Source organism: Mirounga leonina, unplaced genomic scaffold (genome assembly GCF_011800145.1).
Source record: "Mirounga leonina isolate KUSES-001 unplaced genomic scaffold, KU_Mleo_1.0 Mir_173, whole genome shotgun sequence".
NCBI lineage: Eukaryota > Metazoa > Chordata > Mammalia > Carnivora > Phocidae > Mirounga > Mirounga leonina.
In genome coordinates, this window is record NW_023270447.1 from 19,975,761 (window position 1) to 20,119,939 (window position 144,179).

General features: G+C 41.6%; 2 protein-coding genes, 1 long non-coding RNA gene and 1 pseudogene across 9 annotated transcripts in view; 1 reads left to right on the forward strand and 3 right to left on the reverse strand.

The window, feature by feature from the left end:
- The window catches only part of LOC118019166, a 19,543-nt gene extending 17,337 nt beyond the window's left edge, over window positions 1–2,206 (reverse strand). For all 3 annotated transcript variants that reach the window (XR_004681601.1, XR_004681602.1, XR_004681600.1), the window contains exon 1: window positions 1,156–2,206. This is a non-coding gene — a long non-coding RNA (uncharacterized LOC118019166). The remainder of the gene's footprint in view (window positions 1–1,155) is intronic.
- A 17,839-nt stretch (window positions 2,207–20,045) lies between these two features.
- On the reverse strand, window positions 20,046–101,891 carry LRRC8C (leucine rich repeat containing 8 VRAC subunit C). Of its 3 annotated transcripts, none has more exons than XR_004681604.1 (4): window positions 101,718–101,891; window positions 55,989–56,130; window positions 24,243–26,576; window positions 20,046–23,895 (listed from the first exon to the last, which is right to left on the reverse strand). XR_004681604.1 is itself a non-coding variant. In XM_035018091.1 (3 exons), exons 2-3 carry the CDS (start codon window positions 56,124–56,126, stop codon window positions 24,303–24,305), a joined length of 2,412 nt encoding a protein of 803 aa, XP_034873982.1. In that variant the 5' UTR covers window positions 56,127–56,130; window positions 101,718–101,891; the 3' UTR covers window positions 20,046–24,302. The 3 variants fall into 3 exon arrangements, 1 of the variants encoding a protein (XP_034873982.1); XR_004681603.1 differs by having other exon boundaries at window positions 20,046–22,492; window positions 23,772–26,576; XM_035018091.1 differs by having other exon boundaries at window positions 20,046–26,576.
- Window positions 101,892–113,991: 12,100 nt separating this feature from the next.
- LOC118020187 lies at window positions 113,992–116,427 on the forward strand (annotated as a pseudogene).
- Window positions 116,428–142,391: 25,964 nt separating this feature from the next.
- Window positions 142,392–144,179, reverse strand: part of LRRC8B (leucine rich repeat containing 8 VRAC subunit B) — a 68,185-nt gene continuing 66,397 nt past the window's right edge. For all 3 annotated transcript variants that reach the window (XM_035018092.1, XM_035018094.1, XM_035018093.1), the window contains one exon: window positions 142,392–144,179. This exon is cut by the window's right edge and continues 2,959 nt beyond it. The gene's annotated coding sequence lies outside the window, so the exon portion shown is untranslated.

Consider the following 144,179-nt stretch of genomic DNA (forward strand, 5'->3'; position numbering starts at 1 on the left):
AGATCCAAGAACAGGCTAAACTCTGGCTGCAAAGGAAAAAGGTCTCATCTGTGGGGTGTATACAGTAGGGGTCAGGTATTTTGTTCTTCATGTATGTCTAGCCCTGCAACACCCCCTCTCACATAGCCAGTCACCAAGTACGATTAGGCAGTTTCCGTCCCACACAGAGAGGTCCAAACAAGGGGAGGGGATGGGAGTGGCTAAAATATAGCCCTGCTTCTCTCACCAGGCTCAGGGATGCTTCAGCCTTGAGGAATGAAAACTTTTCCAATCCATGGGCCTAGAGGAGGCAACTTTTTACAGTTCACACAAAGGCGCTGGATGTGTAACTGTGTCCCTTGAATCACTTGCCTATAGCGGTCTCACAAGACTTCTCTTCTTCTCCCTTGAGAAAGCCCCTGGACTTCACAGACTGCCCACAACTAGCTCAGCTCCTGGAATCCCTGTGTGGAGCTTGAGTGTACCTCCATGTGAGGAAAGTAAGAGCTGAGATGAAGAAACCAAACAAACAATTTCACACTAGTCCTTTCAAAGCATCAAGACAATGACACCTTCATCACGACTTTGAAGAATTCCTCCTTTGTCTTTTGAGGGTCAGCAGAGCATTTCAATAAGAAAACTGAGCTTGAAATACAAGGATGTGTGTGTATGTGTATGTGTGTGTGCGTGTGTGTGTGTGTGTGCTGTAGGAAGTGAGGTAATGCAAGTACATTTTGAAAGAACCAACTTCCTATCAAGATAGAAGGCAGACTGTTGATTGATTTGGGCTATATATGGCCTGTGAGCTCATATAGCAGGAACACGCCTTGTCAGGATGCCCTGATAGCTTACTATCTACTCAGGATGATTTTTTCCCTTGCTGCCTGTAACAGCTCAGTTCTGCCTGCTGTAGCACTTCCAGCCTTTTGCTCTGATGCTCCTCGGAGCTTCCGCTTTGGTTCTTATAGCCCGGCACCCTCCTGGTGGTGCTATTGTGGGACGGCTAACCAGAGCTGGTTTGGGGCAATTCTTCATATTTCCTTTTAAGCATCAAATGAAATACTGAAAGTTTTTAATGCTTGTGATTAGAATGACTATGGAAAGTACAATTGGCCCACACCAGATTCTGCTCTAAGAATCAAAAAGAGGTGTACCAGTTGGCTAACATGCACATACCATTGTTTGAGGGGCTCTCTGATGGAGACATGATGAACCATCCTTATATGGTGGCACTGCAAGTTATTTAGGGGGCCTGGCATGGAGTGACTCACACACCCACATCCGTAGGCCCAACCCACAGCAGCAACATGATGCCACACGCGTTGTTGTGTTCCTGGGTCCTCACTAATTCTCTCTTGTCTGCATCCCTTTCTTTCCTCTCAGGAACTTCTTCATTCTTTACTCTTAGAACCTTGCAGCATGGAATAATGCAAATAATCATAACCAACATGTATTACACACTTGGCATGTATAACCATTTTGCCGAGCACTTTACAGAAATCATTCATCCAATAAATATTTCCTGGGGACTATAATATGTTAGAAAATGCTCCCGGTGCTGGGGATACAGAATAAAACAGACAAAAATCCCTACCCTCATGGAATTTACATTCTCGAGGGAGATAAAGAGAATTTTAAAAGTAAAATATTGGATAGGGAGAAGATGGTAAATGCTCTGTAGAAAAATCAAGGGAGGAAGGGTGCTAGGTAGTATTGGTGAGGGCCCAGGAGGGGAGTGTGGCTCTTTTAAATAGGGTGAGTGGTGAAGATTTCCTGAAGAGTGATCCGTAGGACATCTCTGTAGGACATGTAATATTGTTATCTTCATTTTACAGGTGAAGAAACTGAGGCTTAGCATATAAAAACTTTTTTGCAAAAATAGATCTCTTAGTTATTCATAGGTTAGAGTCTATCTCTCCCAGAAGTATTTGTTATCGCTTTCTTCCTAGCTGCAGAATGCAAAGCAATTGTACACAGTTGAGGAATTGTAACATGAGGGTTAGGGATACGCCAAAGGTGTGAGATAGAGGAACAGTTACATTTCCTATGGTTCCTATAGTCAGAATGGCTTAGTTGGCCTGCTGACCCGGTCTCCCTCTTGAGTGAAGATCAACCTCTGCATGATGCTAGGCAGGGTTCTGTGGCCATAGAATAGACTTAAAAAAGAAATCGCAGCCAATTTTTAAAAGTGGATTTTGGGGGCGCCTGGGTGGCTCAGTCGGTTAAGTGTCTGCCTTTTGCTTGGGTCGTGGTCCCGGGGTCCTGGGATGGGGCCTCACATTGGGCTCCCTGCTCGGCGGGGAGCCTGCTTCTCCCTCTCCTCCTGGCTCGTGCTGTCTGTCTCAATCTCTCAAATAAATAAATAAAAATCTTTTTTAAAAAGTGGATTTTACTTTTTAGAGCAGTTTTAGATTCACAGCAAAACCGAGCAGAAAGTGCAGAGAGTTCCCATACACCCATACACCCCCGTCCCCTCCCACCCCCCCACAGCCTCCCTGACTATCCACATCCTGCTAGACTTTTTATTTACTCCCTCCCTGTCTTGCTTCTTTCTTAGGAATGAAATCTGGTCTACAGATTCAAATAATGTTACTCACTAGATGCTGAGTCCCCCCATGCACACCTGGGCTGCCCTGTCTGTCGGGGGCCTGCCACTGTCCCTCATAAATGGGGGGCCCAGTGCCTGCACAGGGGGTCAGAAGGACACACAGGGATCGCAGACAGATGGCCCGGGTTCCTGAGTGCTGGCATGCCCATGAGCTGCAGCTGAGGCCATCCCCGCTTAGTAGCCCTGTCAATTCAAGCAACTTTCTCCTCCAGGCCAAGGTTTTGATTTCTTTTCTAGGAATTTCCCAGCCCTGGATTTCCCCTTTTGCTTTTGAGTTTCTCATCCTAACTTGGCTCTGCTTGCCTCCAGACTTGCCTAAAAGCTCCTTATTTAATGTTGAACCTTGAGTAAAATTCTCATCTGCCACAGCACGCTGAGTCATGGTGATGTGACTCCTCACTGACTGGAAGCTGCTTTTCAGACGGGTGGGCTTGCCCTGTGGCTGGCAGGAAGCAGCCTCCAGCCAGACGCCCACACCTCTGGGCAGAGCCATTTCTAAGAAGCCTTCGGGGTGGAAATGTGTCAGCCACCAGGAGGGTGGAAGAGAGGCATGGGGGTGGGAGTGACATCATGCCTGATCCTGCTGGATTTGAGGGGAGGTCATGCATGCTTGAGCTTGACATTTTAGGGAGAAGGAGTTGAACTCATTGATGAGCTTTCTTTACTTGAGAGTCACGGGATGAGGTCACACTTGGGTTTACCTTATTCCGGAGAAGAAAGAATGAGATCATGCTGCGTGTCCTTTATTTGGGGTCCAGGAGTGAGGGGAGAGGGTACACCATACTAGAATGCACCTCATTTAAGAGGCTGAGGAGGTGGTGAAGCTCCTTAGCCTCCACGTGGAGGTTTGCCTTCCTCCTTGCAGAGCTTGCTTTTCCTCACTTTCAGAAAGGAATCTGGGGCCGAAGCACCCCCAGCTCCCTTGCCCTCACTTTGCCTGACTGAGATGCTCCGCCTGGGACTGGGCTCCGAGAACCTCACAGAACTGCACCTACCTTCCCTACAGACAGAGGGCGCTGCGCAGAAGCAGGAGGATCCATCAGGCAGCCGGCTTAACAGGACTGCCTTCAGGTAAAGTGCTCTAAGGCTACATTATTCATCCAAGAGGACATACTAGTCATTTTCTCAGACAAAGGCAGAGATCAATGGTATGATTTGGAAACAATGTCATAGGTGAGCAACTATGGAAACAATAAAAGGTAGGAGTGACCACATAAATTATTCACATTCACTCATTCACCCCGTTCAACAAATAATTATTGAATATCAACTATGTGCTAAGCACTAGGCCTTGGGGATACAGGCAAGTTTGGCTTTTGTGGAGCTTAAATTAATATTATACACTGTACATTTGAATTCTCCAAGGAATCTAATTATAGCCGCAGAACAAGGGGGAGGGGGCAACAGATGAGTCCTGCTGCCCCCTTGCGGCAGGATTAGACTTACTAAGTTGAGCTCTCAAAATCGTGAAATCGCTCCTTCATTTACACTGCCTCTGTCTCAGCATCTGTTTAAAATACACGTAAAAATAATATACGTAGATCTGTTTATTTACAGGCCTCTCATACTGTCCTTCTTTTCCCTTTCATACTGAGACCTACAAAATACCCAGTCCTGCCCCACACTGGTGTGGTCACATAATAGTGACCGTCAGAATAGTCTTCTGGGACCTCTAGTTGCCGTTGCCTGTCATTGACTAACCTCCATCTCTTCTTCTAGGCCCAAACCCCATTACCCACCCAAGGTAACCTTAAAAATAGAAGATGGCTTTCTCTTCCTCTAAGGATCTGCCAGAACCAGAGGAGATGAAGAAGTCATTGCTAATTAATGAAGTTTCCAAATGTCAAAACAGAAATCAGTCCTGTCACTAAACACAACTGGAAGTGAAATGTGTGAGTAGAGTTGCCTAGACAGTTCATCTGCGAATCCCAGGAGAGCATCGAGGGAGATTCAGGAGCAGAGAATGGCTCCTGCTGTGACAGTAAGTATGAGGCTTGACTCATAGGAGAGGAGGAATGGGAAAGACATGAAATGCCTTTTTTTTTTTTAAGAAAAATTACCCAAATCAATTTATTTTTTAAAGAATGGCATGTCATCAGCCTTATCAGCCTTTTTTTTTTTTTTTTTTTTAGAGAGAGAGAGCGCACACGTGGCAGGGGGAGAGGGGCAGAGGGAGAGGGAAAGAGAGAATCTTAAGCAGGCTCCATGCCCAGCGCAGAGCCCAATTCAGGGCTCAATCTCACAACCCTGGGATCATGACCTGAGCTGAAATCAAGAGTCAGACGCTTAACCGACTGAGCCACCCAGGTGCCCCCCAAATCAATTTAATTAACATTGAAAAAATATAAATAAACCCTGGCATGGGAAAATATCATAGACAAGATAATTAATATATACACAGACAATAAGGAGAAGTGTGGTGCCTATGATACAGTATAAATACGCAAATAGCAAAACCCAATCCCCTTCCCAAGGACAGAACCACCAGGTCCCCCTGCCATTTCTGGACCTCCCCCACCTCCCACCTAGCCCTCAGTGATGAAGTTCACCTCTGATGCACAGCCATCACCCTTATCCATGGAGAAATCTATGAGCCTCCAAGATGAGCTAGAGGAGAAGGGAGGTGGCAGGACACTTACACCTCCAGGGAATTACCAGGCAGAGTAGGATACTAGACATTTGTCCAGACTACACAGAGATGTGCCAGGCCCTTGGAAGCCAGATCTCGGATGCTGACCTGCGAGCCTTGGATGGGGTCCAGTATTCCCAGTCTATATACCTAGTCAGCCTCCCTTTTTCCCTTCCTCCCTCCCTTCCTTTCTTCCTTCTGTGTAGTAAGTAGAGTATAAAGAACATAATTTAATCTGTTTCAGTTGATAATAAAAATCCTTCTGGAATTTCAAATTCACCATTAGGAATTATTTTCATCAGATATAATGACAGATACTGATGTAGAAAGTCTGGAGACTAGTCTGAATTGTCAAAACCTTGAGAAATATCCTGAAAGTTGGTTGTCAGAAATTCTTAATTCACAGTCACTTTCTAGAGATTTTTCATTCTCTCCTAAACGTCAAAGGCAGAAGAATTTCTGATTAGCTGAAGTTTCTGGTTGTTTAGTCTCTGGTAGAAGCTTTCCTTGCCACTGTCCTCTTCTTTTCCAGATACATCAGGGTTAAAATATTGGGAAGAACTTAACAGGGGGAAAATGTCTTCTATTTACATAAACCATCCACATATCTGGCTGCAAAATCATCTTCATATACATAATTATCTCTGGTTGAAACATTTTATCCTGATTAATTAAAGCACTTCTGCTGCTCCCAATAGCAGAGGAGAGTTTCTGGAAAGGACTCCAAAGTCATTTTGCCTCCTTAAAAGCTCTGTGGTCCACACGTCTAGACTGGTAAATGCCTTCCACCACTTTAATGATTCCATCTAGTATAACAGAAGTGTGGCAATTACATACTTTAAGTTACTTCTGTTATAATTGAACACTACCTACATAATTAACAACCTCAATTAAAAAAAAAGTTTTTCTATTTTAAAAGCCACAGAATTTCATTGTAGAAAAGTATAAAATACAGAGAAACAAAGAAGAAAATAAAAATCAACTAAGTTATAAATACCATTAATATTTTGGTGAATATCCTTCAGTACTTTTTTCTACTCATACAATTTTTTACTATTCAACTGAAAGCTTACATTCTCATAGGGATTTGATTTTTTTTTCCACTAAAAAATAGATCCCAAACATTTTGCCCATGTAGTTAAGTATTCATATGCAACAGGACATTTAATGTCTATGTGGTTCTCAGTTGTTAGTTGTAATTTATTTAATAAATCTACTGAGAACCTCAATTAGATTGTTGTCATTTTTTTCACTGTTGTATGTAACCCAGACTTGGATAGCATTGTGCATAAATCTTTTCAAGAATCCCTAATCACTTCTTCTTTTTTTTTTTTTTTAAAGATTTTATTTATTTATTTGAGAGAGAAAGAGAATGAGCAAGGAGAGGGGCAGAGGGAGAGGGACAAGCAGACTCCTTGCTGAGCCGGATGTGGAACTTGATCCCAGGACCCTGGGATCATGACCTGAACCGAAGACAAACGCTTAACCAACTGAGCCACCCAGGCACCCCCTAATCACTTCTTTATGGCAAAGTCCCAGAAACAGAATAGCCGGCTGACAGGGATTAAACATTTTCAAGTCTTTTGCTAAAAATACTGCCAAACTGGCCTCCAGAATGTAAGGATGTATATACTTTCATTCTCTTAAATGAAGGGGGGGAAATCGGAGGGGTAGATGAACCATGAGAGACGATGGACTCTGAAACAAACTGAGGGTTCTAGAGGGGAGGGGGGTGGGAGGATGGGTTAGCCTGGTGATGGGTATTAAAGAGGGCACGTTCTGCATGGAGCACTGGGTGTTATGCACAAACAATGAATCATGGAACACTACATCTAAAACTAATGATGTAATGTATGGGGATTAACATAACAATAAAAAATTAAAAAAGAGAGTGACTCCCATCTTCAACAGCATATGGTCTTTTACTAATTTGGTTGTTGAAAATGGGAATCTCATTTGCACTGAAAGGACTTTGAATACTAGTGAGGTGAACACTGTTTTATGCATTTAATTGGCTATTTGTATGCGGGCTCTGGGGAATGGTCCATTCATGCCATCTACTCAATTTCCTTCTGTGAGGGTTATCTTTTACTGATTGGTTTGTAGGTAGCTAATTGGTCTTTTCCACAGTCAGACAATTTCCAAAGTTGAATTTTATGGCAATGTTTGTTTTACATGCTTCCTTTTTGTCACTTTCTCTGGGAAGTTCATGGAAATGAACCCATGCTAAAAACTGGCCAAATTAGTTTGCTTAATTTACAAGTAATCTTTTTTTTTTTCTAAGAGAACTCATGGAATTACTCTGTTTTGAAATTTTGCAGCGACTCCTTTCCACCTTTATCTATTTATTTTTTTTAATATTTTATTTCTTTATTTGACACACACACAGAGCACAAGCAGGGGGAGAAACAGGCAGAGGGAGAGAGAAGCAGGCCCCCCACAGAGCAGGGAACTGGAAACGGGACTCAATCCCAGGACCCTAGGATCATGACCTGAGCTGAAAGCAGATGCTTAACAGACTGAGCCACCCAGGCGCCCTCCTTTCCACCTTTAGAATGAAAATAAAACTTACCAGAAAAAACGAGGATCTAGCAGCGGACCTCACCTGCTGCTATGCTGTTTAATACAGTAGCCAGAGTGGCTCTTTTGTTAACTGTTCTTATCACACACACACACAGAATAATAATAAATAAAGAGGGCAGGAGCAAAGCTTTGGAGGTGATGATTTCCCAGGTGTATACTTATCTTCAAACTCATCAAGTTGAATATATCGATTCTTCACAGTTTTTTATATGTCAATCATGATGTGGAGAACAAAGGCAAAAGGAGATATAGACAAAATTAAATTTCCTTACAACTTGCAGCCCATTGACAGATACTTGGGACAGGCAGAGTATGACGTTCCTCCAGGAACTCCCAACTGTCTTAGTGTTAATGCTTTGCTAAAGGCAAAAAGCAACCTTGGCTTGACAATAGCCAGACCTCCAGCATCCTGTAAGTCTTCTTTAACATATGGAAATCAGTTTTTGGAAACTTCTTTGTCTCTACCCACCCCCCACAACTTAAAAGTATAAAACCAGTAGCTCCTTAAAACCCCAGTCAGTGTAGGTCTTTCTGCCCATGGGTTCTATCCCTATGCTTTAATAAAACCACGTTTTTTTGCACTGAAGATGCCTCACGAATTCTTTCTTGACCATTCACTCCCAGACCCCACATCAAATCACATCAAATCATACTTCAATAAAGGGGTATTAAAGAGGGCATGTATTGAATGGAGCACTGGGTGTTATACGCAAACAATGAATCATGGAACACTACATCAAAAACTAATGATGTAATGTATGGTGATTAATATAACATAATAAAATTAAATTAAAAAAAGATACAGTAGCCACTAGTCACATGTGGCTATTTAATTTTAAATTTAAAAAAAGAAATAAAATTAAAATTTCATTCTTCACTTGCTTGATAACCACGTGTAGCTTGTGGCTACCATTTTGGACAGCACAGATATAGAACTTTTCCATCACTGCAGATAGTTCTGGACAGCACTGATCAACAGATTTCATTTTCCAGTCTCTGGGTCTGCTCCTTCTCTTGGCTTATGCTTGGAATGCCTTTCTCCTTTTCTTTGGCTCATTTCCACACATTCTTCAACATACAGCTCAGATGCCACCTACTCTGGGAAAGCGTCTCCTGACCACGCCTGTCCCTAGTCTGGATGGCAGGCTCTTCTGTGGCCCATAGAGCTCTGGCCACAGCGTGCCTGCTATGGCCAACCACGGACGTCACTTCACTTGTCTTTGCCCCCTACCAATTCAGTGAGGGAGGAGTACATGCCTTTAACTTCGGATTCCGCAGAACCCAGCATAGTTTCTGAAAAATGGACAAAGCTTGGTGTACTATATGGACTGCCCACAATTTGCCCCACCCCGTGCAAATGCAATGGCTTTTTCTTAAAAATTCTCAGGAACTAGGGGTGCCTGGGTGGCACAGGGGTTAAGCCTCCAACTCTTGGTTTTGGCTTGGGGCGTGATCTCAGGATCCTGGGATCAAGCCCCATGTTGGGCTCCCTCAGCGCGGAGTCTGCTTGAGTTTCTCTCTGCTCCTCCCCTGTGTGTGCATGCTCTCTCACTCTCAAATAAATAAATCTTTAGAAAAAATTCTCAAGATCTAAAATACATACAAAAAGAAGTATTCAAGGAGCAACACATGTTCTAAAGAATAATACAACGATTATAATAAAGTAATGAAATACATGGGTGTACTTTATGAGCTGCCTCAGGGAAGATAGTTACAAGGGCAATATCATACCTTTTCTCCTGTTAGAGATATAGACATAGTATCTTTATGCTTCAACACATGTGTATCATTGGAAAAATTACAAACCATATCCTCTTAATAATTTTCACCAAAAATAAAAGACTATGAAAACTTATCTGTTATCATTAGTCTTCTGGAGTCTCTCCGGGGTCTTCATCTCATTTTCTTTCTAAAGTTACAGCATATTTTACTGGCAGAATATGCATTTTTGAGCAACAGGCTTTTTTGAGCAACTGGCCCAAGATATATTTTTCCTTTTAAATTAAAAAAAAAAATCACAATTAATACATATTTCTTAGAGGAAAAAAATTAAAAATACTGTTACATATAAAGAATAATGGATAACTCAATCTTACCACCAAATGACAATTTCTGTTTGCATTTGGCACATAACCCCCCAATTTTTTAAAATCACAGATATATATTTTTTTGTTTCTTGCAAAAGTGAGATCATGCTGTACTTGGATTTTTTTTCAATTGACACATCATGAATAAATTTTTATGTCAATAAATATGCCTATAACATAATTTTCAATGTCTATCTAGTGTTTCATTGTAAAAATGTGCCATTAAAAAAAATCACTCTCTGTTTTTTGCAAGTTTAGATGATTTCTAACTTCCTCTCGCCCCCACTTTTGATAACAGTGCTATGCTGGATGGCTCTCCTTCTGACTAAATGTTTTCAGAGATCTGACCCTCTCCAAGGAAGAAACAAGCAATGCTTTTCTTTTGGGGTTTTAGAGTGTGTTGGACAGAGGTGGATATAAACCTGCCCAGGCCAATCCAGGAACAAAGCAACCAAATTAATGGGTCCAGAGCATTATTCTGAGGTCAGTGGGCTGCTGGTAGTAGGTTCCCTAGAAAACAGTCTGGGGCAATACTTACCTGCTAATGCCTCTTTGGGAGGTGTAATGGCAGGGTTATAAAAATGAGGGAAAAAAACAATTGAGGCAGAGAAGGAGGAAAGTGAATACTGGTTAATGAGTTGGTCACAGCTTCATGGTAGAATACAGCCAGTTTCTTGCTGATGTGGGACATCTCTAGCAGGGTGCACCCAACAGTTGAGTTTGGGGATGATCGGTAGGAGGGAGGAAGAGTATATTTCCCAGCTCCCTGTGGTCTCCTTTCTGTTTTTGGTTCAGGTAAATCCCACTAGGCATGACTGCCTCCACTTCTGGGTTCTGTCACCTGGTCCCTCTGGACAGCCATGGCCGAAGCAGTTTGACACTGGGATGCTGTGCTTCCTTTGTGTCTGAAAGTGGTTGGAAGAGGGAGGGGCTCCCTGGGTCTGATCAGGGAGAACGCAGGTGACAGAGATGCTCCCACTGTGGCAGGCTCCCAGGGGTCCTGCCAGGATCTGAGCCTCACCCTGGGGGAAGCAAGGGAGTGAGAAATACACTGAGAAATGATACCAGCAGAGGAGGGGGACTACCTCTAGCTTTTCAACTTGTACTTTTCCTTGGAGGCCCATCAAAGCCCTTGGTTTTGAGAAAAAAGGGATTCTGTGGAGGGCTATCCACACGAAACACCAAGACCCAGTCTCCCCAGGAGGTAGGACAGGAATGCAGCGTTGTAAAGGACGGGAAAAGGAAATTAAGTTCTGTGGGCAGGAAAGCTCCACCTTTCCTTTGGGGACAGAAAAAGAGCAAGAGGTCAGATGGGGACGCTTGGCTGAGCCGAGCCATGCCCTCCTCCACATCTCTTGGTCTGGACCATCCAGCCTGCAGGGCAAGCAGGCAGCCTGGGCTCACCCAAGAGCAGGCTTCAGAAGGGGTGGGCAGATACAAAGTGTGTACATCCTCGTGTGCCCTGAGATCAACAGTACCTCCAAATGATGACCCCGATACCCCAAAGGGCAGGGGCAGAAGAAGGAGGAGTGATAGGTCCTGAGACTTACAAGTAGAGTTCAGTTTAATTGAGTGGTTTCCTTTATGACCTTCCAGACTCGAAACGGCAAATTTCCTGCAATTAGCTGGGATATTTAAAAAAAAAAAAATGGCAGCAAAGCAAAGGAAGAAACTAGGGTTTGAAAGAAGAGGAAGAAGCAGGGACAGAGGAGAATGAGTCCGCTGGGTGGTTTCCCTGAGGTGTCCTAATGCCAAGGACAAGTTCAAGCAACACTTTGTTTGTGAGTCTCATTATGTGTGGCCAAGTTTGCTCTGGGCATTGTCAGTCTGCCGACGATGCTTGGCTTCCCCTTGCAGCTTTTGGTTTTCTGCAGGACCAGATGGTAGTTTTTTTTCTTTTTACATGGATTTGAAAACAGAGAGGAAGCTCTCAGACAGACTTTGTAAGATTATCCAGGCTTTGGATGTAACTGAGGATGGGCTTAAATTCTTTCCCATTTCCCATTGCCTGAAGGATGAGCTCTCTGGTAAGGGTGGCTCACACAGGACACCTGCAAGCTGATCTACCATGTCTTCCCATCTGCACCTTCCATCTCTTCAGTGGCTCATGATCCTTCTCTGACACCATGTGGTCTTGCAGGCTTCTGTACCCACCCAGAAAGCTCTTCCCCCCACAGTCCTCTCATTTCTGCCCAGGGTGTCACATGCATCAAGAGTCAGCTCAGGTTTGCCTCCAGAAAGCTTTCCTATCTCCAGGTGAATCTGACCACACCCTTCCTTGCATTCGTGTAGTGTGAGCTCTTGTAACACATTCTAGCTATCAAATACTTGTCTGTCATTTTCTGTCAGATTAGGAACTGCTTGAAAACAAGGATCATATTCATTTTTGATCCTTCAGCACCTAGAACAGTGTCTGGAACCTGGAGTGCACTTAGAAAATGCAGTTGGTGGAGAAAGAGACTGTGTTTCCAGAATACCAGGTTTACATACTTGCTACCCCACTCATCATGCTGCCCATGGGTACTGTTTCCCTGTGACTCTCTTGGCATGCCCCAGCTCCTTGAGGTCAAAGCTACAAGCTTACTACCTTTAAGAAAATGTCTAGCACATCTAGGTGTTAAATACATGTTGGCTTTAGGAAAATGTACAATACCGTAGGCTACTTCTTACATTACCCAGAGTTCAGTTCCCAGTCATTGTGATGCTAGCAAATCTCCTGAGTGCAAGCACTGAGCTAGGCACATCGCATGCATCACACTACTAACCATCACAACAGCCCTTAAGTTGGGTATCCCCTCCCTGCTGTCCGTTTTACAGAGGAGGAGACCATGATTCGAGGAGCGAAGGGCTTTGCTCCAATACACACATCCAGACAGTGGCAGAGATGAGAGGTCAACTCTGGTTTGAATTCAGATGCTATGAGGTGGCCAGAGTTTTGGCTTAGCCTTCACCCCTGGAATTTCCAACTACCTGTCACCATTTGAACTTCTGGAGAAAAGGGAACAAGTCATCCTTCCCTAACTCCACCCATGTCTCCTCACAGCCCCGTAACTGCCGCACGATAGAGCTAACCATCCCCTTGGTGGACTATATATATGATTGCATTGTCACTTCATGTTACTCTCTTGCTATCAAACCATGGGGCATACCATAGAGACCCTGAAAACAGCTATGACTTATGGCTGAGGATACAAGTAGAATTTCCAGAGCACAGATTGTCTTTACCTGGATTGGAACCAGTACTAGTGATAAACTATGAAAATAGATTTGTAGGGGCGCCTGGGTGGCTCAGATGGTTGGGAGACTGCCTTCGGCTCAGGTCATGATCCTGGAGTCCCTGGATCGAGTCCCGCATCGGGCTCCCTGCTCGGCGGGGAGTCTGCTTCTCCCTCTCACCCTCCCCCCTCTCATGTGCTCTCTCTCTCTCATTCTCTCTGTCTCAAATAAATAAATAAAATCTTAAAAAAAAAAAAAAGAAAATAGATTTGTAATTTAACAAGGACAGAATTGGAGGTAATATCGGCATGGGGATACCTAACATTTTAGCGCTTCCTGGGAGGGGCAGAATATGGATGCCTTTAATATAAACAGAGACCAGAGAGTTTACATTAACTGTCTCAAGGTTATACATCAGGTAAATGGATAGTGAGGATTTGAATTCACTTTGGATTCCAGGGCCTGTGTTGGAAATGCGGGTCAGACCTAAATTCTGGTGGGCCTTGAAATATAGACTAAGGTCTGCAGACTCTATTAAGAAGACAGCGAGAAGGTTTTGAGCAGAGGAGCTGTAAGATCAGAATGACACTTTGGAAAACCAGCCTAGCAACAGAGAAGAGGAGAAAGTGAGGCTGGAGGGATGAGCAGCTTGTGGGGGGACCATTTAGGGAGCTGCTGCCAATAGTTGTGCTTCGATGAAGTTTGCTCTCAGACACATCAAGCCTGAGATGACAGGACAGGAGGAAATGCCCAGAAGGCAGCTGGAGGTGAGAGGCGGAGGGCAGTGGTAACGAGGGGTGCAGCTCTGCGAGTTGCTATGGAAAGGCAGCAGACATCACCCTGAAAGTCATGAGGTCACTAAAGGCTCCTGTGAGGACCAAAGGGGACAAAGGGCTGAGGATGAAACTTGGAGATCTGGCATATTCAGAGGGAAGAAGAAAGGCAGGGAATTCGAAGAAGACGGGAGGAACATCAGAGAGGTGCAGCCCAGAGCAAGGACTTGCAGCAAACAGGCTGACAAAATAATTTAACAGCAGAAGCCAGCATCCCCTTTAGGGAATTGTGCTGAGAGAATCTTTGATAAGCTGCCAGGGTGGAAGAGGTGAGTGAGGAGGTCCATAGCGGAAGGCCACGGAAGAATGGGGAAAGTTAGACTGCCCTGCACTGGACTGAGGAATTTGAGCTGGGGGTGGGGTGTGGAGCAGACAAGAGAGAGGGGAAAGGGAAAGGGGGGTGGAGGAGAGGTGGGAAAGTGCGGCGAGGTGGAGGAATAGTTCGTGGACAGGCTGAGGGCTTTTACAAATATGAGTCAGGAAAGTGGCCTGAGTGGTTCTTGTGAATGCTCTGCTCTCTCCCCAAACTTTCACTAGAGTCTCCCAAACGCACCAAAGCCTGGTGTGTGTGTGTTGGGGGAAATCAAAGAACAGGGCAGGTTCCTCTTCCGGGTCTGGAAGAATGATCAAACACGTGGAACCGTGAGGTGATGCCTGGAAGACATTCCATAGAAGCAGAGGTTCAGAGCCAGTGGCCTGAAGCAGTAGACACACCGAAAATGTGTGGAGGTCTGGGGAGGGCGCAGGACCCCTGGGATGGGGGTATAGCCAATGTCCTCTAAATCTTAAGAGACATCCAGACTCCAGCTAACCTCTGCGGTATGACCTTATGAGGGAAGACGTGCCATGAAATAGTTATATTTTCCGAATGAACTCAGTATGCTGGTGGATTTTACAAAAGTGAACAGAGCGAGGGGAGCCCTCAGTGAATGGTTTGAAGAGGAGTAGCCTGGAGGGAGGACACCCATCTTTTTTTTTTTTTTTTTAAAGATTTTTTATTTATTTATTTGACAGAGAGAGACACAGCGAGAGAGGGAACACAAGCAGGGGGAGTGGGAGAGGGAGAAGCAGGCTCCCCACTGAGCAGGGAGCCCGATGCGGGGCTCGATCCCAGGACCCTGGGACCATGACCTGAGCCGAAGGCAGGCGCTTAACGACTGAGCCACCCAGGCGCCCCGAGGACACCGATCTTGAGGCGGCCTGACACAGACTCGGTTCACACAGGCCCCCACAGGGCAGGCTGCCCAGCTGCGAGTCATTAGTTTAAACTGTCTGCTGGAGAACATCTCTGGGACTTTTCTGGTCCCTTAGCTTGTGAGTAATTGTTTCCTAGAAAACTTTTCCTAACCCCAAATATTCCTCCTGAGCTGAAAGGACGAGATCTAACAGAGAAGGCTGCAGAGAAGCAGGGGGTGGGCGACTGCCGAGGCCTGCTCCTGCGGGGAGGCCAGGGAGGCCGGGGAGGCTGCCAGGGAGGCCGCCGGGGGGCCCAGGGAGGGCGGGGAGCCGGGCACCGGGCCACCTCTGGGGCCTGGATAAGAGTGGCTGATGGGCCGCTCCAGCTCCCCCCACCTTTCAGCACAGACACTGATGAGATTTTTCCTCCAGTTCCTGTAAGTCATAGACCAGGGCTGTGCATGCCCTATGTACACACGCATCTCTGAGCACTGCAGGAAATTCTGGCTGTCATTGGGAGAAACATACGACAGTCGAATAAAATTTGTGAAAACACCTCTCACTGAAACCATGTCAAGAGGTTGAAGATTTAAAAAACTTTTTTTTTAAGCTGTACATTTATTTTAGGAAACTCTACCCCCAAGTAGCGCTCAAACTCAGGACCCCCAGATCAAGAGTCGCATGCTCTGCCGACTGAGCCAGCCAGGTGCCCCCAAAGTTGATGATTTTTACGATGCAATTCAATACAATGAAATGATGACTCTCTTGCAGTTATTTCGTAACAAATTCTGCCAGGCTCTCCCATCTTGCCCGAAGAAATTAGAAACAAAGGAAAAGGGTGAAGGGAATATTAGCCAGCTCAATTTTCTGGTTTTCTACAGTAATCACTGGATTTGCTGAAGGAGTATGTAAAATGTCTCAGCGTCATTTGGCCTCTGTGGATCCTGTATTTACTAGCTACAGTTGCTAGTGAACATTAGTCAGGGAGAGGTGCTGCCTCTGGTTGAAGAGACTGGTGTGGATAATGGAACATTGTCATTTTTGCAGAGGCCACCCCTGGGTGTCTTGTTCCATCTATTCTTCCAAGGTGACATTGACACTCCTCCCATTGAAAGGTGGGGTCTGTATCCCCTCTCCCCTGCCCCTAACCCAGGCAAGATTTACAACTGTTTCAACCAATAGAATATGGCAGAAGTGATGTCACAAAAGTGATGTCATACAAGGTGATACAGCATCCTTTCTGCCTTTTAGAATAGTCTCTTGGGAGCCATAAGGTATTACAAAAGAGCTCTGATTACCCCGAAGCTGACATGCTGTGTGGAAGCTCAGGCTGTATGGAGAGGCTCAGCTGAGGTTCAAGGCGACAGCCAGAATCAAATGCCAGATGTAGGAGTGAAGATGACTCCAGACGATTCTAGCGCCCAGCCATTGAGTCTTCCCAAATGAGGTCTGAGACGCTGTGGAGCAGAGAGAAGCTGTTTTTGCTATGCCCTCCAAATTCCAGATCCACAGAATCTGGGAGTGTAAGAAAGTAGTTGTTTTAGCCTACTAAGTTTTGGGGTGGTTTGTTACATGGCAATAGTAATTGGAACAGATATGAAACCAGGAGCCCTATCTAGTCTCCGAGTTTTCCTGAGATACTTTGTTGGAGCATTAGAGCTTCTTGAAACACTATCTGAAAACTGAATTAACCATTTTTAAGGGCTCCAAATTCTATGTTTCTAATAAACCCGGAATGTAATAGTTTTATTAAGAAAGAGAAGATTCTTGGGCGCCTGGGTGGCTCAGTTGGTTAAGCGACTGCCTTCGGCTCAGGTCATGATCCTGGAGTCCCGGGATCAAGTCCCGCATCGGGCTCCCTGCTCAGCAGGGAGTCTGCTTCTCCCTCTGATCCTCCCCCATCTCATGGTCTCTCTCTCTGTCTCATTCTCTCTCTCAAATAAATAAAATCTTAAAAAAAAAAAAAAAAAGAAAGAGAAGATTCTTGCCTAGTGTTATGGATTGAATTGTGTCTCCCGTAGTGACAAGGACAGGCTGCCCCAAGATGGGCCACTTTGGCATGAAGATTGTTCTGAGCTGAAGGCAATTGAGATCCTGCAGGCTCAAGAGAAAATTTTGCCTCTCCCTTAATTACATAGAAGAATCTAAATTGGGGTCTTTCCCAGAAGAAGCATTATTAGCAGAGAGGAATTTTATCTGACCTATGTATATGGATGGGCAAATATCTAATTACCAAATGTCTGCTCTTCTTATTACCTTGTGAGTTGCATTCCTTCCCTTCGAAGTCCCAGACCTCTACCCCCTTCTCCTTAGCTGAGGATGACATATAGATCTCATTTTTCCTGTTTTTAGAACTTCCAGTCTGTGTGGATTCCCCATAGGTATGCTATTAAAATTGAATTTCTCCTGTTAATCTCTCTCATATCAATTTGATTCTTAGTCCAGCTAGAGGGACCTTGAAGAGGATACGAATTTTTGCTCTCCAAAACCCTCAAAATGATGAAGTTCTAAACCCCAGTACCTGTGAATGTGGTCTTATTTGAAAATAGGGTCTCTGCAGATTATCAAATTAAGATGAAATTATTAGGGTGGGCCCTGATCTAATATGACGGAGTTCTTTTAAAAAGGGAACATTTCAGGGCACCTGGGTGGCTCGGTCGGTTAAGTGCCTTTGGCTCAAGTCATGATTTCGGGGTCCTGAGCTTGAGCCCTGTGTGAGGCTCCCTGCTCAGCGGGGAGTCTGCTTGCCCATCTCCCTCTGCCCCTCCCCCCTCTCATGCTCGCTCTCTCTCTCAAATAAATAAATAAATAAATAAAATCTTTAAAAGCGGGGGAGAGTTTGAACACAGAGGTAGACACACAGGGAGGATGCCAAATGAAAATGAAAGCAGAGATTGAGTGATGATGCATCTGTAAGTCAAGGATTCCCAGAGACGGCTGACAAACCACCGAAAGACAGAAGAGAGGCGGAGAGCAGATCTTCTCTTACAGCCCTTGGATACCACCAACTCTACTGACACCTTGAGCTAGCACTGAGACAATAAATTTGTTTGTGGAAGCCACCCTGCATGTGGTAGTTTGTGATGGCAGCTGTAGGAAAATAATCAATACCAGAACCAGTTTGGACAGGGATGATGGCCCTCAGAGCCCCAAGGCTATCAGTTAATAGAGTTAGGCTGTCCAAATGTTAGAGTATGATTTTAACAAAATTACTCCACAAAGACTATATGAAATCATAAAGGAATCCCCAGAACCATTGCAATTAGGACTGAAGAACTATTATAATTTTTATATTAAAATCACTGTTGGAAGTCTATTATTTTTTTCTTAGACTCTAAAGGAGATATAAAACACAAGAGTTACATGCTGCCTCTTTTGTGTCACGATTCCCAAGAGCTATATTACCTGAAACTATTACTAAGAATTGAATAAACACTTTTTTAAACGGTGATGTCTAGATGTAACTTGAGTTGAAATAAATTCCTTGAAAGATTAAAAAAATAAAGCCCATTTTCTACTTGTTTGCAAACTTTCTAACAAGATTCCCTGAATCAAGATAATCACAATGGCCAGTTTGGTTTATGTTTGGTAATAACACCTTGTCTAATGCTGTGTCTTTTATGTAAAATATTTAAACTCGGAAAACACTCATCTATGGTATGCCTGATAATAAAAATGTTTGCACCTTGCTTTGTTCAAATACAAAATCTACTGTATTCAAAGATTTACACACAAAAGTAGTACAGCCTCTCACTTTTTTCCTACTTGGATACTGAGGATAACATTCAAACTTAGGCAGGCCTGGGGCCATGTGAGTACCCCCACTGAGTCTAAAATTGTCTTTAGTGACTTCCCTCTTATGTACTTCTGCACCCAAACGGAGATGCTTGTATCTTGCTAGCCTGAACAACTGACTCAATTTATTCCACGTCAGTGTTTATCTCAATATTGTGTATAAATGAAAGGACTGGACGATGGGACATTGGAAGGTACCAGTGGACAGTCTTCTCTGTATGGCACTTGCACTGAATCACCAGCTGTCTCCATTCTATTGCATTTCTCAGCTCGTGGCTCCAAAATTCCTCAAGCTGCCCCACAATCCTGTGAGTTTTTTATTATTTTTTTAAAAGATTTTATTTGTCAGAGAGAGCATAAGGAGGGGGAGCGGCAGGCAGAAGGAGAGGGAGATGCAGGCTTCCTGCTGAGCAGGAAGCCCGACGTGGGGCTCGATCCCAGGACCCTGGGATCATGACCTGAGCCAAAGGCAGCCGCTTAACCGACTGAGCCACCCAGGCGTCCCCCTGTGAGAACGCACACATTCATGGGGCCTCTTGCCACTCTCAGAACCCTTCCTTGTCTCAATAGACTTTCTCCCAAGGGCTATCAGTTGATTATCAGTAAAATGATGGAGTCACAAATGACTACAGAAAAATACGGTGACAATTTAGCTTCACAAGTTACCAATCACAATTTTCTTATGCCTAAGTGGTATAGAAGATTTTCCGTAAAAGGGCTTCCATAAGCCCGGAGTGTGGGTGGTTAAGGAGGGGAGGCTTCCTAGCTGAGCAGAACCATTCTGATTCCTTCAAGGAACCATAGCCATTACGGTAACAGTGTTGGGTGAAAAGCTGCGCTGGACAGCAATCACACAGTCGGATCTGGCAAAGGCTCAGCCATTGCAAGCCAGACTCCGTATCCAGGTGCTCATTACTCAGACGGAACTCCAGGGGCACCTGAGGTAGATGCAGCAGCACGGTGAATTAAGGAAGGAAATCATCAGTCACAATTGCAGAAACTAGCTAAACACGAAGTGAAAGAAGGCATGCGGCCCATTTCCTGCGGAGCACAGAGTCCTTGCAACGGCAGATGCAAAAACCAGGAGAAATGCAAAAGATAAACATGACTTCTATAATCCAATAAGGGACGAATCTCAATTTTAAATTACAAAAATGACTTTATTTAAGTTATTTTCTGGTCCTATGTACTACATAGCCAAATAACATGAAGACATTTCAATGGGAATTTGCACTATGACAAATCAACTTTCAAGCATTTTCTTGACAGTCTTAGAGGTTTTACCAGCATTTGACACAATCTGAACACAGTGAGAGAAAACAAGTGGCAGGAAAAACAACTGAGGGAGCACATAAGGCATTGGGTTTCAACCCCAGTAAAAATATTCATTTAAGAGGCAGAATCAGGTGGGAGAGGGAATAGTATTCAGCAGAGAGCAAATTTATAACTACATTAAAAACCATGCATAGGAACTGTTACTTAACATGGTCAACAAGTTAAGTTGTTCAAAGTACCCCTTTTCAAGGTCTTCTGATTAAAAAAAGTTCCTTGGTGGGGAGGACACTCTTCCCTCTCTCCAGAGTGAACTTCAGAATGTTACCTTTGTCAGTGCCTGGCTCTGGGAAGATGCAGTAACAGGGGACACCTCGTTTGAAAGGCTGGGATGAAACTGTATTAGAAGCATGTCACTGAGGCCTAAATCTAAAAAATGAGTGGCAGGTCTGTTTGAGACTGCCTAAGTTTTCTTACAATGTGTCTGAATTGACAAGAAAAGATGAGAATCTCTTACAGACTCTTGAGGCATTCCCCTCACTTATAACTGTGCTGTTTTGTTCACTTGTTTTACTAACTTAAGGTTACTATGGGACCCTACTGTGAGTTACTGAGATCCTACCAAAAATGTAACTGCTTGACTAGCATCACATCAGAATTAATGGGGGGACACACATTGAAATTACATGAAAATTTATCTTATCTATTCACTACTAAGTACTGCTGACCATTTTCATAGAGATGGATCACGAATGTTCACTGTTTATGTAAATACAGCATTACTATTGATCAGCTATTTGGTAGGAAATTGGAGAGTAGAATAAACTACTTAAAAATGGACTTTTTTTGAAACGATAGAATTAGAAAAATAAACAACAGCAAAACTCCTCTTGGGGGAAGGAGTAAGAAGAGATATAAAGAATCTGTCTTCTTTTTTCTTGATATCAGAAATCATAAGACAGCATACTGCAAGAACTTGGACCTTCCTCATCCCAAGTAGCCTGAGAAAGATACCAGGTTGTTTAAAACCCTCTCTAAGAAGATGGCTTGAGAGGCAGATAAAGAGGCACCTCTGGATGAACAAAATACTCCTACCAAGCATACCTTCCGAGCCTTCCTGCCGAACAGGATGCCATGTAAATTGTTGGAACTCTTTACAGCAGCTACATGGGAAATGCAGGGAAAAGGCGGGTGAACAAGAAAAATCTACAATTGTTTCACTGTACCAAGAACATTTATGTTAAAAGTGCTGTGTTAAGAACAAAACAAAACAAAACAAAAACCCAACACATAACTAGTTTTCTGAGGTGTGGTCTTCTTAGGGGAGTTCCACTGGGACATACTTCTATGCTTTGCTTCAACCAGATCATCACCACGCAATTATCTGCTCTACGCTTAACCATGAAAACCGACCAACAAGCATACCCATCATGGGTTTCAAGCGGCCACAGGAGTTATGAATACGTACGGTGCTTTTAGATTTACAGAAGCAGTTTCTCATGAATCTTACAGAGGTTGCAGAAATAGAGCTAGTTGTTCCTTTTGAGCAAGAGCACTTGTAAAATACAGAAAGGGATTAGGTAAATACCCCTTTTACACGGAGTTGATCCATTAAAGGACTTTAGAAAAGTCAGCAGTTCATTTACCTGAGTTTCCCATTTAAAGGCTAAATGTAATTAAATACTTTTTGCTTATACATGCGAACAAAAACTTAACAATATTAAAAAGGGCCAGAGTCAGAAAATTGAGACTCAAGATGAAGTTTGAGACTTTGGAATTTTTATAAAGTCTAATAGAAACATCCATGAATTTTCCTTCATATTTCCTTCATAGTTAAAGCATAAAGTCATAGAACAATACTGATTTACTGGATGTTATTTAGAATTTGGTTTAGGGGCCAGCCTGTGAAATCATTAAGCAAGCAAATCAGAGTCATTTGGAATTGGGAGCAAATTATTACAAGTGATAAAACTACTTACTAGTCACTTACTTCAGTTACGAACCCCATGTGAGATTATGAATTAACACCAGATAAAAACTTCAGCATAAATATGATTTTTAACCTGAATAGATCCCTTTTGAAGGGAGATATAGAAAATAACTATAAATTTTATCCAGAAAAATAGTGTACCCAGTGCTTCACCAGTAGTTATTTAAGCTTACCTTTCAACAGGGTATTTTTGTCATGCTCAGTCATGGAGAATCTTCCAAGTCTTTTGTTTGTTTGCTTAAAACAAAGAGGGCTCTGTTTCTAAATACAACACATTGTTCATAATCAGGATCCTAACTATATTCTGGAATCGAATATTCTCTCCTACAAGAAATATAGCCATGTTACTATTTTAAACATATCATTTCATTTCTAGGTGGGAAATAACTTACACAAAATCACCATTCTAACACTTGGACATAGAGCAGAAACAATAAAGCATCCCGGACTGCATGATTTCATTATTAAACAAATGAAAAGCATCTCTTTCCCAAATCCTTCACTCCATGACATCTCATAGCATCTCAAACACGATTGAGGTACGTGTGTCTGCTGAGTAGTTCCTATAGCTGTGTTCTGTACATGACTCAAAGCAGCACTGCACAAAATCCCCAGGATCAAGGCGCAAAATTTAAAAGCAATTATTTTGAAACGCCAAATCATCTTCCTATTTTCTTTCATTGTTGAGTCACAAAACTCTCTTAGATCAGACTAGAGCTCTGAAGACAGTCAGTGTGAATTTACTATATAAAACAAAATTCCCACGATCAGCAGTACTGGTCCTGGATTGAGGGCACAGTGTTTTCATTTTCCTGTCCTACACAGCTGAAGAATCAGTAACAGATTTTGCCCAAGATGCTATACTATGTTGGTTTAAATACAAACGTAAAGAAAAGCTCTGCTAACCATCAAGTACAAATTATTTCTAAGTGACATCCACTTAGCAATTTATTCACCCCTTTAAAAAGAAAAAAGTAACAACCATTTTAGATGAGATGCTTATTTTAAGCCAAAAAGCAGAAAGAGTTCCTGTGCTCGCCTCCCTTGCATCCGCAGCAAGGGCAGGATTACGGGAGCTCCACTTATGGAGATGAGGGTTATTCTGCGTACCAGGCTGAATGTGAGGAGATGCCCCCTCCCCACCTCCCACCCAAAGCAACCAGTGCACCTGACTACAGTGCACCAGCCCTTTCACAGACCGCTTCAGCCGGGAATATTTTTTCCATCTGATGTACACCCATATCAAGATATCAAAGGTTATTACATTACTTAAAAGCCAGGCTTCTGATTCTGATTTTTAAATTTAATTACCTATTTTAATTAAAATAAATCTAGCTTCTCTAAGGTTGTTTAGCAGTATTACATAGCAATATTAAGATGAAGGGCAGGGGGAGGAGAGCCTCTGTATTTTGTTTTTAAATGATATTTTTGAAATGTTGGTGAGAACGCAAATCAGGTAGATGATAAATGACCCATTCAGTACAAAATCCTAGCCTAACGATCACGTTGACTGTGAGTCAGGTATATGAAATAACACAAGTTAGGGTTCTGTTGGAGATGAGGAGAAATTTTTGAAAACAATGGCCTGTGGCAATGCACTTACGTGAATTTACACTCCAGAGAAGAGTTTTCTATAGGATGAAGGACTTGGCCAAAGCAGAAGGCAGCTGGTATTACAATGACTAGCACGGACTCCTTGGTACATACACAATGAAAACAAAAGGACCCTGGACAGGTGTAAACAAGCAAAAAATGACCTTGGCAAAATATCTATTTAAAAAATACCAAAAAGCATGCAACTTAAAATTCCCTCCCTTTCACAAGAATGAAATGAAAAAAACCAAAACACAAAAAACAAAAAAACCCAGACGGAACCATCTGTTTCTTCAGTAGAAAACAATAATAGATACATTTAGGTTCCAGGACAAATAAAACTTTAAAATATTAATATTGAAAAAATACAATTAAATTTTTATTAAAAAATACATACTCCTTACTCAATCTTTGTGTACATTTTGTTTTGTGTGAAAAAGAAAAAAAAATAAAAATAAAATAGGAAAGGCATTAAGACTACCTAATTATTTATACTGTATTTGGTAGAAGCACGTTTCAGTCAAGCTTTAAAGAAAATAAGTTATTCTGCTTTCATTTGTTCCCGGACATCAGAAGGCAGAGTTTCAAACAGAGCATCTTCCACAACCAACCCGGCTCGCTTCAGGGCCCGACAGTCACCCAGTTCGGGAGGGAGGATTTCAAAGTGATTGCCTTTAACGTCTAAGTAAGAAAGAAATAATAAATTTCCAATTTTCGGTGAAAGTACGGAGAGGCTGTTTTTCCCAATCTTCAGAGTTTTAAGTTTCTTGCAGAAGTAGAGTTCGTCTGGAAGGCTCTCCACTTTGTTACAAGTGATGGAAAAATACTGTAAACTCTGTAGAACTCCGATTTCGGGTGGGATGAACCGAATGTCATTGTAGGACAGGTCCAAGTATCGGATTTTGTTGCATAGGAAGAGGTGGGAAGGCAGCACCTCTATTTTGTTGTGACTGAAGGCCAGGCGCTCCAGGCTGGTGAGTTTCTTGATATGCTCTGGGATGTAGGTGATGCTGTTATGCCACAGTTTCAGCACTGTCAACTTTCTCAAGTGCTGGAAGCTAACAATTTCCTCTATAGATTTCAGATTATTCTCTTTGAGGTCCAATTCCTGGAGGCTGAGCAGACTAAACACGGCATGGGGAATGCGCTCCAGGTCGCAGTGGACCAGCTCCAGCTCTGTCAGATTGGTCATCTTCTTTAAGTTGTTGAGCATCACCAGCTTGGTGCCGTCGTTATGGATGCACATCTTCTGGAGATGGCTGGAAACGTCCACCACTGCCTGAGGGATTTTGGAAACGTTGCTTTTGATGGAGAGAATTTTAAGGCTTTTGAGATCCCGCAGAGACTCAAGGGTGACATTTTTGGAAATATCATGACTTAGAGAGCCGACCAGGTAGAGCTCTTCCAGATTCCGGAGCCCATACATCCAGGGGGGCAGCTCCCTCATGTCATCAAACTTGACGCTCAAGACCTTGAGGTTTTCCTTCAGGAAAGAGAGTGCCGGACTATGGATTTTGACTGAGCACTGGTGTAGCGAGAGCTCTTGGAGATTGTCTAGCTGCGCGATGGTGGCTGGGATCATCACGTTCTTGATGATTTCAAGTTTTAGAGACTGCAACTCTGTGATCTCAAAGACTGTGTCTGGAAGGCCAGAGAGCATAATAAGAGGCAATTCCAACCGGTTATGGGCATTTGTCTGTAGCTTCTGCCTCAGTTTATCGGGAGTCCACTCGTTATTTAAGTTCAGCTGCTTTAATTTGTTCTCACTCACTTCAGATAGGAACACCGCAAATCTCTTGGAATACAGTGGGTCATACTGATCTATCATATGAAGCATAAAGGCAAAGTCATTTTTCACATCTGGAATATCGTCAATTCCAGTCTCCTGCCTGACATACTCAAAAGAATATTCCCGTAGAGAACGGTAGAACAGCCAGTATAAGGTGTAAAGGCACGTCAACCCGTAGATGCTTACAAAACACAGGTAGCAAAAGGACAGTTTTGAGAACAAGTGTGCCATGGTGTGATTACAAGAAAAGTTTTTATATCCAGTCATGTCCTGAATGTCAACGTTACAGTCCACGGTAAACTGAACTTTGGAAACCAGGGCGCTATTATACCCAATGATGATTAGGAATTTTATAACTTTAAGCACAGTCTGGCGGACGTACATGGCATAGAGTATATCACCTTCTTCGACGTGCAGCCTGAACTTCTTCACCTTCTCAAATAAGGCCTTTGCTTGCTCACCTTCCTTCTTATCCAAAGCTCCTGCAGTGGATTTGTCAACCACGAACTTCTCAGGAATGGACTTTAATGACTGAGAGTTGACCAGGCTGCCTTCTGGACCGGACTGGATGGTGTTGGACCTACTCATGTTGTTCTTCCTGTTGTCCTTTTCCTCTGAATCCTCCCCAGACACTTCCGATAAAGCCCGTGTGGTCCAAGGAGAGTCAAAACACTTCCCCAGGATCGAGATGAAGTGTTCTATTTTGGAGCTGGAACCGGGGAACTTGAACCAAAAGTTGCTGCAGAGCATGAAGACCAGGGTATGGATGAGCACCAGGTAAGGGAAATACTTGGCATACCAGTGGAGGGCTCGCTCGTAACACATCTGGTTTATAAAACTGTACTGCTGGAGGTCCAAATCTGTCTTTAGCCCTTTCATTTCCACGGTGGCAGGGTTGGTAGGAGACGGTTTAGGGGGAGGCAGCGGGGTGGTGCTGGCAACTGCTTGAGAGACATTGGACACGGAAGAATGATTCTGAGAAGGCTGGACCCTTTTTGGAAGGCAGATGATCTTGTCTTGCATGACCTGAAACACAGAAGTAATGTTTTCAAATTGTATTATTCAAAGAGCTCTGATAATGTCATTAGCGTGAAGCAAGCAGCAATAACATCCAATAAATGTCCATTTCCTTTGCCTGGAGAATACAATGCTTGATTCCAGCACCAGGATTTCATTCCCGGCCCATGTGCTGGGAAAATGAAATACTTGACTTTGCTCTTCATGTGTGAGTTATGACATAAAACACAGCAGTTTTCTTTCTTTCTTTCTTTCTTTTAAGATTTCCTATTATTTATTTGAGAGAGAATGAGAGAGAGAGCATGAGAGGGGGGAGGGTCAGAGGGAGAGGCAGACTCCCTGCCAAGCAGGGAGCCCGATGTGGGACTCGATCCTGGGACTCCAGGATCATGACCTGAGCCGAAGGCAGTCGCTTAACCAACTGAGCCACCCAGGCGCCCAACACAGTGGTTTTCTTAGGCCCCAGAAGAACTCACAACAAAATAAGTATTTAAAGAACATTCATGTGTTTTAAAATTTTGCATTTCTTCTCTCCCTGAAGCCCGGGAGAATCAGTCATTGGTCTGGGAAGTACATCCCCTTATCAGACTCAATCCTGAACTGGATGGCTCCCCAGATTAGATGGGCTTGTGTATGAGAATTAACAGGATTGGCAGGAGGAAATGTGGAAGAAATTCCTGTCTTTATCACTTACCCCTTCCTTTCTACCCATATCCTGGACTGCATGCATAGATGAATGCAAATGACCTTCATAAAATGTGAATTCACTACGCTTTTAGAAAAACCATTTCATCTCTCCACAGAGAGATAGGAGAGAATACAGAAGTGCTCCATAGTAAAATAATTAGGTTTCAACTTGCTGGCTTTTCACAAAAAACATTACATTGAAAACTTTTATCCCTCTACCAATACTGCAATTTGTCAGAAAAAAAAATAGTAAGCCCTAAGAACGTCCAGTAGTCTCCTAATATTGCAATTTGGGTAAGAAAGAGGGCATCCTTTTTGCAGATGATGGAGTATGAGGCCAAATACTCTTTGAATCAACCTGGAGGGACTGTCCACAGAAACAATAAGCAAACAGTTCAGATGGAGAATAACCACCAAGGAATTGACAGCAATAACATGTGGAATTAATAATGCAGGGAAAATCTATTTAAAAATGTCAAATGGGGCGCCTGGGTGGCTCAGTTGGTTAAGCGACTGCCTTCGGCTCAGGTCATGATCCTGGAGTCCCAGGATCGAGTCCCGCATCGGGCTCCTTGCTCAGTGGGGAGTCTGCTTCTCCCTCTGACCCTCCCCCCTCTCATGCTCTCTCTCTATCTCATTCTCTCTCAAATAAATAAATAAAATCTTTAAAAAATAAAAAAAAATTAAAATGTCAAATGGCTGGAAATCCATAGCTTTCAGTGATTCTGCAATAGTAAAACATTTAGTGATTTCGGTAACAAACAGTAAAGCCCTTTATAGCAGTTATTGAAGCAGAAGCTGAATTCACTGTGAAGTGGGCTGCTATGGCATGGCAATGTGACCACAAGTCGGTGACATGGGGGACACCGCCCACCAGACAGACGTACAAGGTCTGACAATGGAGTGGAGCGCCCAACACTTAGCAGAGTGCCCAATACAAAGGAGACCACCCGCATGTATCTGCTGAGAAAGTGGATGAATCCTGAACTGACATGAGTATTTCCGGTTCAGAGTTGCGTACGTCTGCGTGTGGCCCCTTGCTCTTCTAGGGAAGAAGGTAAGGATGGTGACTAAAGTGCTGATGGCAGAAAACTTCTGCTGTGTTTAATATGCAACTGAGCCTATTCTAAAAATGTCATGGGTATTCATTAATTGTCACCGGAATCCGATGAGGCAGGTACTCTTATTATTCCCATTTCACAGATGAGGAGACCAAGGCACAGAAAGGTTAAGTTACTTGCTACTGTCATCCTGCTCAGGCCACCTGGACCCAGAGCCCACATTCTTACTTTATTTTACTGAATTTCTAGAATTAAACCAAAAAGATGCCAATCTGACTTTATCATAACAAATTACCTTATGCAAATTATGTTCCAGGAAAAGAGCTTACCTCTTCAATACCCTATGCAGATAACAATGAAAAGAATGAGGTTAAGGGGAAGAGAAGAAGTCTCACTACAAGAGTTATAAAAGCTCTGTCCTGGAAGATAAAGCGGGGAGCAATTATTTACTGTGTCAATCAGGAGAAGCAAGGAAGAAATCACACACGTGACTGCATTTCTAGAACTCGGTGGCTACAGAGGTGTGAGAACTGAGCAGTGGCCTTCAAGCGTTTTTATCACTTACCTATGTCAGAGAAGAAATGTTGAGCATGCCCACTCAGTATATGTACGTTTATTCATAATTACATCCATAAAGTCCTGTCAATCCATATGTGAAATATTAGGAAAGCTTAATTCCTTTCCCTTGAAGCTTAAAATAAATGCAGGCATACCTTGAAGATAGTGCAGGTTCGGTTCTGAACTACCACAATAAAGCAAATATTGCAACACAGCGAGTCAAATGAATTTTTTGGTTTTCCAGTGCATAGAAAAGTTACGTTTACACTATACTATGGTAAAGTGTCATGTCAAAAAAATGTCCACCATCATCTGAGCTTTCAGCAAGTCATAATCACTGGTCACAGATTACCAGAGCAACTATAATAATAATGAAGAAATTTGAAACATTGCAAGAATTACCAAAATGTGACACTGAGACAGGAAGCAAGTGAATGCTGTTGGAAAAATGGCGTCAATAGACCTGCTCGACCCAGGGTTGCCACAAATCTTCCATTTGTGAAAAACACAGTATCTGCAAAGTGCAATAAAATGAGGTGTGCCTGTCTAAATAAAAGTTTCCATTTTTATCTCACATCTCAATGCAGCACCCTTTGCATTTCTGGGGAGTCAAGCACTCTACCTTGAAACCCCTGGAATAGAAAATAGCAGGAGGAAGTCTAGACAAATGCCAGACTACCCTTAAGGAATACAGAAGAGAGACAAATAAGCACTTTAGTGTTTGGAGTCATGTTCTGGATGTGCTCCCACTCATAGTCTCATTTAATGCTCCAACAGTCTGTGTAGTAAGCAGAAGGTAGAGGCGAGAGATGAGCAGGGAAAGGGAGTGCTTCCCTGAGCACCTTACCCAAGAGTGACACCTTCGAGCTTGAGTGTTAATATGGCATTGTTAGTGTTGTGATGAAAACACGGAAGGGGCACCTGGGTGGCTCAGTCGTTAAGCATCTGCCTTCGGCTTGGGTCATAATCCCAGTGTCCTGGGATCGAGCCCCGCATCGGGCTCCCTGCTCAGCGGGAAGCCTGCTTCTCCCTCTCCCACTCCCCGCTTGTGTTCCCTCTCTCGCTGTGTCTCTCTTGTCAAATAATAAAAATCTATAAAAAAAAAAAAAAAAAAAGAAACACGGAAGACTTGGTTTGTGAAAGCAAGATCAGTTAGAAGGTAAAAAGGCAGGCACCTTCTTAAAGTGCTAACTCCCTGCCAAGCGACCAGGCAGACCCCATTCCTGGCCCCCTGCCTAGTACTTCCCCAGGCTTGTTCCTAATGGTGGGAGATGATAGACCTATGGAACTTGCTTGCATAAGGTTTCAGTATATCCATTGCACAAGGGTGCCAAGCAAATGGGGCAAACAAGGGTGAGCTGAAATCCTGCTGTGTTCTCCTTGGTGGGATGGAAGCCCCATCCTCTTGGGGCTATCTATGGTCACAAGGTGGGGATACTTTTTATATTCTGCACAAAGGTACCTAATTGGCTAGCATCTGCCATGCTAGGGAAGCAGGTCATATTCTCCCCATTCTACAGAAGAAAAAACCAACTAAGGTTCAGAGAATGTCAGTAACTTGTCCAAGTTCACACAGCAGGAACTTAAACCTGTGTCCTGTTTACAGCCTAGTGTTCTTCTACCCCTCCACATGTCTTCTCACCTCACCAAGCTTCTGCTAGGAGGGCTTTCCAGAGAACAGCCCAGCGTAGGGGAGGGAGACAGAGCTCACCTCCCCAAGTTCCTTTTAGTCTTCTGATGCCGGCTATTTCTCTTTCAATTTTCATGAAGACAGAATTTTTAAAAATGTGCCTACTTAAATCCCAGGAGGGGAAGGACGGTGAGCTACTTTCCAGCAGCTGTTAACTATTCAGAAGTGAGCACAGAGTCGAAAAAATACTGAAACTCAGTTGCTAAGGATGATAGCTGCCCCAGCGGCTGAGAGAACATTCCCTAAGAAGACTCCAGCAGAGACGCAGCTCAGAGTAGAATTCCCCCCAAACGTGATGGCTGGTTGCCTAATCCAGGACTGTGAGAAGGAACAGGACAGCTTCAGGGAGTCCAGCAGCAGGAGAGTGAGCATTTAAACAATAAAATGGCCACAGGACAGAGGAAGGAAGTTGCCCCCTCCATGTTAAAGAGACACAGTATTTCTGAACGTGACAGCACTGAGAAGAACTGGGAGAAGGACGTGCATTTTCGAAGGTACGGTTGCCAAAAGTAAGGTGGCCAGGCTTTCCTAAAACAGCAGTGGCAACCACGACAACAAACGGCACAGGGTGCTTTGTGGTATCTTTGTAAAAAAACAGCAGCAGCTTGTAAGAACTTGAAATTCTTTGCTTCCTCTTTCCCGCTTTTTGGAGAAATTTGTTAATTAAACCGATATACCTCACTTCTCTTTACTTTTATTCATTTAAAGGTTAGAGCCCCAAACAAGCCTTACAGAAAGGCTGCAACACCAATTTCAAAGGAGCCTCAGGGTTGCAGACTGCTGGAGCAGAGTGGCTGGGAGGTGAGCAGGGACACCCCCCCCCCCCGCCACCTTGCTCACCCCCAGCTCATACACATGCATCACAGTGCAGCAAAATTCCACCATTTTCATCCAGAGGCAACCCTCAGAATGCCTTTGGAGGAAAAGGGCTTGAGACCAGGAGCTACAACGTGTGTTTGTGAAGGGAGACTGGAGGGGGAGGGAGATGAGGTAGGGGGGGAGAAAAAAAATGAAAAAAAAGCAGGATAAACCAGAGAATCCAATCCAAAATACAGCAAGGTGAGGAAGTTACTATCCTAAAGTCAGATATGAGAATAATTCTTGAATAAAAATCAACTGTGTTAAGGAAAATATCTGAACTGGTTTGGGAAGTAGGAGGGGAAGGATACAGAATAAGGTGAGTCACTGAGAGCAAAGGTCGGATGAAGCCATGGCAACAAAGATGGCCAACCCTATTCTATACTGGGATGTACAGGCTTGGAGGTGGGAGGAGGTGAGTCAGCAGAGCAGAGAGGGGCTCAAATCAAAGAAAATAGGTCAGGCAACATGGTGGGCGGCTGGAGGATACATTCATTATTTCTATTTTGAGATATCAATACCTTGCAGTCTTGCCTGAAGCTTTGGTAAAAATCTGCTATACAGACACAGACACATGCACAGACATACTGACAGACAGACAGACACACACACACACACACAGCTTTTGTGAGTCAATTTTATAAAAATCACAACAAAAGGAACAAACTTTCATGCTTCAATCAAATCTGTACAGACAGGGAGAATTTGCCTGAGATGGTAAAAATCTATAATCTAAACTGTTTCCATGGAAGCAGGAATGAGGACCATGGGAAGCAAATCGTTCCAGGAGTCTGCAGAACTTGGAGAGGGCCATGGGGCCATGGACTGGAATTTGATCCATCATGCTCTAGATCCTAAGGAGCAGCTGACGTCTAGGTGATCAACATGTATAAAATGCTCCTCAAGGCCTTAGAGTGAAAGGCCCGGAGGGATAAAAATATACATGTAAAATTGTTCCATCACTGTGATAATATCTAGGTAATGTTTCTGGAAAAGAAACCCAAGGGTTTCAGGGATTACAGAAATGGGCTCAGTAAAGTTTGGACTCATAAATTCTCATTTATAAATTATTTTGAGATAACATAGCAGCTGCTTTTAGGGGGAAAAATGAGACTCATTGTGTTTTGTGTGTGTGTGTGTGAGAGAGAGAGAGAGAGAGAGAGCACCGAATCGACTCACTGTGTTTTTGAGACCAAGTGAAAATTCAAGCTGCCTTAAAAAAGGAAAGGGCACCTGGGTGGTTCAGTCGCTTAAGCATTGGTTCAGGCTCAGGTCACGATCCCAGGGTCCTGGGATTGAGTCCTTCCTTCATTGGGCTCCCTGCTCATCGGGGAACCTGCTTCTGCCTCTCCCTCAGCTCATGCTCTCTCTCTCTCAAATAAATAAATAAAATCTTAAAAAAAAAAAAAAAAAAGGAAACAACCCATCTAAACCATGCCTGAAATGCTGCTCAGATCTAAGAAAAGAAATCAAATATTTAAGATTATAACTGTCAAATTTATACCAGTAAAGAGATGCATTTTTAAGCGGAATATGTACATACTTTATCACCTACTGAAATGCCTTGCACTGTCAGAGCAAAATTAGGGCCTTTGGATCATACTTGTCACTATTTTAAATCATTAGTGGTCATGCCTACATCTTAGACTGTCTGATATAGCTTTGATGATAGTTATTTGAGTCTCAGCACTTTGTTAGAATTATAACATCCACTATGATAATATAAAAATAAGATCTATTTAATTTAGACAATTTCCAGAAACCCAGTGCTGTGAAAAGCAGAACCCACCTGTGGTAACAAGTTGAAACAGTATCCCATTTGCATGAATGAGACACCAAAGAGCTGAGGTTAAAACAAAACAGAATAAAACCAAACCACTTCACTTCAGAGAAGCTGCTTGAAATAACAAAGCTGGAGATAGAAATGACATTGATGGGAGGGGCAGACCAGGATTGCGGAGTGGTTCTGTGTGTGCCCTCAGGAGAATTCAAGCATTTGGGCCTATCTGCTGTATGTCAGATACTGTGTTAGGGATACCAAGAGCAATAAGCCCTTCAAGGTCAAGCACGGGAGAAAGACAACTGATCAGTCATCAGTGTGATTAACAGCTCAAACCCCTGCTCATCTTTCACAATGAACTTTATAATCAACCTGCCTAGATCCAGAAGGGAAAGAAAAAAACCACCTTGGTGGCATTTTTATTGGAATTAAATTACATTTATAAATTAGTTTAAGAAGAACTAACATCTTTATGGCATTGATTCTTCCTCTCCATGGTGTGTTTCCATTTGTTTCCATCCAATTTTATGCCTATCAAGAGTGTTTTATAGCTCTCCTCACATAGATTTTGGACACTTAATGTTATGCCTAAATACTTTTATTATTTGCTATCATAAACCTTTTTTTTTTTTAAACACAGGTGGTCGAGTCCTTCTTTCCTGCTTCCCTACCTTTGTGCCATTCTTCAGTAAGCCTGCTAAGTCTGGTGCATACTCTTCCAGATCTTGATCTGTGCATTTGCATATATATGACATTTAAACACATGGGATCTCACTATATGGACCGTTCCTGCACCTTGAGCTTTTCCCTTTCATCGTATGTCCTGAAGACCCTAACACATTGGCACATAGGGCTCTACTTCATTTTGAGGACCAGACAATTCATAGTGTGGATATGCTATCATTTACTAAAAACATTCCAGTGATGACATGCATTTAGGTAATTTTTCCACTGAAACCAATGTCAATGTCAAAAAATGACACGCCGTCTGATTTTATACGGCATTCTACAAAACAGGACAGAGAACAGATGGGCAGTCGCCAGAGGTTCACGGCAAAGGTTCACCACCAGGGAATGTCTTAGGCTATTGAGATTCTTCTGTATCCTGTTTATGGTGGTGGTTACAAGATTTAGGCATGTTTTAAAACTCAAATATAGATCTTGTTTTGATAAAGAGTGCATTCTTGAAGATGGCAGGGCTAAATGCTGTCTAATATTGACAGTACCCCACCAGCTTTTTTAAAAAAAATATTGTTCTTTCATCTACTTTGCACCCATCTGTGATTTTGTTTTATTTTTTAGGTGTCTCTTTTATGGATCTTAAAAAAATTCAAACTAATCACCTCTTTCTTTTTACAGTGAATTTAACCCATTACATTATTTTGCTCACTCATATTTGGATATTTACTGGTATTTGGATTTATTTCTGTATTTTTTTATTTTTATATATCCCTTTCCTTCCTTCTTCCTGCCTTCTGCTGCACTGATCACATTTTCCACACCTCCTATTTCCCATCCTGCTTCACCTGGTTAGTAAGGTGTAGACTGTATTTCTCAAAAGAGGCTACCTATAATTTCTAAAAACATACACATTTATTTATTTTTTTTAAAGATTTTATTTATTTGACAGAGAGAGACACAGGGAAAGAGGGAACACAAGCAGGGGGAGTGGGAGAGGGAGAAGCAGGCTTCCTGCTGAGGAGGGAGTCCGAAGTGGGGCTGGATCCCAGGACCCTGGGATCATGACCTGAGCTGAAGGCAGACGCTTAACCGACTGAGCTACCCAGGCGCCCCTAAAAACATACACATTTAAAGTTTTCAGTATTGCAACCCTGCTCCAAGCATGTTTGAACTACCCACTGAACTACCCCACTGTGTTGTTCTTGGGCTTAGTTTCAGTTTTCTCCTGAAACACACATTTTTTAAAAAAATTACCTATAGTTAGTTGAGCTTATTTATAGGTTTATGAAATCATACACTCACCAGTTCTCTTAGTTCCTGCATCTTCTCTAAGTAGATCCGTTAATAATTCTTTTAATAAGGGTCTGTGGACTGAAAGCTCATATACCTTGTGTACCTGACCGTGTCTCTACTGCTTTCATTCTTGAATAATAGTTTAGAAAGTTATAAAATTCTCTGTTGACAGTAATTTCCCGTCAGCACTTTAGAATACTATTCCATCATCTTCTGGCCTATATTTTCACTGCTGGGAAGCCTGCTGTCATTTCGAGTTTGTTCTCTAGTGGGCAATCTATCTTCCTCTACGCTGGCTTTTAAGATCTTGCCTTTAATCCCAGATCTTCTACAATTTCACTTTAATTTTGAATATATGTGGATTAATCCTGCTCAGTATCTGTAGCTCAGGACTCAACTTTCTTCAATTTTGGAAGACTTCAGCAAAACTTCTTTAAATATTGCTTCCACACTTGCTCCATCATTTCTTCCATTTTTTTCCTGTCATTCCTACTGGACATATGTTAGAGCCTCTCAGTGATCCCCCCACGGGTGTGTGTGCTTTTAAATCACTGCCTCTCTGTGCTGGGTTCTGAGAAACTCAGGACTCTTACCTAATTCATGGTCTTACTTTTCATATTTTTAAATTCAGTGACTTTTTTATTTCCAAACTTTCTAAATGTTTTATATCCATTTGCTCTTCTGTCACAACTCCCCATTTTTTAATGTTATATCTTTATCTTTTTGACGACTGCAAGTGTATTTATTTGAACTTCATTATTTGGTTCAAAATGGAGTTTGGTCTCAAGTGAATCAATGGTCCAATAGCTAATTTTGCTGAGAGCCTTCTCTGAGCATAGTTTTCTTCCTGTGCCCTCAGTGGGAGGCTGTTTCTGAGATGGAGATTGTCTCTGACCATCTCTTGTGTGCTCTTCTGTGGTTTCCTGCACCCAACCCCCAGCCCCCCAACCCACCATTGGCTCTTATCATGGCATTCTGATGTTCCGCTCCGATGTCAGGGTCTCACAGATCCGGTCGGGAAACAGCAAGCAGGCTGGCTCCGCTCCTGGTTGGGAGGCTCGGTTTCCTCAGAAGCACCAGTCCACCATCCAGTTACTTGTCATTCTTCTCTGCTTCCTTTCGGGAGGGGGGGCCTTTGGCTTCAAACAGTGACCAGGCTCCAGTCTCTTATCTTGTAGCATGCATTTTTAGCTCCCCTTGCTGGGGGGAGAGGGGGGAGAGCCGAGCCCCTGGCTGCTGCCTCCTGCTGTTGGCTCACAGCCCGGCAGCTGCCTCAGCCCCACTCAGTAGTCCATTCCTGCTCCACAGAAATGCTGTCTTGTTTTTGAGTCCGTGTATGAATTTTTTTAAATCTCTTTTTATACATTATCACGGCTATCTACACTGAGCAGAGGGAGTGTTTTGAAGTGCAACGCTTGCTTTAGTATCTTTTCCAGAAGAAAAAGTGTGTGTGTATGTTTTAATATGAAAATTTAGTCTCAAGACTAACATGATGAAGAATCAGCGTTGCTTGGGTAGTACCAGACAATGCGCACCTGTCGTGCCAAATTCCTCTCCCCACCAAACAAAGGTTGAACTTCTTTATAAATCTCCCAATAACAGCAAATGAGAGCACGTACTGTCCTACAACCTCAACAATTAAGTCCATTACTCTTTTTCTATGTATTAGAACCCCCAAATTATTTCTCTTGTCTAGACTTTAAGTCATAGTTATGACTGTATTATCACTGAAAGTGAGAAAACGTGCTGCGTACGATAAAACAGCAGGTGTCATTCCAACATGCTAACTTGTGATCCAGGCATATTCTTTAGATTGAGGTTGACTCTTTAAAGAGGTAGTGCCTTTTTTTTAAAGATTTTATTTATTTGTCAGAGAGAGAGAGAGAGCGAGAGAGCGGCAGACAGAGGCAGAGGGAGAAGCAGGCTTCCCGCGGAGCAGGGAGCCCGATGCGGGACTCGATCCCAGGACTCTGGGATCATGACCTGAGCTGAAGGCAGACACTTAACCGACTGAGCCACCCAGGCATCCCAAAGAGATAGTGCCTTAACTTCGTTATGGCTTAGTTACAAACAGGTAGATGGCAGCTACAAAGAGGCAGATGGGCCAATATAAAGGTGATTAACCATATCCTTTTCCCACCCCATAGATTCAAATACAGCTGATTCCAAAGGGTTCTACCCTGCAGCTAATCATCCAGATTTGCCCCCAATCTGACATCAAAAAAAATCTCTCCTAACCCAAGAATGACCTAGCAAGAAACAGATCCTAAAGACCTATTTCCCAGGGCTTGTTCAGAGATACTAAGGGTAGAGTAGTTTTAGTTTTATCAACTAAAACTTCTTGAATATCCACTCTATGCTAAGCAGCATAGGAAAATCAAGGAGGCATAACCAGGGTTTGCTGTTCTAAAAGCACTTACAATTCTACTGGAGAGGCATAAAGAGTCATATGAAAATCAAACAGGGGTCCAAACAAGGCAGTACATACACCAGGTAAACAGCGTGGGAAGTACAATGAACACTCAGGCTTGCAGCGAGCAGGGTGGGTTTCATGGGGTTGGAGCACCTTCATTTGGACCTTGAAGCTACTGGCCTTGGATAGGTTATGGGAGGGTTAAGGTCAGAACCTCGTGGGTCCAGAGGAAGGAACATAGGGTTGCACTTGGGAAGAGCAAGAGAAAAGATGCCAAAGATCGAGGGTGGCTCTTCCTCTCTGAGGTAGACTCATTTCTCCTGGGAGAAGGCAGAGAAATACAAGGGAAGGAAGTTAATTTTCATGTCTCTAAGTTATCAGTTAACATACAAACTTACTCTCTCAGAAAGATGGTGCTAGAAGATAAAGCACCTATTCTCAAGAGATAATATTTGCCTCCATCAGTGACAAGATTTGCTCTGAAAATGCAGATTTTGTTTCAGGGCTAACTGCTGGACATATTTGAGGTACAAACAAATCTTGGTGAGAAAGAAAAGGAACTGAAACGGTAGGAAAGATGGTTCTAAAGGGGTGAACATCTAAATGCATTCATTCTCAGCAAATGTCCGATTCACACGTCTTGCTACTCTCCGAGGCCAGTGTGTGTATGTTTGGGGGCAGTGACCACGGGAGCACAAACAGACATCCCCAAGCACTGCACATGGCATCCCTCTCACCAGCACAAGCCAGCGCCTTTCTCCAGGGGAAATGGGAACGCGTATGTGCAAGGGTGTGGGGTTCCGTGTGTGCCATGGGCACGACGTCTGCCTTCCCTTTAAGGGTGGTGTCGAAAACTTATATGATGGACAGGTAATAACACATTGTGTATGGAGGAAGTGTACGTATAGCCAGATAGTAACAAGAAAGAGAGAAAAAACACCAGTCTTAAGCAAACTGCCCAATTTTAAGGTGTTTATTAACAAACACAAGGGCTGAGTAAAATGTCTGTTTTTATTGGTTGCTCATTTCCCCGATAGCAATGGGGAAAGGAGAAGGAAAAAAAAGTCAGACCCTGGCACCTCTGACGCACGAGTCGATGTCCTTGAAGCAAAATTCAAGGGATTGGAGGGAGGAACTGATTAAAATTTGAATTTTTGAATTTATGAATTCTCTTGGTGGTAAGGTATAGCAATAGTACACTTGGAATAGGGTTCATCTGTACGTGACTAAAACCCAGACGTCAAGCACATCTGCTCAAGTTCAGCATTATCAGAAATTTCTGTGCTTGAGGGAACTGATTGCCATTAGTCTGGGAGTAGAATTAAACACTGAAAAAGTTAAGGCATAGTTTCCTGAGTCATTATTTACAGAATCCTTATTCCAGTTAAACAGAACTGGAACAGGGCGCCTGGGTGGCTCAGTTGGTTAATTGGTTGAGCATCTGCCTTTGGCTCAGGTCATTATCCCAGGGTCCTGGGATTGAGCTCCTTGCTCGGTGGGGAGTCTGCTTCTCCTTCTCCCTCTGTCCCTCCCACTGCTAGTGTGCTTGGGCACTCTCTCTGTCAAATAAATAAATAAAATCTTAAAAATAAAAGAACAGTCTTTTAAGCCCTGGTTTGCCCCCTATCATAGCACCTAAGGAAACATGGCGTAATTGCTCATCATTTTACTTCCTAGACCAGGAGGCTCTTTAAAGGGGGCTCCATCCTTACTAACACAGCCTGGCACAAATTAGGTATGCAATAAATATGAGGTGAATAAACAAACACATTTTCCCACCAAAGGGAAACAAACCACAACAACAGCAAGCATGCACACTTATAAAATTGGATGCTAGTGAACATCTGGAAATATTTGGCTTCTAGCTACCTTCCTCTGAGATGAAACATTTCATTTCACACATCTTCCAAATTGCCAAATGATGTCTGCCTAATGATTCCTAAAGCCGGAGCTAAGTGCTTACTCATTTAAGATACATGAAGAGGGGGCCAGATTTGGGAGGCACTATCCATTTATTCCTCAGTAAAAAAGAAACCATCACATCTGCCTTAGGATCTTGTCTACATTTGATACTTCCCTTAATAAAGGTGATTCTCCTACCACGGTAAATACAGACACACTGACTTTTTGAGGGTAAGGAAAACTATACATACTATAAATGTTATTTTATTTTAATTAATTATTTTTAGAGAGAGCGTGAGTGTGTGCGATTTTGTGAGTGCAGTGGAGGAGGGGGAGAAGGAGAGAGAGAAAATCCTAAGCAGACTCCATGCCCAGCGTGGAGCGCCAATGCAGGGATTGATCTCACGACCCTGAGATCATGACCTGAGCCAAAATCCATAGCTGGTCAGTCGCTTAACTGACTGAGCCACCCAGGCACCCCAAATGTTAATTTTTTTTTAACCTTTGTTTAGTCTGGGACTTTCCAGCCATCAAGGACGCTCTCATTTCCTGTATCTTAGTGGTATCCACATTGTGTTTTCTTCTCCTTTTGAGGTCGGCTGCTCTGGGATGCAAAAGGAATTAGGAAAAAAAAAAATTAAAAAAGAGGGAGTGGATCGAATTCAAAACTGTTTTTGCTTCATGGCATTTTCCCATAAGCCAAGTGGACTAGTGAATGACTTGGTTCATGGCAATTTAGGATTTAAGTGGAAAGCATTTCAAAGTCAAAACCGCATGAGAAAATTTAGTGGATATAAAAAACTATGGATAAACATCAGGAACCTACAGTTAATGATTCCTAATAGAGAGAGTTTGTTTCAGTTGCCTGAGGAATTTGAAATACTTATAATTATGCTCTTGGAATAATGAAGGGAAAGCTCTATTTGAAGCAATCCCCAGGAACTGAAATCCTAGTTCTGTACTCAACTGACTTATCCCTGGACACCCTGCAGTTCACTGATAAATCTGTGAACAGGAGGAAGATGAAAGAAATTGGAGGAGCCCAAAGAGAAAACATGAATCCTCTGGGCTATCTGGACAACAGTGCTGTACAACTAGCACAAATATGCATAATTTTAAACAACGGAAGCATATAAACAAAAAGCTGTACTGAAAGGTTTTCTTAAAAATGGTCATTTATTTTCGAAACTTACTCTAGTAATCGAAGAATAAATTGCTACAGTACTCAGCAAGTGAATGATGTCAAGGCTGTGGTCAATCTTCTGTGAAGGAACAGATGGTATCGTTTATGAGAGAATACCAATACCTTGTTAGGACATCACAGAAGGCTTGCAGGTAAGGCAAGAGTCATGGCAATTCTTAGTCATTTAGGTGTGTTGGAGATGGTAGGAAATCATCATGCTCTTTGGAAGCTAACCTCTCTGGACTCCAGAAATATCATTAATTTGGATAAGAAAGTTTCCACACATTCCAGGCAAACAGATCTTTTACCACGTAGAGTGAATTTCAGTTATGGATCTTTTTCTGACTTATCTAGATGGTTGACCTCCGGGCAGAATGCAAGACTCTTCTTTGTTCCTCCTTCCTTCTTTCTAGGAGAAATGGGGCTAGTAGAGATAGTAGCATTAAAGGAAAAGTAGTGAACCTTGGTGCTCAAAAGAGTTCAAGTGGCGGGAGCTCTCAAGTTCCATTCGTCTGGACTCTCTCTTTAGGGCTTCCCTTGGGAGTCACCACTTTGAGTCTCTCTCTTCTTCCTTGAAGCTGGTGAGATATGATAGGTCTGGAGCTGCCTCTCTCTTGGAAGTGGGCTATACCTGAGGAAGGCCTGGGGAGGATAGCTCAGCCAAGCTCTCCCCTTGGCTTTAGGGTGAATCAGCAATCTCCTTCTCCCCGCTTCCCCTCTCCCAACTCTCCCTTCCCCCTCCGTCTCTTCCTTGCCCGAGTGTCCCCTTTCTCCCTCTGGGCAGGCAGAGCTTAAAGTGCAGGGAAAGAGGATAAGGAAGCTTCTTGAGCTGCCTCCCAGCCCCTCTTCATCCAGATCACATAGCTTTCGGTGCTTAGGGAAAGGAAGGCCTTGTGACTTATCTGAGGTCTGGCTTAGCTCACCAGGAGATGGATATAGTGACTTTGGGGCCAGAGCTGAACTTTCATCAAATGTTCTTTTGACTGGTCTTGTCCCCTGTCTACTAAGCTCCTGTACAGTCCTCTGGGAGAGGGAAGAATTGAGCATTTGGCCCTTTATCTTAGACCTTTCTCAATCTGTTTACCAGAGAACCCAACTAATCACACTTAGGCTATAAGGAAATGCACCAGATGTAGGCATTTGAAGTCTATAGTAAAAGAGACTAAAAATAATACATTTCTATTTTACCACCAATTTTTCACAATAAATTGTGAAATGGAAATGATGCCTATCCTGCTCATTTAATAAAACTGAGGCTCAGAAAAGCCATGTGTTTTACCTAAAAACCTGTCTATGGGGGAGTTCATGTTTTCTGTTTGCATTCTGGGGGAAAGACTTAACTTTTCTCTTTAAACTTACTTGATGTAGCTGAAATTATAAAACTCAACCCAGGTTTTGCATTTCCAGTGAGCACATGAGGTTTCTTACAAGGTAAAATGATGATGTAATTGATGGCCTGTTTATTAGACAAAAGACTTGTGGTTGATGGTGTGGAATTTCTAAAAATATAAAATCAAGTGACTAACCAATACAGTCATACACAAAAGTGATCCAGAAGGAGATATCTCTACATTTTCTCATCATGCATTAAGTATTTCTGAGTCCAATATCTAGCACCTACATTTTATTTTCTTCTTCTTTTTTTAAATTAAGTTTTTATTTTATTTTATTTTTTGAAGACTTATTTATTTGAGAGAGCACATGCCGAGGGAGAGAAAGAATCCCGAGCCGACTCCACGCTGAGTGTGGAGGCCAATGCAGGGCTTGATCCCATGACCCTGAGATCATGACCTGAGCTGAAACCAAGAGCCGTTGCTCACCCAACTAGACACCCAGGTGCCCCTTAAATTAAGTTTTTATTTTAATTCCAGTTAGCATACAGTGTTGTATTAATTTCAGGTGTACAATATAGTGATTCAACAATTCCATATATCACCATAGCACCTACATTTTAAAAGTTAACATCAGCATCCCAAAACATAAGCTAACATATTTGAACTTAAAGCTACAGAGCCTTAGCTTTAGGTATTAGTGCAAAGAATCTCACCAGCTCTTAAGGACTAATATGCTTTGAGACATCAGCTCAATTTTAAAATAGCTGACGCTAATATTGCCAGTTAGCATAGTTTACTTCTTAGGAAAGTTAATGTTTAGAACTTGCTATTATATGATGAAAAGTCACTATGCATATTTAAAATACTTTATTCCTCTATTCTTTAGGAAGAAGAAATGCTGTTACATCAAAAAAACCTGAGTCCTCATTTGCTAGAATCTTCCAAGTGAACATATATTAACTTTTACTTTGTCTCACAAATCTTATTCTTTGTAACACACCATAACACTTTCTTCTCCCAGGAATATAATTTAAATCATCCTATATAGAATACTGACAAACTTGATTTCCCCAGGTGGACTTAAAACTGTTCCTCCTCCTTTGTAGTCATTGCAAACAATGGTTATTGAAATATGACCAGGAATGTGCATGTGTGCACACACTGCAACAATTATCTTGCATTTTAGATGGATGTATATGAATGTTTATCTTTGCAACAGTGTAAACGTCTTCAGAGCCAAGACCAAGTTTTGTGTTGTCAGAACTTAGCATGTCACATAGCATATAAAATAAAATGGTATAATGAATGAATGAATATGTTATTTTGCCTCTCCAACTATTCCTTAAGCTCCTTTGGGGCAGAGATGGAGCCTTAATTATTTTGTTTTCCCCATAATACTGAACACAGTCCTGGGCACCTAGTCACCATCCAATAAATACATACTGATATATTTGTAGTTTCCTGGCAAAAATTTCGTTGAACAGAATACTTCTCCCGATCACCACATATACTTAAATAAAAACTAGATATTAATCTGTTAAGGATGTTATAGAAGAGATTTCTATATTGGATGGGAACCTATAGTAAATCACCTCTAAATTCTCTGGCAATTCTGAAATTCTGCTATTTTTATTTTTAAAAGAAATTTTATTAGTACAGGACTACAAACTTCAGAGAATAGAATAAACCAGTATCATGAAATTATCACCATTACTCAAGAACCCCTAAATTTTAAGCTAATTTTTAAAAATCCTTGAAAGCCTAAAGTATACTAAAGAGTCAATGAACATTAAAAAAGCCCTCAAAAGTCCATTTGAAAACTGGTTGTTTAGAATGAAGGAACCATTTTCCCACAAAACAACATGGAGGTTTTTAGACTCTTAGAGAAGCTCATAAAATCCCATCCCTGGCTACAAGGTCAAGTATTAATACTGTTATAGAACTTAATCACTGCCCATAATGTAGTTTACTTTGGGATGCTGGCAGTATACTTCTCTGCACATCATCTGAATAAACGGGCAACTGTCTGGATAAGAAAAAACTGGTTTTCACCATGGCAGTCAACTACAATTTTATTGTAAAACAACCATATATGGTCAAAACATAACAAATTCTCAGTTCTGTAAAATATATTTCACGGGTCTCACCGAACTGACTATAACTTGTTCTGCTGAGGCACCTCAATATCTGGAAGTTTCTTTGCTATAAGAGCATGATATTTTTTTCTACACAAATTTTGCCTGTAGTTTTCTAGCACATGAGGGCATATAACCATATACAAGTCAGGATGAGTTGATCTCTCTCTAGCACATTATTGCAATACAGCCTCAAAAGGCTTTTCCCCCCCAAATCTGTTGCTCAAACATAGGGCTTATCTCACTTCTTTGTCACTGGGCTTATGCTAATTATTCAATTATTCTAAGAATGATGCCCCCCCCCCCCCCTTGGTTTACCCAGTTCTAGAAGGCTGCGTTTAATCTCTGATATACTAAAGGAAGATCACTTGTTACTGGCTACTTTTTCTACTTTTGGGGGAAGATCTGATTTTTATTACCTCTTCATTAATTACCCCACACAAAGCTTTTCTCTGGCAGTTTATGATTCAGTTTTAAGCAGCATGTTCATATAATTGTTTTTATTAAGACAGTCACTGAAGCATATTAATGCATCCACTCAACACATTTCTTGAGTGTGTGTCAAGTCTAAGACACGCAGGTGAGCACAAAGATGAATCAGACATGCATCCTGCCTTTTAGTAACTTCAAGTCTTGTAGGGACAATGAGATACGCTCTTGACATTTTCCACCACACACTCTGGCTAAAGTGTCAAGGAAGGGTCATGCTAATTGCTTTAGCAGTTCATAAGGTCCTAGGTCCCAAACGCTGTAGGATTAAATTCTTTGTCCTAAATCTCACGAGTCAGACTTAAATCTGAAAGCTTGTATCTAAGACCTCTGATATTTGTTGGAGCGCAGTGCTCTCAGGCACTAGTAAGTTTAGGTCAGTTTAGGTTAATACTGATGTCAAACCTGATGAAGAGGATGCAAACAAGAAAAATTTCAGGGGGCTACCCTCCCTGTGCTCCCTCTGGACCTGGTACACTGGCCTCTTCTGTTTCCTTTGCTGGCATTCTCTTCCTCTAGATACCCACATCCCTCCTCTCTCAGTTCCTTTAATTCTGCTCAAATGTCACCTTGTCAGAGAGGACTTCCTTGATCACTCTATGTAGAGTAGGATACTTGTCACTCTCTTTCCTTATATGGCTTTACTTTTCTTTTTTTTTTAAAGATTTTATTTATTTATTTGACAGAGAGAGAGACAGCGAGAGCAGGAACACAAGAGGGGGAGTGGGAGAGGGAGAAGCAGGCTTCCTGCCGAGCAGGGAGCCTGATGTGGGACTCGATCCCAGGACCCTGGGATCATGACCTGAGCTGAAGGCAGACGCTTAACGACTGAGCCACCCAGGAACCCGGCTTTACTTTTCACAATGCACTTATATCTGGTGTATTTTAAATTGTTTATTTTTTTTTTTTTTACCAGGGACTTGTCATTTTTATCACTGCCTGACCTCACTGCTTAGCACTATTTATTATATAGAGAGAACAAAGGAACACTGTTTGCATGACACATGGATTCTTGGGCCATTCACTTTTTGGAAGGGCATCTCCAAGAAGAGAAAACTCACTACTTCACATGACATTTTCAGAAAGTTGTTGACTTTTTGAAGGTCTGGGTTTGTACTGAGCCAAAATCTCCCCTCCTAAAAACTTCTGTTATTGGTTCTATTTGCTGTTCTAGGACACATGGAATAATTTTAAGTCATTTCAATTTTCCACATGGCACCTCTTCAAGTATCTGCTGTCTATTCTCATGTTCCATCAATCTTCTCAACTTTAGGCTAAGCATACCTTCTACCAGGCCTCAGACAGGGGGTGTGGGTTTCTCTCTTGTACTGGTCACAGTCTCTTAAGTTATAGTGTGAGATACCCACAAATGGATATACTATCTCTGTGATTTAAAGGTCTCAGCCCCTTTCCACAGCTGTTAGATGCTCACTGTACCTTAGCACTTGGCAAAAACTATCTCATCTACTCTTCCTTGCTCACTCACCCCTTCATTCCATAGAACGAATTCCAGTGAGTGCTTACACCAGCCTGCTACTATTCTTTGTCCTGGGGATAGAGGATAAACCTGACATGAGGCATGGCCTTATGGAGTTTATATCACTTAGAGGTAATTCTTCCAGCTAGATTTTTGCTTTTGAAACAAAAGGATGATGAATCTTACAGCTAATGATTCTTCTACTTGTGGAATTTGGAGTTAAGAAATTCCCAGCTTGGAAAAAAAAAAAAAAAAAGAGACATTTCCAGCTTGTGAAATACAATAGAAATATTTGCACAGAAACTTAGAAGTTTACAACTGAAAAAAAGGATGAGATTTAAATGGAGCACCTGACTCATATTCTACAAAGAATATTTAAATAAATTAGTTCATATAGTTGGGGTGGTGTGTGTGTGTGTGTGTGTGTGTGTGTGTGTTAGGAAGAGGAGAACCTCAAGGGCAGAGGGTTGAATTATCCATATTCCTCAGTGCATAGTAATTATCATTCCTGCCATGCCTCTTCCTTCCTCCCTCCCTCTCTCTCTTCCTCCTCCCCCTCTGTCTCTTTCTTTCTTTCCTTTTATTCCTTTATGCCATTCTATCCCCCATCACTGCCATAAGTGAACACTTGTCATATAAATTTTGGTATAAGTTTATCAAGTTTCTAAAAAAATCAAATTGGAATTTTATTAATATTGCTTTTAATTCATAAAATAATTTGTGGGGACTGGATCTCTTTGCAGTATCAATTCTATGCTATCTAAGGACATATAATATCTCTCCATTATTTCAAATTGTCTTATATGTCATTTACTAGACATTTTAAAGCTTTCTGTGAAGTTCCTGTGTATTCTTGGTTAGCTTAATTCCTATATATGTGATAGTTGTTATTTTGAATGGTATCTTATTTTTTTGTGAAATCTTCTAGTTGGTATGTATCTTCTAGTTGGGAATGTTTTATTACATATTTTAAAAAGTGAGCACAAAACACTACTGGGTTAATTTTTTTAACTATACAAAGGCTAGATTCCAAAACAATAGAAATTATAAAATAAACATAACAAAAATGTAGGAGTTTATAAAGGAAAACAGAACTGTAGAGGAAGAAAGAACAGCACTCTTTATATTAAACAGAAGACTACAGATATAACCTAGAAACTTACTAGCCTTACAATTAAAATGTAGTCCCAGTATTAGCCGAATCTTTATCTCAGGGCCCCTGTGTGGATGAGAGGACCCATATGTTGTCAGTATCCTCAGTGAAATGGGAAGGAGGGGATTTCAAGAGGAAGCAAGTGAGCAGAGGAGGACTAGTGAGTCTGTTCGGCTGATAGGATTAGAGGACTGGAGAGGGTCTCCAAGTGCAGGGCCCTGATAAGAAGCACAAGATTATGCCCTCTATATCAGAGCAAACCTACTCACAGAGACCTTTAAACACAGGTCTTGGTGACTTATAACCCAGGATCAACAACAGAGACTAAGTATATGGTAAATCTCATTTGCTTCTTATAGGAAAACACACACACACGCACACACACATACACACACCCCTAAAGTCTATCAGTGCTGTGTTATTTGAGGGAAAAGATGCATTATTAAATAATCAATAGGTAACATCATCATAACAATCCATAATAGTGAGATAAAAAGAAATGTTCCTCATTCACTAACTGGCATTGGATGGCACTAGATGATCTAAGAAAAGCATTTAGATTTATGCCCAGGTTAAACCCAAGAAAATGAGGTGAAAGGCACTCATATATTATATTCGTGGCCAGGAATTCACTGCACATTAAATTGTCAAGGTGATAGATGACAAGAGTAAAGTTCTAGGGAAGATCAAAAGTATCAGTTTGAATAAACCACCATAACAAGGAAGTCCTAACTAAGGCATATTTTAGTTACTTAGATGCAACAGGGACTTTGAAATAGTGTTTCCCTTACAGCATCCACCACCATCCTACAGAGATGGGAAAGGTTGCTCTTCAAAATTATTTTCGCCATCAAATGATTTGTTTTACATTCCTCAAAGACCCAAAGTAGAATGGTGACATGAGGTACACAGAAACTTTATAAAACAGATCTTAGATGAGGGCTTCATTTTCAGTCTACCCATTAGGGCCATCTGCTCTTTCATCAGAATTCTGAGTTTCACCTAAAACAATAGGCTAATCTAAGTAAGAATTTCTGAGTCTCCATCTCTAAATTCAAATTTGACAAAAGACAAAGATCTAGAAATCCAGCTAGGATGGGACTGAGGGTGGGGGAAGGAGACAGAAGCCGGAATTCAGGGCACGTTATCAAAATGAACTCGTCTGGAATCGTTCTGGAATCCATCATTTTTATCACCTCTACCTTCCAGTGAACCACCTGTGAGTCTTTTCACCTGCAGGCCCTTTGCTGTGGAGTTGACACTGAGGGCTCTAACTCAGAGAAGCAGAATTTACCTTAGTGTGTACCAAAATCAAGGTGGGGGTTGACTCTGACCAACAAGCTCAGGTGTCCCAAACTCCTCTCCAGGTTGACCCTGCTGGCCAGACTGCACCTGGGGATTGGGTTAAGTCCCCAAGGATTTTTTGGTAGGTGCTTTCAAGTCATTGAAATCATTCTCTTGGCTTTCTTTGCTTTCCTAATTCAGAAAGCAGGAAATGTCTTCTTGTGTAACAGTCACAAAGCAGTCCCCTTGGACTTCCAGGGGGCTTGTTTCTTCCAGTTCCTGTTTCTGGTTTCTAACTACTAACTCTATATTTGGTAACTGCCTGTGGGCTGTTTTGGATTTGGTCATAATAAGATAACCTGGAGGCACGGAGCAGAGATCTAAAGCAATCTTATTTTTCCAGGAAGCAATGTGTTGACCTTTCGGGATTTGTTCCCTTTTATTGAGTGTGTTGAGTTTTAAATAGTGTTGTTTATGGCACAAAGTTGGGTGTTTACACGATTGGTCCTGAAGGGTGTATGACTGTACAGGAATGGGATATGTACAGTCTCCTAGTTTACAATGAGTTCACATTTGCTTCTAATGTGCACTGATATCATCTAAGGAATGCTTTTTATACATGCTCTTATTGCATGGCAGTCTCAAAAATAGCTACTTGCTTGGAAATGGACAAATATTTGTCCGAAGAGTAAGACCCGAGTGTTGACTGTAAGCCTTTTACATCAGGGCAAAAAAGAATGGGCACGGATAACAATGGATTCATAGGTAACAACTTCCTCCTTTCTCCAGCATTTTCAAAATGCATAGTGTCAAACCTCTATGAACACAAGATATTTTTAAAAGATTTTATTTATTTATTTATTTTGAAGAGAGAGAAGCACATGAGCATTCGTGCACAGGGGAGAGGCGGGGAGGGAAAGGAAGAAAGAGAAACCCAAGCAGTTCCGTGCTGAGCTCAGAGCTGAGTGGGGCTCGATCTCATGACCAACACTGAGATCAAGATCTGAGCTAGGGGCGCCTGGGTGGCTCAGTCGTTAAGCGTCTGCCTTCGGCTCAGGTCAGGATCCCAGAGTCCTGGGATCAAGTCCTGCATCGGGCTCCCTGCTTGGCGGGAAGCCTGCTTCTCCCTCTCTCACTCCCCATGCTTGTGTTCCCTCTCTCGTTTTGTCTCTGTCAAATAAATAAATAAAATCTTAAAAAAAAAAAAAAGATCTGAGCTAAAACCAAGAGCCGGACGCTCAACCGACTGAGCCACCCAGGCGCCGCAGAACACAATATTTTAGAAATAAACAATCAACTTTTACTTGCCATTGGAAGAAGCCATTTTGAAAAGAGTTGAAAAGCTATCAGACTACTGTTTTATCACCACTGAGTGCTCTTGAAACCCTACCTTGGATTTTGCTTTGTCATGTGTTTGAACCATAGGAATAACTTGTTTTGTAAGTAAGATCAGAAAGAATGATCACACTTCCATTTTACAAAGGGAAACCCAAGGCATAAAAACCTATTTTATGATATGATTTTAATGATTATTTAAGTATTTAAACTATTGCCTTGGAATTGGGAAAGGAATTTCAGTTTCACAGAGAACCTTTTGTTTATGATATTATCAGTCATTAAGCCAATTTCAGAGGATTATATGAGAACTAAAATAAGAGCTCAAATTCTTCCCCTAAGGAACATTACTTTCATGTGTAATACAGACATATAGGATGTTTTTACTTTCTTAAGTAATTTATACCATATTTTATTTTTTGTTTCTTTAATGTTTACTATAGGTTGAAAGTTACTCTTTTTTATGGCAGGTGTATAGTGAATAATCTTTTAGAAAATCTAAGATGTAATTCAGGATATTCATTCTTTCTCTTTCTATTTTCCCTTTTAGTCATTTTGCACTTGTTTTTATACTTACGATCCTGTTTCACAAGCCAATATTTGGCCCTATGATCTGTGCAACTGTAATGATTCCATATTATTCCACAGCAGTGTGCACAGGGATGAAAGGTACAGGCTGGAGAATCAACAGTAGATCTAAACATATTTTACATCCCTTTTGGCTTTGGGACAAATTACCTAACCTTTCAGATGAAAATTCTCATCTGAAAAACGGGACTAATCTACCTCTACAGTTTTCTTCTAAAGAGCTAAAGTACACAGAGATTCTAGGACAGGTTCCCTTATCAGGGTTACTCAATGGAAATGCTATCAGCATTCTGGATAAGACAATTCTTCTGCTGTGTGGGAATGTTCCACCACACTGCAGGATGCCCCCTAAAAGGCCATTAGTACCCATCAATGAGGGCTTTGTAAAATGATCCTGTCTTCTGTTTGTGCGTATTTTCCTTCCATTCCTTTAATATATATATACAAAATATACAAATATACTAAACCATATATATATATATATATATATACTAAATCATATATATATCACACACACATATATATATAAATCATATATATATATAAAATCATGCATTGAGACTTAGCTCAATTTACATCTCAAGTCCCTAACTTCCAGCAGCTGAAATGACATCATATTTAATGCTCTTGAAGTCTACTGCCATTGAGGGGCACTGAATGGCACCACTTAGGGATTTCTATGATCTTTAGACTATTAGCGATCTGAAGGCTGGGCTGTACTGTATTTCTCTTTCAGCGTCTAGCACCCCACACAATGCCTGACATATTGTGGGTACTTAGGGATGTCTGTTGAATCAAATGGTCTACTCCCTATGAATTCTGAGCCTGGAAGCCTTCACACTCTGATGCAATCTTCCTTTGAAGCATTTCACACTGTTTAGAGCCTTGACATCTCAGACTACAGTCCATGGATCTAGTTAACCGAGGTCTGTTTTCTTTTAAAGGCTGTAAGGATGAAACCTGTGTGAAAGGCCCAGGGTAGGTCACTCTCTGACGAGCCGCGGTGGCGCTGGGTTGGGTGCTGCGTGGGGAGCACCAAGGGCCACTGCACAGCAGAGAGACGTGACAGGGCTATGCTCCAGGAGGATGACTCTGCCCATGGCACAGGAAGAGATGATCAAGTCATGCTTGAACTGACTTGAGCTCATTCACTTGTCCCTTCTGAGCTCACTGTGGGCACACTTCTTAAATGTTCATTATAGACATTTTCATAGGTTCATGCTCTCATTTTCATTTTGTTCCAAGTGAACTACTAGTTCTTTTAAGATTTTATTTATTTATTTGAGAGAGAGCACAAGAGAGTACGAGCAGGGGGAGGGGCAGAGGGAGAAGCAGACTCCCCGCTGAGCAGGGAGCCTGACTCGGGGCTCGATTCCAGGACCTTGAGATCATGACCTGAGCTGAAGGCAGATGCTTAACCAACCGAACCACCCAGGCGTCCCAAACTACTAGTTCTTATAAGACACTCTGTGCGGTTTCTCTTTTCTGCGTTTCATCCTGCCATGGGATACACGAATGAGAGAAATGATTCCCACACTCTGTAAGCAGGTCCTGTGGCAGGGCCGGGTGCCATGACATGGTAATAAAGTAAAACAGACGGAGTCCTCCTGTCCATGTCACCTCCCTCTCTAGTTCCCAAACCGGCCATTCTAAATATTTCCCTTCTCCTTGAGGGCCTTACTCCATGCCTTCCTTGTTGCCACATCCTGCCACCTTCCTGACCCTCACCAGCTCCCCACAGATGTGTCGCTTTCTACCTCACAGAAGCCATAAGGCATAAACTCTCATCTTTCTGTGCCTTCCCCCCCACCCCCGACAAAATGCATCTATAGCCATCATTCCTAATCTGGTGGAAGATGCCCCTTCCCCCCCAAATCAAGGGTTATCCTGTCACCTGGATCCTGAATCCATCACCTCCTTCTTTGTGAAGATGACCATCCTTCTTCACCTAGCCTGAACTCCTCGGTCTTATATCCAACTGCTGACTTAACAGGTCTACTTGGATATCTAGTTATGCTCAAAAACAAACTTTTCCCAGATGCTCAGGCCTAAAAACCTTACAGTCATGATTTCTTTCTTTTTCTTCATATATCACATTCCATCTTTCAGCAAATCTTAGTGCTTATCCTTCAAAATATATCCAGAACCACAGCTTCAATCCTGGTGCAAGCCATCTGATTCATGTCTTGCCTGGATTATGGCACTGGCCTTCTAAATAACCCCCCTGCTTCCACCCTTGCCTCTTACACTGTATTCTTAACAACTAGAGTGGTCCTGTTGAAACACAAATCTGATACTGACAACCTTCTGCTTGAAACTCCAAACATGTCCCATTTTGCTCAGAGCAAGGCCCAAACCTTTACAGGGGCCAACAAGGTCCTACGTGATCCACCACTGTGGCCTCCTCGGCCTTATTCTTCTACCTGCCCCTCCCTCACTCTGCTTCAGCCCCCCTGGCCTTGAGGCTCTTCCCCCAGCATGCCATGAACACCTCTGCTTCAGGCCTGGAACATCACCAGGGGTCTTTCTAGGTTCATCTCAACATTCAGACTCTAAGATTATCCTAACACTCATCTGATCCCGAAATCACTTAGAAAGATCCAGGATTAAAGTCACAGCTTGCCAGCAAAGCAGCATCAAGATTTCTACCTTTGGAGGAATCTTCATAACTGTATGGTCCACACCCTGCCCAGGACCTCGTTGCTCCGCGAGCCCCTCCTCCCCAGATCATCTCAGGCACAAGGAAAAGAAATCCACTGGAGGTGGGGTCTGCCTTTACCCTGGCTTAAAATCCTTATGCTCCAAAGGGACTGATATCAGTTGTAACTCAATAGATATCCTTCCTGTGCGTCAAGGGACATGCCCAGTTAGAGGTGTCCCCACAATCACAGAAGTCCCGTGGTGTGGCTTCCTCCCAGGCATCTGTCATTCCTCCAGGGCAGATGCAGTTGACCAAACAGCAGTCATTTCTACCATCAGCAATGTTGCCTAGTAACACAGCTAACATTCTACTTTTATCAGGTCTCCCGGGAAACAGAGCTAGAAAGTTGAGAAAGTCAAATGTCAAATTCTCCTGGAGAAGGGGAAGGGATTTGTGAACACTTTGTCCATGTGTCTCTTGCTTTTGCTCTTCTCTGCCAGGGAGGCTCCTCCCTGGACATCTGCCTGGCCTGCTCCTGCACTTCCTTCAGTGCCTTCATCAGAAGTCACCTTCCCAATGAAGGCTTCCCGTTGGAGAACTGCAACTCCTAACATCACCTGCTGAGACCATCCCCGTATGCTCTCCGTTCTTTTCCATTGTCCTTATTACCTTCTAATATATATAATTCACTAACTGGTTTTTTTCTTATTTGGCTTTCCCACAGAATTTAAACTCCATAAGGCGGTGATATTTGCCTTTTACTTTTTCCTCCTGCATTGATAATTCTTAGCACCTAGGAGAGTACCTGGGACACCGTAGGTTCTTCAACAACCATTTGTTTTATTTACTAATGAACGTATGTCCTTTCTCTCTTTCAAGCTCTAGTTTTTCACTGGTATCCTTTTTGAGGGGTAGAGGAAGGGCAAAATGTTTTCAGGCTCTAAATAAAAAGCAGCGTGGGGTTAGAGATTAAGAGAGAATTTGGGGTCAAACTGCCTGGGTCTCAGAAAGCAACCTCACCTTGGAGGTTTCCCTAAGCTCTTTGAGCCTTTGTTATCTCACTGGAAATGGGGATAATAATAGTACCTACATCTTATGGTTGCCATGAGGATGAAATGAGTTAAAATATGTGTGAAGTATTCAGAAGAGTACCTGACACTTAGGAAGCACTATGTGTTAACTATTATTGAAATCAACTTTTTTTTTTTTTAAGGGAGGGAGAGAGGGGGTTGGTGGGGAGGGGCAGAGGGAGAGAGAGAATCCTAAGCAGGCTCCACGCCCAGCACAAAGCCCTATGCAGGGCTCTATCTCATGATCCTGAGATCATGACTCTCTGAAGTAAATGAATAAAAATCTTAAAAAAAAAAAAAAAAAAAAGAACTGGAACAGTTCAAACCCTGGTTTGCCCCCTATCACAGCACCTAAGGAAATATAGCATAATTGCTCATCACTTTACCACCTAGACCAGGAAGCTCTTTATTTTTATTTTTTAAAAGATTTTATTTATTTATTTGAGGGAGAGAGAGAACATGAGCAGGGGACAGGAGCAGAGTGAGAAGCAGGCTCCCAGCTGGGCAGGGAACCTGACACGGGGCTCCATCCCAGGACCCTGGGATCATGACCTGAGCCGAAAGCAGATGCTTAACCAACTGAGCCACCCAGGTGCCCCTCCAAGTTTTGTTTTTTTTTAAGATTTTATTCATTTACTTGAGAGAGGGCAAAAGTGAGAGAGAGCACAGAGAGAAAAGGAGAAGCAGATTCCCCACCGAGCAAGGAGCCCCATGCGGGGCTCAATCCCAGGACTCTGGGATCATGACCTGAGCTAAAGGCAGATGCTTAACCAACTGAGCCACCAAAGCTCCCCGGTTCTCCAAGTTTTAATACAGCCATCCCCTTTTCTCTCTTCCCCAAGCCCAGTGACCCTCCTCTGTATGCCCTTAGTGCTTTATGGATGCCTCTATCATAGTATAACACCTATTGCTGGTTTATTTAGTTTTACCCGAGAAATGAACTGCTTATATATATATATGTATCTTCAAACTACAGTGCCTGGCACATAACAGGTATGCAAAAAGTATCTGGATTCAATATATGAATATATAGCATCTACATAGAATAAATTTTGATTGGGTTACATTTTAATTCAGAAATAAACTTCGGGAGGGGTGCCTGGATAGCTCAGTCAATTAAGCAGCTGGCTTGATTTTGGCTCAGGTCATGATCTCAGGGTCATGAGATCGAGCCCTCTGTTGGGCTCTGCGCACAGCGCGGAGTCTACTTGAGGTTCTCTCTCTCCCTTTGCCCCTACCCCCACTCACACACTCATGCATGCGCACATTCTCTCTAAAATAAATAAATAAATAAAAATCTTTAAAAAAATGGGGTAAGATAATGTTGTCACCTCAAAATGTTGGTTCTTTCAGAAAATCCTATGAGGGGTTAGTATAAGAGGTAAAGAAAAGAAAAAGGTTCTACTTTGGCCATATAAATGACGCTGTGGCTGTACATGCTACATTTTACTATATTTTACTATAAACCCAACTTTGAAAGGTAAGGTGTTATCAGTTATTTCCTGGACTCTTCCTTCCCCTAAACAAAACACAAGATAACTTGATTTTAGTGGCATCAAGTATTACTTGACCATAGGCAACTGCTGTTTGGGCTCAGTGAAGTCTCACAAGTACCATATTCACCTTATTAGGAAAGTTCAGTAAATATGTGTTTGGGGCTCCCTGCCATGACTACAAACACCACACACAGGTAGAGAAGGGCAACTAGTACTTACGTAGTGAAAAATCACACTGCCAGCTCTTTTTAAAGGTCTCGATCGCTTAATGTCTTGCTCTGGCTTCCGTTCTGACCTGAGTCTAGGCACCTACCTGGAGAGTACACCCGAACACACCGATCATCAGCATAGCCACCGAAAGGTAGTCGGTGAACACATCCCACCACGGTTTCAGCACACGGAAGGCAGGCTGCTGCTCAGAGAACTGCCGGAATTCTGTCACCGGAATCATGTTGCTGAGAAAGGAAAGGCTGTGAGTTAATTTATCTTCATGCACAACACACCGCATTAACAGTATTCGAAACGCTGCTGCAACCCGTGAGAAACAGTCTGGATCAGTCCAGGAGTTGCCATGGCACCGGAGTTTCTTAGGAAGCCAATGAATGAAACCACCAGTAGAGTGGTTTCTGCATGGAAAACACAAGTCCTTTACTGACTATTATCCCATAGGTGGGTTCCCTTTGGCTCCATGTGGACCAGAGAGACCATGGTCAGGGCAGAGCATGATTTCCTGGACTCTTCCTTCCCCTAAACAAAACATGAAGGTGCCAGAGAGAACAGAGCCCAACCTTTGAAATGTCTCTACTATTTACCTTACCACCCTGCGTGGCTGCTTTAAACTCTTTTAAATGTAATCTCAGCATTGGTTTGTGTTATTTACTGATCTCTCTTTGTAAAATAATGGTGCTTGCTACCTGGGAAGGCAGACGACTTTGCCACATGGTCCTTGTCTTATAAGAGGGAAGAAGATCTCATCAGTGGTGGTTACCATAGGGGGAGGGGATGCTCTGGAAAGGACTTCATTTTTTCTTGCCTCCCATTTTTTTGTCCCTGTGCTTTTGACTTGATTTCTTTTCTCTATTTTCTGTATTCCTCATATTTCACTGTGGACCTCAAATTCATCCTGATTTTCTCCTCTGAGAAATCAGTTGTCCGTGGAAATGTCTATCTCTATCGAAATAACAGAAGATAAATGAAGAGGATGCACCTGAGACTCTGGGGGGAAGGGGAAAGAGGACACATCCTCTTCTAGTCTGCATTGTACTTTCTCACGGCTCAGTCCCACTGCCTTTACTGTGATCCGGGACTTGAAGTTCATCATTCCGCTACTGTGAGAAGGAATGTTCTTTTCTTATCTCATGGCAACGAATAAGGGTAGCCAATGTGAGACAAAAAGAACATTTCTCTCCCTTTTGCCACCTTTGGATCCAATAATCTAGCTCTCTGCATCCATCCTTGTTACTCCGTCCTAATTAAAGAGCAAGGGCAACGCTACATTGGCTGCTTATTCTCCCAAGCCTTGTTTGTGTTATGGATCTTTCCTTCCTGAATACTGAATTAAGGGCTGTACAATAAACAGCCCAAAGCAAAGCAAAGCAAAGCAAAGCAAAGCATCTTCTTTGAGTTCACAGGTGGTTTATCTTTGGAAACTACTAGCATGTTATCCATTCTGTCTTGTTGTTTTAGCTGACTTCCTTAAGCAGTGATTTGTCTTCTTTTTGGATTTGTTCCTTAACATGATGTTGAAAATTTCAACTGCCTGGTGCTGCCATCACCTATGACCCACATACCTGACATCTGTGTAGCATTTGAGATGACTTTTTTTTTTTACCATTTTCTCATTTTATCAAAACACCACTTTCCTAACTCCATTCTGTTACTTCCGCTGGGCTGCAAGCTTCTTGAAGGAAGAACCTATATGCTATGCCTATGTGTCCTCAAAACATAGGTTGCCAGCAAGCCACACAACCTAAATAAAGAACTTTTGCAGATTCCCAGCGTCCTTGACATTTCAGACTAGTTCAAAATTTGATGTCCTGACACTTCATGACCTCTTTGCTTCTCCATGAATCATTACAACCTCACTGCCCCAAATGTTTCCTAGTCCCGAAGGTTCCACTGGCAGTCACAGAGGCTCTCGTCCTCTTCACCTCCAAATTCTGCTTCAGAAGCTACTGTCCTATTCTATTTTGCATTCCCATCACTCACCACAGTCCCCGGCAAACAGGAGGAGACCCTGAACAACTGTTGTTGAATAGGTGAATGAGAGCATTCCGATGCTTATTCACAGAGCGGTGCTCCTCCGCGTCAGATCGGGGGTGAGCCCGACCAGCTGCCCGGACAGCGTTAAGCAGGGCTGCCCCTGTGCTCTGGTCTACATTCTTGGATGGATTTCTTGGTTGTTTCCCTCACGGTAAGTTCCTGTACCCCTTGGGGGAACTGGGCTTGTTCTTTAAAGTGAGGAACAATTTCAGGAATAAAATGCACCCGTGTAGAGCAGTGGTTTTCAAGTTTTTTGATCTCAGGACCCCTTCATGCTCTAGTTGTAAGAAGGACTTCAAGGCACATCTTTTTAAAAAAGATTTTATTTATTTATTTGACAGAGAGAGAGAGAGAGAGTACAAGCTGGGGGAGCGGCAGGCAGAGGGAGAAGCAGGCTCCCTGCTGAGCAGGGAGCCTGATGCGGGACTGGATCCTGGGACTCGAGGATCATGACCTGAGCCGAAGGCAGATGCTTAACCAACTGAGCCACCCAGGCGCCCCTCAAGGAGCATTTTTTTAATGTGGATTGCACCACTCAATATTTACCATATTAGAAAACACATGAGTATACTTTACTTCAGCCACTGTAATTAAAACCAAGAAAGTTTAAAATCTATATATTAACTAACAAAAATAAACACATTACATGTTAAATTAACATTATGAAAAATAACTCCAGTCTCCAAAGCAAAAAAAAATTAAATAAATGAGAATAATAGCATTGTTTTACACTTTTGCAAATCTCTTTAACATCTGGCTTAATGGAAGATAGCTGGATTCTCATATCTGCTTCTGCATTCAATCTGTTGCAATATGTTATTTTGATAGAAATGTATGAATCAAATAGATATGCAGTTGGAAAACAGAGGAGTATCTTAATAGCCCTTTCATATAAATGTCGATATTAATTTTTGATAATATATCAAACTGACATGGTTAGCTGGATTATGGAATCTGAAAACTATATCAGCAAACTTTTCAAACTTCATGATATTAAAACTCATTCATCTATCTTGTACTTCGAATCGATCTTTTACCCACACATGGTTTGTAACATCATACATTGGTCATCAGGAAAATATTGGCTCATGGAGTTATGCAGATCTTCCCAATGTTGACAAATTATATAAAAAAAATAACATTTGTTCATATCATCACTGCTTCCATGAGAAAAGTTTAAAGGAATGGGAATTTTTCCAAAATTCTAATCACCACTTGAAAGTCTGAATTTCATTTCTGGCAGGAAATAGTATCAGTAGCTTTTCTTGAAGCATTAGGCTCACTTTATTCATTTTGAGAAAATATATTCCACATACTAAAGTCTGAAAAATCAGTTGTTTTAGTCAAATAAAAGTGGCGTAATAAGATAAAGTAGCTAATTTAACTTTCAACCCAAATAAGGACTTTTCCTTGAGACAACCATTATACTGTGCAATGCAGCACAAATGCTTTATGTATTCTCCATCATACAGTGCATTAATACAATATGTAATCATGGGCTGTGTTATTAAAATAATTTTTGGGGGTCAATAAGGACATGAAATGAAACTGGTATTATTTTTAAAGTTGTAAGTGTATGCCAGTGAAGAATATAATCACCACAGTACAGTCTGAAACCTCTATCTTGTTTCATGCTAAGGTGCCCACCATCACTTTTGCATCAAAATGAAAAGGACACACACACAAAAAATCTTAGCATTAAAAAATAGTTTTGACCTTGTGGACTCCCTAAAAAGGTTTAGGCCACCAGGGTTCCATGAACCACACTTTGAGAAGGACTGAGGTAGAGGCTCACTGTTCTTTTCTTTATCTGAAGCTCTTGTTAAAAAAGCAAACCCTGGGCACTCAGACTAAGCAAAGTTCTCTGAGTCCTTGGCCAAGTTGCCTTCACAGGCACTAGTCTTAATATGGAAAATAAAGACAAACTAAGAATCTAAGAAACTTAAGTATTATGCACTGCTTCCTAATACTGGCACAGCCTGATTAAGATGGGTTCTTAGAAAGAAGACATACACATGACCAACAGCACATAAAAAAATGCTCAACATCACTCGGCATCAGGGAAATACAAATCAAAACCACAATGAGATGCCACCTCACACCAGTCAGAATGGCTAAAATTAACAAGTCAGGAAACAACAGATGTTGGCAAGGATGCAGAGAAAGGGGAATCCTCTTACACTGTTGGTGGGAATGCAAGCTGGTGCCGCCACTCTGGAAAACAGTATGGAGGTTCCTCAAAAAGTTGAAAATAGAGCTACCCTATGACCCAGCAATTGTACTACTGGGTATTTACCCCAAAGATACAAATGTAGTGATCCAAAGGGGCACCTGCACCCCAATGTTTATAGTAGCAATGTCCACAATAGCCAAACTATGGAAAGAGCCCAGATGTCCAACAACAGATGAATGGATAAAGAAGATGTGATATATATTTATATACAAGGGAATATTACTCAGCCATCAAAAAAATGAAATCTTGCCATTTGCAATGATGTGGATGGAACTAGAGGGTATTATGCTGAGTGAAATAAGTCCATCAGAGAAAGACAATTATCATATGATTTCACTCAGGTGTGGAATTTAAGAAGCAAAACAGAGGAGCATAGGGGAAGGGAGGGAAAAATAAAACAAGGTGAAATCAGAGAGGGAGACAAACCATAAGAGACTCTTAATCAGAGGAAACAAACTGAGGGTTGCTGGAGGTGAGGGGGATGGAGGGTTGGGGTGACTGGGTGATGGGCATTAAGGAGGGCACTGGATGGAATGAGCACTGGGTGTTATATACAACTGATGTATCACTGACCTCTACCTCTGAAACTAATAATATATTATATGTTAATCAATTGAATTTAAATAAAATTAAAAAAAAAAAGATGGGTTGTTAGAGAAACAGCTGGTCAAGATGACACAGCCTTTTAGTGTTTGAGCTCCGAACACACTTCATCTCTTTTGGGTAAGTGTATGTATATGGGCATGTTTATGTACCTGCCATGTTATGTGTGCACATATATACTACATATGAATGTATGTAGACAGATGTATAATACATACCCACACACAGGCTTTATTATTTTAACATATCATAAGGCTCAAAGGTGATATCCAGCACAGCAATAATCCTTGGAATTATTTTTGATGCAAAAAAGGGTAGGGATAAAGAAGTTGATTAAAAACCTCTAATAACTAAAGAGAGGACAGATGGACCTTGTGCTTGCTGACTGAAAAAAATTTTTTTTTGTATTCTTCTTTCACAAATTTCAGCACCTCTGATGAAAGACATGCGTAACAGGGACTATACTTGATCTCTCTTTCATTATTATTGTAGCTTCTGATTGATTTGTTACCATTTCAAGAGTTAGTGTTTCAAGCTGAAGGAGTCACTTCTGAAAATTAACTGCTTGGGTTTAAACAGTTTTTTCCCCTAAAGATCAATCAGCATAACTTTATTTCTATTTTTTTTTCTATTTTAGAAATGTCAATGATTATCTCTTTATTTCTTCCAACTTGAAATTCCAACTTAATATGTAAGAGTTTAGTTTACCTAATTAAATAATGTCCTTGGAAATATGGTATTTCAATTCAATCATGAGATTCTGGTATCCTAATTAAAATTATATAATTTTTACATTATGTTATATATCTGCCTCTGTGTCCTTTTGCAGAAATCCATGTGCATTTCCTTATTAAGAATACTTATTTCCAAAAGTCATTTTAATGGCTCTACAAAATTTACTTCTCTAAAAGATTGTATCATATAATTCTTTGGTAAAGAATATTGGTAAAGTTAGTTGCAAACCCAGAGTTTCTTATTTCTTTCATTTATTTGGCTCTCCCTGAACAATCCGTCTTCTTCCCTCTCAGGAGAATCTTAATATCGTCTTCTCCAGAATTAATTACACAGAGCAAATTCTGCTCTATTAACCCTTACCTTTAAGAACGTGAAACTTACTCTACTTCTATTCAAACCTGATTGCTATCACAGTTCTCCAATGCCTATCGGGCAGTTACGGCCAGCATTTGCTTTGTTCTACATTTTTCTAGAAGCTGGAAAGTGGCATCACCTTTAGACAGTACATCCATACACCATTCAAGGGAACAAGAGCCAATTCCAAATGATAACAGGTATTATAATTGTAATGTGGTGAGTGGCCCATTATAAAAATGAATTCAAGCACATGAAATATGAATTCTACAGAAAAGAAATCCACATACATTGTTCATCTATGTTACTCAATCAAATGGCCAATTCTCAGCCCTCACCTATTTGCTCTATCAGCATATCAGCAGCATAGGCATAATTTGACCATTCTTTATTTCACTTTCAGGATGCCACAGCCTGATTGGAAAGATCCTCTTTCCCTGGCTGTTCCTTCTTTAACTCCTTTGCTGTTTCCTCCTCTTCGACCTGACCTCTGACTTTGGAGTGCTCAGTGCTCAGTCTTTAGTCCTCTTCTCTTCCCAAAGTCTTTCTTTGTCTGGTGATTGCATCTAGGCACAGTGCTTTAAAGAGCATCCATAATAAACACAAATTCATATCTGCATCCAGAGTCATGGACCCAACTATCTACTTGGCATCTCCATGTGGATATCCACCAGACACATTAAATGCAGTATGTTCCAAACCCACTCCAGTTCTATTCTCTTATTCCTACCTTCTCCTAACTCCAACAAAGCCCCGTTTCTCTTGCAACTTTCCTATCTCAGTCAATGGAACTCCATCTTTCCAGTTGCTTAGGTTAAAAAACTGGGAGTCATCCCTGACTCTTCTTTGTCTCTTACATCCCACATCCAATCTGCCAAAATATGTTGTGTTCCTTAATTTTTTGTCTGTCTCCTACAAGAATGTAAATTTCATGAAGGCAGGTACTTTTCAGTTCTATTTTGTACATTGATGTATCCCAACTATCCAGAAAATAATGCTTGACATTTAGTAGGCACTCAATGTTTGCTGAATAAATTAGTTGAAAATGCATAATTTTAATGAAGGATGGGGTGGGGGGTGCAATTGCCTTTAGCTTTAGAAATAATCATTATAAAGGCAAAGTGTGTCTCTGAGTAATGTCATGGGAGGAAGATCCCATGGTGCAGGACCAGGACATCAGCTGGTGTCCTGAGGCTAGTGTGGAGAAGGGGTACAAGTGAGGAAGAACACAGAAATACCATGATTTATTTAGGGGTTCTTCCCAGCTGTACCCAAAGGCCCCATAAATCCAAATAAAGTCATCAGGATATGCTCCAAACATCAATTATAAAAGTAAAACAAACTGCTTTTCTTCTGGCAGTACAATGATAGAAATAAAAAATAGGAGAAAATGCCAAATTGTCCAGTTCCTAAAATGATACCTTTCTCTCTTGGGAGAACATGACTCTACATTGTGTTTTACTCTGTAATTGTGGTACACATGACAAAATATCTCTAGAAAAATCCACCAAAGATCAACTCCATGGTTCTACAGAAATATATTCAATTAAAAGAAAATCATAAACAAGTCATAAAATTTTAGAACCTGAATGGCACTTCAGAGATGATCTCGTCAATAACTCTCCTTTTACGAGTGATAAACTTGAGCCGAGAGCTTAGGTGACTTGCCCAAGGAACACAGCCAATGGTAAGCCATAACCTCTAACCAAATCTTACCCCTTATAGCTCTTAGTTAATACTATATCATGCTGATTCGAATGTAAAGAATTTTAAATATCCTAAGAAACAAATTGTTTAAGTAGAATTTCTCCTGTATTTAATTTCTCTTTTCATATTCCTATTTGATGGTATGAAATTTTAAAAAGCTATTATTAATACATTTATTTAAATGATTCTTGAGCTCTACTGGCCTTACAGTCCCATAAAGCAAGAATTTGACTCAGACAAAATGGGAAGAGGCCAGTGAAACTTGCAACCCAATGGATACTTCTGTGTTATTATCTCCTTGCATATTTCCATGATGTCATGTCAAATTAATGGCCCAAACACATTATTTGGAAAATATTCAAATTGAGCTTAACCTGTTTTTCTAAGAGTGGTAGTGGAGGTGGGAAGCAAAAATTACCCCTACCTAGCAAATCACGTTCTTAAAAAAAAGATATACCTCTTCCTCATTATACCTTCCTCATTATACTTAAAGAAAAATCCCTTTAATCATTCTACTTCAGGTCCTACATCTCAAGGACTTTGCTTTGCATGATGGTTTCCACAGTTATCTTTATCGTAGTCAGAAGCTTTTGAATCCACTAAAAATTTGTTACATATGATGATCACCAGCTGAATTTTTTTTCTCACAAGCATGGATTACCTTTATTTGCTCATGCACTTGCTATAGAATAATGGGAGTGTAAGATATGTCAGGTACTGTGCTAAGTGCTAGGGGAATGGAAGTGAACAGAACAGAAGACAAGGTACCTGTCCTCACCCCTGTATTAAAGAAATTCCTATGAAAGCATCAGTTATAATTGGTCTGCTTTGTAAATGTGGCTGATTAGTGTTTCCTGTGCCAATGATGCCTTTAGAGAGGTTATTTTTACTCTACTGAAGACAGGGTTTATATCTTGTTTATCTCTGTGTCTTCTAGAAAACAACACAATCAATGCCTTAGAATGGACCTCAATTCCCATTTGTTAAATCAAACTAGGCCTCCATATACACACATACTCACACATAGATACACACACCCATTTGCGCATTTTGTAGTAAGGACCAAGCTCTTTCTTCTATTATTATCCTCTGTTAAAAGTATGACACTGTTATAAATAAAAGAGTAATTACTACCATATAGCTTCACATTGTAAATAATGATTATTCAAAGAACATGCACTACTGAAGAGTGTTTGAGAAGAAGAAAAGAGTCAGGAATAATTTATAATTTCAAAGTTAAGGATCATTGAAATTTTAATGCACAAAGTTCTGTCACTGGTGCTAAAGAGGATGTGTCGATCAATAGGGACTTCTTAGGTCCAGCGTGTACCCAATGGCCAAATTTTGTGACTCCCTTATCAGAACATTGCTCTATTAAGAAACAAGAGACAGAAAACAGATCCATACATATGATAATAATGGTTTGGAATACTGCACTTCTAAATCTCGGTGAGATCCTAAAAAAAGGCTTTGATTTCTTTGGAATTTTCGTCAAAGAGCTTCAGCTTCATCCATATGACACTAATAACTATTTAATGCGTATGGTGTACATTTCAAGTAAATGTGAATTCAGAAATCTTTTCTAAAATGAGGCTGCATTGTGATCTAAAAAGCGATCATAAAGGATTATCATCAAATGTTACCCACTGCCTTCCTCATCTCTGTCATTGTGAATTTACAGACAGTCTCTCCGAGGAATATGGCTTCGGCTCTCGGCATCCCACGGGTCTTCCTGGTCACTCTTTGTTTCAGGTTGTTTCTCTCTCCTTTAAAGCAGGAACAGTCTTGCAGGAGGCACAGTGTACACATAAACCTCCACCCCCTCCCTAACAGGATTCTAAACCCTTGAAAAGACTGTGTGTTTCCCTTCCAACTCTTGACATCATTTAAATGTGATCGAGACAAGATTTCAGTTCATCTTATCAGTCTTGACTTCCAGAAACCAAGTCTAGGATTCAGTTGAGTCCATCTGTAATGACTGCTTTGAAGACTATCTCTTCCTTTCATGGAAAAAAAGAAACATTTACCTCCAGTCCCATTTTGCCCGCCTGAGCAAGGAAAGCACAACAGTCCTCAGCAGCAGATGCACCGTGAACATACGGAGCAGAGGCCAGAAAATGCAGACAAAACAGGTGCTGGCCAGGTGGTCAGTCTCCCTGAAAGGCTGCTTCCTTTCCGACCGAAGGACAGCCAGGAGAGGATGGCGGGGAAGACAGGAAGACCCTGTCCTTCAGAACATCAACACTGAAGGCGCCTAGTGTCTTACTTTTTGGAGTTTAAAGTGGCCTTCAAGCCAGAGGTCACCTTTCATCTCATACTGTTAGCTCCAGGGCGTAACATGCTCCATAGTTTAAGTTGAATTCCTAATGATTCTACAGGGGAAAACTGCCTCGTCTGTTCCAATGGGCAGTTTGGCATGTTTTTTTTTTTTTTTTTAAGATTTTATTTATTTATTCATGAGAGAGAGAGAGAGAGAGAGGCAGAGGGAGAAGCAGACTTCCCGCAGAGCGGGGAACCCGATGCGGGACTCGATCTCAGGACTCCGGGACCATGACCTGAGCCGAAGGCAGACGCTTAACCATCTGAGCCACCCAGGCGCCTGGCAGTTTGGCATGTTTTACAAATACTTTTCACAAACATAGATAGACTGATACTTAGAAAAACAGAGTCAACCAAAAGTGTGACAGGCAGCTAAAGCAACTTATTATTAAGAACTTTCCCACTAAGCTTTTTTTTTTAATGTGGTAAAATTTAAAAATTTCTAGCTATGTTAAATATAACACCTTGGAAACAAAGTAACACTGTTCTGAAAACAAGAGATTGGTGTTTAAAGTGAGAGATTGGAAGACTAACATTTATAGTATAACCTTTTGATTGCTCTTTTTATTAAACTCTTTACAGGGATCTACCAATTACAATTTCTCTTTTAAGAGGTTTGAGAAAGCAAACAACAACAACAACAACAACAAAAAAACATTAACTGCTAAGTTATCCTCTTTGGGGCTTTTCAAAAAGGTTGTTTTCAGGAAGTCAGCTCTTGGTTTGTCTTTCTTGTTGGATGTGCTCAATAAAATCCCTGATGAAGGAAGTCCAGATCCTCCAGCCCCCAGGAAGACACGACTCTATGTAAGAAAATTAACAACGACCATACTTTTATTGGCAGAATATTTAAATGGATGTGGATGCACCTATAAATTAGAATATTAGGTTTTTGTTCATCCAACATGAATATTTAATTCAAGGCTCTTTGCCTACAGGAAAAATATTTGTTGCGTTTGGCTCTAAATTTAACATATTGATTTAATGGGCCATCTTATCCACGTTAGATATTATGTGAGTTCCCTCTTCCAACTCTTATTTTCTCACAGCAAAGCTAAATGAAATCTAACACGATGATACTCGATACCTCCTAGAGGCTTGCATTCTAGAAGCTGAGGGAGGGAATACAAGTTTCTTTATATGAAGGTTCTAGGAGAATATGGTCAAAGGCTACTTGCCTCTCAGATCTCGAATATGCCAAAAATCTAAATGAAATAAAAGCTTGGAAGGTATGAATCAAATAATTAAAGTACAGTTGTTTCTGAAGATAATAGATTCTTTAGTTAAAAAACACAAAAAACAAATAAACTACCCCCAAAAGAAATAGTGAAAGGAGGTGACCTACATTATTACATGATTGCAAAGGTCAAGTGATCTGTGTGGCTCTTAAAGTCACTATGAGGGTGATTCAAGCAACAGTAGCAGGGCCTTGTGGTGTTAATCCTACAACTGAAATAAATGTTTTCAATTCCCCTTTGCTTTGCAGATTCCTATACAGCCTGCAGACCTCGGCTCTAGCGCTGTGTGTTCAGGCAAGCCACCCCTGACCCCCCGACTGCGTCAAACCCAGCACGCAGGCTCTGCAGCACCCTGGACTCCCTAGGTGGCCTCTGTCACAGGCCCCATTTTCCACTCATTTATGTGGTTCTTGGATGAATGTTGCTCTCCATTCTCTTCCTGTCACCTAGCAGTCTTTGGCATGTAACAGGTGCTCAACATATATTCACTGAATAAATGAATAATTAAAAACAAAGCTACAAGACCAGTCTAAGTGTGAGATCTCAGGCTTATTCATTTGAATACTTTGTCAGCAAAAAGAAAATAGAGGGGAAAAAAATAGAACTCACCAGCTAACATGGAATAAGACCCAAAGCAGTGCCACCTTCATAGACTGTATAGTATTTTGAAATTGTTTACTTAAAGTTGCTATTATTAGTAAGAAAGATGGCTTGGGGCCAATGGAGTCCCTTCCTGAGAAAACTGTCTCAAAGACATTGAGGGCCCCCTGCTAAATATATTTTTTTAAATGGTTGAAAGACCTAGAAAACAAGATACTGAAACCCCGCAATCTATCGACTTGCATGGTGCCATCTGGTTCTCTAAAGTCGTTTTGGTCAGCAACTTCATCAGTAGGATGAAAAGATGGACTAGGGAAGCTTTAAAGGAGCACAACTAGTTCAGTAGTTGTTAAACTGGGATTTTTTTAAAGATTTTATTTATTTGTGAGAGAGAGAGAGAGCATAAGCAGGGGGAGTGGCAGGCAGAGGGAGAGGGAGAAGAGGCTTACCATGGAGCAGGGAGCCTGATGCGGTGCTTGATCCCAGAACCCTGGCATTATGACCTGAGCTAAAGGGAGATGCTTAACTGACCCAGCCACCCAGGCATCCCAAATTGGGAGGTTTTATATATTAATCACAAATACTGAAAAATGAAAAATTGTGTAGAAAGGTCACAGGAATTTATCTAAAACCTTAGATTTAGTTGGAAAAAGTAAGGAAGAAACAAGAAAAAAAACGTAACTTTTTAAAGACAAACATTTCAAAGCTGAGAGACTCTGGAAGTTCTGAAATAAAATGGGATTTAGGAATGCGTGGATGATCTTTTGGGTGGCTCGGGTCCAAGGGAAAATCAAGGTTTATGGAACAACAACTGTGGGGATTTGTTTGTTTTTATTTGTTCTGTAATGTTTGATCCTATTTTCAGATGACCCATGTTAAAAGCTTAATAGACTAATGTTTTAGGGACCAAAAAAATGTCTCTATAGACATAAATTTAAATTGTTTTGGTAAAACCAAAATAAATATCCACTCAACAAAGAAATAGAAATTGGTGGAAAGATAGGGTGGTTCATTTCTACTCCATGTCCTTAGATACAAACAGAGTCCATGTTGGGATTCTTGTGGGAAAAAAGTAGGATTTGGGAAAATGAGGTGGAGGAAGCCATGCCATCGTGATTCACCCTTGGTCTTTCCCCTCTGGAAGCTGAGAGAAGGATAAATTATCCTTGGAGATACCTACTTCAGGAGCACAGTTTCTCAAGGATAGATGCAGTGTCTTTAAGAGCTTTGTATCCCTAGCACTTACCACAGTGCCTGGCACCTTTATTCATTCGTTCTTTTTTTTTTTTTTTTAAGATTTATTTATTCTAGGGGGGGGCAGAGGAAGAGAGAGAAAATCTCAAGCAGACTCCCTGCTAAGCGTGGAGCCCAAAGCAGGGCTGGATCCCAGGACCCCAAGATCATGACCTGAGCCAAAATCAAGAGTTGGACACTTAACCAACTGAGCCACGTAGGCACCCCTTATTCATTCTTTCTACAAGTCCTAGAGTAGCTTTAAACTGCAAGGTATTGAGCTCACCAATGTGGATATACTAGTGAGTAAGCCAGACATAACCCTTGTCCGTACGAACCTTACATTATGGTGGAGAGATAGATAGTAAATAATGACAATTTAATCACAGTTGTGATAGGTATGATGAAGTGAAAGTTTAGGACACTGATATATACTGAGATACCTGAGACACTGCGGGTTTAAGAAGTGATGTCTGCATGTAAATATGAAGTATAGATAGGAATAGTTATCTAGGTAAAGTTGGAAGCCAGGACCAGGAGAACATTCCAGGCATAATGAAAGGTCTGTAATATGATGGCTCTTTGTTCCCCCTTTAAGATGTATCCATTTAGCCCCCCACCACTCGTCATAACTGTTTTGTTTCTGTGTACATTGAATAAGGTTAGATCTGATATTTCTATCTCTGGAGACACAGGGTAGCCCGAGCTGGTACAGATTGCGAGACAAAGAGGACAACAAGTTACACATTCTTAGACTGAAATGCCAAAGGCACCAAGACTCACCAAGAGTCTTTCTAATTTTCTAAAAATTTACACAAAGCAACCTTTTTGTAGAAGCATGTAGACCTTATCAGCTTCACCTTGTACTTTGCTGCTGAAAATGCCTTCTAAAACATATGAACCAACTTCTACTGGATCTCCTGAATCATCCTCCACACAATGCCTTCACTCTCTTGTTAATTGTCTAAAGATGCCCCAAAGTTCTGGGTGGGTAGGCCATGTTTGGTACTGAATTCACAAAATGCTCACCACAAATAGTGGACATTGTTCTCAAATCTCAGTAGACGAGACATGACCAGTGAGGGGGCTGCTCAGTAATTTCCTGGGACTGAGCACACATGGCAACTATGAGGGCCAAGGGCTGCTCTTCTCCCCTGCATCTGTCCAAACATGTGCCAACCTGCAGTGTAGCCACCTAGCTCAAAATTCATCTAGAATTCCTCCTTTGGAGCTGACTTCTGAGTTACACATAGGAAATTCAGTCTTTGGCCAGAGGACAGACTCCTTTGGTTTATTTTTTAAAATTTTCTCCTTTTCCTCTTTCTCTTCTTTCTTTTCTTCTTTCTCTTGAATATAACCCCCTTCTTTCCTTTTCTTTCTTCCCCCTTCCCTCCATCTTTCCTCCTTTCCTCCCTCTTTCAACATTTGTTATCCAACTACTACGTGTCAAGAACTGGGGGTAAAAGATAAATAAGCTATTGTCAAATATGTGGGTAACAGATCTGTTAAACAAGGAAACTAAAAAATGTGTCATCTTTTCTCTTTGCTCCTTAGTTTTTTGCGTGAATTCAAACTCAAAAATTTGTGAGCCAGACCAGCATTGGGAAAGATGCATGCCAACTAACCATTTAACTCCTGCAGGTAGTTTGCCAAGAGACTTGCCAGAGAAGGACAGAGATATAAAACCAAACAGGAGATTGCCCTGGGATGAAGTAAAAATGAAAACAGAACTGAACAGGCGTCTCAACTTTCACAATCTGAACTTAGAATAGAGTGGGACAGATTTTTTGGTGAATCCTTTGCTATACAAACTCTAGCAACTTGCTATTCAAAACCCAAGACCCAAATAAATTCAGATAATAGGAAATAATATTTGTTCCATATTTTTGTCTTTTTTTAAGATTTATTATTTCAGAGAGAGCATGCATGTGTGTGAGCAGGGAGAGAGGCAGAGGGAGAGGGAGACAAGCAGATTCCCCGCTGAGTGGGGAGCCTTGATGCAGGGCTTGATCCCAGGACCCTGAGATCATGACCTGAACCAAAATCAAGAGTCAGACACTCAACTGACTGAGCCACCCAGGCACTTCATCATGTCTTTTTTTAATCAAGATATAATTGACATATAACATTGTATTAGTTTTAGGTATATAATATGATTTGATATATGTGTATATATTGTGAAATGATTACCCAAATCAGTTTAGTTAATATCCACCAACCACACATAGTTATAGCTTTTTTCTTGTGATGAGGACTTTTAAGATGGACTCTTGTAGCAAGTTTCAAATATACAATACGGTATTGTTAACTATAGTTGCCACACTGTACATTACATCCCAACACTTAATTATTTTGTAACTGAAAGTTCATTCTTTTTGACCCCCTTCACCCATTTTGCCTCTGGTAACCAGCCATCTCTTCTCTGTATCTACAAATTTTGTTTTATTTTTTTTTAGATTCCACATTTAAGTGAGATCACACAGTATTTGTCCTTCTCTGTCTTACTTATTTCACATAGCATAATGCCCTCAAGGTCCATGCACTTTCACAAGTGGCAGAATTTCCTTCTTTTTATGGTTGAATAATATTCCATTGTATGTCTATACACCACATTTGCTTTATCCACTGATCCATCAATAGACGCTTAGGTTGTTTCCATGTTTTGGCTATTGCAAATAATGCTGCAATGCACATGGGGGTGTAGATACCTTTCTGAGTTAGTGTTTTTGTTTCCTTCAGATAAATACCCGGAAGGTGGAACTGCTGGATTGTATGGTAGTTCTATTTTTAATTTTTTCAGGAACCTCATACTGTTTTCCATAGTGCCTACACCAATTTACATTTCTACCAATAGTGCACAAGTGTTCCCTTTTCTCTACCTCCTCCCAACACTTGTTATTTCTTGTTGTTTCGATAATAACTATTCTAACAAGTAAGTGGTTGATAACAAGAGCTGATATCTCATTGTGGTTTTGGTTTGCATTTCCCTGATGATTAGTGATGTTGAGCACCTTTTCATATACTTGTTGCCCATTTGTATGCTTTCTTTGGAAAAAGAACTATTCAGACCATCTGCCCACTTTTAATAGAATTACTTTTTTTCCCTATTGAATTATAGGAGTTCTTCACATATTTTGGATATTAACCCCTTATCATATATATGGTTTGCAAGTATTTTCCCCTATCCCATAGGTTGCCTTTTCATTTTCCTTTCCTATATAGAAGCTTTTTAGTCTGATGTGGTCTCCACTTGTTTATTTTTGCTTTTGTTGCCTTTGCTTCTGGGGTCAAATCCAAAAAATCATTGCCAAGACTGATGTCAAGGAGCTTATCCCCTATGTTTCTTCTAGGAGTTTTATGGTTTTAGGACTTACGTTCAAGTCTTTAATTCATTTTGAGTTTACTTTTGTGTGTGGTGTAAGGTAGTGGTCCAGTTTCATTCTTTTGCAGGTAGCTGTCCAGTTTTCTCAACACCATTTATTGGAGAGACTGTCTTGTCCCCATTGTACATTCATCCATTATTTCTTAAACTGGCATTTATTTTTTCCTCTGGTGAGAAGGTCCATGGCTCTTTTCTAATCCTCAGTAGGATTTTAATCCCCCCACATACTTAACTACTATACCAACAGTACCTCAGCCATTGTGGCTACAGAAAAGCAGAAAACATCTGTGTAAAGAAAGTAGCTGTGGGAATTAAACTAGAAAAGAAGTAAGAACATGAATGAGTCAGCATGAGAGTAAAAGAGCTTTAAATGCATCAACTTCAAAGAGAAAATGAAATTATTTGGGTTGCCCTAGTAACACCAAGATAAAATGTGGAAGTAAAAATGCAAGATTTAACATTAAGAAAACCTCCTTCAGCACTGAGGTCTCTCACTCGTGGAATGAGCTTTACCATGGCAACAGGCAAAAAAACATGTAAACAGATTAAAGAAAGAGAATATCCAAGGGAGTAGAACCATAGTAGTAAGGACGAAGCTAATCTAATAAACATTCTGTACCTTTCTTTTCTTTAACTCCCAGAATTAAACAGGGGGAAGGCAAAGGGTCTACAGGGATCAAATGAGACTTTCTTCAGTCATGTGTGATCTTAAATGACTTTAGAAGTTCAGCTTTATGTATTATTTCCAACCCACTCATTTTCCCCCAAATGGCATGGCACCTCCACACATTCTAGAGCTCTGGTTTTATTATAGGAAAAGACAAAGAAACAAATATAAGGAATAGGTTACATTTTCCATGCCCAATCTCTACTTCTTGGGAGGTGATATGTCCCTAGTAATGAAGGCAAGAATACACAGTCATATTAATGTAGTACCAAAGTTTTAAAGTATTACTCTAGAATTACAGTGACAGGGGGCACAGCACTCAAGTCCAAGTGCCTGAGTGTGGATCTTGGTTCTGCCTCTTGTGACCTGGGTGACAAGGGGCAGGTTTTACTTGATCTGTTTCTTCTTCTTTAAAATGGAGAAAAGGATAGAATCTTCCTTCACCAGACTACTGGGAGAAGTGAGTAAGAGATAATTGTAGCAAACAGTAATGGCACTCAGTATATGACAGCTACTAATACTATTGATAAAGCTAACGATCGAATTTGGTAAGTGTGATAGGGAGTCTACTATTAGGAATAAGAATTCCTTGGCGTTTGGAGCCTTTGGTTCTAACTAGGGATGTCGCACTAAAACATAATTCTTTATAAAATCAGAAGAAGCAAACTTTGAATCATTTTTGTTAGAGGGAAAAGGAAAAGCATAATAATAATGAACATTTAATATTATTGTGTCTACTACTTGCCAGGCATGAAACATGTCATCTGTGGGGCTTCCACGTTAAACCCATGAGGTAGTATTATCTTTGCCCTACAGAAGAGGAAGTGTGCAAAGAGAGATTAAATAATTTCTCCGAAGTTTCAAAGGCTGTGACTAGCATAGAAAAACTTCCCACTCGGGTCTGTCACATTCCAATGCCCAAGCTCATTCCCCTTGATTAGAGAAATTATTTCAGTCTCTAACAACTTCCTTTATGGGGAATTCAGCCTTGTCATCCATGGGCAACACCACCTATTTGAGGAGTTAGCTATCTGAGGACTGAATTCAGGGCAATCATATTTGCAATTTGCTCACTCTAGTCTAGAATCTTGCTCAGTTTCTCTCTGTAAAGGAGTAACTGGTATGAGACTTACTATTCTATCACAAATAGGTAGAAAAAACAGAATTCTACCAGAGACACAGAGAGTCCTTAATGTGATACTTTTGGTTATTTGGTTATACCTATTTTTCATTTGACACTAAACCCTTGGTTGGAGAATGCCATACTCAAAACTTTATACTGTTCCAATCTCTTTTTGGGGGAATCTCCATGTGATTTCCAGGAACTCAGAGCAGCAAAACAGCAAGAACCTTCTGTACTGAAAACTTGAATACTGGGAAATGTACACCAAATTAAAACAGAAGGACAGCGACTACTTACTTCCTTTTCATTGTTCTTTTTCAAATTAATCTGGCCAACACACTTAACTATTAACCATCTCTTGCCTCAAGAAAATTATCAGAATTTCCCTTCCCTGATGCTCTAGCAAAGTTTTTGCTTTATTACAGAGATGCCCACAAAGAGGGTTGGTTTTTCTACAAAATGGTTCAAATGTTCACTATCTTTTTAAAATTATGACTCTGCGTTTCTGGCTTCCCCATCCAGGTCCACAAAGTTTCCAGAGGCAGGGAATAGAAAATGCTTCAGGTGGGGGTGCCTGGGTGGCGCAGTGGGTTAAAAGTCCAACTCTTGGTTTGTGCTCAGGGTCGTGATCTCAGGATCATGAGATTGAGCCCGGTGTTGGGCTCCATGCTCAGTGTGGAGTCTGCTTAAGACTCTGCCTCCCTCTCCCCTTCCCCATCCCCCCTCCCTGGCTCTCTCTCAAATAAATAAATAAATAAACTTAAAAAAAATACTTCAGGGGAACTTCATGTGAATATTCTCATGGGTACCTAAAGTTTCTTTCCAATCCCTGGAGCTATAGCCTTAGTTGTGCCAGCTAATTTTTGATGTTAAGACGAATCCAAATACAGTGGACCACTCCGAAGCTGTAGCTCTTGTAGGGACTCATCTGGCTTATGATGTGGTTTCACATCAACTGAGTTCCAGAGCTCACATTCCCTTAGCTTCGATTTTCTTCATACCATCAAATAGTACCCTGCAGATACTTCTATTACTGCTCTGCTTTCTGCTTTATTCATTTGCTTTGTCCCAACTCCCCAAGTTTCCACCTTTTCCAGTTTTCCCCAATATAAGTAATCCTGATCAACCTGATGGATGAGATGTGGGGTTTCAGAGAGGGAGATGACACCAAGATTTTTGACTTGCAGAAGAGAAAGATGGGATTGCCATTTGCTAAGGGGAGAGAGAAGCTGCAGCAAGAACTGGTTTGGGGAGGGGGCAATAAGCTTGGTTAGAGACCTGTTAAATCTGAGCCACCTATCAGGGGCTCCATTCACAGCTGTTTACACTAGGCTGGAGCTAGGAAGATCTGGGCAGGAGATACAAATGTGGGAGTCATCACCCTACAGGAAGTGGGTAAAGCCATGGGGCAGGATGAAGTCACTTAGGAAGTGCATAGCAAGAAGAAAACTACCTAAGGACTTCCTGTAGCAAGGAGCATTTTCCTACCAGATGTGGGACTGAGTCACTCTCACTTCCTTCAGTTTCTGCGCAAATGTCATGTTATCAGATGCCTTCTCTGGTCACCCTATTTGTTTTTTTTAAGATTTATTTATTTGAGAGAGAGAGAGCGCAAGTGAGCGCAAGTGGGTGGTCGGGCAGACAGAGAGGGAATCTCTCAAGCAGACTCCTGCTGAGCACAGAGCCCCACGCGAGGCTCGATGCCACAACCCTGAGATCACGACCTGAGCTGAAATCAAGAGTCGGCCTCTTAACCGACTGAGCCACCCAGGCGCCCTTCTGGTCACCCTACTAAAAATATTAATACTAACTTGCTCTGGCCAGTAGCACACCAGCCCAGCATTCCCTTTTTCATTCTAAGTGACTTTTCTCAACAGCATTATCTTTGTCAGATGTACTACATATGTATTCACTTGTTTACTTGTGTTTTTGTCTGTCTCCTGAGTTATAAGCTCAGTTCCATAAGAAACAGGAACTTTGCTTGTTTACTCCTATCTCCCATTGTGCAGAACAGTGCCTGGCACATAAAAAAGTACTCAATAAATAGTTGCTGAATGAAAGACAAGGGTATACTTACTCTGAAATTCTCCCAGTGGTTAAAAATGTGTAACAGAAATATTTCTGTGAATACCAGAATTTGCAGTTAAGTGCACTCAGTTTGGGGGAAGAGAACCACCAGATGTCTTCTGCAATACTCTGCATTTTCTCATGCTTGCACTCTGCTTAGGGGCAAAAGGGATGCAAAGAAGGCAATCCAAGGCCACCTGACAGATTTATGAGTAGGTTGAAAAGGAAAATCTTTTTTTTTTTTTTTTTGCCTTGTTCAAGGAGTTGGGAGAAGGAAGATGGGAATGGGAAAAGAGGTGTTCTCAGCCTGATTTATTTTGAACCTAGGGTTCCTTTATAAAAATATTAGTAGGATTATGTTCTTTCCTCTACTCCCATTGCCTGCCTAAGCCACCTTCCAGGGACCTATCACAGAATCAGGTAAAGGCCACAAGAAAGGAAGAACAGGTGTTTACTAAGTAACAGCAGTGCAACAGTGGTCTTGGATAGTTCGGGTCAAAATTGTCCGTGGCAATTGACCAGCAATGCACAAGTGCAGGAAAAAGTGGCAAGTTACGGTGGATCAGAAGTAGAACAAATCAGCAATACTGTCGTTCTTTAAAAAAACAACAGGATACTGAATTTGGGGTATTCAAGGGCCAGAAAGTTAATCTTTTCCTACAACTAGAATGATTCGGGTCTGTTACTGGAGTTTGAGGAATGTGGAAAAAACATCACACACTTATTTAAGAGCAACAAATTCTACCTTCAAAAATATATCCAGATTCAACTGTTTCTGACTCATCTCTATTGCTATTACCCTGGTCTAAGGCATCATTATCTCTCACCTAGATTATTGCAATCAGAACCGATCTCCCTGCTTCTACCACTGACCTATACAGATTAAGTCTCAACGGAGCAGCCAAATGATCCTATTAAAATATTGGGACAGACATTCTCCTAGACATCTCTGCTCATCTCACTTAGAGAAAAAAGCCATAATCTTTACCAAAATTCTACAAGGCCCCATGAAATCTGCACCCCTCCCACCTCCAATAGCAGTATTCTAGTCCTCTCCTTCACCCTCACTTCGCTCTAGCAGCGCTGGTCCTTCTTGCAGGTTCTTGAACATTCCAGGTTCACTCCTGGCTCGGGGCATTTGCATCTGTGGTACCCTCTGCCTGGAATGCTCCTCTTCATGATATCTGTCTGGCTCAATGCTTTGCTATCTTCAGGCCTTGCTGAAACTTATCCAGATTCTAACCAGTTTTCACCATCTCTGTCACCACCCCTCCGGTCCAAGCCTTCACCAGCTCTTGCTTGCGTAACATGGCAAAGCTGATTTCATATCACAAACCACCCCCAGCCCCGGCACTCCGTGTCTCCTGCCCTGCCTCATTTTTCTTTATAGCATTTAGCACCTCGAACATACCACATATTTTACTTACATATTTCTCTTCTGTTTCCTCCCACTTGAATGTTAAGTCCCACAAGGCCAGGAATTTTTGCCTGCTTTGGACACTATTTTGTCTGTAACATCTAGGAGAGTGTCTGGCCCATATTTGTCATTCAATAGATATTTGCTGAATGAAAAAGTTGTAGAAACAGAATCCATAGAGAAATGTTACATACACTGAGATAAGCAAAGGAATATAGAAGTCTAACAGATGAGTCAAGAACCTGTAAATATATGGACAGACTAAGGTACCAAATACAAAATGCTTCAACTTTGTGTATAAAAACAGACTTCAAACCGCTACGTGAGAAGTTTACAGTAGACAGGAAGAACCTGTTATTAAGTGATTGAATAGAACAAAACCTGTCAGTTGGTCATGCCTTGGAAGTGTGAAAAACAGGCAAGACTCTCTCTGGAGGCAGAATGCCAGCTGAGAAAGCCCCCTGCCGCTCCACTCAGAGCCTAAAATAAGTCTTTCCCTGGGAGCCAACGTCACTTATGAAAGAGCAGAGAGGGGTATGTGTTTCCAAAGGGAAAACACGTGGACTGATACGAAATTAGGAACTGTCAATTGGAAAACCTGTTGACAGAATCTGGGCTGAGCCGGTCTTCTGAAGCTTATTAGAACATCTTGGGGGTAGGTAGAGTAGTGGCTCTCAATGTTGGCTGCACACTGGGGTCAGCTAGAAAGCTTTAAAGATACTGATGCTTGGGTCCAATTAAGTCAGTATATCTGGGGTGGGACCTGGGCATGAGGTTTCTCAGGTGATTCTAACACACAGCTGAGGTTGAGACCTATTTCCCTACAAACATCTTAATCTCTCTTCTTTTGATAAAACATAAACTCAAGCATCAGATGAAATCTGAAGGAAAAACCAGAGCCTTATCTGGGCCTATCAAAGCAGAATTCACGTACTTAAAGGGACTTTGGTACTCTATAAATTTATACTCTATAGCTATAAGGAATAGGTTAATCACATCTTTAGTTACTAGGTACCTCCGACCCTCTCTTTCCCCAGACCAGTACATCAAGACAGGCTCTCCCTGCAGCCCCCTTCCCATGGGAAATACCGCGGGATGACATCTGCAAGGGTCTTAGACCATAACTGCAGTGTCCTATTTTGGAAGCCTGTGGCTGAGTATTTTTGTACGCAGTCCAGGACCAACACTTTCCCTACCTGCTCTGTTCACTCCTTCACTCCCCTCCCTGGGTTATTTATACACCCATCTATCTCCCCTCCCATGCTGTAAATCCTGCAAGGGCAGAGTGTTGCTCAGTTTGGCGCTCCTAGACTCTGCCCTAGTTGTCTGAGCAGTCATGGTTGAACATGGACACGAAGTTCCACACAGACAGCAATGATTTACCCCTCCAGAACATTCTCTGAATGTAGATGATGCTTTTAAACGTTAGAACTGCAATCCATTTTTATTTTACAGGCATTTTATTTTAGAATGACAGTGAGTATTGATCTTCCCCAGCAAAGATCTCTTTACATATAAAGGAAAACGCACCTCCAGCACAACGTGAGCTAAGGCTGACTGTGCACCTAGTCAGTGTCTGGCCCTTCGCATATAACATATTACTTCATCCCCAAACAGCCCGAGGCTCCAGGTGCTGTCAGCCCACTCTTACAGAAGAGACCAAGTCTGTGGAAGGTTAGATGTCCTGCCCGGCGTTACACAACATTAAGCAGAGAATCCTGAATACAAGGCAGGGAATCTGTTTCTGGAGCCAGCTATTTTAAGTCACTAAACCTAACATTCCACAGACAATAGAAACAACAGAATTGAAGACTGAATTCCTTCAAGATTTAATTTAGGAAATAGTTAAAAAGAAAGGGTATTTTCCTCTACAGAAAAATTTCTTTAAAAATGGGAGTGAGGGCGCCTGGGTGGCTCAGATGGTTGGGCGTCTGCCTTCGGCTCGGGTCGTGATCCCAGGGTCCTGGGATCGAGTCTCGCATCGGGCTCCCTGCTCAGCGAGGAGCCTGCTTCTCCCTCTGACCCTCCCCCCTCTCATGTACTCTCTCTCATTCTCGGTCTCTCAAATAAATAAATAAAATCTTAAAAAAAAAATTAAAAAAAAAATAAATGAAAATGGGAGTGATGCTACTTAAAATTTCCTATTAGCTTACATTATAATATCAGAGATGCTTTCTTTCAAATTTATATTCTACTCAGGGTATAATATCTACTCTGTGTGTGTATTATATTAGCGTGTGTTTTCTTTTAAATTTGTTTGCTTTTCCATTGGCAGTGGCTCCCAATACTCTGGCTTTAAATCTCTTAGCTCTTCAGTCTCTTGGTCAAACACTTAATAACTTTAAAGAATTTAAAGGGTAGAATCTACTTCATCCAATAGCTAAATGAGAGTATGAATAGTCCATTTTCCTGTTAGAAAAGTGTCCATTTTCAGCATACTGAACATCCATATCATTAATAAGCATAGTTTACAGCTTGATAATATACAGGTTCAATTTTTATACCAACTGCTTAGTTTTAGAAAGACAATGAAGGGGAGTGGCTCAGGCAGTTAAGCGTCTGACTCTTGATTTCAGCTCAGGTCATGATCTCAGAGTCATGAGATCGAGCCCTGCTTCAGGCTCCATGCTGAGTGTGGAGTCTACTTGAGATTCTCTCTCTCCCTCTGCCTCTGCCCCTCACCCCCACTCATGTTCTAAATCAATCAATCAATCAATCTTAAAGAAAAAGAAAGGCAAGGAAGATTTCTTTAATCCTTTTCATAGGTGATTCTAATATAAAACAGGGATGGTGCTTAGGTAAAATCTTTTTTGAAGTGAGGACATGGTTGTCTATTTTTAAAATATTGTGTTTCTCTACCTTCCTGACTTCCACTAAATAAATGTCTTAGTTGGAGTTCAAGATGTTGAGAGATGGAGAACGACTATTTTTTTTTTATTTTTAAAAAAATATTTTATTTATTTATTTGAGATAGAGAGAGAGCACAGCAGGGGGGAGGGTCAGAGGCAGAAGGAGAAGCAGGCTCCCCACTGAACAGGGAGCCCGATGTGGTGCTTGATCCCAGGACCCTGGGATCATGACCTGAGCTGGAGGCAGCCGCTTAACCGACTGAGCCACCCAGGCACCTAGGAATGACTATTTTAAAATGTTATGGAGGTTACAAATTTTCTCTTTTTTGATTATATTCTAAAAACAAATATATTTTATAATAGTCTTCACTCCAGGTTCCAAGCAAACACACCCAAATAGATTAATTAATCTATCAGAGCCTTAAGACTGTTTTCAGATGCTATACTTACACTGTTTATGATGTCATGCAAATAATTTTGATTCAGTTTGTATGTGTCAACAGGAAGAGGCCTGGCAGAAACATAAAAATTCTAAGCAAACTAATTCTGAGACTCAAGCAATTCCATTACCAGAAATGTTAGTTAAGCCAAACAGTAGTGTGGCCAAAGCACATCAAGGAACACCACTGTTTTCAAGATTTGTGGTTTCCTCATATAAGGGACCTATTCTGCTCATATTTGGATGTGGCACAAGGGGGCTTTTGGAAAGCATGGTGTATTTCGATTACAAAAAAATCTCTACACAGCTGAGTAAATGTAAAGATGCTCACAGTCATACACTCTTGTTCCTGAGATTATAAATATGTTTGCTGCTTAACACTGAGAACACACCTTGCCTCCCCTACGCCATTTTTCGTTTTGTATATAAAACATTCTAATGTGGGGCGCCTGGGTGGCTCAGTCGTTAAGCAGCTGTCTTCAGCTCAGGTCATGATCCCAGGGTCCTGGGATCGAGCCCCGCGTCGGGCTCCCTGCTCCATGGGAAGCCTGCTTCTCCCTCTCCCACTCCCCCTGCTTGTGTTCCCTCTCTCGCTGTGTCTCTCTCTGTCAAATAAATAAAATCTTTAAAAAAAAAAAAATTCTAATGTGGTCCTTTGTGTGTGGCTCCAGTTTGGGTCTAACATTTTTTTCTCTTCTATGGCAGAATAGATCACCCGAAAATTTCTGCAGAGGCACACTGTCATCAGATTAAGCATCCTTCTTCTAAACCACAGCAGCCGCTGCTTACTGAGCCTACAGCCATCCTTAGATGAACTTATAAGGAAAGGATACGCTCCTACTTAGAACACTGGCATGATTTTGAGCATTTTAATATAAAATTTAAAGGTAGTTTGTGCAAATTTCCTTCTCTATGAAGTGATTACAGTTGTTGTGTACGTCTAGGGTGTTATAAAAGTCCTTAGTCCAAAACAAGCATATGTCCACAATAAAACTAATAAAAAATATTCCTGTTATTACCTTGTATATATATATTACCTCACTGAACATCGACATTCCCAGAACATGAGGTTTAGTCATAAGCAGCCACATTCATCCAAAAAATAAAAAGTCACCCCTACTTGCCATTTTTTTTCAACCGAATGTAGTGGTTACAATGCAAATTTTACAGCTAGAAAGACCTGGGTTTAAAATCTATCTGTGCCAACCTTTTTAAATTATGCACAGTTTGAAAAGTGCCTGGCAGTAAATATGACAATTATCAAGCTCATTATTTAATTAAGAAAATATGAGCTAGGCTTCTCTCTTGGGAAGATTCTGGATCCTCAAAAATCCTATTTACTGTATGTTTCTCTATATTTACTGTTCATGGAAAGTGTCTAAAAAGTAGCCCAAAATTGTGGTGTCCTCTTTAAATGTTTGCTAATTTTTTCAAGATAGGCCAGTTTCCTCAAATCAAATCTCTAATTCCATGTGTTACCTGTCCTTGTTGCATTGATATATTGAAACAAAACCCCATGAAAATGCCACCCTGCCCCAATTCTTGAACCAGGTATCTACAAATCCAGAGGTCTCGGATGTGCAAATCTGCCAGATGCCCCACAGCCTATGTGGCTCCTGGAGCTTACCCAGCACCTAGCAACTCTGGAGTATGACCTGGAGTTTTAGGAACTCCTGAGTTGAAGGAAATCTTAATGATAATGATAATGATAAAGTAATGGTAAGGTTAACTGAGCAGTTGACCTTAAGAGCAAGCCCTTCCCTACCGCACACCGTCAGATGGGTAGACCTGCTAGTATGAAGAACACACAACTTTGGAAAGGCTGTTCCTCGCTGCCATCTACAAACACAGCTGCCTTTCTGTGGTCCATGGGATGGTCAGCAACGTGTGCGCCTCTGCTTCTGTGTGCCTTCAGCTATAAGACAGCAATGCCACGGTGCGAGAGAAGATCACTTATTGTCTCCCAACATCCAGTCTCTCCTTTTTACATGATAATAGGTAAGTACATGTTCCAGTCCCATTGGAGGCAGGGGTGACCATGTGACTTAGTCCTAGCCAGTGAAATAGAAAGAGAAAAAAATATAGTCAACTCTGAATTGTGCCCTTCAAGGCAAGGAGTTTGTCCTCAACATATCCTCCTCCCCACTTGTGAGTTGGGATGAAGGTTTAGTATTCATCACCTTCAATCAGACCAGTGAGGGATACATGAAAGCAATGGTGGAACGTCAAGACATGAGAAGGCTGAACCCTTGACATCACAGACCCACGTGATTATGATCCTACTAGTATGAGAGAGAAAGAAAGAGTGTTCTTTCTTGTTTCAGTCACCGTTAGGGATGGAGAAAGCAGAGACTCTGATAGTATTTGCACTCCTGACTTAACTCTTTAGTCGCATGGGGCAGCGCTCACCCCAGAGGAAGTAAGTGCACACCAGATGGGGAGTATGAGAAGCCACAGGATACACATGGCATATTTTACAGGCACGCTGACTTTACTAAAAGATTTTGGATTAAAAGAAAGTGTTATATTGAAACCAACAAGGGTGTAGTTTAATGTGCTTTTTAAAGATAAAATACAAGATATTAAATGAAATCTGGTACTTCAACAATGCTTCTAGTTCTACTCCAGATTTCTGAAATAAGCTGAAATTCTGAAAGTCTGATTTCTGAAAATCTCTTCTATCCTGCAGGAGGCTTGATGGAAAGTATGAAGAGCATTAGTTGTAGAAAGAACATTAGACTGGAAGTTTAAGGTTCTAGAGTAAACTCCATCTCTGACTACACTATATTAGACAAGTCCTATTGCCCTGGTGCTTTTACATGAATAAAACAGAGTCTCACACCTATGTGTCCAGTCAATACACACTATTATATATAGACACACACTACTGGGTTGTGTGCAGGATAAAGATGATGTAGACATGACCTTGAAAGACAATGAGATGCTAGGTGTTGTAATCCTGGAACAATGATGTCTAAGTGGAAACCTTCCCCGAAAGGCTGTTTACCATCATAAACATCCTACTGGGAAGCTCTTCAGTGGATAAATTCTACAATTCACACAGTACTCCTAAACAGCTTTCTATGTTTTGTTATGAAATGTGAAAACACTATTATAGATTACCAGCCATTGGGGGAATGCCTCCAACCTGAAAGACAGATATAAACACATAATCAAGAGTGAATGAACTCACAGAAAAACCAAAAGCAGGAGAAACACACAAAACAGATTGCAACAGATCCCATTTAAATTAATAATTAATATCCTCAGAGTGCTAGAAGATACTGTATCCATAAAATAAACGTATCAGAAAAACACTTGGAAATTAAAAATAAGATAATAAAAAAGTCACTGTAAGGGTTAGACTATAATGCTGAGGAAATTCATCTTAAAGTCAAACAAAAAGGCAAAGGGGAAGAACAAATAGATCTATAGATTTCAGATCTGACAGCTAAAAAACCAGAAATCTCATAGAATAAAAAGATAGAATGAATGAAGAAACTACCAGGGAAATACTGTAAAATTTTCCCAAACTGCAGGATAGGAGACTCAATATTAAAAAAGGCTGACCAATGTGTCTAGCACAATGAACGAATATAAATACGTGTACCGTCATGAGGTTTCAGAACTCAGGGATAAAGAAGTGATCCTAAAAGCTTCTGTGGGAGACGAAGTGAAAGGATACATACAAAGAAACAAAACTCAGACCAGCATGAGACTTTTCAGTGACAATACAGTGACATACCAGAAGAAAATGGTTCAAAAGAAAACCTTTAGAATTCATAGTGAAAGTAATTGTTAATATAGAGTTCAATATCCAGCCAAACTAACTTTCAAGTCTGAGAGTAGAATAAATAATAGATTTTAGACACTGAAAGGCTCAGAAAACTTACTTTTATGCATTCTTTCTTTAAAAAGTACTGAGGGATGTAAAGGCAATTAAAAAATCCTTCTCCTAAATCCCAGCCTTAAATATCCAGCTGCAGACTTGACATTTATAACTGGATGTTTAACAGGCATTTCAAAATCAGTAAGTCCAAATCAGAATTCTTCATTTTACCCCCAAATCTGCTCTTTCCACAATCTTCCACATTTCAGTTCTGGTTCGAAACCTGGAATTTTGACTTTATTCTCTCACATCCAGGTCTATCCCGTCCACAAAGCCTATTGGGGTCAACCCTTACAATATCTCCAGAATAGGACCACTTCTCATCACATCGACTGCCACGACCTGAGCCACCAGCAGATCTCCTGTGGTTCACTGCAACAGCTTCCTAACTCGTCTCCCTACTTCCATGCTTGCCTCCTACAGCCTAGCCCCTTCTGTGCCTCTCTTTCTCAAAGGGTGCCTTTTTGGGGGATCAGTGAGGTCAATACTACACCTTATTTGCCTTTTTATTCTTTCTTGTGAGTGTACGGTATTTTCTAGAAGCTACATGACATATGATAGTGAACAGGCTCAACAGACCCTGAGGAGACTGTAAAAATGTAAACAATGTCATTTTCTCTTTTTTGGAGACAAATACAGTTATTTTCATTAAAATATGTTATCTGTGTTAGCATATAGTAGCTTTATTATTGTCATTTTAAAATAAATACTTAGTTTTAAATTCCTAATATGGTAAATATCTACAGATAAAAGACACACAAAGCCCTTTTGGGGTCTTCAATAATTTTTTAAGAGTGAAAGGCCCCGAGGCAAAAAAAAAAAAAAAATGGCTAAGGGCTTCTGTACACGGCAGCCAGAGTGATCCTTTTAAAAGTCAAGTCAGATTTTGACCTTTGTTTGTCTACAATCCTCAAACAGCTCCTCACTTCACTCAGAGTAGAAGTGGACAAAAATAAAACCTTTAAAAAGGGTCGGGGGGGGGAGTGTGCCTGGCTGGCTCAGTCGGTAGAGCATATGACTCTTGATCTGGGTTGTGAGGTTGAGCCCCACGTTGAATGTACAGACTACCTAAAAATAAAATCTTAAAAAAAAATAGAAGCAGACAAGATACTCCATGAGTCTACAACATCCTCTCTTAATAACTGCTATTCTCCCCCTTGCTCAGTGCCCTTCCCTCACCCTGGCCTTTTTGCTGTTCCTCCATCGTGCCAAGGATATGCCTTTATATTTGCTATTCCCTCTGCCTGGATTGCTTTTTCCTCAGATAGGGATGGCTCCCTCCCTGAGTTCAGGTCTTTGCCTTCTAAGTCATATTTTTCATTGGTTCCCTTTCCAGATACTTAAAATACTTGCAAATATCTCTTTGTCCCCCTGTGGTAGTGCTACCCCTTACCTTTGCCACTTACATATTTGTTTACCTTACCCCCTCTGTCAAAGAGTAAGTCCTCAGGGACAATAGCTGGTTTTAATCTCAAAGGATAGCAGACCTGATGACTTGTACCCTGTATGGTCTTAAATGAAAAATACATGATCTCAAGGGGTTATCTGGCTAAGCCTTCAGACAAGACCATATATGACCCATGGCAGAGAGCCCCAACTCTACTCTATTTTTAAAGTGTCTTAAAGACCCAGGCTCTATGAAAATTTGTGTAAAGGCTGATGTCTTGATGTCATCCTCATGCTGCAGGTTTTTACCTTTTTTTCTTTTTTTAAGATTTATTTGTTTGAGAGAGAGAGAGAGAGCATGAGTGGGAAGGGCAGAGGGAAAGGGAGAGAGAATCTCAAGTAGACTCCATGCTGAGAGTGGAGCCCAATGTGGGGCTCAATCTCATAACCCTGAGATCATAACCTAAGCTAAAACCTAGAGTCAGATGCTTAATTGACTGTGCCACCCAGGTGCCCCAAATTTTTACCTCTTTTGAGAAGAGATGTACAATTGCTGTTCATGTTCAGTTGGAGACCTCTTTATACCCTTGGAAGTAATTGTTAAATTTCTCCTTGTCCTCCTCATCTTAGCTGAAACATCCAATTCCTTTCATTTTTTCCACAGATTCAGTTTTTCAATGCTTTAATCCTTTTGTGATGGTCTTATGACTCCCTTCCAAATTTTTCATCTTCCTATTTATTTGTGTAGTCCTAAGTTAAGCTGTAAGAGTTAGTGTGGCGTCAAAGTTCCTAGAGTCTACTTTTCTTTTACTGCATCCCAGTGTATGCTTTTAAAATATACAATACATTGCCTTGTAAAAGAAAAATTGTTCTTAATCTGTTTGTATGATATAATTTGCAACCTCTTCCCAGAAAGAAATGTGCTTGCAATACAACACTCAAGTAATGATTCTCATGAACTTTAATGACATTAAGACTCGTTCTGGGAAGTTAGTTACCACCCACACAGTTGACCAGCTGTCAACCAAGTTTAGTGCCCTTTAACAAATATTTTCTTTTGATGTCAAATCTAATGCTATTCTAACCATTCTCTTTTCCCCCAAAATGTCCCTACCAAGAGAAAATCTTTAAATTAGCCTACTAGAGAGCTTTTCTCTTACAGGAAGTTTGTTATAAAACTTTGACACATACTAACAATGAAGTTGTCATTTTTTTTTTTAATGCAGGGATAAGTGATCTTGTTCTAAAAAGGGAGCGATAGTAAATATTTAGGATTTACAGGTCACATATAGTCTGTGTTGCATATTCTTTCAAAAAAATTTAAACAACCCTTCAAAAATGTAAAAACCAATTTCAGCAAGTGGGCCAGATAAAAAACAGGTTGCAGACCCAAACTACGTGGGCCACAGTTTGCCAATGCCTAGTGTAATAGTTCTTGAAGGTTCAAGGGAGACTCACTCATCTCAAAAGAAGCAGAGCTGTGAGTATCCTCTGGATTAAGGAACTTCATGGCATGTATACTATTGAGATCCTTTGTGTTTTTCTTCCTGAGCCTTGGAGTTTTTGCTGGGATATGGCAGTTTGAGCACTTGAATGTCCAAGTCTAATGGCTGAATGGGTTCTCATTCTACTGGGCTTAGATGACTTGCCATCCAAGTTGAGAGCTTGGAGAGCAGTTTGGGCTCTAAGAAGTGGTTGAACTGGGGTTTGAAGTTAAAATAGAACTCCTCCCCAGAATGAGATTAGAGAGGTATATTGATATCTGAGAGACATAAATGACTTCCAAGGAGTCAAGTGTAGAACCCAAAGTTTCTGTCCCATGTTTTGAGGATTTCCATAGCCAGCGTTCTATATTTGACACATTCCATGGCTAAATGTCTGTTATTTTACTAAGAAACAATCAAAGCCCTTAAGAAAATTTAGGATGAGCAAAAGTATGCATTGTTAAGGAAAAAAGTACCCTAAACTTGGAAACGAGACAAAGGGAAGGCAGTACACCTTTTCGATGTAATACTAAAGACCTGTTTAACAGGCTCACCCAAAGATTTAGAGAAATACACCTTTCTTGGACTTGCTAAGTATTGCTAATTAAATTCCAGACTTGTAGATTTTTGTCCAGTATAAAAGAAAACCCCAAATATTGCTTGTTTTTTATAGCCCTGAAGGACATTACCTAGTTTTTTGTATCTAACCTAGAAATGTTATTCTAACATTCTTTTTTCAGATAGTTCCTTGAATGCTCTTTGAACCAGCTGGCTTCTTTATTAAGAGCTTGAATAAATCCTTGACGTGTTCATTCTATATTAAGAGTCATGTTCAACTTTTTGAAAATTATCCTTTGACAACATTCACAGAAGTCTTAAGTTTTCTGTGTTTTGCTTGCAGTCAGATTGTGTATATATTTGCATTTGTCTAACAGTTAAAATTATATGTAGGAATTTTTTCAGAGGTTTTCTGTTCATTTGCTTATGTTTGGAAGCGGTTATTTATAGTATTCTGTTTTTATGGTGAGTGAGTCCCTTGGGCGCCTACTAGACGTTTAGCTTCCCACTTGCTTAGAACACCTCTAAGAATGAAGGTTAAGTGGTTGCAGGAGTTTGTCTTTTGTGTGTTAGGAGAATACTTCCTTAAACAAATAGATTCACTTTGAAAGGAAGGGAAAAGGGGAAATCTGGGTGATTTTACAAGGGTGTGAAGAGAAAGCGTTAAGGGAAATTTCTGCCAGGTCTTGGTCTGACAGTGAATTAAAAGAATAGTAGGAAATAGATTGAAACAGATCCAATTTATCAAGACAGCCTCTCTATCACCATCCCAGGCAAAAGAGCAGTACCTGAAAACAATTTAACCAGTAAGAGATATTTTACTTTTTTAGGTGACTTTACCTCTTTCCAGAGGGAAACTAACAAGACTGTAGACTTTCAAATGAATGGAGTTCACATTTTCTAGGCAGAAGCTAATAAACACTTATATACTTCTAGAGTAAGGGAATATGAAAAATATCCCTCCTCCACCCTACAATAAAAAGAGGAAAAATGCACAGAAGAAAAGTTTGGCATTAACTGGTGGTGTTCAGTTTACTAAGGATAGGGAACCCCAAAATATACAAATAGCTACAGAGTTAGCCTTCAGTAGTCCTTTCTACATATATATATATATATATATATATATATATATATATATATATATATTTAAGATTTTATTTATTTTAGAGAGAGATGGAGAACGCGAGCAGGGGGAGGGACAGAGGGAGAGGGAGAGAGAGAATCCCAGGCAGACTCTTTGCTGAGCACAGAGCCCAATGCGGGGCTTGATCCCAGGACCCCGAGATTGTGACCTGAGCCAAAATCAAGAGTTGGATGCTCAACCAACTGAGCCATGCAGGTGCCCCCTTTTCTATATTTCTTAACCAGAATTTTTAATCCAAAATTTAAAGAGATTTAGTGGTGCATTAATAGTACTTTGCAAACTGTGGTTGAAGTATGTTAAAATTCAAAGTTCAGTGGATATTCCTAATGATGAATACTTGGACAAATTAAACTGTTTTGTTTTCATTAAAAAGACAGTTAAATGTTTTAGACCTGATTTTATTCTAGTTTGGGATATGATGCAAAAATTATACCTCATTTGCATCAAACTCACATCAAAATTTTAAACAAAGTTATACATGACCCAGCAATTCTATTTCTACATAAACCTATCCAATAGAGAAATGAAAACCTATGTCCACACAAAAACTTGTATACAAACATTCATAGGAGCATTATTCCTTATAACAACCTAAAAGTCCATCAACTGATAAATGGATAAAGAAAATATGATATATCTATATGATAAAATATTATTTGGCAATAAAAAGGCATGGAGTACTGATACATTCTACAACATGGATAAACCTCAAATGTATGCTAAGTGAAAGAAGCCAGTCACAAAAGACCATATATTGTAGGATACCATTTACATGAAATGTCTGGAATAGGCAAATCTATAGATACAGAAGATAGATTGGTGGCTGCCTAGAGCTCGAGAGGAGGAGATGTTGGGGGGCAAGGTGGGGAGTAATTGCTAATGGGTACAGGTTTCTTTTTGGGTTGAAAAAATGTAAAATTAGATTATGGTGAGGAATTCTGTAATTATACTAAAAACCACTGAATTGTATCCTTTAAACAGATAAGTGTTATAGTATGGAAATTATGTATCAATAAAGCTGTTAAAATATTTTAGCTTATGCATGACTGACCTGTTCTCTGATAGGATGCATATTTAATTGGAAGTTACTAAATTCCTTGTATTTATATCATAGGTCAGATCATTATTTACACTAAAAATTTAAGTGTTTGTAGGTTATGTTCAACAAAATTGAATTATAACTAGTGTCTATTTCTTTAATGATGGTTATACATTTTAGGCAATGCTGCAGTAAAGTGAAAGCATGGAATGTCATATTTCTTTGATAGATCTTTAATATGAATAGGGATCATACTATTTTTAAAGCCTTTATCTCTTTATTTAGAGAGAGAGAGAGCGCGTGTGCACATGGGGTGTGGGAAAAAGGGAGAGGGAGAGAGAGAATCTCAAGCAGACTCTTGTGCTGAGCACGGAGCCCTACTTGGGGCTCGATCTCACGACCCTGAGATCATGACCTGAGCTGAAATCAAGAGTCAGACGCTTAACTGACTGAGCCACCCAGACACAACCTATACTATTTTTAAATGGCAATGTAAATTGTAATTCAAGATAATTAATTTTAAGGCTTGGGACTAATATTAAAATTGGATAATGGATGAATAATCTTTGACAAAATACTATCATGTGATAGTTTAAATTTACATATCATATATACAAACATAATTTGTTCTTCATAACATTCGAAGATCATAATCATTATTTTATAACATGCTCTATAAAATTAATTTTATCTTAAAAAGTAAAGTCTAACATTTTAAATACTGTCATCCACCATTGCTTAGCTTGTGATTTATATGAGAAATAACACATACTGAGATAAAATAATTTTTTAAAGTAGCTTAATAGAATAAATGACAACTGAGAAAGAAAAATTATTTTTGAGATGGCTTTTTATCAACATGAGGCTGTAAAATTATTTACTTATATATCCTACCCAGGTAGCAAAGTTATTTTTGTCTTTACCCAACTCAATGTGTTCTTTCAAAAGAGGCAATTAGCTTTTTTGCTTTTTTTAAAAAAACTTTATTTATTTATTTAAGGGAGACAGCGAGAGAGCACAAGCAGGGGGAGCAACAGAGGGAGAGGGAGAAGCAGACTCCCTGCTAAGCAGGGAGCCCCACGTGGGGCTCGATCCCAGGATCCTGGGATCGTGACCTGAGCCAAAGGCAGACAGACACCTAACTGACTGAGCCACCCAGGTGCCCCAGCTTTTTTGCTTTTATACTGTTTTTTGGAATTGAAATGATAAATAACTGAAAGTAAACAAACAGAATAATAAGAGATTCCTGGCCTCTAGAGAAATTAAAATTCTGACTTTTTTTTATAGACTTCCTGATTTGTTAGTAGTTAATACAACAACCAACAATATGGCCTTCTCTTATCATTGGGCATCTATATTCTTCTCTGACAACATTTTATAATGTTGTCTTAAGATTATGTTCCAAATTTGAAGCAATAAAGACAGGAGATTTTTTATACTCAGAATATATCTGATACACACTAGACAGTATCTAGGTAGCATCCAAAGTCTGCTCCCTCTCCTACAATCCAGAATATGGCATTCATAAGTAAGAGAAGCTGGAAATCATTAGTTTTAATTGATTTGCTCCCTAATTCCTTAATTAGGTCAACAGTAGGCTGCTCTGTTTATTGCAATCACATTATGGGAAAAGCTGTCATGTGAGGGGGAAAAAAATGTTATTAATGTGATTACATTTTTAGGATACACTCTCAGGACAAGTAAAATCTTCTACATGTTCATGTACAAGGGTCGACTGAAATAATTACTGTCAACGTATTTACTTCTAAGCTTTTTTTGGGTAAATTTTAAATACCTGAAGGTCAATTAGATTAGTGAGACCCTTATTGTTAATTGCCGCTTTATAGATTCCTTAGGATACGGAATCCTAATTTCTAATAACAAAGTTTATAAGGAGACATATTTTTACTTCACCCTTTCTCATCTTTATATCTTTAATTTTTTTCATCCCTATTGCCCTGGCTAGCCTCCTGTACAATGTGGAATGGGGATAAGACCCGTCCTTGGAAACCAGCTACCGAGAGACCCAGTTAACTGTCAACTGTTACTCGAAAGTCTAATAACCTTCAATCCACATTTTTTATCTAGTCTCATAATGATGTATAACCATCCATTACTTTTATAAGATGTCCCTGGTAAGAATGAATTTTCAAACTGACTTACCAGAAACCTTTTCTCTTATATGTCAGCCTGAAATAAAACTTTAATGTATGCTCATAAATAAATGATTTGTCTAGAAAGCTTTTCTAACAATCTATTCAGTCTTCTAGTTATCCAGTACCATTTCCTTAGGAATAAATTTGCTCTTGCCCTCATGGCATATGGTTAGTCTTTCTCCATCTTGCATTCCATTCATTTATTCATTCAACAAATATTTATTGATCCTTTGCTACATGTCAGGCACTATTGTAAATACTGGTGCTACAGAAATGAACGTACCCAAACAAAACTCTGGTATATTTATATGGTTGGCTTGTTGATTTTTCTTCAAGATATAACCCTTTACTTTCCTTGAGTAAATTTTATTGCTTTGTTTTGACTACTTCCTTTCATTTTATTTTATTTTATTTTATTTTTACAAAGATCATTTCCAATCCTTGCTTCAACACCAAGCCACTCTATCCACCATGGGGCCATTTAACAAAATATCAGATACATGTTTCCCATTATTCCACGTAGATTTGTAGATAAAATACCTAAGCCCTCAACTCAGATCCAAACTCTAGACGCGTGTGCAGCTACTAACTCCTCAGCTTTAACCATGCTCTGGGAGTCACACAGCTTTGCATTAACTAGAAAGTTGTGTGTGCTGGACAGTATTTCCTAACTTTACTGATAAGAACATTATCCTGGAGTTAATGTCAAGGGAGATAATACAAATTAGCCTGGCAGTGTTTTTTTCTAATGAAGCTATTCTCATAGTTACTTTGAAAAATCAAGGTGTTACTAGCTTAATAAGCCTCTATAATACTTTTCTAGAAGTTGGATTTATTGGTTGTATTTTATTTGATATTTTGGTTATATTTTATTTGATAAGATATTTGAAACTTTTTTTAAAGATTTTATTTATTTATTTGAGAGAGAGAGAACATGAGCAGGGGGGTGGGGCAGAGGGAGAAGGAGAAGCAGACTCCCTACTGAGCAGGGAGCAAGATGCGATGTGGGGCTCGATCCCAGGACCCTGAGATCATAACCTGAGCTGAAGGCAGATAGGTGCTTAACCGACTGAGCCATCCAGGCACCCCCTGAACCTGTTTCTAATTTTCATAAACTTCAACAATATTTGAGAAAGAGTACTTAATAATTTGTATTGGTTTGACAAGGTCTTCAAATACACAGAATGAAATCACAGGACTCATGAGTTTTCATATATTTAGCTTATTTAGTGACTTCTACCTTGGATTTATTTTGGTGCCCGGACTTCATATTTTATATAATGCTTGCCCCTAATTTCCAATCACATATAGAAATATTTCCCTGTACATATTTCATGACCCTATTAAGAAGGATAACTTCTAGTTACACTATCAAATTTCATAATCAGAATTTAAAATAATAGAAAGGGAGAAGGATACACTGCAAACTGGTAGCTTAGAAATGTTACTGTAGCATCTATCATTAAATATTTATCCCACAATGCTGTCTTGAGCAGCTGTGTCCCAGACACTGTGTAGGTGCTGGGGATACAGAAGGGAGCAAGACAGATACAGTCTCTGCCCTCAGGGAGGTTTCAGTTCAGCTCCAAAAATGAAAGAGAAAAGATGCTGAAAAACAATTGCTGGAGGTCTGACAGTGAAGGAAAGGAAAAATAACAGTACAGTTAAAACAAAAGCTGGAGGAGATGATTTGGGGGGAGGGGAGAGTGCAAGGGCTGATGGGCTCCAAATGCTGAAAGAAGTCAATATGCAGGGGCGCCTGGGTGGCTCAGTCGTTAAGCGTCTGCCTTCGGCTCAGGTCATGATCGCAGGGTCTTGGGATCAAGCCCCACATCAGGCTCCCTGCTTCACGGGAAACCTGCTTCTCCCCCTCTCCCCCTCACTCCCCCTGCTTGTGTTCCCTCTCTCACTGTGTCTCTCTCTGTCAAATAAATAAATTAAATCTTTAAAAAAAAAAAAAGAAAGAAGCTATCATTCTGTCTTCTAGCTGTCATTGCTATTTTTGAAAAGTCTGCTGTCAGTCTACAGTAGCTTATTTAAAGGTACCCTTTCATTGGCTGCTCTTAAGATTTTCTTTTTGTCTAGGGGCACCTGGGTGGCTCAGTCGTTAAGCGTCTGCCTTCGGCTCAGGTCATGATCCCAGGGTCCTGGGATCGAGCCCCGCATCGGGCTCTCTGCTCCGCGGAAGCCTGCTTCTCCCTCTCCCCCTCCCCCTGCTTGTGTTCCCTCTCTCGCTGTGTCTTTCTGTGTCAAATAAATAAAATCTTAAAAAAAAAAAAAAATGGGGCGCCTGGGTGGCTCAGTTGGTTAAGCGGCTGCCTTCGGCTCAGGTCATGATCCTGGAGTCCCAGGATCGAGTCCCGCATCGGGCTCCCTGTTCAGCGGGGGGTCTGCTTCTCCCTCTGACCCTCCCCCCTCTCATGTGCTCTCTCTCTCCTCTCATCCACTCTCTCAAATAAATAAATAAAATCTTAAAAAAAAAAAAAAAAAAAAAGAAGTCAATATGCAAAGAAGCCAAGCTCTTCTAATGCTTGCAGCTCCCGAGACTGGACACCAGAAGCCCAGGCTTATGCTCCCTAGGGAACTGGAGTAAGGAACAGAACATGAAAAAGCTAAGAATGACTTCAGAGCCCCACTGCCTCCCACCAAATATCTACTTGTTATGACCTGAAATCTCTTTGGTAGGGAACGTAGTGTTTCATAAGTATAAATAAATGGCTTAAAATACAAATGCTCTATTAAAGACAAACTAATTCATACTCATGTATAACTGACTGGTCACAAGAATGAATAGTTAATAGCAGAACCTTCCCAGCATAACATAAGTAAAGGGTGTTGAGCATTTAAAGTTTGGGGAGGGCTTCCTATCCCTACTCCCCAAAAGAATGCAGGTAGAGGGGGCTTTGGAATATAATTTTATAAATTTAATAATTTTGCCAAGGTAGGACTGGGACAACTAGAAGCCTTATATATTTTTTTACATGTATATTTCAGCCTAAGAGCCAATAAAGTATGCTTTTCTTTATAAAGGCAGAAAAGAGAAAAGAACAATCTAATGCCAGAGAATTTGTCAAGTAAGGTATCATATACATTCATACAAATAAATATGTTGACTTTTCTTCAGGTCTTTTAGTTCCATATGGCTCTTTTACAGTTTTTGGACATAATATAGAATTGTGCCACACCATGTGTTCTCAACTGGGGGGCAATCTCGTCCCTGTCAAAAATCAGTTCTGGAGGGCAGGGGAAAAAAAGAAATCTTAAATAATGGTTTGTAGCCTGCCAAAAGGCCACAGTTCATGAACAGATATACAGTGTATCTGTATTATAATTTATCTATAAAAAAATAAACTCATGGAGGGAGAGTAATAATGAAATAAAAGGTTGGGAAACACTTTTCTATGATCTCCATTATGTTCTCCCTAGTGTTTCAAGTCTTCGGGCAGTTTTTTGGCTTAGCCAAAATAACTCCTCTTTGCTCTACCTTCCCACCCTTCTCCAGTAGAATAGCTCCGGTTCTTCCCAGTTCTTAGAAGTGTTCTTCAAACAACATATATTTCTGGATTCCTTTGACTCAAAATACTTCAGTCTTCTGAGACATCTTCAGTTACTTCCCTAAGCTTTAAGGCATCTTTCTTAAAATTGATTTCTGAATTTTGCCAATTCCCCCTTTTCTAAATCGTATTCATTTTCTGAACCCATACTGCCATTTCTCTACCAGCTGCCATTCACAATTAGATATACCACAGACTATATAACCATATTTTATTTTATTTTATTCTTTTTAAAGATTTTTTATTTTTATTCATTTGAGAGAGCAAGCACAAGTGGGAGCAGGAGAGCAGAGGGAGAGGGAGACGCAGATTTCCCACTGAGCAGAGAGCCTGATGCGGTGCTCGATCCTAGGCCCCTGGGATCATGACCTGGGCAGAAGGCAGACGCTTAACAGACTGAGCCACCCAGGCGCCCCTGTAGAACCATATTTTAGAAGAACACCCATCCAACATCAGAAAATGATCCTAAATTCACTACCAGAACTTGTGAGTGTTTTACACTTCTAAGCAGATAGCCCAGATTCTTTATTTCATGTCTGATACTAGAGAAGAGTTCAGTCATTCTCTACTCTTAATAATTAGGGAACTTTCAATATCTTCCTGCCAAACTATCTACTTTGAGCAAACCTCTGAGATTATCCTCTTATCTTTCTGTGCCAGCCCGGGGTACAAATGAAAGTGTATTAAGGTACTAGACTAGACTTTTTTTTTTTTTTTTTTTAAGATTTTATTTATTTATTTGAGAGAGCACATGAGAGGGGGGAGGGTCAGAGGGAGAAGCAGACTCCCCACCGAGCAGGGAGCCCGATGCTGGACTCGATCCCGGGACTCCAGGATCATGACCTGAGCCGAAGGCAGTCGCTTAACCAACTGAGCCACCCAGGCGCCCTAGACTAGACTTTTAAGGCCACACTAGTTCCTCTCCTTTCTTGCCAGTCTTGCCTCACCATCTCTTTCCTATTTCTACACTCCAGGAATGCCATATATCTAGCAGGCCTCAGCCATATACTATTATAGTCATGCTTCCTTTCTGTTACTTCTTCCATTTTTTCCCCCTCTCCTATTTGTGTGAAACTGTCTACGTCTTTTTCCTGTACGAATTCTCTCACGAAGTCACTTCTGGTTGCAGCCTCCACCCTGTGCCATGGTTAGTCCTATTTCCAACCAAAGTGGTTTGAAATCCTCCTTGCTCATTACCTCAACCTTCTCTCAAGGTAGGTATTCCTTTCCCTCAGGTAAATCCTACTCCTTATTAAAGAAATCCATCTGGACCATTAAAAATACCAAACCACTCAAATACTGTTGGTGTGCTCAATACTTGCAAACTTAATGAGTTTTTTATCCCACCACAGGAGCCATTTATTAATGAACCATAGCTATCTTACCTGGTACCGAATGGCCAAAGCTTTAAGAAGTATGGCCTTCCAGGGATGTCTGAGTGGCTCAGTCAGTTAAGCGACAGACTCTTGATTTCAGCTCTCAGCATCTCAGGGTTGTGACATCGAGCCCGGGGTCAGGCTCTGCACTGGGCGTGGAGCCTGCTTGGGATTCTCTCTTCCTCTCCCTCTGTGCCCCACCCTACCTCTCTTAAAAAAAAAAAAGAAAAAGAAAAAAAGGCCTTCCAGTAAATGTTATATATCAGTTAAATTGGTGGAGAAGGCTGGGACAAACAAGTCTCGAAGAGGAAGGTGTCACTAATAATCATGTAACAGAGACAAATAATTTAGGCATCTTTCCTAATTACTGCAAGGCTCTCCCTCAGAATATCTGACTCATCTTTCATTCAGAAATTAGAAACCATTTGTATTTTATACTAAGGAAGAAATATAAAGAAACAGAAAAATTCCCTTGCCTCAAAGAGTGTGTAGACTTTCATAGGATATTATCTGGGCAAATAACTAAAAAAGTAAAAAAAAAAATTTTTTTTTTTTTTTTAATTATTAGGGTATATGGTGTCTGATTTATAAGCGAACTGAGAAAGGATTTAAAATGGAAGGTACACTACCTCCGGAAGGAGGTAGCATTTAGGCTGGGCCTTGAAGGACATGCAGAATTTTAGCTAGTGGAGATCTGGCCAAGGGTGAGATATGTGGTGGGAAGAAAGTGGGACTGTCATGGTGCCTTGAGTGATAAGCAAGGTCGAGAAATCAGGAGAAGCAGAAAACAGGAAAGTGTGTTTGCCAAAAATTACAAATTCCAACTCACTGAAGTATGGCTAGTAAAGTTTTAAAAAATATGCAGAGTGGAGCAAATGACAAACTATGTAAGGTGAGTAAATGTAAGTCAGGACTACAAAAAAAGGATGTGATTCAAAAGTTAAAGATGCTAGAAACCAGATTAGACCTTTGCCATATGAAGAATGAATCACTGATAGCAATGACTAATCACTATATGCATGTAAAATATAGATGGAGCAAACTCCAGCAGAAATTTCCATCAACACCGGGATACAGGGGTGCTAATCCCTACCATTTACTGAACACCTAGTAGGTGACAGGAGCTGTCCTTTATACAGATTGTTACATTTAGTCCGCACAATACTCCAACTAATAGGCTTTATTAACTCCATTATACATCAGGAAATGGGCTCAGGAAAGTTCTACAGCATGAATTAGTTTACACTCCTACTGGACAGTAAAACCAAAATCTGATACCAGCTTTTCCCATCTTGAGACCATGCTCTTCCCCCCATGCCAATCTAGCCTGATTTATAAGTTAAGAGAAATGAAGTGGATTCAAGGATACCTCCATAGTAATGTCACCCTCATTGGTTGCAAATATGCTTTCATCAGTGATCTAGGGCTGGAGATAGAGCCAGCACTCCAGGGACTGAGTATAAAATCTTGAGAGTGTATCGCAGCCTACGAGACCATCACTGTCATGTTGATGAGAACAGCTGATGAAAAAAAGTAAAATGTCGGGGCGCCTGGGTGGCTCACTCGTTAAGCATCTGCCTTCGGCTCAGGTCACGGTCCCAGGGTCCTGGGATCGAGCCCCGCATTGGGCTCCCTGCTCAGAGGGAAACCTGCTTCCCCCTCTCACGCTCCCCCTGCTTGTGTTCCCTCTCTCTCTGTCAAATAAATAAATAAAATCTTAAAAAAAAAAAAAAGTAAAAGGTCCATTAGGTTAAGTTCTTAATCTGTCATTTAATAGAGATCAGTGGCAAGAACACGGGTTTAGGAAATAGATGGCCCCAATTCCAAATGTGAATTCAGCTATATACTATTTACATGGAAAACCTTGGATAGTGATTACTTCTCCAATCTCAGCTTCTTCATAGAGTCATTACAGCAAGTTAACGATAAATCTTTGTAGAAAAAAGATAGGCAGCTCTGGATAACAGAAAAGTACATCATTAAGGCTAAAGAGGTTTGGCCTCATTCAGGCATTAAGTTAGCTGTCTTGTCTTGGGCAAGTCACAGACTGACCATCTTTCTTCTGTAAAAAGTAGATGGCACCATCTACTTTAAACATTTGTTGTACATATCTGAGTATAATGTATGTTAGGTACCTACAGTACTAGACTATATTATAGCAATGGACCCACCACATTAAATCATTAACACAATGCTTGGCAAAATACGTGTAACTTTCCACCCCAACTGTTTTTACACTTGGGCTCTATTATAATGTTATTGGTGACTATAACTTAAAAATACTACAGACTATTGGAAAATCGTAACAGCAATTTGGTAAAAATTAGACACCTTAGGCGTTTTAAAAATTGCTAACTTTGTATTGTACTTAAAAGTTAAAATTTACATAAGTGGAAAATTATTCATTCTTTTATACTCCCTCATACATTTTTTTCACTAAAAGCATTCTCTTCTAAAAGCATTCCATTAGACAAAGTGCTTCGTCAATCTGAGAAATAAAAGATTAGTACCATTAACAGAGACTTTGATAACTGTATTACTAAGAAAATTGTTAAACATGCTTGCTATCTCTGATAGCATTGTTGAAGTGGTAGGACCCATCTGTGGTCAATCCATTATGTGAACCATGAAAAATATCCATCCTTGCAAAGCTGGTCCCCAACTGCCCCCTCAAAAGCAAACAAACAAACTGACCTCAAGACAGTATTTAAATTAATCACTCCAAAGTAAAGTAAATCAGGGTTACACCCCTGGTATTCCCTAATTAAGCAAGTCAGAAGAAATACAAATATCGAAGGTTAGAGTAGTATACATCTAATGGGTCATCTATATCCACACATCCAACACATGGTTTATGAATCGGAGCGAATTTGGGGAAGTTCAATGTACCTTTTGGGTTTACACAAATCATTAAAAAATAAAGAAAAAAAATGTATACACGTATAAAGCTCCTTGTGCCAAGCAAGAGGGATACCATCAGTTTGCCTCCTTTCCCACCTAGACGACATCTTACTGATTTATCCATGAATAAGCCTCATGGATGCCTTAGGAAACCACTCCATACCTGTCCGGAAATGTGCCTGTTGGTTGAAGCTCCATTTCTTACATTATAAGAAGTATGTGAATAAAATAGGACTGCCATTTCTTTTATCTATTCCTCCCCCGTAAAGCTGCGATAAATAGGGTCACTCAAGCCTCCCTTTGCCCAACGCTAGCACTCCCACAAAATTGGTTCTTATTTTTTACTTTAAGGAGGATGTGGGCTTGCAAGTGTTTTCCTAACGGGTTTGCTGAGTTTCAGATGTTTAAAGAGAATTTGAAACCAGGTGAAGTTTGGTCTTCACACTCTGAAATACCGTCCTGGGATGTGGGCTAGGTGTCTGTGGTTATTCAGAGCTAGGTACCCTGCGAGCTTCTGAAGGAACTGTGATCTGATGTACACCCGCCGGCGTGGGGTGGGGGAGGGAAGAACTGGCCGGGGAGAAAAGAAGGGAATTAGCGTCTACAGAGCACATCCTAAGGTTCCGGAGTTGCTGACTCCATCCCTCGCCACCTCGCTGCTGGCAACCAGCTGGAAAGGGAAAGACCGGCGACCCTGGGTTTGGGTTGCAGGCGGCGGTCCTGGTCGCAACAGCCGGCCTAGACACCTGGCTTCTGGGGCCCGCCCGATCTGGCTAAACCCTCTCTCCCCGCCGGTCCTGCAAAGCGGCAGGCACCGCGCTCTCGTTCCCGTCGGAGCCCATCAGATTCCTGTCTCCCCGAAAGTGCTAACTTCAGGGGCTCGGGGGTACAAGGGGAGAGCAGACCAGAAGGCACAGGCCGTGGGGTCTCGGGGGCGGGGGGTTCAGGTAGGGAAGAAGGACGATCGCCCCGGCGGTGGCCGCCTTTTCTCCTCGTCCTCCACCCCCGATGCCCCCACCCCCCACCAAGTCCGCAGAACCTGCGGCGGCCGCGCGGTGCTCGGCGCCAGGCTGGGGTCCCTGGCCCCGACGCTGGCGCTGGCTCGGAATGGGTGGGGTAGGGGCTGGCGGGTCCCAGAGCCCCAGCAGCGGTGGCTGCAAGGCGCAAACCCCGGGCGGGCGACCACCTTCCGCCCGCCCGAGCGCGCGAGCAGCAGAGACGCGAGCGAGGCGCAGGGCGGGCAGTGGCTCCCGCGCACCTAGCGGACCGAGCCGGGCGGTCCTCGGCGGGCCGCCCCTCTCCATCCCTCGGCGGTCCCCGCCCTTACCTCCGGGCGCGAGGGTGCCGCCGGGGAGGGTGCTGGGGAGCGGCGAGCGGTCTCCCGGGCCGGCTCAGCGGCGGTCGGCGACGGCGGGGTCGGCGGCGGGGCCGCTGCTCATGGCGTGTGGCGCCCGGAGCACTGCGGCCGCGGCCACGGCGGCGCCTTCCTCCTCGTCCTCTTCGCGGGCTCCCGGCCGGGACGCAGCTACCGCCCCAGCCCCGCAGCCCTCCTCCCCTCCGCCTCCCGGGCCGCGGACGGAGCCGCCTCCAGCGCCGCCCCGCGCGCAGCCGGGCCAGCGGCAGCCAGCGCCGCCCAGCGCCCGGCCCCGGGGTCGCCGCCGCCGCCGCCCGCCCGGCGGTCCCAGCCCCGCTGTGACGCAGGCCGCCGTGCCCGGGAACTTCCTCCCCTGCGGAGACCACCGCGCGCCGGGACTGGCCGGCGAGGCTGCCGCTGGCCGGCGGAGGCTTCCCCCTGGCCGTGGAAAACGGACCCTGCCGCGCCTCCCCGCGGGGCCGCTCCCGCCTCCGAGGCGGCCACCTGGCGGCCTCCGCCTGGGGAACGGGCTGCGTCCGATTCCTCCCCACCCTTCACAGGGCGCGGAAAACCGAGGCTTCCCCGCGCTCTGCGGCCACTCCAGTGCCGCAGCTCCTCCCCTGGGTGTTAGAGGGGGGCAGCTACCACTAAAAATAGCCCTTCTGGCAACTCCCCTGCGGGACTGGGGTCAGGATGGAGATCATCCCTCCTCCTCATCTCCCGCCCCGCAGGAGAACAGAAGGACCCCATAAGAACACAAGAATGAGGTGGGGCGGGATGGGGGGCAGGCATTGAGGGAGACGGGGGAGAATGGTTAAAACCAATCTCCCTGGACACCTGCGTCTTCTCTCCAGCAGGAACCCCCATGCTCCCGGACACTGAGAGCTGGGCTCCGTCGTCTCTCCAGCAGCAGGTTCCAGAGACGCGGAAATTGAACGCCCCGCCTGCGATTGTGAACTGCGCTGTCCTCCTCAAAACCACTTGTTGTTAAGAGTATGGGGGGAGGGGTTCTCTCTATTGATTGATCTGAAGCATGTTTTTCTTCTCCACACTCTCCTACCCAATTTCAGGATGAACAAGCAAACTGTCTTCTTGAAAGCTGACAGCTATTCGTATGGAAAATCTTCTGCCCAGTGAAATGTACAGACAAGATTACTAGGTTATATAAAAATCTCCTAGGATGCCTTCTCAATGTTAGTTATTCTAAGAGTACTGAAAATGAACGTACTACTCTGTCCTGGCAGTCAGGAAAAGGCCGATGTACCTGTTTTTCACTAGTTGATTTGTTCTTACAAGCAAGCCTTAAGAAAGCAGGCACCTCCTTTAACCCCATTTGTAGTTCCAAGTCAAACTGAAAAGAAAATTTGTCCAGAAGTTCTCTTTAGCTTTTTAAAAAATTTTTATTTTATTATGTTAGTCACCATACAATACATCATTAGTTTTGATGTAGTGTTCCATGATTCATTGTTTGCATATAACACCCAGTGCTCCATGCTTCTCTTAAGCTTTTAACTGCTTTTCCTGGGCTCGCTGGGCCAAATCCAGTATGCTGTGGAAGTCAACCTTAAACCCTCTTAGGCTGTAGGAGATGACTCTAACACCAGCCTTAATTAACTAGATCAGCACAAAAATCTAGGGTGGGGCCTTTCTCCTAGATAGCAGGTGAAAAACTTCCTGGAGAGTTCGTGGGGAAAGGGAGAGGTTGGCTTCAGCAATTTGCTAAAATTGTGAGCACCTTGCAAGCTACCAGATCCTATCTGAGGTAGCTCCAGCTCTTAAATACCTTACCTGGATTTAAACACTCAATGAGGAAATACTAAGGGCACAAACCTCCTGTCGGGGGCTTTGTTCTGCAAGTGCTTTCTGAGCATCTCTATCCTCTGTACAATTGTCACCCTGACCTCAAGCTTATGCATCCCTGAAATGCTCCATTACCCAGTGACAAGGTTTGGACTCAGGTGAACCAGGAATAAATCCCTACTCTTCCTGCGTAAATGTAAGGGAGTTACTGCTAATTTTATTTTATTTTTCCATCATCAGCTATATAAGGATAGTACTCTAGGGTGCTGTGCAAATTAGATAACATGCTTAAAGCAGCAAGAACAGTGCCAAGCGCTTTATAAGTACACAATAAACAGTAGCTGTTATGTACTTAATATACTCTTCATAGACCTGAAAGCAAAAGGACCAGGAATGGCAACAAGGTTTGGAAATGGGATATGAACCCTGAAAATTGAGTCTCCTGCCTCCCCCAGATGTTTAACTGCAATGCTTTTGTCTGCACTTGACCTGTTTTTTAAATAGGGTGTATTGGGTAGGGCTACATGTAGTCACCTGATTCACATGCACTCTAAAGTCTGAGAGGCACGAGTCTGAAAACCACTACATTATACAACTTAGTATATTTTTTCTTATTTTAGAGCATGTAAACCCTAAGTCTAGTCACCTCAGTCAACCTAACTTAAATCAACATCCACACTTATCAAGCCCTCAGAAAACCATAAGGTGAATCCACAATCCATCAGCCAATTTCTGTGAGTGCTGGACTCTGAGGGCCTCAAAGAAGTGTAGTAGACCCCCTGATCTGTGGGGAATATGCTCCAATACACCCAGTGGATGGCTGAATTTGCAGATAGTACCAAACCCTATAGAGGCTGTTTTTTCCTGTACATACATACCTGTAATATTTATAAATTAGACACAGTAAGAAATCAACAATAAAATGGAATAATGATAAAATACTGTAATAAAGTTATGTAAATATGGTCTCTCTCTCTCTCTCAAAATATCATATTGTATTGTATTCCCCCTTCTTCCTTTTGTGATGATGTGAAGCGATAAAATACCTATGGGGCAAGATAAAGTGAGGTGAGTGACGTAGGCATTATGATGTAATGTTAGGCTATTATTAGTCTTCTGACAATTTGTCAGAAGGAGGATCATCTCCTTCTGGACCAGAGTTGACTGTGGGTATCTGAAACCATGGAAAGCAAAACCTCAGATAAGGGCGGGGGGGGGGGGGGGGGGGGGGGGGGGGTGGGGGGGGGGGGCGCTGCTGTATAAGGCTTATTTCCTGCCCTCAAGGTGTTCACAGAGCTTGAGAGAGGGAATCTGGCAGCCCATGAATCAGAATAAACCATTTCGAACTAAATGTGATTGCATTTCGGAATAAGTAAAGGGCACTATGCCCGAGGTGAACCATGTATACAGAGCCACCATCTTCACCTTTCAATCACCCAATTTTTGAGACCAAAATTTGACATTCTCAATGGGCTTTCAGAGTGAGTTCCCACACCAAGACTCCACATAGTTACAAGTTAACCATGTATTGGTTGGCAATAGGGAGCTGAAGTGGATCTTTCTGGGCAGTGCAGGGCCATGGTAAGGGATTTGGAATGATACAGATCTGGGCTCAAGTCCTCGGTCCACTCCTTACTATCTATGTGACCCTGAGTTTCTTAATTTTTGAACCCCAGTTTCTCCATCTGTCTATTAGAACATCAATACCTACTTTTTTTAAGGTTCTAGTGAGACTTAGAATATCTGCAACCCCTCTAGTGGGTTGTATAGAAGTGGCAATTACATTGTTTCGTTGTTAGTTATAATAAAATGCAGGCTGGGCTATAGCAGTCCTTGAAGGCATATTTCAAAAGTTGCTTTCTCTGTGAACTTCCAGAGGCTCCCGGCGAGTGTAATTCTCCCTTTCCTGTGCTCCCACAGCACTTACCATAATGTGCTGCCATTTATCTCTTTACATTTTTGTTTCACTACTGTGTCTTTTTTCATCTCTATGTCAACACCTAGCACAGAGCCTGGTATTAAACGTTGAAAGAATGAGTTTTTTATTTTTTTTTATTTTTATTTTTTTAAAGATTTTATTTATTTATTTGACAGAGAGAGACACAGCGAGAGAGGGAATACAAGCAGGGGGAGTGGGAGAGGGAGAAGCAGGCTCCCTGCAGAGCAGGGAACCCGATGCGGGACTCGATCCCAGGACCCTGGGATCATGATCTGAGCTGAAGGCAGTCGCTTAGCCAACTGAGCCACCCAGGCACCCAAGAATGAGTTTTTTAAAGTGTCAAGTTTTTGTACTATTCTGACTTCCAGTATACAGTAATTTGTATTAAACATCAGGCTCTAGAATGTGAAATCCTTTAGCTCATAGAGTTTATGCTGACATTATGTATTATGTATATGTATCTGCTTAAAGCTTGATTTTTCAATGTTGGGCCTGTTCTTGAAGACCAACCTGCTATGCTTGTTTTGTTTTATATTTGATGTCAGTTGATCCTGCCTAGTAATAGTGAAAGTAAAATCTAAATTCTAAACCAAAACCACCAGCAGGGTTTAACCCAGCATTCTCTACCCACCCTATGCACATCTGCTCCCCCGATCCTTTCTGAGCTTTTGTGGGAAGGTCCTGAGCTAACAGAAAGCATTGTTGTTTTAAGTTTCAACTCTTATAACACTGTTGCAACAATTAGCACTTTCTGAATTAATAGCTGCCAGTTAAAATCCACCTTTAGCAACAGTTTTGAAATCCTTGGTTCTATGCCATTAAAAATGCTAAGACCAGGAGAATAAAACCTCCTCTAGAAAATGTCGTATGAGCAGGAAGTTGCCCAAGAGGTAATGTGGTCAAATGTGGTCTTGACCCTAAAATGGCAGTTGAATTTGTGCCAGAGGAGAGGGTGGTGGTGCTGAGGATTTAAAAATAGGACACTACAAAACTATGGGCCAAATTCTTATAAAATCAGTCTTGTTTATTGACCACCACCACCTCCCAGCCCTCATACATCGCCAACACACACACACACATAAGACTGAAGTGGTTGGTCCCACTAATCTGTGATAGACTTTGGAAATGATAGTAAGAAACACTAGGGGCGCCTGGGTGGCTCAGTCGTTAAGCGGCTGCCTTCAGCTTAGGTCATGATCCCAGAATCCTGGGATCAAGTCCCCCGTCGGGCTCCCTGCTCTGCGGGAAGCCTGCTTCTCCCTCTCCCACTCCCCCTGCTTGTGTTCCTGCTCTCGTTACCCCCCTCCCTCTCTCTGTCAAGTAGATAAATAAAATCTTAAAAAAAAAAAAAATAAAGAAACACTTACTAGGTACACACTGTGTGCTAGGTACAAGCTTTATATGCATTGTCTGATTTATTTACCCTCGCTATCCAGGCAGTGTTATTTCCTCCTATTGACAGAGGAGAAAACTGAGGCACATTATAAACAAGTCACTAATCAAAGGTCATATGACCACTGAGTAGAAGATTTAGGATCTGGGCCTGGGCAAGTCTAATTTCAGAGTTCTCCTGCTTAACCACTACTCAGTCATATGGAAAATGAATATTTTTAAATTGAATCCATCAAGTACATTCAGTAAGGTACTTTTTCAAGAGGTTTTGAAATGGCATTAGTTTGTGCTTTGCCCAATAGCCTACTCATGTCCCAAATGTGTCTTCATGAGGCGATTTTACAGCTTACTCTTTAACTGAAAAGCATTTTATGACTGAAAACAAACTTCTTAATGAAAGATCATAAAGTGTCTGTGGCTTGGAAGTTAGGCAATATGAAATATACCAGGCAGAGAAACCCATTCTTAGAATTATTGTTCATATGGGCCAGTGATATATAAGTAACTTTCACATAATACATATATAAGCTTAAAGTAAAAAATGAGTTTGACATTCTCAAGAGTGGCTTTTATTTTTTTGCACCTGAATCTCAGTTATAATTATATTACTAAATAATATCTTCGTGCTACTATTTATTGAGCATATGCAGCCACTGCTCGAAGAACTTCACATCATCTGTAAATGACTAGCTGTAGCCATGCAGTGAATTATTCTAAAGGTAATGAAACATCCTTAAGGGGTTTGGAACGTCCTTATTTATTAAAACAAAACAAAACACTAAGATATACCTCCTAAGAAAGGTAACTCAATTTTCCCAGAACTCGACATTTCCAGTCTTTTAATGCCATATCTTATTATGTGTATAGAATGTGCCATAGAACATCTCAGATCATAGTTTAACATTGACTTGCTTCAAATTTCAGTGACATCAGCCCTGACAAAGCACTTAATTTCAAGCCAAAGGAATTGCTTCTTCCCTTTGACTGAGAAGCTGCTTGCTCTCTGAGGCATGGCTATCAATGGCTCAAGAAACCTTACCAGGGTAGTGAAATTGAAGATGCTCTTGTTACTCACATAAACATGACTCTCTTTGGAAAACTATCATGGGACACCTGGGTGACTCAGTTAATCGCCCCACTCTTGATTTTGGCTCAGGTCGTGATCTCAGGGTCGTGAGCTCAAGCTCTGCATCGGGCTCTGTGCTCGCCTTGGAGTCCACTTGAGATTCTCTCTCTCCCTCTCCCTCTGCTCCTCCCCCCCATTTGTGCACTCTCTCTCCCCCTTCTCTCTAAAATAAATAAATAAATAAATAAATAAATAAATAAATAAATAAATAAATAAATAAAATCTTTTAAAAAAAGGAAAACTGTCATGAAAGGTGCTTTGTATACTTAGAAAATGCTTTAACCATGCCCAGGTGATCTCTTCTTAAAACCACCACCCATACTAATACAAGATGATTTTCTTGAATTCATTTATTAATTTTCTGAATTTACTTATGTTGTTTACCTCTTAGGAAAAACAAAACACAACAAGAAAGCTTGGTTTTCCTTCTCAGTATCAATGGTAGTGGTCATTAATGGTCACTTTTATTGCTGTTAGTGAAAAGAGCACAAATTGGGATTAATGAGACCTAGATTCCAGGCGTGGCTCTGCCATTAACTAACTTTGTGACTTGGGACAAGTCTCTTAATATCTTTGCATCCTTAGTCTCCTTATTTGCAACAAAGGGGTTGGAATAGGTGATTTCTTAGGACTTATGCAGTGCTAAAACTTTTCAGATTGATCTTAAAATGATACATATTTATCCTCCCTAAATGTCAGTCAGTAATGGATATAATCACCAACATTTGATCAAGGAAGGGTGAAGGCACCCATTGCTGCTATCCATAGGAAATCTGCCCGGAGCATGGCAGACCCATCAGGCAACATCTTCCCAAAGCGCCTTTGTCGTTCACCATCCATGGTCAGTGAGCTGGGGCCTTTCCTCCGCTGAGGCATTTCCAAGCAGCTCTCCTTAGAAGTCTCCCCTTCAAGCCTCCAGGGAAATAGGGGTCTGTGGTCAAATTCCCTTGGAGGATACTATATCCCTTTCAGAGATTCACAGTGCATGTTAACATGCTTAGGACTCTGAGAAGTCCTGAGTTGAAAATACTTGTTTAACTTTGCTGACCCTAGCGTTTCTCTAACTTCATTTGATAATGGAACTGTTTCCTTTGTCACACTACCAACATTCCAGGAAGAACAAAATATCTCAGAATAGAACATTTGAACTGTTATTCTAGAGTTAAAGATGCAGAACCTTCGTAGGACCTTTTTTCCTTGGAAAGCACAGGAAATTATCAGCCCTATTAATTCATTTAATGAATTCCTACCAAGATAAGCCCTCTGGGTAGATGTTTTCCGTAGCTCCTTTGCTTACAAACATCAGCCGTAAACAGAGTGCCTCTCATCTTTAATAGGACAAAGAGCACCAGTTCTCACCAGTAATAGTGTGGCCTTGCTCCTTTACACTGAGGAATATTTCCTTGCCTTTACATATTCTTATTAGCCCCTGGGTTCTTTGACATCCTTTTAGAAATTTGAAACTGGTATAAGACAAACACATTCTGAGTACTTAAAGGGCTGGCATGGAATAGTTTATTTATTAATGACTTGGAAGACAGTTCTCCATGGGTTTCTAGTATTTCCACACATCTTATGAGCAAGGCACTGCACGTTTTGTAAGTAAGACCCTTTCTTCCAGTCTAAAATTCAAGGATACTTGTAGAGTGAACAGCCTTTGGAGAGAGAGAAAATGGCTTCCCCCGGAGCAAAAGGCAAGCAAACCTACTGTCCAGTATAATAAAGATAATGTTTCTCTTCAGAGCAAGAGGCAGACATACTTACACTCATTATAAAACATTCACATTCCCTAAGCTCATGGTTCCTCTCCTATAACACAACCTTCTATTACTGTGTTGGGACTCCAGGAACTGACACAAAAATGCTAATACTCTGGCTTCTACTTTTGCTGAGTAATAAACTTTCATCTGATCCAGGAGTTTCCTGCCTTCTACCACCATCCAAGAAACTGTGGCAGGCTCATTTTTTTTTAGCTTGCAAGGGATAAAGTCTCAGATCCTTCACAGTTCTGACAATAACTGGCTTCCCCCCCCCCCTATGAATTGGACATTGGTAGAATAACTTTATATCCTTAGGTGTTCTCCCTCCCGGAATCATCCCCGGTCTTGTGACTATTCTCTCCTTTGACTGCTTTTCTAGGCCTGTTGTAACATTTACAGCTGTCTCTCCTTGTTTCTGAGGTACATTCGGTAGAGGGTTATTAGGAATGATACGTTCTGATTATGGAATTTCAAAGAAAGGCACCATGAATTCTGTCTAGCATGATAACGTTTCATTCTATGAAACGTTACATTCTATCTTGTTTTTAAAAATAAGTTGAAAAATTAATCTTCAATGAAAAGGAAGTACCACCTTCTAGTAAAGAATGGATATCTGTGTATGTGTGTGGCGGGGGGGGGGGGGGGGGGTTCAGGGAAACTTCCAAGTTAATTGCACTGATTGCTTCCAAAAGCAATGTAGAAAGAGAAAAAGACTTGAGTTCAGATAAGAAAAATTGCTTCATGTGACCAAAGGAAGGATCATTTTACCACAACATGAAAACAACTGTGGCCTTACTTAGGAGACTGAAAACATCCAGATTTCTTGAACGTCGTCAATATTCTTCAGCTTATAAAATGCTCCTGACAACAGTTTGATCTGATGTCATTTCACGTTAACTGTTGAGTTCATTGGCTAAAGCAGAACTCAAAATTATGCTTTCTATAACAATGCTTCTGATCAACTGCTTTGAAACAATCAGAAAATGTTTTCAGGGACTTTAGAAATTGGTTTGGGAACCCAGTCTGGAAATCGTAAGTGGTACGATTGCCACAGTGATTTGACTGCCACAGATAGGGTAGTAAAGTAAGTTTTGTTGAGTACTCCATGCCAGGCACAGTTTAAGCATTTCACATGTATTATTTCACTTAATCCATGTAACAACACCATAAAATAGGTACTGTCACTGTCCCCATCTCACAGATGAGAAGGCTGAGACACAGATAGGTAATGTCACTTGCCTAAGGTCATGCATGCTGTTAGAAGGTGGCAGAGCCAAGAACAGAATCCAGGCAACCTGACTCCAAAGCCTATACTCTAACAACTCCCTTTTTACTTTATAACATCACAATTTTTTAAACTGCTGGAAATGTGATTTTTTTCCCCTAGAACATTTAAAAGAAATCAACATCAGTTTTCTTCTGTTGATTTTTATCTCTAGGTTATGATCTTCCCAGATATAATGCTGTTCTTCATTTTTCTATGAGGAATATACCTCAGGACTATTAAGGGTGAATTATGTCCATCATCAGCCTATGTGGACAGAGAAAGGAGATACTACGTAGTCCGTTTTGAGTAGGGAAACACTCCAGTTAAGCCACCTTGAAATCTTCTGTGTAAGATTTTATCTTGAACTCCTACATGAAAAATCTTTAAATAATCTAAAACAATTACACAATAGGTGTTGAGTGTTTCTCTTTAAGTCTGTATCCAGAGAAGAAGGAAAAAGCAACAATATATTGAAGGTTATCAGTTCTTTACTTGGGCAAGCTTTAATCTTTCATGATCAGGAGTGGTAGGTAATACCAAATCAGCCACAATTGCCACAGTCCCCAGATGGGCACATTGTGACTCTGTCTAGACCAACAATCACATCATAATGCTTTTCCTCAAATCAGACTGGCCCCTTATCCCCTCCAATCTCCCAGGGAACATGGAGGTGGGAAGACTAGGGGACCTCTGCATGCTTGAAGGAGAAAGGAATTTTTAAAATCTTGGAGGACTATTTCTTAGAATGGTGAGGAAAGCATTTACTATATAGCATTTATAGATCGCTGCCCAGCCTCCGAAATTCCAGAATATTTCTGAAAACTAGTGATAACAAAGCTTATGTAGAATTCTCTGCAAGGTTAGATCTGTTTAGTGTTCTGAAGACAAATGGCGTGGTACAAATTTCAGATGCGAGAGTGAGAAGCACTTCTGCGCACCCTGCCACCATTTTCACGGGAAAATGAGGGAGTCAGCACGGTCTTCGCTGAACAATTTTTGTGGAGATTGGTGGATATTTTTCTCTCTTCCCATTAAGGCCTTGAAAAGCCAAGAGTTGAGTGGAGATTCCTGCCTGTCTTCTTCTCAAATCGAGAGTAAACCCAGAGGTTCAAGAGAAGCACAGATGAATTTGTCTTCTGATCTTTCTGGGACCCCAAGCAGCTGCACAGAAGTATTGTAATTCCTTAACTAAAAGGATTTGGATTTATCTTGATTTTACCCAGCACTGTTTTTTTTGGTTTTTTTTTTTTTTTAAGATTTTATTTATTTGAGAGAGAGAGAATGAGAGAGAAAGAACACATGAGAGGGGATAGGGTCAGAGGGCGAAGCAGACTCCCCGCCAAGCAGGGAGCCCGATGCGGGACTCGATCCAGGGACTCCAGGATCATGACCTGAGCCGAAGGCAGTCGTTTAACCAACTGAGCCACCCAGGTGCCCCTTTACCCAGCACTGTTTTAAAAACAAAAAACAAACCGAAAAAAACCTTATATAATTGAATTCTTACAAACCTTTTTTTTTTAGCAAAATCAACTTCCCAAATGTTACAGTTTACTCTGAGGGGACCTGCCATCAAATTTGCATGTGCCGGGCGCCTGGGTGGCTCAGTCGGTTAAGCAACTGCCTTCGGCTCAGGTCATGATCCTGGAGTCCCTGGATCAAGTCCCGCATCAGGCTCCCTGCTCCGCGGGGAGTCTGCTTCTCCCTCTGACCCTCCCCCCTCTCATGTACTCTCTCTCATTCTCGTTCTCTCAAATAAATAAATCTTTAATAAATAAATAAATAAAAACCTCCTCTTTCCATTCTAGCCATCTTTAAAAAAAAAAAAATTTGCATGTGCCTTCAGTGGCTTCACAGCTCTTTACCACCTCCTTGATTTTGTATGTATCTTGACTCCCCTTTCTCATTTCTCTCCCTTCCATTCTCTCCTCCAAAGTGCATCAGTCTTTAAATACCCTATCCAAATCCTAGCTCCATGAAGTGTTTCTAACACTTTCTTTTCTGAAAGCTCTTATAGTAATTAACCATTTTTTTTATCTTCCATAGCTGTGAAAACTTAAATAAGTTGCTTGGCTTCTCTAAGCCTCAGTTTCTCTGTAGATAAATGGGGATAATTATAGTACTTTATAGTGTGTTGTGAGGATTAGGTGATTTAATACGTGTGTCTTAGAACTGCCTGATACACATAAATATGCACTGTCAATTTTTATTAATATTCAACAGTTAATTTTATCTTCTCTTTTTTGACACTTTACATTTTTGTTTGTTTCCCACATAGTTGAGGTTCAAAAATTATTTGTTGACTTAATTATTTTGATATTATGTCAAGGGGGAGTACTTCCTTCATGTTTTTTAAAAGAATTAATTGACGGGTACCTGGGTGGCTCAGTCGGTTGAGCAGCATCTGACTCTTGATCTCAGCTCAGGTCTCGATCTTCGGGTCATGAGTTCAAGCCCCGAGTTGGGCTCTATGCTGGGTGTGGAGTTTACTTAAAAAAAAATTAATAAACTGATAAACATGAAGAACTGCCAGTTGACAGTTTCTTAAAAGCCAAGCTCTTGCAGCTTGATATATAACTTTTTTAAAAAAGTAAACATAGTAAGTGCTTATTGCAGGAATACAGCATATATTTTTTATACTTTCATTTCTATTTCAATTTAACATATCACTCATGATACATAAAATAATCATTATCTCTCTTCCTCCCTCCAATTGAAACCCATGAAATTATTTTTTTGAGAAATTCTTATGTAAAATATCTATTATGTTGTAGAACTTCTGCAAATATGAGTGATTCAGTCAGTATCTTAGTTAATGTTATGGAAAAAAGAGTACACACTGAGAATTTTGAAATATTATTTTTATTGTTTACCAAAATCTGCATGTAGGAAGAAATAGCCAGTTTTAACATATCAATGTTACAGGTTCTTTTTTGTACCCGGTTTCCAGAGGGGTACATCCCAACATTCCCCCACTGGCTTCGTGAATTTGTGATCTGCAGGGGAAGGGAGCACCTTGCCCTCCAAAGAGAACACATTTCAAAAGTCTGTTTGAAAAGTAAAAATTGACAATGTTCATTTTAAAACAGAAATAGTTTAGCCATTGGAAGACAAGAGGAGTCAACATTTTTGTTCAGAAGAATAATGGAAATATGGCATTTAAAAATCAGGACAGAGGTGCTGAAGGTTGCTCAAGAGCTGAAATATTAAGATCTTTTCTGCTAGTTGAGTTTTCAATGTTTAGAACACAAAGCTCTGTTAATCACAAAGGAGCCAGTTCATCAATATTACTTGGATTTCTTTAGAAAGTAGCTAAATTCTTCAACTAGTCTTCTCTAGTCATCATGTAGTAGTTTGTAACAGAGACAAAACTTTGAATGGGGGAGAGAACTGGTAGAGAGACCAGATTGGCCGGGACAGTTCCTGCATTCTGCCTTCTTGTAACCAGGGCTTGCTTTCTGCTTGTGCTGGACTGAGGTACCCAGACGGAGTTATCTGATGAGGAGAAAAACCTGTTCCAGGTGGAACAGGAAATGCAATGGCTGAGGGGCGGGCACTAGGGACCAGACGAGATTGAGTTTCAAGCCAAGATACTGGAGTCTTCTGGTCAAGATAAAGAGCTATGCATGTGTTAACAGTGAAAATGGCATAATCTGTGTTAACATCCCGTAACTTGAAGGCATGACAATGAAGGAACACACATGGATTTGTGGCACATGGAAATGTGTGCACAGAAAAAGGGAATCTATGATTTTCTAAACGTAGGAAGGTATTCATTCTTTCTCACCAAAATGGCTACGTTCTGCTTGGTTATCAAGTCTGAAAATCTCTAAGAATGAGACTGTGTCCCTGGGGTCCCATCAGACCCTTGGGGATACAGCAACATGTTCTACCATGGCCATGATTGACTCCGTGTTGTGGTCCTGGTCTTTACATACCACTGGAGGAAGTGTGACTTTATTTCATCATGTTGATAAGTTATAAATTATAAAATTCTTTATAATTACTTCAATGCTATGTTTATTGGTCCTGGCCTTGTCCCTTTGGGGTAGGAACCAGAAAATTCTCAGGATAATGAATTCTGCCAAGCATATGAGGCACCACCGTTGCATCACTGGAAAAGGTCTAACAGATGTGTGATGAAGATGAACCATCACTGTCCTTGGATCAACAACTGTTGTGGTTCCCAAAATCATGCTTCCTTCACACTGTTTCTCCTTTGAGCACCACCCGTGTGTATACATGCTGCCTTCATTTTTGTTATGACTATGTTTACACAGCTTTATAGTTGGCTCTCCTTTGGGTGAAATATGGTAAAGATTGATATGAATGCAGCTTGCAGAGATCCTCCTCCAATTATTCCCTTTGAGTTAGCAGCATTTGGGCCCACCTTGTCTGCCTGGGGATTAGCTTTAAGAACAACCATAGCTGTTGGGATGTTATTTCGTAACCAGATGAAAATAATTCTCACAAACAAAACTTCTATTGAATCATGGATTGAAGAAAAGGTTAAGGATCGAATTCAGTATTACCAAGTAGATGAGGTCTTTGTTTTACCTTATGATTATGGGAAGTAGATGGAGGAATTTTAAACAGGTATTTACATGGTCAGGGTCCCTGAAGGAGATGGGCTAGAGTGGCCAATTAGAGAAGGCTGTCACCAGTAGAACTTAACAGTAGAACAATTGAGACAAAAAACAGATAAAAGAGTCAAAAGTGGGGGCACCTGGGTGGCTCAGTCAGTTAAGCATCGCACTCTTGATTTCCACTCAGGTCATGATGTTAGGGTTGTGAAATTGAGCCCCAGATCAACTCCACACTGGACGTGCAGCCTGCTTAAGATTTCCTCTCTCCCCTTCCCTCCGTCCCTCCCTGCCTCTAAAAAAGTCGGGGAGGGGGCATCTGGGTGGCTCAGTCAGTTAAGCATCAGACTCTTGATCTCCACTCAGGTCATGATCTCAGGGTCATGAGATTGAACCCCAGGTCAGGCTCTGCATAGGGTGTGGAGACTGATTAAGATTCTTTCTCCTCCCCTCCGCCCCACCATGGACACTCTCTCACTCTCTCTCTAAGGAAAAAAAAAAAAAAAAAAGCATTCAGTATAAAGCAATAGAAGATTATAGTGGTACCTGCTGTCTTTTGAATAAAGGAATCAAAAGGAATGAAAACCTTCTTCACGAGCCCCTGCACTGAAGAGCTTCGAATAAAGCTATAGAAAAGGGAGTTCATTTCAGCCAAGAGACGGTTATGATACTGATTGTATAGAGGTAAAATTCTTGATGATTCCTTTAATAGAAGGTGTTTCAAGAATAAGAGTCTGGTTTTCTAGAAACTGTGTGGAGATGTATCCATGTAATTCTGAAATAGATCAAGCCCCAGAGGGCAAGAAGAAAAATAGATAGCCACAGTTAAAGTAAAATTATTCCTTAAGTCCTCTCCATTACTTGAAAATTGTACATATTACTAAAAAATTATGCAATGAGCCTACTCTGATCAAGGTGTGTTTTTTTCCTCAAAGGTGCCCTAGTGCCATGATCTAAATATTTTTATTACCATTTTGAAATGGGAGAAGCCATTCTGCTTATGCCTTTGAATTCCTGCCCCTCTTTGCCACCCTTCCTCTCCCCAAAAGGAAAAACACTTTACCAAAGTAAGTCAGTTGCATTGTCTCTAGGATTATTTTTATGTGTTGCACACTATGGACCACACCTGCAGATATAGTGATGCTTTTACCCTGTTTCCCCAGCTGACATTTCTTATGTAATATTCTAAATACTACAGAACTTAATATGTTAGATTCAATATAAACTTAAATTATTACCTGTCTTTTAATAATGCGGATTTTTATCAAATCAAATAAAGATCAATGGATGTTCTGTAAAAACAAAAACAAAAAAAAGGTGGTAAGTTGAAATCTTCCTTCAATGCTTCCTTCATGCTCTCTCAAATGCCTCCAAAATTTTCTATTTCCACTTGTGCTCCCCTAGGTTAGCTCTCATTGCTTTATGGCTACACTGGGCTACCGCCTCCTTCCTAGTCTCCTGTCTTCACTTCATGCAGACCACCCTCCATGCAATCATCTAAATTATCTTCCAAAAGTATAGCTCTCAGCATGTATATTTTGAATGGCCCATAGTAGCTGCTCAATAAATCACTTGCTTTAAGTGATTCCCCACTGCCCAAAGGAAAAAGCTTAAACTCAAAGCCCTTATGTTTTGTAAATAATAATAAGAGACTATGATATAATAAAGAATATATTTGGTCTTTGCTGCCCCCCTTCCTGATACAGAGCTCCCAAAACCCTTGGAATTTCCCGAATGATAGAAATATCTTTGTTAAGCTAATGAGATGACTCATGTGGGCCTTTAGATAGCTTCAGGATGGAGGCTGGACATCAGAAAGGCCAGCCATGTGATTAGAGTGTTGGAATTTTGGCCCAGCCTGACCTGGGGTCAGGGAAAGTTGCAGGGACTGGGAGTTGGGGAGGGGAGAGATTGAGATCAATCATGTCTTCATAATGAAACCCCAATAAAAACTCTGACCTCAAGGCTCATTGGAGCTTCCCAGTTGGTGAATTCTCTCTCACTTTGTGGGGAGAGGGCACAGAAGCTGAGTTCTGTCCTAGGCTCTCCTCATTTGGCTCTTCTTGAGTTGTATCCTTTCAAATACAATTGTAGTCATAAGTATAGCATTTTCTTGAGTTCTATGAGTCATTCTAGTGAATTATCAAACCTGAAGAAGTTATGGAACTGCCATATTTATAGCCAGTTGGGCAGAAGTTTGGGTGGCCTGGGGACTCCCTGAAACTTGTAACTACCATCCGCAGGGAGGGCAGTTGTGTGGAGGGCTTTGCCCTGGACTTGTAGAGTCTGCGCCAACTCTAGATAGTCAGTGTCAGAACTGGGTTGGGTAGAAACAAAATCCAGTATTAAGCTGCCATTACATGAATCTACAGAAATAGAACATGTCACCAGAGCATGACTTTGGGTATCATAGCTGTAATGGAAAGATTGATGTACTAAAAGCCTCCCCAGGACCACAAAATGATAACACTGCTTCCTGTACTCTGGCTTTCGCAGAACCTGTTAGGTTGGCCCCCTGCTAAGGAACCATGCCTGTGAGTCATTTAAAGAAAGAAGAGTCAAAAGATTTTGACTAGCCTAGGGCAAGGCATTTGAAATGCATTATGATCTATGGTCTTAATTCCATGGGGTCCTACCAGTGGCTTATTTTGGTGAAGGCAACGTAAGTGTCCCTCCCCACTTAGCTTCTCTGAGAAACATTCCACTTAGGCAAGACAGCCCAGCCTGGCTGAGGAGTTAGAAGTCAATGGGTATGTTCTTTGTGAAGATCTGGAGTCCTCTGTGCTGTCTACATCCTAGTAGCACTTCTGAGAAGAATCAAGCTGCTGATGCTGGTGACAGTGGTTATGGCAAGAGAGAGGCCACTATCTATTTGTTGCTCACCAAGGTATCTGTTTCTGATTTTGGCAGTAAAACATGGCAACAGAGGGAAAGAAGAGAGAAGGCCCAAGGCACTGCATACCTCTTGCCTACCAGACTTCGTATGAGTGCTTTGACTTGAGTTAGTTGATTTCATCCTTATAACCTCCCTGGGGCGGAGGGGGAGGTATGATCATCCCACCTCACAGAGACTCCAACTGTGCCTGTGAGTTCCTGGAGGCCTCCCAGCTTGTAAGTTAGAGAAGAAGCAGGAGAACTCAGGGCTGTCTGAATCCAAATTTAAACTCTCCATTCTCTGTTACAGCCTTCACACCAGCTTTGGGCTTTACCCTGGCATGCCCGACTTACACTCTGGGTGAGGAAAGCAGAGAAAGGTTATCTTTTCCCTCTCAACTTAGTCTAGAGTATGCTCCTGAACCAATTTCCCCCAGACAAGCTAGAGATTACCACTGGCAAGACAACACTGAACTCTTTTGCAGCCTTTTCTCTCAGCATTCTTTCATTTAGGCAAATTGGTGCTAATTCTGGGGCAGGTGGGAGCAAGTCATCCTCTCAGCCTCCGGAGACATCGTTGGCACAGCCTCCCAGGGCATACTTGGCTATGTTTCCAGAATGCTCCCCCCACGGCCCTGAATTAGCTCCATCTACTTACAAGTAGCAAACAGTGACTCTTCCAGAAGAATCCTTGATGGTGCATCCCTCTGACTGCCAGAAGACTCGCTAGAGGGCTCGAGACGTGCTGAAACCGCCCTGGGAGGTTGAGGCTTGGGGACCTGCATTATCAAGTGTCTGTGTGTCATTAGTAGGTGCCTTCTGTAGCATGGTTGGCCAGGCCCTGACACTCGAGGGCCTGGAGTATAGCGCCAGACCCTGGTGGCGGACGCTCAAAGGACACTCAGACAAGACATGCTGACCTTGGTTTCACTCGGCCACTAGCACAGCAGGAGCCTAGGACAGTGTCTGGCCTGTCCAAAATTTTTAACAGCCCGGGGGCTGGAGCCTGGGCTGCAGGCAGAGGGTAGCCACCACCAGAGAATGAACACCTCGAAATGAACCACGCTCTCCCTCCCATTTCCTAAGGTTTCGCAGAGGTTGATTTCCCATGGAAACAAGCAGAAGTCTGTTTTAATCATCTGGCATTTTTTAGTTCCCTAATTTGTATGAGAACCTGGAGATACCGACATATGGTACATTCATTACCCCAGAAAGCTACAGCTGAAAGAAAAGTAGTTAAAACCAGTCTTAAAACTGGAAAGCTTCAGCATATGCCTTCAAATGACTTTCCTTAATCTCAGAGATTGTCAAAAATGCTGCCCAAATAGTTGTTTCTGTTGCAGCTCAGTGCTTCCAGCAAGATTCACATTTGAACCTTGGTGTATGCCTCTCCCACAGGGCAGCCACCGCCTTACCTGCTGACCCAGACAGAGAGAGTGGAAGGAGCCCTGGCTGAGTCCCGGGCCCGACCCTTGCACACACTAGTCCTGTGACCTTGGGCTGAAACAGAGCTTCTCTGGGCCTCATTTTCCTCATCATGAAAATGCCATTCAATCATCTAACATATTTATTGAACATCTATTTTGTGGCAGGCTCTGTTCTAAGCACTGGGAAGATAGTAATGAATAAAACAGCATCCCCACATTTGTGGAGTTTAAATTCTTTGTGGGGGAGATACACAATGCGTAGAAGGCATAATATATTAGCTGGCAATAGGGGTCATGAAGTAACACAGAACAGGGCAAGGGAGTATTTGTGCAAGACGATTGCAAGTGGGAAATACACTGGGCCAGGAAGTCCTCCCTAGAGAGGAGGCAGCTGAGGAGAGGGTGGAAGCGGGTGTGAGGTGCGCCAGGTGGATGGCAGAGGAAGAGCATTTTGTGGGGAGGCCCTGGAGTCGGGGACTACCTCTGCTTTTGAGAAATAGCAAGAAGTCCAAAAATGGCTAGAATCTGTGAGCGTGGGGCTTTAGAGGCCACTGAAGAGGATTTGCCCATGGTTGCTCTCAGATGGTTTTGTGTAGAGGAGATATGATCTAAGTTGTGTTAAGGTAACTCTGGCTCCTACGTGGAGAATACACTGAAGGGGGACGAAGTGGGGCTGCCTTCGGCATAATTGAAGGGAGGCCCCATCATGGGTGGGACCAAGGGAATTGGCATTTGGTGGTGAGAATGCTTGGATTGTAGCCTATATGTTATTTCGAAGGTAGAGCTGCCAGGGCTGCCAGAGTAGAGGTGGGTGTGAAAGAAATAGGGGGTGAAGGCTAACTCCATGGTTTTTAGCCTGGTTACCAGGAAGAATGGAGTGTTCATTTTCTGCGACTGACAGTAGTTTAAGGGGACAGGTGGGGAGGCATGGCGTATCTGGAATTCAGTTTGGGGCATGTAAAGCGTGAGCTGCCATTTGGAAATCAAATGGTTACAATGGAAACATGTTACTCAACAAACAATAAAACTTATCAAATGAATTAGCTCTAAAAGAACGACTGCTTTTGTCTTCAAGAAAAATAAGAGTAACCTCTGGTGATGCCATGTGGTGAGAAGCTAAGATGCCTGAGAAGTAAATCATTTTGAGAAATGAAGTTTCTTTGCTTTTTTAGGATGGTCACTATTATCATTATTACCTTCTTGCAGTTAATTATCTAATGGGATCCCAAAGGTTCACAAATTTAAAGGTAAAGAAAGGTCTTGTCCCTGGAACATACAATATAGAAAGCACACATCCAGGGCCCCTAGGTGGCTCAGTGGGTTAAGCGTCTGACTCTTGATTTCAGCTCAGGTCATGATCTCAGGGTCATCAGATGGAGCCCAGCGTCAGGCTCTGTGCTGGGCATGGAGCCTGCTTAAGATTCTCTCTCTCCCTCTCCCTCTGTCCTTCCTGATCTCTAATAAAAAAAAAAGAGAGAGAGAGAGAGAGAAAGCACACATTCACCCACCCATTTATTTGGTCTCTTTAGGAAAGTTACACAGTGCTATATAGTCTGAATGTTTGTATATCCCCCTCCCCCCCCACACACACCCTGGCCAAACTGATATGTTGAAATCCTAACCCCCAATGTGATGGTATTAGGAGGTGGGGCCTTTGGAAGGTGATTAAGCCATGAGCTGGGAGCCCTCATACATAGGAATAGTGCCCTTATAAAAGAGATCCCACAGAGCTTCCTGCCCCTTCCACCATGTGTGGACGCAGCAAGAAGTCAGCAGTCTGCAACCCAGAAGGGGACCCTCACTAGAACCCAACCATGCTGGCACCAGATCTTAAGTTTTCCAGCCTCCAGAACTATGAGAAATAAACGTTGTGTAGAAGCTACTCAGTCTATGGGATTTTGTTATAGTAGCCCAAATGGACTAAGACATACAGGCTAGAGTTGGAAGAAGGGTATTTATGACTAAGGGTATAGAGAAGACCATGGTACCTACGCTCATCTCAGTTTGAAGAAACTTTCTGGTCCCCAGATAGAGAGGGCTGTGAAGCTGGAGTCAAGCTGTGTAGTGGAAATTATAATATCTTGTTTGCAAGGTTGCCCAGGGCCTGGCTCATAGCAGGACTCAATGAATCTTCGTTCACTTGTTCTTAAGGACAAGAACCCTGTGTTATTAATCTTTGTACTCTTAGTAGGTACATAATAAATGTACTTATTTTCAGATATGAATGTGGTCACTTTATATATTAATACATTTATATTTTTATATTATATACTAATTTTATATTGAAAACTAATATATATGTATGTTTCTAAGGTCCTGGAGACTTAAGGATCGGGTAAAGACAAAGTTGAGACTTTAATTTAGAGCAGTGGTACCAAGTAGAAATATAATGCAAGCTACACAGGTAATTTCATGTTTTCTAGTATACACATTTTTAAAAAATAAAAAGAAAGCAATAAAATTGATTTTGATGATATTATTTAACCCAAAGTCCTATCCTTTTACCATGTAATCCATATAAAAATATTGATATATTCTATTGTTTTTAACTAATTCTTTGAAATCCAGTGTGTATTTTATACCTACAGAACATCTCAATTAAAACTAGCCACATTTCAAGAACTTAGTAGCCACATGTGGCTAGTGACTATCATACAGGACAGCATGTTTCTGGTGGCAATAGGCAGGTATTTTTTTTCCTCTTGCTTTATATTTTTATGAGCCTGACATTCAACTACAGAAACATGGTGTATTTTCAGTCAGTCAGGCTCAGATATTACTTGTTCCTTTGTTTTATATAGCAAGCAGTTATGTGGTCGCTATTTTTATACATATTGGAAACAGAGGATCTCAGATTATCTTTATGCACTAACCACTAGAAATGGAAAATTGCTCTGCAGGTCTCCTGTTCCACCTGTTCTTATCTCTCACAGGTAGAAACAAAACCGAACAAAAGCCACGAAGGAAAGATCCAATAGCAAAACTTTTGCTTGTGTGGGTGGTCATCCTGATGTTGCACTTTAAAATGTTATTTTCCAGGGCACCTGGGTGGCTCAGTTGGTAAAGTGTCTGCCTTCAGTTCAGGTCATGATCCCAGGGTCCTGGAATCAAGCCCTGCGTAGGGCTCCCTGCTCAGCAGGAGAGTCTGCTTCTCCCTTTCCCTCTGTTCCTACCCCCGCTCACGCTCTCTCTTGCTCACTCTCTCTCTCCAAACAAGCTCTCAGATAACTAAATAAAATCTTTAAAAAAATAAAAATAAAGTGTTACCTTCCTCTGATTTTATGTTAAAAATCTCTATGATGAAAAAGCATAAAAATGGTGGTGGGGGAGGGGGGGCACAAATTACTTGGAATTGGTGGCAGAAGGTCTTCTGAGAAATGGCACTCACCGGAAATAAAAACAAGGGGACAACTATCTCGAAAAACGTAGAGCTCTTAGTCGCAGAATAAATGGGACTTTAACTTACATTTCAGTTTATCAAAATAACTTCATGTACTTTTGCAGACTCAGTCATATCTCTTACAAAATTCCTCCCTGACTCCAGATTCTTAGTGTTGGTACTTAACGGAGAGAGTTACTGCAAGCAATACTGTTCTAAGCATTTTATTATTAATTTATTAATTTATTTACTTATTTATTTATTATTTATTTATTTAAAGATTTTATTTATTTGACAGAGAGAGACATAGTGAAGTGAGAGAGGGAACACAAGCAGAGGGAGTGGGAAAGGGAGAAGCAGGCTTCCCACTGAGCAGGGAGCCCGATGCGGGGCCGGATCCGAGGACCCTGGGATCATGACCTGAGCCGAAGGCAGACTCCCAACGACTGAGTCATCCAGGCGCCCCTGTTCTAAGCACTTTAAACGCATTAATGTGCTTAATCTTTGTAACTGTCCTATGTTCCTTATAATAAACCTGTAACAGGTTTGAATCTCAGCCCTGTCACCTCTAGTTAGGAAACTTCCTGAGATTCAATTTTCTAATATGTAACCACTTACCTCATAAGGTTGTTGTGAAAATTAACTTGAAATGTGTGAAATGTACATAGAACAGTACTCCACACATAGTAAGATTTCCATAAAATTACTGCTATTATTAGTAACAAATGGTTATTTTGCAAATCTTGAGGAAAGAGGTTACAAATATTCTATGGCAAGGAGGCCACAGGATTAGAATCTCTTTTTCGGGCTATTAATAGGCTATTAATAGACAGTGGTTTTCAGCTTGAAGAGCCAAAATTTCCCTTGTCCATATTATTAGAAAGCTTTAGAAGGTGTACTCCAAGACATGCGAGAATTGTTTCAAGATTATGTAAATCAAGAAATTATTTCAACATCATTGACATTTTTTTAAAGATTTTATTTTTATTTTTAAAAAGATTTTATGTATGTGTGTATTTATTTGAGAGAGTGAGTACAAGCAGGTGGAGAGGGAAGGAGAGAGAGAATCTCTCAAGCAGACCCTGTACCGAGCAGCCTGATGTAGGACCAGGGCTTGATCTCACAACCTTGAGATCATGACCTGAGCTGAAATCAAGAGTCGGACACTTAACCGACTGAGCAACCCAGGTGCCCCTAAAGATGTTATCTTTAAGTAATTTCTACACCTAATGTGGGGTTCGAACTCACAACCCCAAGATCAAGAATTGCATGTGCCACCGACTGAGCCAACTAGGTGCTCCCCAACACCACTAACATTTTTAAAGTAATTTGTGAATAGGCAAAACATGCACAGGATACAAAAAGAAAAGAGAATATAAAAAGATACACAGAGAAAAGGGTATACAAGATGTCAACTGAGAAAAGAGGTTGAGCTACAAAAAAACAAAAGCATTTATCTGGGGTCTCAGAATTGCAATCTGGGGAACACAGATTTGGGCAGGAATCCAAAGTGTACCCCCACCTCCAGCCGAGGGCACAAAAGTCAAAGGTTTTTAAAGACAAAAGGGAATGCCTGCATATGTTGTTTACAAACATTGTGATTGGTGTTGGTGGCAGAAAACCAGTCTTGGCTGAATATGATTGGTTACTAAGGCTATCACCAAGCAAAGTCTCTCTCTACAGGAAGTTACAAGTGTTGAGGTTAGGTCCTTGGAATATTTGCTGCTTGGCCCAGTTCAAAAGTTCATGGTTCCACCAGGACGTGCATAAGGCTCGTCTCTATAATGGCCTCTTGGCTCCACTTAAATACCTCTTGACATAAGTAACCCTAATTCATTTCACCTTTCACATGGCCCCTTTTGATCAGGATCTTTCCCAGAAAGCATTGCTGATCAACCATAGATGACTTAGTCCCTCGTTGCTGGAATAGGCCTATCCCAGGAAGTCATGTATGGCATTGGGGAGCATTTTTAATCACTGAAGGTTGTTTTAAGGCATCCCTGTCGTTAGGGTCAGGCCACATGTGAGCAATAAGGGGGCTGGCAGGAAATGGTTCTTAGGCAGTTTACTCATCTGGGGCTTTATGAGGTCACATGGAGTTTCAGATGAATCAATTCATGGAGTGACCATAATCAAATGCTTATGGAGGTTTTAGCAAGGTGACAAGCATAAAAAGAGCAATTAGCAAAAAATATATTATAAACCTCATGGACATTTGGCATTAATCTAAGAAATTGTTAAGAATGTTGGATTATTAATAAGGGTTCAGTAAACTTCAGTGTGATAGAGCAGTTCTAAGGAAGTAAAACCTTACGTTAATTTTCGCAAATCAGCAGGGACAGCACAGTTTCATTTTTTAACAAGATTGATTACAAAGTACAAAAATGGAGTCCTTGTTGGGACCTCTATTTATAAGGTGGTCAGCTGAGCTAGTACAGACATGACTGGGAAAAGGTTGAAGGAGGTAGGGGAATACCTGGTTGTAATAACGTAACCTGAGAGGTAACATTTATAGGTTTGTGGGTATAATCAACAGTAGCATTTGGGACTAAAGAGAAATTAGGTATAGGGAAGACCAAGGGATCTCTGACATTGTGTTTTTTGGTGATAGATCTAACAGTCAGAGTGGTTTCTTCCTTTTGCAGTAGACTGAGAAATGTGGGTAAGAGCATTGTCTCTCTAAGAGAAAGAGGGGAAAACAAAAACAAAAAACCAAGGTAAGAAGCAACAGTGAGAAAATGGTATACAGGCCTGGTGGGGTCATCCTGGGAAAGCTGTCTCTTTCAGCTTTCATCTGCTTCAATTCCTGGAAATTTTTTTTTTTTTTTTTTTTTATTCCTGGAAATTTTTATTTTTAGGTCACCAGTTGGTGTGTAGGTCTGGTCAGGATTTGGTGTTTTGTTTTGTTTTTGAGATATGACTGGTGAATCCAAGGGTCTTTCTCTTGGCGTTTGCTGGCACAAGGATTGGCTCATTGTACCTCATGGGAGTCTTGCCAATGGGGTTGAAGGGAGTCTTTTTGGAGATGTCTTCTCTAAGAGATGAAATCTCCGGGTTTGTAAGGTGTGATGTTTAAGATTTCACTCCCCAAGAACACACTGTGAAAAGACTGCTCTACCACAAGCAGTTAGGCCCTTACAACATTGACGTATGTTGTCTTTTGTCAACTGTGGATCAAAGAAGCAGAGGTTATGAGTGTTGGGCATCCTTTTATAAGAACAGATTTCTATTAAACTTATGCAAATACATACATTTGTCATGAAAAATAAGAATATTTAACAAGAGTTTTAGAACTCTGGATGTAGGGAGGAAAAGATAAATGTTTTGACCTTTGTTGTAAAGACAATGTACCAACTTGCGGTAAGTTACAGATAACTGAAAGTGGAGGGGCAAGGGGGGGTCTTTTTTTTTTTTGAAGATTTTATTTATTTATTTGACAGAGAGAGACACAGCGAGAGAGGGAACACAAGCAGGGGGAGTGGGAGAGGGAGAAGCAGGCTTCCTGCTGAGCAGGGAGCCCGATGCGGGGCTTGATCCCAGGACCCTGGGATCACGACCTGAGCTGAAGGCAGATGCTTAACGACTGAGCCACCCAGGCGCCCCTCAATTTTAATTTCAAAAACTTATCTAGAAAAGAAATGATGTATGACAGTTGTTAAAGAATAATTACAGATTTACTCTTAAAGGATAGTATAATTGCTTATGCATTGCATTAAATGAATATAAATTCCTTCTATATAGTAGAGTTAAAATAAACCATACACTTCTAGGAAAATTATAGTGTGAGATTTATTTGTCTACACACTCATCCTGACATTGCTCTGCTAGGCTGGAAATGGTAGGACAGGCAAGGGCAATAGGATCCCCATATTATTGCTGAGGAGGGTTGTTCTAAGTTGAGTGAGGCAGAATAAGGATTTGAAAGAAGCAACAGCTCCTAAACTGATGGCAGAGCTACATCTCCCAGAGGAACCACCACCAGAATCCCCAGCCTTGCCAGGAGTTATACAGAATGGGGGAAGTTCTTTTAAACAAAGATTGTTGCCTGGCTGTAAGCTGGAAAAGACAAGGCAACAAAGTATGAAGCCATCAAAGAGTGATTACAGCTTGGCCTTGAGGAGTTACCACTGTGTCTACAGGACAGAAAGGGTGGTTTTTGGGTATTGGCCTTTTCAGTTGGCCACATAGAACTTCTGTTGCTCAGTTTACTGTGGTATGAAGAGCAGTGGCTTTTAAATATGTTGGATCATTCCACAGCAGGAAATACAGTGTGCTACATCCCAGCACATACACGTATAAAACCGCATAAAACCGTGTGACTGAAATAAGAGTCTAATAAACTGACACAATATTTCTATTTTCAGTCTACCCCCATGAGTGCATTTTATTTTTCATTTTATGAAATTATTCTTTTTCATAATATTTTTAAATTTAAATTAAAAAGCCAAAAGTAGGGACGCCGGGGTGGCTCAGTCGTTAAGCATCTGCCTTCGGCTCAGGTCATGATCCCAGGGTCCTGGGATCGAGTCCTGCACCGGGCTCCTTGTTGGGTGGGGATCCTGCTTCTCCCTCTGCCTGCCACTCTCCCTGCTTGTGTTCTCTCTCTCTCTCTGACAAATAAATAGAATCATAAGTAAATAAATAAAATAAAAAGCCAAAAGTAGATAAACTTATGTTTAGCATTTGATGTTTGTCTTATTTGGAAAGATGATTTAGATATTAAATGAATATCCATTATTTAGTTTAACTTAGTATAAACTTTGATCTTATTTATATTTACTTAAATTACTTGTTTTTAGTAATTATACCTGGATTAGCCATTACATAGCTGATTATCATTTTAAATTATTTTTTGCTGTTGTTGACAAATTTTGTATCATAGAGATTATATGAGCTTATTTGATTAGTAAACCCAGGTAAAAAAAGTGGTTGATCTCATTATGTTTAATGCTGATAATTCTGAAGACAGGATTAAACCAACAAACTTGAGTTAGTTTTCATTTATCAAAGATTATTTTAGATTATATGAACTTGCAAAAATTTTGGGTTAGTTTTCATTATACTTCTGAGAACTTTAAGAACAGTTAATTTATAAGCATTTGACTTTCCTTAAGCCAATTAAATAGAGCGCTTTTACGAACTAATACCATCCAGAGGTAGAACAAGATCACATATCTATGACATAATCATATAAGCATACAGATGAAGAGAACTTATAATTTTTATTTTTGTTTTGTTTTGTTTTGTTTTGAATTTTAGCAATGCCTCAGGTATGAAACTCAAAAAGAATAGTTGGATTCTTTTGGTTTTATGGTTTTAGCAGATGGACAAATTTAGGGTTACTGGCTCAGATGGCCGAAGTCTTTTACAAAAGACTTTTATACTATTTGTATGTTATAAGGATCCTTTTAGAACTGTTTCTGAAGTCATTTTGTCTTTTAGAAGCTTCTGTACATCAATCAGGGGCATATTCTATTGTCTCCCAGAAGTTTGGATTCCTCTCTTTTAAGGGTGCTGCTTTAAGGTGGATTGATCTAAGTTAAAGGGTCCCTAGCATGGCTTTCACTTATAAGCATATGAATAAGTTGGTAGAGACAGAATAAACAAACTTCGTAAGTTTGAATGACCAAATTAATTTTTTTTTAGCAGACTCGAGGGTCTTGAGGGGTATGAGGAAATTCTTCAGTAATAGCTCACAATTTAACTTTAGTTTAAGGGTGCTAAGAAACAGAGGGAGTTCCTGAACCACCTTCATTAGGGTTTATCTCAAAGGGTGCTTGACTGCCTGGAGGATTCAGGGGGCCTTCAAGGTTGTTGCTATCGATGAGAAGCTCAGCTACATTGGGGTAGATAGGTAGAGGATGGGGGAAAGAAGGCAGAGGAGAAGTACTAGGGACCATGGTCCGTTTAGGAGCTCCAGAAAGCTTTTCTACTTTGGATAGCCTCTGGAGAAGGTCAGAGCTGTCTTCAGAGAGCCAGGATTAGTTTCTTGTAAAGAAGAGAGTTTTGAATCATTTGATCGCTTGGAGGCCTCTGAATACCAACTGAAATATGCTTCTCATTGATTTTACTTGGTTATATACCCCCTCTCCAGTTGTGCATGAAAATAAATTCATTTTCAGATTTCAAAGGATCTCCAAAGTGACCATTGCAATTTTATTTACTTATTTATTTTTAAAGATTTTATTTATTTATTTGACAGATAGAGAGAGAGCACAAGTAGGCAGAGCGGCAGGCAGAGGGAGAGGGAGAGGGAGAAGCAGGCTTCCTGCTGAGCAAGGAGCTGGATGCAGGACTCGATCCCAGGACCCTGGGATCATGACCTGAGCTGCAGGCAGATGCTTAACTGATTGAGCCACCCAGGCGCCCCTGTGACCATTGCAATTTTAAATGGAGATTACTCTCCAGATAACTCTGGATAGGAGAGTGTTAATACCGTGCAGAAGCCTTACCAAAGAGAATACCATTAGGAAAGTGTTAATCCCCTGTGAGTACTGGATAGAGTTAGGTGGGATGTGTGAATCCCCTGTGAGAAATTCTACCTAACAGAATTGGGTCAGAGAAGTTTTTCTCCTCTGTACAAGCCAGCACCAAACAGACATCCAAATGAGAGGCTAGAACTTCAAGCAAGGAGGGAGGTTCAGAGCCAGGAGGACTCAGCACAGGAACTTGGGCTGTGAGGAGACAACAGAGCGCAGAGGTTTCAAGCAGGTACCTTGCTGGTCCAACAGCAGCACCAAGTTGAGGTGGTGTGTCACTTCAGATCCTGCTTCTTCAGACACCAGAAATGTCAACCGAGAAAAGAGGCTGAGCTACAATTAAACAAACAAAAAAAAGCATTTATCTGGGGTCTCAAAACTGCAATTCAGGAAACACACATTTGGGCAGCAACCTAAGCAGTGCCCCCCACCAAAAGATTTAAAAGACAAAGGGAATGCCTATATATGTTGTATACAAAAATTTTTGATTGAAAAAAAATAAAAGAGGTTTTTTGTGTGATTGGTGTTGGTGGCAGAAAACCAGTCTTGGCTGAATATGATTGGTTACTAAGGCTATCACCAAGCAAAGTCTCTCTCTACAGGAAGTTACAAGTGTTGAGGTTAGGTCCTTGGAATATTTGCTGCTTGGCCCAGTTCAAAAGTTCATGGTTCCACCAGGTGAGGACGTCCATAAGGCCCATCTCCTTAATGGCCTCCTCGCTCCATTTAAAAATCCCTTGACTCTGAGAAACAAACAGGGTTTTAGAGGGAAGGGGGGAGGGGGGATAGGTTAGTCCAGTGATGGGTATTAAGGAGGGCACGTCCTGCATGGAGCACTGGGTGCTATACGAAAACAATGGATCGTGGATCACCACATCAAAAACCAATGATGTATTGTATGGTGACTAACATAACATAATAAAATTAAAAAAAAAAAATCCCTTGACATAAGTGACCCTATTTCATCTTTCACAAGGGCTACCAGTTTTTTGTGCATCCACCTGATATTCTGTGAATATCCAAGCTTACACACACACTTTCAAATACTCAATTAGCAAATGTATTCCACAGGAGTCTATTGTCTTAACTGAGATATTCCAAAGCCATAGTGTTTATGAAGACTTGGGGCGGGAGTTTTAGTGTAGGAGTATTGATGAATGTTTCCCCAGGGTCACTGTCTTGCAGCCTTACCATACCTATTTTTTTTTTAAAGATTTTATTTATTTTTCAACAGAGAGAGAGAGACAGCGAGAGAGGGAACACAAGCAGGGGGAGTGGGAGAGGGAGAAGCAGGCTTCCCGCGGAGCAGGGATCCCGATGCGGGGCTCGATCCAGGGACTCCAGGATCATGACCTGAGCCGAAAGCAGTCGCTTAACCAACTGAGCCACCCAGGCGCCCCTTACCATACCTATTGACACTGTTAGCCATTGCCTCACCAAGGGTCCCAGAGAGGTATCAATAATCAGGTATAAGGAACGAGAAGTGGGTAAGAAGAGAGCTCAGAGAAAGGAAGGGGAAACTGATGAGTACCCATCTGCTGTCAGATATGACTCCAAGAATTTTAAAGATACTGTCTTACTTCATTTTCCCAACCCCCTTAGGAGATGCTTATTATTCTCTCCCATTGTACAGATGAGAAAACTGAGGTGTAGAAAGGTTAAGTGACTTGCCCAATGTAACACAGCTAGAAAGTTTTGGAGGCAAGATTCACACTTAAATCTGGCTGATATCAAAGTCCCAAGCCCATTGACTTCCACCCTCTGGGCAGGACGAAGGGGAGCAGGTAACCAGGAGGGTGGAGATGGCTGAACTGCTCTAGGAAGGGGGGCGGGGAGGTGAGATCTGGAAAACGAGCACTTGTAACATTGCAACCACACCCGATAGGCAGAAACCACAGACGACATCCCTTCTCTGTCTCAGCACCTCTTCAGACATGTGGACTCTTCACCAGGCCACAGTCCAGGCTAAGACAAACAAACATAGGTGAAGTTTTGTCAGGAAAGTGAACATTCTACTTCTACGTGTGCTGCCTTCGTCCATTCCCAGAATCCCTACTTTGGTGGCTAAGTGGATATCAGTTATAATCACTTAAGAACATAACTAAGATTTACTTATTTTAGAGAGAGTGTGTGAGCAGGGGCAGGAGCAGAGGGAGAGGGAGAGAGATTCTCAAGCAGACTCCGAGCTGAGTGTGGAGCTGGACGTGGGGTTCGATCCCAGGACCCTGAGATCAGGACCTGAGCTGAAACGAAGAGTCGAATGCTTAACCGACTGAGCCACCCAGGTGCCCTGCTAAGATTGTTATAAATCAAAATGCTCGAAGAAACAAAACAAAACTAGGTGTGCTCTTCAGTTCTGGTGGTGTTATTGTCACAGTCCGTTTGGGCCACTTTGACAGAATAGCACAGACTGAGGGGCTTGAACAATAAACATTTCTCACAGTTCCAGAGGCTGGCAGTCCAAGATCAAGGTGTTGCCAATTCGGTTCTTGGTGAGGGCTCTCTTCTTGGCTTTTAGACAGCTGACTTCTTGCCATCACAAGACACAGAAAAGAGAGAGCTCTGGGTTTTTCCTCTTTTTCTTCTTCTTTTTTTTACGTTTTTATTTATTTAAGTAATCTCTACACCCAACATGTGGCTGGAACTTACCACCCTGAGATCAAGAGCCAGCTAGATGCCCCTCTTCCTCTTCTTATAAGGACACTGATTGTATCATGGAGGCTCCACCCCCGGGACCTCACCTGATTACCTTGCAAGGCCCCAGCTCCTAATACCATCAAGTTGGACGTTACGGGTTCAACATTTGCATTTTGGGGTGACACAAACATTCAGTCCACAATACTAACCATAACAAGCCCATACACACAGAGCTTAGCAACTGGCAAAGTAAATTCACATAAATCACCTCATTTGCACCTTATGATTGTTACCAGTGAGTTAGCTATTTTTATTTTCCTTGTTTTACAGATGAGGGAGTTGAGTTGAGAAGGATTCAGTGATTTCCGCAAGGTCATACCCCTGGTAAGTGGCCGAGGTGAAGTGCAAATTCAGGTCCTCTCATTCCAAATCCTGTGTTCTCTTAGCTGCAGCAGGAATTGGGCCGTTCTGCCCCTGGTATGAGCAACAGCAGGCTCAAAGCCGAAACAAGCACTGATGTTTACTTAGTGCTCTGCTACAGGCCAGTCTCTTTGAAAACATTATCTCTAGGGTAGGTATTATTACTCTATTTTACATCCCTGAAAAAGCTTAAAACGATCAGGTTTAAGTCACTTTTTCAGATCATGCAGCTGGTCTGTGACAGAACAAGTATTTGAACCAGGTCTGGCTGAACCTAGAGATTATGTTCTTAAACCCTCTTCTCTTTGAAATGCTCTTTGGAAAACAGTATGTAAGATGAAAATATTCTGTTAGACATACTTACTGAGATTTTAGTAGAAATGGATCTCTTGCCCTTTTAAAAGCATTAGTGTAGTACAATATACTCCATTGAAAGCCCTATTTTCTAAGCACTGCAGATGGAGGACAGATGTTTCTTTATGCTCTGAAAGGTCCACTCTATGTAGCTGACCATAATGAGATTGTATCTTGTTCTGAATGTTTCAGAAAAATGGCATCGGACAGATCATTCCAAATGAAAGCCAAATCAAAGGAGTTACTGCATAGATTTGATGAAAACAACAGGATGTTATTCAGTGGTTTGGGTGGGAACTTTTCATTTCAGAGTTCATTCTGAACCACACATTTTCAGATGTGTTTGACCCTAAAATTCAGCCTGAAGTCAGAGAATTGCATGCATTGTCTGATTGAGATTTCTGTGATGTGGTGGGGTGTCACAGGTTTGGGGCTTGCAATGCTGGACTTTATTTCACTATGATACAGAGTTACAGGTATAACGAAGTCCCTAAGGCCATGGAGAGGGAGTGGAAACTTGGACTTATGTAGACTATTCAGATGAAGATACTTTCTGTGAGTTCAACAGTTATACTTTAATGCCTGAGTATATTTTAAACACCTATTTGGGAAGAATAATTAGGCCTCTAAGATAATATTTCATAGGCTTTGTTGTGTTTCGGGGTCATGATTGCAACCCATGAAAAGGTTTTCAGGGCCAATACACCAGTGCACTTAAGTTTTGACTGAGCTGATTGCCAAGTTAGGAAGTCTGCTGGTATTCTACAGAGAATCCTAGTATTTCAGAGCCCGAATTTGGCCTCACAGACACCTAGCTCAGTGTTTCTCATTTTATTGAAGAGGAAACCAAAGTGGGCCCCAGTAAGGGTTAGTGACATTCTGGAGTCAAACTTAATACAACTGAGAGAGCATTCCCTGAAGACCTAAAGGACCCAAGTTCGAGGTAGTGTTTGAAGATTTGGTTGAGGTTTTGCAGAGCATCTAAGAACACAAACTCTGAAAACAGATCTGCTAAAGCAGATTTCTTTGCTTACTAGCTCTGTGTGTTTTGGTAAAACATTTAACTTCCTCCAGCCTTAGTTTTCTCATCTGTAGAATGGGCATAAGATTTTCATCCTTTAAATTCACCACACCCATTAGACCTTCAAATAATGTACCCAAAGTTCTACTTCCTTATGCTGTTTCTTTACCCACAAACCTTCAATGACTTTTCATCATTTTCATAGTCTGTCCACAAAAGTACCCACTAGTAGTTTCTGGCACATACACTTGCAGTTAGGCATTCTGGGCGACCCACTGGCCCCGTGACACAGTTTACCGATGCCTAGCTTTCTGCTATTTATCATTCTGCACCTGCAATGTGCTAGGCACTGCTCTGGTTGCAGCAGATAAAGAAGTGAACAAGATTTGGTTTCTGTCATCAATTTAGTGAGGAGGAAATCTAGAAATAACCTCACTACATTGTCATTCCAAATAAAAGCACCTAACTCCAATTTCGGAGAAGGAAGGTGGTCAGAGAAGGTGTTGGAGACAAAATCATATTTCATCTTAGTCTTGGAAAAATGAATGGAGGGTTGACCAATACACAGATAGATGATGATGGGTAGATAGATGATAGATACTATTCCATATCTCCATGGAAGGAAGGAACTTCTGATGGAGAGAACAACATGGGCAAAGACACATGGAGGTTTAGAAAGGCCTGGCAAAGAGGACTGCCATGCAGTTCCATATGGTGGGCTTGCAGGAATGCATGTGGGAAGTCCAGTACCGCCCAGAGCATTTGGATTTTGGCCAAAAGAAAACCACTGGGGTCAGGTCACATTGCTGCTTTGTTACATCCCACAGGGCCCCAAAGGGCAAGAATATTAACTTTTGCAGTGAGTCACATGTAAATGACTGTGTTTGCCGAAGTCTCTTTCTCAATGTACTGAGCCTGGGGGCATCTTTCATACTGCGTGACAGAGTGAAAAGTCAACATGGTTACATTTCTGCCACTGATATCATTCTGGCCATGTGGCATTGGATTTCATTTTTTCAAGCTTCTTCTATCTAGTTACAAGAGATAAATCACGCTGCCTGGCTGTGGGAGGGCAGATGAGGGTGTGACGTTGGTACGTGATCCCAAAGGAGACTCCTACTGCCCTGTTCTCAGCAGCGCCCTGAGTGGTGATGGATAAATCTTGTTACCAATGGGCAACTCAACAAGCCATCCTTTGCACAGTGACTTGGCTACCTGATTGCCTCCAGAGAGATGTAGGTGCTGCCCACGGCATGGCCTGTTTTTTCAGCCATCTCTTGGCTGTCCCTCCTCTTCATCTTAGGCCAGAGAAAAGAGGAAGGAAAGAAAGGGCCCATGTGCTCCTGATGGGCCAGATTCTCCTTTTTCTGGTCCAGTATACTTCTCTCATTTGGAAGAGAACATCCCATTCACCTGTCAGCCAGTCGGATGGTCAGATACTTATGGAGCATCTCAAAGCCGGGAGCCCAGACTTCCGGGAGACATGGATGCTGTCCATACCAGCTTTATAGTCTAGTCAGGAATACAGACACTGAACAAGTAGTAGTTACCAAAGTGATGAATACCTCACAGTAGAGCACCAGTTGCTATGAGAACACACAACAGGGGAACGTGGACATGGACCTGGTTGAGGAAGTGACCATTGACCCCAAGCACTGGATGAATGGGAGTTAGCTAGGCAAAGGGAGCAAGGAAGAGCCTTCTAGGCAAAGAGAAATACATGTGCAAGAGGTGGGAAAGCACACGTTTTAAAAGATTTTCTACCATATTTGGAGGAAAAGTCATGAGAGCTAACCAGCAGTGAGCACTTACTGGGTCAGACAAGATGCTAAGCATTTTACATAATCTCATGGAATCCTCCTAAAGCCCTATTTCCATGAAGGTGGGGCCCTGTTTGTCTTGTCCCCATTGATCCCACTGTATCCTCAGTACCTGGGGCGGCAGCGGGGTAGGAGCAGACGCTTAGTGTTTGTAGACTGGAGTTTACGTTTTATAGAAGAGGAAACGGAGGCTCAGAGAGATAAGGTTACTCCAGTGTTACTGGTGGAGATAGGCCTCCAAGCCAGGGCGGAGCCGAGTGCCTTCCCGGTAGCCTGCTGATCGTCTGGCTCTGTCTAGGACAATGATCTTGCTTTCCCCTCCAGACACAAGGGAGCCCAAGCCTAGGCCTGGAACAGTCCTGAGCTGGGCACCAGGACACAGAGGAGGTGCACAGCACATAGCTCCAGGAGAGCCCGCCGCGTGTCCGGTGAGCCCAGTGGGCACACAGTCTGCCGTGGGAGCTGGTACCCCATTGGAGCCATACCCTAAATGCAGGGAGAAGCGACATGTCTCAGTCCACCTAAGACTGGAGGTGTCTCTCCAACTGAACCTGTCTGCTGCTTGGACACTTCGGCGCAGAGCCCCATGAACAGAAACCTGAGAACTGAAAACTTGGAGGCATCCGTGGGCCCCGAGTCAGACTCTGGGCTCAGTGTCAGTGCTGATGGATCGGCCTCAGAGTTCCAGCTTTGGTGTTAAAGCCCAAGAGGGTCAAGCACCTCACGGGTCACCGTTTTATCTGTGCAACCTTAGGACATTTGTCGTTCCTGGGAATTGTCACCTGAGCATGAGGAAGGCCCTCCTGAGAAGGTCCTATGTGCCCCGGTCTCGATAGCACCTCTTCACTGTTGTGTGATCTTCACTGATGCGGACGCATGGTAGAACAGCTCTTTCAAACAATTCCATCCTCCTTCACTTGCTATTATGCGTTAGGTTCTCCAGTGAATAAAAGTCTTATACATATATCATAAAAATGAGTCATTTCAGAAACTCAAAAATAAGTGTATGATGTGCTCAAACTCTTAAGAAAGTTAATACTAACCCCAATCAACACTTCCTACTCACTGAGCATTCTGTGTAGATCAGAATATTAGAGTTGCAGGCACCCTAGGGAACACCCAAGTTCCCCCTCTCATTAGGCTCAGTTAGGCCAGGTCCCCGAAGCATGCTGACATATGGCCCTGAGAGAGAAATGTGTTATTTTCGTACAGGCCCTCCACAGTCACGGGCTCAGCCGGGGTCTCTGCTGATTATGCCGAGGCAGCACCCAAGCCATCTGGCTCATTTCCACCCTTGCAAAAAAATTCTCTGTGGGTACTCTTTTCTAAGCAGGAGGAATTAGACTCACCCCCAGAAGAAAAAGGGCCAATTTTGTTCATCTTCCAGAAGAAGATAAAAACAACCAATGTGATTGCACAAAGTCGCTTGGTAAATAATCTTCCCTTCCTCAGCAGAGCTCAGTGGCGGGCGGGGGACAGGCAACATCCAAGAGCTGCCGTCCCACTGGGTGCATGGACCCTGGAGACAGCTGACCTGACGTGCCACTAGCCTTGAAAGGCACGGGTTTTGAAGACGCCAAAGGCAAATGCCAAGGGATTCAGTGCTTCAAGGAGTGGGCTCTTCACTTGACTTACGGCTTTTTCCATGCTTAGCAGTGTGTTCAGCCAAAAGGCAAAACCAGGGAGGGACGCACCATCAGCTTGGGGTGAGAAACACAGCTTCTTAGCTGGAGCATGGCATGAATTCAATAAGGACAGCATAACCCGCTCCTCCAAATGTCTAAATCAGCAGAACGCATTTAGAATGAATTTAGCCTGAACTGGGATTGGTAGTCATTTTGCAAGTCTAAAATGTCTGCCAGTATTTCCCTATAATAAATCAGGACTCTCAGGGTGTTAAACTGCAATTCTGTAGTGAAACCCAAACTGACGGCAAGCCTCATCCTCACCTTGAAACAAAAACCAAAATGTTAACCACTCCTTTTAATGGGATGAGGGTCTTTATCGAACATCTCCCACAGGACTCAAAATTCAGAATGGCATTCCATTCTTCTCATGATAGCAAACGTGCTCAGAGTTTAGGTTAGGACATTTAAATAAAAACTGCATTTTTCAAAATAACCACATTTAAAAATACATTAGCCCTTTGGATGAAATTTTATATTTACACTAAAGGGTATTTAAAACTGTGCATATGTGTGTGTATGTGTGTGTGTATCAATCTTTTTCCAGAATATTCAGAGCCTGTACATCATAAAGGAGAGTATTAGATGCCGAAAACCTCAGCTGTACTCATCACTCCATCCCTTGCTTGCCACATGACCTTGACAGTGTGCACTATACAAAAAGTGGAGATTTGGTGCTACAGAGTCCCCGGTTCAAAACCTGCCTGTACCACATACTATGCAATCTCTTATATGACCTAACATGTCATTTAACTTGCCTGGACCTATTTCTTTTTCTAGAAGATGGAGATAATGCCTACCTTAGTATGTTTTAAGCATTAACAATGTTATATCTATGGCAGATGCTCAATATGGTAACCATCGAAGATGTCTCTTTCAAAGCCTAGTTTTCTTGTAGGTGAATTGGGGACAGGAACTGCTTTGTGCCCAGTAATGCACTGTGCAAAGGAGGGGTTGTTATCAAGATGCAGGACGCAGCTCAAATGAATGCAGCTTGTTAGGGAATGCACAGGACTGGAGTTAGGGAGGAGGCCTGGGTGCTGATCTCAGCTCTTCCACTCTTTGGTTAAATAGAGATTTTCTGGACTTCTGAGAACCACCCTAGGAGAGCACAAAGAGTACTCACCAGGGGGACAAGCAGATAGGTGGCAGCTCCCTCAGATAGTGGGTCTGTGATCTCAAACAAGCCAGTTAGGTCTTCCTCTTCAGAAAAGTCTACATGGTTCCTTCCAGCTGGAAAGTTCTAGAATTCTAGAATTACATTTGGGAAAGAGGGAGCAAATAAAATGGACAGGAAGTGATTCATTGGCTCAGAGAAGACAAACTAGGGCAGATATGGAGGAGGAAGCATGGGGCTTAAAGGGAAGGGAAGAGGGCAGTGAGCCCTGAAAACCAGAGAACCACCTGTGAGTCTTCACACCCCAGGGTGGGGGGAGAGAGGAGGTAGTGCTGAGTTGTGTTCTTTACCTACACCTCTGTAGAAACAGGCTTTGCAGGCCTGTAGGTTGAATAGGATTCCTCTTCTGAACAGTCATGAGACCTTGGAAACTGTTACAATTTCCTAGTTTGTTTTCTCATCTGTATAATAGGAATAACACACCAAATAAGGCTGTTGGATGGATTGAGCTAGCACACATAAACAACCTGCCACCTGGCACATAGCATGTGCTAAATAACATTATTGTTCTATTCCATTATGCTATTTCCCCTTCGGGGATGGACACCAAGCTGAAGGAGCATAGACAAAATGATTCGATTTTTAGCTTTTCTCAATTTGAAATCATTAATGTGGTTCATGATGTATTGTTCTGCCCAGGGATCACAAGCCCGGTAAAATTTCCCCAAATCTCTTAAAGCAGACGGAATCAATTCTCCTTCACTTGGCTACTTCTTCAGGCTTTCCCTTTTCACAGAGCAATTGCTGGAGACTGGCTCTGTCTATTATGAAAAGGGCGACAGACTGTTCTCTTCTCCCCACAACGATCTAAGTAATTTCTCTGGGAAGCACGAGAGAGACCCTAAGACAAGGATGTGAATTCAAACCCAGTTCAGGCAAAGACTAGAAGGAAACTCCTCTCACACAGGTGGCATTTGGTCCTCCTGGGGTTTAAACATTTGCCTTGGGTACTAATTTACACAGAACACAGTATCAATGAAATAATTGGAATTAGGAGACCAGTTAACTCATTTGCAATTGTTTCCATATGCAATTCTTGAGGTTGCCAGCCTAAGGAATGCAAATTGGTCCTACTCCCATTTAGTACATTGAAGAAGTCTCTTATTTGGAATTTGAAATTCTGACGAGAAACCACCTTCTAGGAAGGGAGAATCTTGATAAGAGAAAGACATTTATTTTGGTGAGTACAAGCTAAAACATCATTCTTACTATGACTTATTACTATCAAAGATGGCATTTAGTAATGGGTGAGGATATATAAGCTTGGAGTGTGTAATTAGGAAAATACTAAATAGCACAACCAGAGGAGGGGTTGAGGGAAAGCGAGGGAGAGTGATCTGGAAAGGCAGACGGTGGGGGCCAGGAGAGTGAGGTACTTCAGTCCTTCCAAGGGAAAAAAGGGAGGTGAGCCCCAGCAGCTGACAGGCCTGCTCATGAGGCCTGGGAGATTCTCTACTGGGGGTGACTGACAGAAATTCTATGAGCTGTGAGAACTCTCACTGGCCCTACAACCCCTGCCCGCAGCTGTCTCTACTCTTCAGAGTTTTGTCTTGGAAGAAGGGACTAATTAGACAGGTGACACAAAAGTTCATGATATTTTTTTATTTTTAAAGATGTTATTTATTTACTTATTTGAGAGAGAGAGAGAATGAGGGGAGGAACAGAGGCAGAGGGACAAGCAGGCTCTGTGCTGAGCTTGGAGCTTGACATGGGGCTCGATCTCACAACCCTGAGATCATGACCTGAGCCGAAATCAAGAGTTGAGCGTTCAACCAACTGAGCCATCCAGGTGCCCCGAAAGTTCATGATTTTTACTAATAGAAGACCAATTCCCCTATCTCTGCCAAATGCATATTGAATAAATAGTCAAAGCAGGTTTTTTAGGTGCCAAATTCTTACCTGCCTTGGGCACCCACATGTCTGGTCTGGTCCTGGTGCCAGGCACTGCATGAGGCTTTCTGAGTGCATCTCATTTGAGATGAAGTCACTGAGATTAAGGACGGGCCACTGAATTGTCAAGATCTTACCTCAGGGGCTGCATTTGATAAAGGCAAGGCAAGGAGAAACGGAATAAAGGGGGAGAAGTCGAAGCTGGTCACCTTCTATTTGATTTATTCTCATCTCAGCGGCAGAGGGAGGCAGAGAGTAAAAAATGGTGTGTGACAAGCCCTCACCGAACAAACAATAGGCACGTGTAAAGAGGCATACACAATTTAAGGTATTTATAAGAAATAATTTGAAAAGCTTCCGAGTAGCACACAGGCAGTTCTATAGAATCATTGGTATTTGGGAGGCAGGACTTATAATTCTAGTCCAGAGGATGAGGAGCCAACATAGGATGGGGAGAGACTTGTAATTTAAAAAAGACCATGCATTTTATAAACTGACTTTTTTTTTTTTTTCTGATCCTTCTTTGGCATACAGATCTTTCTTCTTCTGTAAATATAGGGCTTGAGTTCAAGGTGTGACTCTTTGCTTTTGATCAACTGCTTTTCTGTAGAGCTCAGAGAGGAGGGGGACAGATTCTGCAGCTAGGCACGGGCTTTTAGAGAATCCCCAGGAGTAGGGGAGCATGCCCTCCCCTGCTGGCAGGCCCTCACTGCAGTCACAGTCCACAGTCGGGAAAAGCCATGTTGCAGCGTAGAAGGGAATGCGGAAGAATGAAGCCACGCTTCTGCATGTGCTCGGGGCTCTCGGTCACTGCTCCGGAGGCTGTGTCCCCAGCGTCCCGAGGTCCCTGCCAGTCCCTGAATGGCTGCTGACATCTTAGGTCAGACACTGGTTTCCTTTCCTCAGTGTCTCCCATTGCTCAGACGCTTCGAGGTGGGTACATGCCTTTCCTGAAGTACCGCATTTCCAGGGAAAAAAACACGGCCAGCCGGTGTCAGCAGATCACTTTCCTTTATAATCTGGTTCCGTATATGTCGAGTTGTGTCTTCCAGTAGAGAAAAGTCTTTGATCAGCTTTCTAACGTGCTCCTGAAAGTGTGTGTGGGGGGTGGGGTAGGGTGGGGTGGGGGAATGAGCTTGAGAGGGAGACGGAGAGCGAAGTCTTCTACCCAGAAGGCCAAACTATCATGTGCTTACTTTGCCCAATAATTCCATTTTTCCCTTTTACTCAACCTTCTCAAAATTTTGTCTTGCAGTTCTTACTTTTTATTTATCTAGTCCATATTTAGCATTAGTGCTAAACTAACAGTAAATGGAGAAACAAGAGCCAACAGGAGAGGGAGAGAGCTGGGTCGATTTGTGAACATCAGTCCCCAAGGATGAGCACCATTGGAAAGGTGGACCTACTTAGAGGTGGGACAGATCTCGCCCCTCCCCGCCCCCTGCCCCAGCATATTCTAGGATCGGTCCAGCTCTTTTCGAGGGGCTTGTTATTTTGTGATCGTTGTAGCATATTTTGAAAACTCCTACTCTTGTTATGAGATCCACACATAAACCTAAAATCGATCATCTGGTGAATTATAGCACAACTGCACAGGGACAAATCGGTACAGTCAACTTCTTCCAACATTTAGACTGTTTTTATTTGCCATTTGTTATAAAAATTGCATCTATATTTTACACAAAAGGTACTTTAAAACAGTGAAGTTTACCAAAAACCACCAAATCTCAGGCAAAGGGGTTCACCACCAAAATGCAGATTTACATGGTAAACCTGAGGGTCAAAAACATTCAACCTACAAAAAAATCTTACATTTTTGAACAATTCATTACCAGAAGCAAAACCTGATTACGTACATGTTTCAAAATAGGTGACAAAATAACAAATTCCAGCTGTCACTGTGAAGCTAACCAAAGAAAATGCCTCTACCCAAGATTGGCCCATTATTTCACTCAGAGTGAAACATTCTGAGGAGCTTTAAATATATTTAAACATAAATACTTAGGCTTACACACAACACACATATGCACAGACGTATCCATTCTAATTCTATGCCTTTTTGTATTTTTTAAATTGCACCATCTCTGTTAGAGATAATATAGAACATGCAGGAGGCATTCGTAATTGTTTCTCTCAGCAGTGGTGGATTATACAAGTCAAATGCAAAATTTAAACATGAATTAGGTACAACTGGAAACAATCTCAACTCAGTACTGTAGCTCATATATTCTGTGTTAATGCTTTAGTGTTGATGAAATTGTCCATATTAAAAAAAGAAAAAAGTTGAAGAGAATGTAGTCCATTACCAAAGGTACTGAGCAGATAGTTCCCAGCGGATGTAAAAAGTGATGGACTAGAAACAGGAAGAAACCAATTAAATAGGACTGCAGGTTTTCACTGCTTTCACATTCAACTAAAGATAAGAAATAATTATATCCAGGACATTTTCCAACAGCCATGAGTTTATACCATATCATGTGTATTATGTCTTCATAATTCAAACGAGGATACTAAAGAGCTCCTCCCCCTCCCATCAGCCTCCCTCTTGTTTCCAGGAAGAAAGGAACACAGATTTTGATGCAATATACAGTTCCTGGAAACAAAGTGGACTTACGGTTATATTCTCGTGCTTTTGGTAGGCATGAGAGATCACGGATTGAATCAGCTCTAAATACTGCAGGGATGGGTAAAGTGGAATAACTCAATTAGGCCTCATTAGAGGCCCTGGCTTCCCCCCAAATAAATACATGCTCAAGTATCACTGCGAGTTCTTTAGCACAAATATATTCTGTTATACACAAGTGCTGACCAAATGTAAGGAGATGAGTGATGGAGTTACCCACGCAGTTAGGACGATGCTAAGAGAATGTAAAGACGGAAGGAGCGTTTTATACAAAATACCGGGGAAGAAAGCTGTCAACCCACAGGATAACTGTTTGATCATTTTAATGGTTTCTGAGCCCATCATTATGCAATATTTTAATTAAACATACAAAATCTGAATCATGAAACGCATGGGGAACAGAAACAAATATTGTCGCTCTCAAACAGTAACATTATGCAAAGAACTCACTGCCGCTTACCACGGCGCAGTAGTTAGCTTACCACACGAACGAGCTACGCCAAAGCACTGAGCACCCATGGGTCTCTACTTACCCTGTTTAACGCAAACATGTGTTAAGTGACAGTGAAATATGGTGATATCCAGGGAGAAAGATGAAGACCGAGGATGAAGAATGAAAACACAGTATCTATGTGCCACACAGATGTATCCTAACACAGGTTAGGGAAAGAACACTATACCTTACCACGAGTGCTCAAAACTGCCCAGGGTGTGTGTGTCTCTGTGTGTGTCCAAGCTCACCTGTGTGTGTCCGTGTGCATATGTAAGTGAAACGAACCTAGGCC

Bases quoted from the DNA above. Each gene is read 5' to 3' on its own strand.
- LRRC8C (XM_035018091.1), bottom strand. From the start codon at position 56,126: ATGATTCCGGTGACAGAATTCCGGCAGTTCTCTGAGCAGCAGCCTGCC. The intron at 26,577-55,988 runs GTAGGTGCCTAG...TCTGTGTTTCAG, and splicing joins TGTTCGGGTGTACTCTCCAG to GTCATGCAAGACAAGATCAT.